The 120,894-nt window shown below is 45.7% G+C and overlaps 1 protein-coding gene across 5 annotated transcripts; it reads right to left on the bottom strand.

Annotated features, from left to right (window-relative positions):
• Window positions 1–24,162: 24,162 nt before the first annotated feature.
• On the bottom strand, window positions 24,163–70,507 carry GALNT15 (polypeptide N-acetylgalactosaminyltransferase 15). Of its 5 annotated transcripts, XM_036078083.2 has the most exons (11): window positions 69,352–69,445; window positions 51,673–51,839; window positions 51,038–51,229; window positions 47,875–48,079; window positions 40,637–40,804; window positions 38,176–38,293; window positions 36,250–36,444; window positions 33,504–33,635; window positions 33,004–33,108; window positions 28,262–28,405; window positions 24,163–26,201 (listed from the first exon to the last, which is right to left on the bottom strand). In XM_036078083.2, exons 4-11 carry the CDS (start codon window positions 47,982–47,984, stop codon window positions 26,058–26,060), a joined length of 1,116 nt encoding a protein of 371 aa, XP_035933976.1. In that variant the 5' UTR covers window positions 47,985–48,079; window positions 51,038–51,229; window positions 51,673–51,839; window positions 69,352–69,445; the 3' UTR covers window positions 24,163–26,057. The 5 variants fall into 5 exon arrangements, with proteins under 5 accessions (XP_035933976.1, XP_035933975.1, XP_077928167.1 ...); XM_036078082.2 differs by lacking the exon at window positions 51,038–51,229 and having other exon boundaries at window positions 69,338–70,507; XM_078072041.1 differs by lacking the exon at window positions 51,038–51,229.
• Window positions 70,508–120,894: the final 50,387 nt, after the last annotated feature.

The following is a 120,894-nucleotide window of genomic DNA, read 5'->3' as shown; positions in this document are numbered from 1 at the left end:
CCTGGGAAAGAAGGCTGCTATTTTATTTAAGGCTGATGATCAATTCTTGCAGTGGTTTGAGAGCCCAGCTATGGTCAGGACACAGTTTAAACCTCAGTTCCCCCACTATGATTTCAGACAAGTTACTGAATCTTTTTCTATCTCTGTGTCCTGGTGTGTGAAATACAGACCATCATAGTACCTCTCCCATGGTTGCTCTGTGGATTCATTCAATCAAGAAGTGCTTGTGGAGTCCCTGCCACATGTTGGGCACTGGGTAGGGTCTCTGCATGCAAGTGGAAGAGAGGAAATAAGATTACACACTGCAGTTAGGGCCCAGGAGGAAACACACCAGGTGATGGGAGCTGCAGCAGGTGCATGATAAAGGGCAGGCAGAAGGCATCTCAGGTCCGGTACTTTTTCTGAGACCTGAAGGGTAAGAAGTCTTGTGAAAATAAGATTTAAGTGAGCTAATGACTAAAACATTTAGCAAATGACTGTCATATGTGCAGAACAAAAGTTAACTCTTCTAATTCCAAAAGGAATTCAACATGGTTTTGAGCATTGACAGCATTCTTAGAATAAATACGAGAAGTGCAAATTATTGGACACCCTCCCCCCACACTTACTGAATCTGGAGGTGGGTTTTAACAAGCACTGCAAGTGATTCTGATGCAGCTAACATTTGAGAACCATTGGTCGAGAACTGGTGTTCAAACTTGGCGGCACATTGGAATCATCTAAGGAACTTTAAAACTGGTGCCTTAGAGAAACGGACTTAATTGGTCTGGGTGCAGCTTGGGCACGAGGATTTTTAAAGAGTCTCTATGTTGATGCTAATGTGCAGTCAAAGCTGAGAACCACTGGACTAGAAAAACAAAATTCATAATCACAAAGTACAGGGATCAATTTTTTTTAAGTAGTCACACCTGTTTTGCCTGTGGAACAGTACTGTAGGCTCCGTTGACCCCACACCTCGTATTCAAGCATGCAGTGAGCCTCAGCAAGTGACCCGAGAGCCCAGGGTGGGCTAATGAACACAGTGGGAGAGCCCCACTCTGGGCAGTCTCTGGGCTGCACCCTGTTTAAACAATCACATGTTTTCCAGCACACACTCTGGCTGCTAATTACACACCTTCCAAAAGTGACACCTTCTGCAGATGTAAGTAATTAGGATTACTCGAACTCCATTTGAGGATGCCTGCCATTCCCTACTTCCTACAAAGCAAATTGCTCATGATTACATATTTGACTGGGAAGCCATATTATAAATTATTCCTTGTTAAGGGTTTAAAACAAAGGACATATGAATAAGAAATCACAGTTAAAAATACTTCCCCCTAGCTCACAAAATGCTTAAAAAGTGGGAGGGGTATCTAAGGAAGACACATGAGGGGCATTTGATGGGGGAAGGTGTTCAATACAAAGTGGCTCCCAAATAGAGGTAAATGTCGAGTAAGGGATCAAGCATCCCAGTAAGTGGCACTGAGGCCACAGAGGCCACTTCGGTGGGTCAGCACTGGGGACCCAGGCAAGTAGTTCCCATCTGAGACCTGATCATGGTAGCAGGGTCCAGTCACTAAGCAAAGATTTGGAGGCCGACTCCATTCTTAGAGGGGGAACTTTCCAACTTTTCCAAGTTCCATTGGAACTTTCCAATGTTTATCCAACATTCTTGGATAGGGGCAAATGTTGAACCTTTGGACAAAGATTAATGCCAAGATTGAGGGTGGAGAAGAGGGGGAAATAAACCCTTTAACCAAACCCACACCTGTGTTCCAGGCTTTTTCTGTGAGGGCCGCACACGCCATCTAGGGTCACCCCAGAGGACACTGGGTCCCAGTCTGCAATCCCCACTGGAAGAACTTGGAGTATTACTGTAGCTAGCAGATACCTCTGAACTACCAGGTGGTGATAATGGCAAGAGTGAACCAGCCCGGATGAGGGATGTGGACCACTTAATGAGAGGAAATGAAATAATACATTAAAGTAGTTAGCAGAGTGCACATAGTAAGGGCTCAATAAATGGTTTAATCTTATATATTTCTTGCTCTATTGGAAGTGACTCAAGACTATGGGTGTGGGGAACTTGCCTGAATTTACATGTTAAGACAACAGTGGACTCAGCCATGATGTATCAGGAGTCAATCCAGAGAAACAAGAACTGTGAGTGATAGGGAATAAGGGATTTGTTAAATGATTAGACTTTAGCTACGTATGAGAGCTGGTGGAGACATCGAGGCAGGACTGTTAACCTCTGTATCTGACATGGAGCCTAAAGTAGCTATAGGTCGGCTAACCTGGTAGTTGGAAAAGAAAGCTTGATAGGAACAAGAGAAAATGCAATCTGGAACCCACGTCTGTCTTTCACCGCCTCCAACCTTGACGCTGTGGGTGACTTCCAGGGGAGGTCTCTTCCCTGTGGAGTTGCGTATAATCAGCCTAGAACAAGGCAAGCTAGTAGATCAGCAACAATGTGTGTGAGCACCCACTGTTCCTGGTCCCCTGCTCCAACCTTCACGGCATAAAAAATATGTGTGCTGATTCACAAATCTCTCTCTGGTGGTCACTGCTAACTTAGGACCATACCGGGAAGGACATTCTGGGAAGGTAGTCCTGTAGTCCCTGTTTAGCTAAATCGGCAGCACATACACTGTTAGGGAACTCAAGGAAAGAGTGGGGCACTTACTTGTTCTCAAGCAGGGAAAGTGATAAAATAGCAGGATGTCATTTAGATTACATTGTGATTTTGATTTCATTATCCCTGTGTTAGCTGAAACCAAGTCTTTATTAAAACAGTAGCCTGCTACTCTCTTTTAGGTGTCTAGGGGTCAGCTGGGGTTGGCTGAACCTGGCTGGGTTTGGCTGGGTGGCTGTAAACAGCAGGCTGGGTCTGGATCTGGTCCCACACCACCCTTCTTCCTCAGACCAATAGACTAGCCAGGACAGAGGTGTAAGGGCCATGTCTGCCAATTTCCCCTTGGCCAAAACAAGTCACGTGGCCGAGCCCAAAGTCAAGGAGGCAGGGAAATACAATTCTCCCGTGGAGGTGGTGGGAAGGGAAAGGGAGCGACTATTTTTAGAAAGTAATCTAATCGGCCACAGTCATTAAGTGTCAGGCTTGGCATTTCAATCCAATACTTTTGACTCCAAATCGCATGTTCTTCTGTGGCAGCGTTGGAATAGTAGAAAAACTTCCCAAGTGATAAAATGGAAGCGGTTTGAAACATTAAAACAAGTCAGCCACTCTCATGTTGCTGGCCGGACAGCAGACAGCAAGCCCATGGGACTAGTCTTTGCTACATATGCATTTTGAGATGAGCAAGGCTTTGGCTGTGTTTTCCATATTCAAATTCAGAGCAATATAACTCTAGTCACAACTGATTAATATTTCCAAAGTCTGCCATACTATCCAGTTGAAGATATTCATTAGCTCTAATTATAGAGAGAAATGGGACTTTGGCTCATATGATGTCATTAAAAGTGAGATGTAATACCCATGGGAACCCACACTACCCACCTTCCTGATGTGTCTGTTTCCTGGTTGCTAGAACTTTGGGATGATCATTTTGAATGTTTCTATGACAGCCAATTCCCTGATGCACTTCAGCAGTGCCCAACAGTTTGCTATCCAGAATTTTTCAAATCAGGCGAGCAATGCTCACTTCAAGTCTCAGATGACTTGTGTTGCCATGTCTGAAACCTTGAGCTTTGGACGCTGGACAAAGTCTGCTAGTTATAGCTTATACGTTTCTAGCCAAATGTGGCCTACTCATGGCTTGTCCATCTGGCATGGCTAAGCACTCATCACTCGATGCTGAGTTAGGGGAAAAAAATCAGTGACGTTAGACATGAAGCAGGACTTTCTGCTTATAAAAGTGTTAAGATTGTTAATAGTTAACCCCAAAATGGATAAGTAGTGTCATTCAATCAGTAAATATGCTTCAGGCATTTTTTTGTTTTTGTTTTTTGTTTATGAGAGTTGAGCCTAATAGGTGCAAGGGGGAATTTAAAAAATAGAAGTGTATTATGGAGAATCTTTAAGAACAGGATGGAAATGTTTTTCACCTGTAAGTGACCCAAATGCATGTGGTGGTAGTTAAAGGATTGGAAACTTGGTGCTCTTTGCCAAATGTACCCCTTATGCATCATCACTCTTTTTTTTTTTTTAAAGATTTTATTTATTTTTTTGAGAGAAAAAGAGAGAGGGAGGGAGCATGAGCCGGGGTGGGGGGTTGCAGAAGGAGAGAGAGAACCAGGCTCCCTGACTCAGGGCTCGATCCTAGGACCCCAGGATCACGACCTGAGCCAAAGGCAGATGCTTAACTGACGGAGCTACCCAGGCATCCATCATCACTTGTAAGGGAATCACTGCATGTATGTAACTAGGCAGGAAGAACGCCTGTGGCCAGATGGCTCCAGTGATCTTGCTTGTCCCTGCACCGTCTGTGAGCTCAGTGGGTCAGGCCCTGGGCAAAGAGGCCAAGGACATTACTGGTCACCTCTCCAGGCCTTGGTCTCTCAACTGTAAAACCGGGGGGGGGAGGGGTAAAGAAATAATTCTGAAGGTCTCTCTCAGCTCTGTTGTGATGTGACTTCTGAGCAGGTGAATGATTATTTCTATTCTCTGATGAAGTTGTCCCGATTTGCCCGCAGCAGCAACCTAGGGATGAGTGCTGTGCTCTGGGCAGGGGGAGGGGCGAAGGAAGAGAAGGAGTGGAGAGCTGACAGGGCCAGGGCCTGTGGGGGGAGCCAGAGCCCCACTGGACAGGAGTGTTGACATCCCAAGCCCACGCCAGCAGCCGAAAACTCCCGGGCCCGCATGTTCTCCTTCCCAAGGGACAGCCTACTTAGTGTGAATGGTATCTGTGGGAGCTTCACTCCGAGGTCTGCAGCAAACACAGCCCCCCGGTTACCGGCCGAGGTGACATCTGGAGACCACCCACCTAGCCGGGCTTTTGCGTGCTGGAGCTGCCCTGTCCGAGATGGTAGTCACTGGCTACGTGTGTGTGTTTGTTTGTTTTTAATTTCCATTCCACTTCAGATGAAATAAAATTAAGAAGTCAATTCTTAATTTTGAGTACCCGTGTACACAGGTAGCTTTGGCTTGTGGCTACCATATTGGAGGATTCAAGTAAAGAACATTTCCATCATCACAGAAAGTTCTATTGAATGTCTCTGTTCTAGAATGCCACAGAGTGCTCAAACACTGAAGAAATATGAAATGCATCTCCTGACTTCCTCTTCTTATATTACCTTTCTTTCTTTGCTTGCGTTAGAATGGCCTAGCAATATATTCCTTACAGGCTGAAAAAAGATGAGATGTTTGATATCAAAGACCTGGGTTCACATCCCAGCTCCCCCATGTCAAGTTTACAAGAGTCACTTCATCTGTTTCTGTGTCAGTAAAATGAGGATAATAAACCACCTCCCCAGGTTGTGAAGATCAGATGGGATAAAAAACATGAAGTTATTGATAAGCCCTATGCACTCTACAAATTCTCACTAAATGATGCACAAAGAGTAGAAGGAGGGGAGATTGTCATTAGAGTTCTGTCAAAAAAGGGGTGGGTTTTAGAATAATATTGGTGGCTTTTCAGAGGGGGCTGTAAAGGTAAAATCAGGACAGTTTCCTTGAGGGGGAAAACACCTACCTCCCACTCCCCACTCCTTAGGGGGTCTTGGTGCAAACATAATAGGCCTAGAAGAGGCATGACCTTTTGATTTTATAATTCAGGGTCGAGGGCCTTCTGAGCCCTGGAACTGTAAACACACACTGTGAACATGAACTAGGAGTCTCTGGAGGTACTCAGAAGATTATCACAAGGCTCACCGTTTGTCTCTCAAGGAGATGAAAGATGAGAGAAGTTTTCCTTCTTCCTTCTTCCACCTTACTTCATAAATTCATATGAAATTGTGTCCCAACTCCAATCACTTCTGAGTCACCTTCCATGTGAGTCTGTTGGTTTTTACCTAACAATAAATTGTGTTTGCTCTCTTCTGTATGGGTATGAAGGGGTCTTTTTGTTGGCAAGATTGTTTTCTTTCCCCAGCAGGACCAGAGAATACTTGGATTTCCGATGTGGAATGGAGGTACCAAAGGGAAAGCACCCTTCTGGAGGAGATGGGCTCAGAGGAAGGAAGGGCTGGGTTTCTGGCTGACTTTCACACCTGGGAGGCTGCATATGAGACGCAGGCCAGAGGAGAGCAGCAGCTCTGGTATCCCGAGGCCCAGCAATGACACAGCCCAGGAAGGGAAAGGAGTGAGTACTATAGGCCAATCCTCAGACTGCCTGGCCTTATGCCTCTAGCATGGCAGACTCTCTGATAACTCTAAAAATGTTACCTCTGGAAAAGTCCTTGAAGTGAAATTTCTCTCTCTCTTTTTAAAGATTTTATTTATTTGGTTTTGTTTGTTTGTTTGTTTATTTAAAGAGTGAGCTGGGGGAGGGGCAGAGGGAGAAGGAGAGAGAGAGAATCTCAAGCAGACACCGTGCTGAGCACAGAGCCCCATGAGGGGCTCGATCTCACGACCCTGAGATCGTGACCTGAGCCAAAATCAAGAGTCAGATATATAACCTACTGAGCCACCCAGGTGCCCCTGAAATTTCTGTTTTAAGTGCTACAGGGCTTTGCCTTACATGTGATTTCAAATCACTGAGCTTTCTGCAACAGAAGTCCTCACAGTTTCCTAGAGGAGGGGAAGGAGCCCCAGGTCATCCTATGAATTAGTGGTGGAAGCAGGTGGCAGATTTTGAGCCCGTGTGCCCTTTGCGAAAGGGTGATGGGTGATCACACACATGTAAGTACAGTGCGACACAAGGGCAGGGCGCAGGGTGCAGGCGCAGGGCGAGGGGCGCCCAGTGGTTCTAAGAACTAAGACGGCGGAGGGAAAAATGAAGAAGACAACCACCTCTTCTCACCAAACCTGGAGCTTACACTTGGGTCCAAAAAGCAAGTGAGTTGGCAATTTCTAAGAAGAATTTAGCCAAAACCACTATATACATATATTCCATTCAATATGCTTTCCAATATTCCTAATTTTATTACATCATGGGATATCGGACAACTGCTTTGCACATGTGTACATTGGGGAACTTCTCCCTCACTGCATCTCCTCACGTAGGCATTTTGTCAGGTCATGTCATCACAAAAACAAGGAGGGCAAGGACAGTACAATGAGACATTTTGAGTGAGAGAGACCACATTCACATAATTTTTTTACAGTATATTGTTAAAACTGCCCTATTTTATTATTATTTATTGTTGTTAATCTCTTCTTGTGCATAATTTACAAATGAAACTTGAGCATAGGTATGTATAGGGAAAAACAGTATATGTAGGGTTCAGTATTTCTGGCAGGTTCAGGCATCCACTGGGGGTGTTGGAACGTATCCCCTGAGGGTGAGGGTGAGGGACTGCTGTAGTGAAAACAGCGAAGATAGGCCTGCAACAGAGTGGGGAACGGAGCAGTGGGTGGACAGACGGTGAATGACTGGGATGGAGGGCTATAATCACCCAAATAACCCCGGCTGTCCACAGAGGAGCTGGAGGCCTCAGTACTATGTGCAGAAACCTACCAAGAAGCCACTTGGTTCCCAGGAGCACTGTGTGCTGTGGGAGGGGTTGCCAACAAGCTGGGCCTTGTGGGCACAAAGTAGATCTTCCGTATTAAAATAGGATGGAAGGCAGCAGATTGGGGTCAAGGGAAGCCTTGGAAATTTGGAGGGGCCAGGGGAAAGGTAAGGGGGCTTTTATATTTCTAGGGTAGAGAAAACAAATTTGTATTTCAATAGAAAATTCTGCTTGGTCTAGAGGACACTCCTGCAGCTTTTCTGAGTCCAGCTTCTCATTGTCTTGAGCTATTTTGCAACTTTGTAGGCAACCCCAACACCACCACTAGATCATTCTTACCTGCACGTTCGGTACTGTCCAGTAAAGGTTCGATTGTCTGCCCTCCCACCATGTGAAAAGCCAGATTGTTCCTCCATCTGCATATGCATTTCAATATTCCTCATCCATAAATGTGTCTGTTCCTTGGATTCTCTTTTGAACTGGTTATAACATCTCCTGGTCTCTCCTTAGTTAAATAAAATGGTTCCCCCGCTAGTTAAATAAAATCTTCAATATGTTCCTTTTTGTATCTGTATGAGGGTCATGATTTTTACCATTGGTTGAGAATTATCTTTTAACGGTTTTCCCAGGACTGTGGAGATGGCAGCTGGAAGCGGGTGAGGCGGGGGAGCCAGCTAGACACCCCTGGGCGAGTCAGGAAGTTGGTGACCGGGCACCAGGTGTGTGTGGAGGGGCAGAGTATGAGGGAGGGACAGAAAACAGCCCTGGATGTGGAGAGGAGCTGGGGGGGCACTCCTGGGAGTCTGCAAGGGCTGGATATCTGTGAGCCCCAGGGAACCCACAGCCCCATGTGAGGGAGAAGAGCTCTATACTGGACTCCCCCTAGCACAGTGCCTATTCTCTGGTGACAAATTTTCTTATCCTTGAATTCCTCATCTACAGAACTAAGGGTCTTAGGTGCTTTCTGAAAATCACTGCAGGATAAGGATTCCACGTTGTTCTGGAAACATCTCAGGACTAGGCCAATGGTTGTGCTAAGAAATCATCTAAAACCTGTAAATAAAGCAAAAGGATGGCTGTATGTCCTTCCAATATCATACCGGGGTGTTATCCAACAGGACTTACCTAAGGATGATCTAAATCTCTATAGAAACATGAATCTGGCTTACAATTGATTAATGATTAGGACTCAACTCATGAGACTAGATGTTAATTTGTGGAAGAGTGGACAGTTCTAAGTGATTTGATCCTGGTACAGAAGCAAATGATTTCTATCCACCAGAAAATATAACTCCCAGAAGTTTTATTGTCCTGTGAGACATTACCTAATTTCACATCTTATTTCAACATTCTTTCTTCCTCTAAGTGATTACGCCAGTCTCTCCTATTCTTCTTTGAACGAACTTTATCATTCTGCTGATTCCTTCATTAATGAGTTAAATAAATCTTTGACACCTGCCCACTATAATTTGAATGAGGGTGATTTTTTTTAACCTTTTGAAATTTACCATATCAACAGTGTGGTTGCCAGCTGGTGGTAGACTCTGCATGATACTGCCCGAGGTCTCCCCAAACAGCAGTGTAATCTGCACTCTCCCATTATTCACCCAGTGCCTACCTTGTGCCTAGCACCCTGCTAGGTGCTGAAGTTGTGGAGGGTGGGTTGAGGAAGAAACAGACACTGATCTCAGAAAAGGCACACTTGTGTCCAGAGAACAGTTGTTTCTTAAATCGACAATTACAATGAAATGTGAGTCCCATAACAGAGGTTTCCGACTTAAAGCTTAGATACTTTCAACAACCCCCGCTGACGCCTGTGTTCATGTCATCTCTCATATAATGGGCATTTAAAATGGATGTTGGAGATGGTAGCTGGACATAAAAAAGAATGAAAGCTTGCCATTTGCAACTACGTGGATGGAACTAGAGAATATAATGCTAAGTGAAATAAGTCAGTCCGAGGAAGACAAATACCATATGATTTCACTCATATGTGGAATTTAAGAAACAAACAAACAAAGAAAAAAGAGACAACCACCCAAACAGACTCTTAAACTGTAGAAAACAAACTAATGGTTACCAGAGGGGAGGGGGGAATGGAAGGATGGGTGAAACAGGTGATGGGATTAAGAGTAACAAAAAGGAAGGAAGGAAGGAAGAAAGAAAGGAAGGAAGGAAGGAAGGAAGGAAGGAGAAGGAGGAGAAGAAAAGAAAAAGAAAGAAAGAAAGAAAGAAAGAAGAAAGAAAGAAGAAAGAAAGAAAGAAAGAAAGAAAGAAGAAAGAAAGAAAGAGAAAGAAGAAAGAAAGAAAGAAAGAAAGAAAGAAGAAAGAAAGAAAGAAAGAAAGAAAGAAAGAAAGAAAGAAAGAAAGAAAGAAAAAGAAAAAAAGAAAGGAAAGGGAAGAAAAGCAAAGCAAAGAAAAATGAACAAAAAAAATGGTAGCTGAAATCTTCAGTGGCTGAACTGCTTTTGAGCTACTCAAGAGTGTGGTGATGTTTAAAAGGAAATAGGAGTTTTCCTCTCTCTGAATCACTTCACCCCATCAAGACATGCCCAGCAGCCCAGGGGTTTTGAACTTTCCTGAAATCTCCCGGCACTATTTATTCTTCTTTTGCATTATGGTGGCATTAGCTTTCGTTGACTTTTTTTTGGTCATGGTGTTGAGGTGAGGGTGGGACACAGACGAGCCCGTTTGTTTTTCCAGGTTTCACAAACCTTTTAGGGGCTTGTAGATTGTGGCTTTAATAGTGTGATGCGCGCTGACCTGGTGCCTATTCTAATTGTGCCAGTAGATGGCGCAAGTTCACCTGTCAGGGCTGCCGCAGCGCCACACCGAAGACAAGGGCATTGAGATCTGGTGCTTCTGAATTTGAATGCTTTGTTAGTTTTGTGACCTTGGGCAAGCCAGTTTCTCCCTCTGTAAACTTGGGATGATGAAAATCAGCAGCCAGTGATGCTGGTTCGGGCTGGCTCCCTCAGGACGGGGTTCGTGGGCCAGTGTGCCCTGAGTGGAGGGTGTGTGAGAGAGAGGTGGTTAGGGCTGGGCTGTGGGTGAATTGCATGGAACATTAAGCAGGTGGGGTTTTTGTCCTAGGCAATGGGGAGCCACAGCAGCCTTCTGAGCAGAGGAATGATGGGACAGTATCACCCATCATGACCCCTGGAAAGAGCAGGGACTGTCCAAAGCTGGGGACTAGAAAATTTCATCCTCATTTCCTCCCCAAACTTCTTTCCTTCACCTCCCTCCTGTCTTTCTCACCTTCTCCTCCTTCCTTCATTCATTCATTGATTCATCCATTCAACAAATATCTATTAACCGTATCCCATACTGAAGATATGTTTTAGGTACTTGAATTAATCAGTGAACAGCAGTGACAAAGCTTCTTCCTGGAGCTTACAGAAACCCATTCACATTACTGTATTTGTAGATTCATTTATCTTCTTTAATATGGGCCTCCTGAGCTGTTTGGGGTCACTTTCCTCTCCATGTAAAGAAGCTGTGTCATGCTACTCTGGGTTTTCCAGCCCTTCCTTCAATTATATGAGATACTTCAGTATTTCCTCTTAATCTCCCTGCCTCTGTAGGACTAAGCTCACTTAAGTGCATGTCTGCCACATGCTACCAAAAGGTGCCTCTTAGAAAGGCTGACCCATCAGAGAAAACTGAAAAGAACTTCTTGATTATGTTAGGATGCGGGACCAGCCCTATAGTGGGGCCTAGGGTCTGTGGCAGGATTCTCAGAGGCATCTGGATGTCTGGGCCCTGTTCTAATTCTGCAGCCCTAAGTTGGAGAAAGAATGTACTAGGAGAAGGAATGGGTTAGCCTGGAAAGCTGATGTAATAAAGGAAGACTGTGTTCATGTGTGTTTTCATTTGGATTCTTCTGAAAGCAGAGCCTGGGGCAAGGATTGGGTGCAGGTGGTTGATGCGGGAGATGAGCCTGGGAAGTAGGACTATGGGAGTGAGGAAGTGAGATGGGGGAGAAGGAAAAGCCAGTATAAGGGCACATTCTCAAAGTTGCAGCTTGATTCTGCTAGACCCTTCCGAGAAGTATACAGAATGCCTCTTAGAATTAGCCAGCTAAACAACGGAGACGGGAGCTTCTTTGCACGGGTTTCCAGCCCCACAGTGATTAAGAGTTGCCTTGGGAGTGTTAACTTTCTTAGCAAGCCAAGATGCTTGCTCCCTGGCTCTGTGAACACCTCTGTTTTCAGAGAAGACCCTTAGCATGGGGCTAAGGGAATCAGGGCCGCACAGAGCCGTCCAGGAGCTGTGGCTGGAAGCAGAAGTGGCCTGACGGCATGTGCTGCATGCACCGGAGCTGTCTCCGCTGGTGCCTTACTGAGCTTTGCAGTCATGGTAAGTTGTATAAGCCCAGGTTGGGTGAGGGGCTGCTGGCCAGATGAGGTCTTCTCTGGCTTATATCCAGAATACTAGCCTCTGTGCATAATCCCAGTCTTAAATACGGCGAGAAAATGTTGGGCTTCCAGAAATTCTGATGAGATCCTTCTTTAAGTGGCAAAGGTGAGGCTGATTTGGGGACTAAGGAGTGTGAACCTCCTTTGGAACTCGTAATTTTCTCTACCGTGTACCCCAACTGTGCTGACTTCCTTAAACCTTCGATTTGTCCAACGGCATTAAAATGCCTGACTGTCCTCCAGCCTGGGCCACTGTAGGCATTGGTCACCATAGTGGCCAGGCACAAACCCTGCTTCAGGAACTGTTCTACAGGCTCCAAGTCCCATGTAAAGTACTTCTGTGATGGTTGCAGCCAGCCGCAGAGTCTGCAACGTGTGGAATGCCTGTCATTTTCCCCCCTGAAAGCCTGGCTCCATTTGATTGAAGTATTTTGGGGCTGGAAGGTTATCTGAGCCGTCGCCATCATGCTTTGTCACGTGCAAACAAATGGCAGGAAATGAATAGGTGAGCCCTGCCAGTTTCTGAGGTTGGGCCGTGAATACTGGGGTTGTGAGTCACTGAAGAGATAGAGAGAATCTACTCATATATCTCCAGCCACACTTAGAGTTTTTCAAGAGACAGAAGAGTCCTCCTGATCTGTGCCTATTCTTCTGCTCCTTGCACTTCATGAGTTGATTTTGCTTAGAGCCATGCAGCTGGGCTAACGAGGGAACCTGTCACTCACAAGGGCAGAGCCTGTATCATATGAGGCCCGAGAAAGAAAAAGACAGCAGCCACTAAGCTGGCACCCATACCTGGGCTGCAGAGTTCCCTCCCTGCTTAACACACAATTTCACGAACACCAGCATTGGACAAGTTCACTCTGTGACCACGATGAAGTGAAGCAGAACAAGGCCAAGCTGTCATCATGGGTGAGCAAAGACAAAAGCAAGAACACTGAGCAAACTACAAAAATGACCCAATAGCCTTCTCTCGCTGGAACACACAAATGGTTGTTGATCAACCACAGCTTCAGCCCCACTCTATTCCTCCCATTGCCTTCTATATAAAATTACTAAGATGCCCAATCATAAAATTGCCCCATTTTCTGACAGCCTCCAGTCTAGAGCAAGACCATACTTTCTGGAACTCTTCCCCAAATCACCTAACCCGAGCTCTGATCTCATAAGCCTCTTTCAATAGCCTCCTATGTGGTTCTTCATGGTATGTGGTGTCTCTTGTTGCAACAAGTGCCAAAGACCCCCACTTGGATTGGCCGCAGGTGTGTTCTGGTGGTATTGACTAAAGCTGCTGACAGGCCCAAAGGGTAGATGGCCTGCGCTGATCCGCTGCACAGGGGGGCCCCCTGGATACCCGCCACATCCAATGCAGAAGCGCTCCCCGAAACCATCTGGCAAGGTGATTTGGGCTCTGAGCCTGCAGGAGACATTGGTTGGTTGGCTCGTGTGGCAGGTGTTTTTGGTACCTAGAGTCACATCCTTGGCCCTCTTTGGATTTCAGCATCAGCTCTGAGAACACATTTCCATACAGGCTAGACTCATCTTACACCATATGAAGGTGTAAGCCCATGTATTCCCACTTTTCTGCCTTGGGGTCTTCTCTGAAGCCTTGGGATCCTGCTTTGCTTCTGCAAGTGCAGTTTGCAAGGTGCATTGGAGATGTCTCCAGGGGCAGCCTCCAACCCAAGGGGAGGGAACTGGTGGAAAAATGTCCCAGAGTAGGAAGAATCAAGCCTCAATGCTCACAACATTCTTATATTGGCTTTTCTTCCCTCCTTGTCTCATTCCCACTACTCCCTCACTCTTGCTCCCTGGAGTTACCTCCTAAATAAAGCACCTGCATCCAAGACCTTATTCAGGTCTGCTCCTTAGATTACCCCAAACTAACATCCCTGCCCAGGACCCACCCACCACCATTCCCTCCCTATAGGATTTCTTAGCCATAATATTGGCTGGGATTGTTTCTAGCCCCCAGCTCCAATCAAAATTTCCCAAGCTCCCAATCAAAATTTCATAGAGATTGGCTCAGGGGCAGGTGCATTCCTCGAGCCAGTTTAATCACAGTGAACCTCAGAGCTTTTTCTGGGGTTTCTGGGACATAGACTCGGTCTTTGCCACTGGGCCTGTAGGGGCGGTGGTTTAAAGATGCCCATACATTTTTTGTTACTCTTCCCTTTGATAGGTGGGGTTTGTTTCCCCCTCCTCTTGAATCTGAAATGAGTGTGATTGCTCTGAGCAATGGAGAACAGGGGAAGGGGTCCCATATCCATTCCAGGTCTGACCTTTAAGAGGACTGGCAGCTTCTGTGTTGGTCTCTGGGTGTGCTGAGCGACTGTGTAAGAGACCTGCTGCAGAGACCATGCCAGAGGCCCTGAGACCACATGGAGAGGGGAGCGCCCAGCTGATCCTAGCCTGCCAGCCACCCTTGCTGAAGGCCCAGCATGGGAGTGCAATTCTTTTGGGCCCTCTAGAGTAGACCAGCCACAGTCAAATGCCACCAAGTGACACCAGTCGGAGCCACATGAAGCAGAGGAACTGACCAGTTGAGCCATTCCCAAACACCTAACCCACAAAATTGTGAGCTATAATAAAACCAGTTTTAAGCCGTTAAGCTTAGGGATAATTTGTTACACAACAATAGAGCACTAGGGCAGTGTAGTGAGGAGGGTGTGAGGTCTGGAATGATTGTGGCCAGAAGAGGAGTTTAAAGCCATCAGGTGGCCATCTTGGGGAACCAGGTAATAAAGCTAAGCCAGAGGGGAAACCAGAGCAAGTGATGGATCCTTGTGATCCCCTTTGAGTTCTGGACCAAGCCAGACCTGCAGGTAAACTATCCCAGACTTGCCAATTACCTGAGTTTATTATTTCTTCCTTTTGCTTAAACCAGTTTGGGTCAGGTCTCCTTTTGCTTGTAAACCAACATACCCCGAATGATCCCGCCCCCCAGTTTTCCTTTATGTTGTGAAGAATATAAAGTTTAGTTTTGTTCTGGCGCCTGCAATTGTTGAAAGGCAGTTACCTGATAAGAGTACATTTCAAGGACATCAGAAACCCCTGAACCTGGCTACATGTCAGAATCATCTAGAGATCTTTTAAAAATATGGACGCCCAGGCGTCACCTGGTCTGTAGCATTTACTGCCTCAGGGGAAAAACAAAAATTCAAAGAAAAGGTTTGAGAGTGTTGTGAAAGCCTAGGTTCTGAGGGGAAGTGAGGGTATACCCCCATATCCTGAAGCTCTCCTGAGGAGCCAGAGTGGAACTTCCATACAAGCCCCCACCTCATGGTCTGAGAGATCGGACATGCCTAGGTGGAGCCCAGCAGACCTGGCAGAACAGTGTGGGGGTAGATGCTGATATGTGCCTTGGAAAGGGCACTGGGCCAGTGCCCACCCCACACTGCAGTCAGGGGGCTGTCAAGGGCAGGGCGCATCTGCGGCTTTGCAGGAGGACCCCACCTCCCTGGTTTGCTCTGAAACCCACAGACTCCAGGTAGAATGCCAAGCCTTCCGTTGGGGAGGTGGGTGCTTACTTCCCACCCTCAGCGCTGCTATCTTTCCTGTCTACCACTCCCGGGCCCTTTGAAATTTTCTCCTTAGTCTCCTAGGTTAGAACAATGAGTTGTGCTCAGTCCATTTCTAGTCAGTGCGCTCTTGGCTTTCCTGATTTGTGTTCTTTTGTGCACTATTTGGGAAAAAAAAAAAAAAAAGACGATTCTACTTTGCAAAAAGATTCCTTTTAATCTCAGTAAACTAGCCTTGTGCATTCTTCGAAGAAAATATTTTCCCCACTTATTGAGCATCTTTGTCTCCTAGTCCATAGACTCTGGAACACTGAAAAGTGATCAAGACAAAATCCTCTAAAGTGTGACCTCACATAAGAGCTCTTGGGTGACTGCATTTAAGTTCTACAACTTTTCTTCTCTTGCTTTTACTCCACCTGACTCTGGGTACACACACACAGAAGATGCCATTACCACTTCAGTTCAGGTTCAATAAACATGTGCTATGTATCTAACAAAAGTCAGAAAGTGTGCGGAGGACTCTGGGCAAAAAGATGTGCAAAATGTGATGAGTCTAGTGGAGGAAACATGTGTGGTTATTGTAATACAGAGTGGTCTGTGTTTAGGCAGATCCACGTACACAGCAGCCCAGAAGAGGCGCACTGAGCCCAGCCTGGAAGTTTGGAGGAATGATGGATGAACAAGTCTTGCATGATGGACAAGAACAAGCTGATGAAGGGAGAGAAGGACGCTCTGGGCAGAGGGAACAGTGTGGAGAAGTAGAGACAAGTAAGTGTTGTATTGGGGACTATGTGTTAAGAGATGGTACAGTGAGTCCAGAGGGTCAGGGCCAGGCTAGGAAGGATCTTGTGGGCAGGTTGTGTTGGGAAGGCAGGGCATTGTTTTGAAGGTGATGGGGAGCCATGGAAGGATTTCCGGCAGGAGAGCCCTTAAGCTACATCACTTGGGCTCTAGTGTCAATTGAAGGTGCTTGAATGAGTGGGTCTGAGGCTCCAGAGGAGTCAAAGCTGGAAAAATACCTGGAAATGATCTTAACATAGCTGGATTATATTTTAAGGATCCCTGAATGCTGGGCATATCTTCATAACAAGTTTGGAAAAATAATTGTTATTTACAAATTTAGGTCTATTTTGTCTTCCACTTGGCAAATGTATCAAAAGGCACATTTGCTTCCTTTCCTGGAATTGTTTTTGAAATATCCCTGCCTTCCCAGAAACTAAATAGTACATATCCAACTCTGAGTCTGTTCTGACATAATATGCAATGAAGATGATATTTTGTAATTTTTCTGATTCATGGATGACTCATCAAGATCACCAGAGCTAACAGTTCAGAAAACACATGGGACAAGGACCTGGAAATGTTCTTGGTACATAGTAGATATTCAAGGAATATATGTAGTTTTTTAGTTTGGAAAGTGACCCTAAATGTCTAGAATTCACTCTGGAAAGAGCGTTATAATCTGGGTTTATAGTAGTAAACATATCACTCAGACTTTTAACTTTGTGCTTTGTAAACCTAAAGCCAAGCCATTGAAATTTCTGGGCTTTTCACTGCATTGTTTTGCTTTCAGAGCACAGAAAGATTTGAACTTTTCCAACTCAGCACTCATGGCTATCAGCCAGATGCTCTTACCTTCTGTGGTTACTGACTGGATTAAGAGGGAGAAGATTAGAACCAAAGGGTTGGGGGATTTTGTGTTAAGCCCCTGCCTTATGGAAAAGCCTTGAGAAAATCCAGAGGCCCCTTGACATGATCACATAATAGACTTCCTGCTCGTGGGAAACAGATGGGGTTCACAGGCTGTAACTCGTTTTAAGCAAAATTCCCAAGCATTTCCTGTATCATACACTCCCATATGATATGCAATAAAGGAAGAAAACCATAATAAGTCCCATGGGAAGATCCCCCTCTCATTTTTATAAGCCATGCTTACTTGCTTTTGATGTTTCTTTTAAAAAGCAAATAGAAACCTGACTCTCGGAGACAGAAATAAAGGAAAAGGGCTTTTTTGGATCGTACTTTGGGGCCACAGTTTTTTTCAAAAAGGTGTGTCATAAAAGAGATCGAAACACTTTTGCTTCGTAGAATGTCTGACCAATTGTGATGGTGGAGGGTAATGTCCAGATGGTAGGCACCCTTATGCCTTCCTCATACCCCAGCATGAGTAAACTGAGCTGGGTCTGGGGAAATTGAAGATTCCTACTTTGGGCAGGGGGCAAGAGTTGATCGGATAATACCTTGGGATTGGGAGCACAGAACTTTATAGGTCTTTGTCTCAGCGTCCTGTCATTTTCATCTCATAATGATAAAAAAGAAAGAAAGAAAAGAAACAGAGCCCACTCTTGCTTGAGAGAGGAGTCATCCCCCAAATACAGACACTGTTACTGGCTATCCATCAAGCAACTTCCCATCTTCTCTGCTTGCAGACCCCAGTTAGGTTCCAGGTGGCACTGTGCCTGGCCTGTTCCCACTTTACTGAGATACCCTCCTGGTCATTTTCCCGCCTCCTGTGCTGCCAAAGGTGACCATGTGTCACAGTTCTGACCAATGAGACAGAAGGAGAAGTCCACTGGGAAGTGGGGTGACCTCTGGGGAAGAATAGAAATAAAGACGTTAGAGAGTTAGAAACAAAGAATAGAAATAAAGATGTTCCTTCTGCTGCCTCTCTTTGTTCCTATTTGGGATATTGGGGCAAGGATGTTTGGTGTTGTGGTGTTTGGTGTGTGGTGGCCATCTTGTAATGACAAAGAGATAAATATCAGAATCAAAAGCCATGGGGAATGGTAAATGGAAGGTTAAGAAGAGCCTGGGTCCTAGATGATGTCTGTGAGTCATTGCACCAAGTATGGAACTAACTACCTTTGGATTGGGCATGCGAGATGACCAAAGATCTTTATTTCTTCAGCCCCCAGGGGGTTGGTTATTGGGTTACTTGCACCTGTACTCATCCAGACTGAAACATCTAATTTTGGCAGGTCCCAAAACACCTTGGCCCTTATTTTCACCTCCCTCCATTTGGAAGGTCACTGCTTTACTTTATTTTCTTTACTCACAAATACTGGGAGGCAGTAAAATGTGTAGGTCAAAAGCAAAGTCTTTTGTGTCCAGTTACATCACTTTCTAGTTGTATGGCCTTGGGAAAATTATCTATGTAAGCCTCACTTTTCTCAACTATAGAATGGGATAATGTAAAATAGGATATTAATGGTACCTACATCATTGGCCTATTTTGAATATAAGAAGAAATAATGCAAATAAAGAGCTTAGCACAGGCTTAACATTTGTGGTTATTACCATTATTTCCTTTTTTTTTTATGTTATGTTAATCACCATACATTACATCATTAGTTTTTGATGTTCCATGATTCATTGTTTGCATATAACACCCAGTGCTCCATTCGGTACGTGCCCTCTTTAATACCCATCACCAGGCTAACCCATCCCACCACCCCCCTCCCCTCTAGAACCCTCAGTTTGTTTCTCAGAGTCCATAGTTTCTCATGGTTCGTCTCCCCCTCCAATTTCCCCCCCTTCATTCTTCCCCTCCTGCTATCTTCTTCTTTTTTTTTTTATTATTACCATTATTTCTGATGGTGGGTACATATATTTGTTCACAGAGGTCTTACTGCCTATTGCCCATTTGGTATCCAGAGTTTTTTATACCTGATTTTTCTCCCAACTCTTGAAATTTCATTCTTCTGTATCCCAACTCCTGGATTTTCCTTCTCCATAATATAATCCATGGAGTCAAGAATCCTGCCCTGTGGTAATGGTAAGGGGGGGAAACAAAGAAGTATGGATCGTGGCTCTTTGCTTTAAAAAGATGCCTATTGCTTAGCCTGGCATATAATTCCACCATAAGCCATACTGAATAACAACATAGGACGGGAATCATCTTAAGGCAACTTGTTTCATGTTTCCATCAGGATTCCACCTGCAGGGTTAGGGCCAGCTGGGTAGGGAAGCTATGCAAGGAAGTGGCAGATGGCTTGGAGAAAGGTGCTGGAGACCTACCTGACCAGCTGGGAGGGCCATTGCCCAAACAAACATGTTAAGGGTTGTCATTGCAGGGCACAGAGCTGGAATCTTAGGAAGACAGTGGTGGCTCTGTCACCATGAAAACCAACCCACCTCCTAGAGCTATGTGTGAAGGCCTCCTTTGGAGAGTGGTCAAGGACATTCTCAAAGAGTTGACTGAAGAAGAAAATGATGTTCCCAATGAATAGTAAGAACAGGAGCTTTTCATCCTTCCATTACTTTAAGCATCTGACCAATATGGGGGAAAAAACGGGATCGTTCCAAAATAGAAGTCAATAGGCCTCAACTGTGGCTTCCATCTGGATAACCCGAGCTATGGAGCTATCTGTCCCTTGTGCATGGTGGAGGCTCAATGGGCAATGACAGTTGGGATCAACTGAGCAGAGAGTAGAGCAATAGTTTACAAGGTAGAGATGGGGTTGGACAGCTCTGACCCTGTCTGTCAGGGGGAGAAGAAGTCCATGGGGAGGGGAAGGCACCCCAGGCTTTTTTTTTTTTTAATTGGAGCCAGCCTTGGATGTGCCAACATTGACACTTGAAGGGGCATGATGGGCCAGCAGCCCCAAACATCAATTATAACAGGCAGAAGGCACCCCTGGGTCTGGCCTTTAAGCATGTCTTATGGGCCTGGCCTGGCTTAGGAGCACAAGGAGTGAGGTTTGTTGGCCTGGTACACCCCTGGTCTCAAGCCAAGCTTTTGGAAATCCCTTTGCTCCACTTGACTTTTTGCTGTTTGTGTTTTGAAGCCTGGTGAACTTGGATGTCAGGGATGAGAGTTTATATAATTTATATAAGGGGTTATTGCTTTTGCCCACATAAGAGCTGGTGTCTGATTGTCTTCAAATCCCAATCGCAAGAGAACTGTGGCGGGAAAGGGAGGGAGTGTGTGTGTGTTGCCCTTTGTGAGTGTCTTCACCACAATAACGAAAACTACAGTGACAAATTTTATCTGTTAGCACAATTTAATCCCACCAGCTTGACTAAAATTCTTCTTAGCAGCCCTCCCTCCCACGTTGCTGTTCTTACTGCAGCCTGTGGTCTCACTAAGGAGGCTTGTTCTGCCTAACGTCCAGTGACAACAAAGGCCTCTGGAATCTGTATGTCCCCAAAGGAAAGAAAGCTATGGGCTGAGTGTCAATGCTTTATATTTTGATTAAGAAAAAGAGATTTATTTGTTTATTCCTATTTCTTTCTAAAAAGGATTGAAGTCTGCTTACGCTGGGAACAGGCTATATATTGTTTCCCCATGTAGCATGAGAACATGCTGTATATTGTTTTGTTTTTCTTTGCTTTTTTGTTATTTATAGTATACAGAAATACTTTTATATTTTTCAAGCATTCTTACTCACAATTTCTTTGGTAATGTTTTTCTGTTTTTTAAAATCTGTAATTTATCTCCTTCTGCAGCTGGGTCAAAAACTCTACTCTTGGGGGTGGCAAACTAGGGTTGTGGGCCAACTCTGTTTTTGAAAATAAAGTTTGATTGGCACCCAGCCATACTCATTTGTTTATTATTGTCCATGGCTGCTTTTGTGTTACAGTGGCAGATGTGTGTAGTTGTGACAGAGACCATAGGACCCACAACGCCAAAAATATGTACTGTCTCGCCCTGTATAGAAAAAGTTTGCTGACCCCTGCTCTAGTCCATAGTTTAATATAATTTTAACATATGATCTTGCCTCATTGAATTTACCCTCATTGACATGATGTGGCAGCAAGTGTCAGTTCTTCTCTACACCAATGTTACCCTGCTTCCCCTGAATGCCTAGTCACACTGGTATCTACCCAAACTGCAAAGGCTTTCTCTTCCCTCTCTGTCCTGGACAGGGAGCTCAGCCCTGTTCCTTGATTTCCACCCTCCAACACAGCACACAAGTCAGCATGTAAGTCGTGGCCAAAAGTTTTGGGTGAAAATAAAGAAACACCTTTGTAGTGAGGACTAGTCACCTATCTCTGAAAATCCCTCTGGCAACCCCTCCTGCCCCCACTGGAATGACCTCCTGGATCATCTTGCTCTTTAGGACTTAACCATATTGTCTGGCCCATTTCTTCCTCAATACCCACCTTATATCTGAATCCCCCTCACTTGATCATGGAGAACAATCATGTTCTCCACTCCTAACTTACATGGTATACCTGCACATCCTCTTACACCTGTATGTACCAGTTATTGGACAATAACTAGAAAGGGAAACATTCTGTGCATGTGTGTATGTGAGCGAGAGAGAGATTCAGGGGGAACCTAGGCTTCAGGTTTCTACAAGGAGAGATATCAGTTTGTGGAATACTTATGGCCTCTCTCTAACCCCTCACTCATTCTTCCCCAGGGAGAAAGGATGTCTAATATTATTGATATATTTGGGGTAAGGACTATGCATGTTGCTCCTTCCTCAGTCTCTTCCTTCTTGAGACATAGCTGCCTAGAGGTTCATACTCTGGTCTTGCAGTTCAGTGGAATAAGTTCAGCGCAGGGGAGTGGGGCATCTGGTCCATGGGGTAGGACTACTGATCAAGAGTGGCATTTGACGAGCAGAATAACTCCCATAGGTGGAAGCTTTTGGAGGGCCAGGCCATGTATCTGAAAGTGGGTTTCCCATTAGGAGACACTGAAATAATGATCTGAGTGTAAGCGGTTTACCTGGAAGGTGAGTTTGGGAAGCACCAGTAAGGGGGGGTGGGAAGGGAATGTAGCCAATTAAAGATGTATTATCAAGCCAGCCAGCACTGTGGATGATTAGAATGTAATCCCACAGTAGGCCCCGGAAAATGGTGTAGAATTTGCACCTCAGCATGATGCTGCTGGAGCAGTGAGGGAACTGAGGTATCTATACTCTTGGCAGTCATTGACTGAGGGCTGCCCCTTGAGGGGGTGAATTTCTGGCCTACCCCACATCATAAAGTAGCCTTCTTCAGCTTTAAGAAAAACCATCAGGCAAAGAAATGCAAATACTGACAGTTGGAAGTTCTTCAGGAGCTCCCTGAAGCTGTACGACCAGAGGGAGATGGATGGGGCTAGAATATGCTGTGTCACTAGCAGAGACTCCAATGTCAAAGGGTGAATTTGGCATCTCCTTCTTAGTTGTGCTTTACTCTTATTGTGTGACTTAAGGATTGAGAGAATCAAATTTTGGGCTTTGGCAGGATTTGTTTTCTGATCATCTAATCTTATGTCTAGCTATTAGACGTGGCTATTTTCAGAGGTCATGGGTCCTGGCCCATCTCCCAAGGGTCCCCTACAGCTTCCTCTCTGTAGGTCCTCTATATAGGGCTACCTGCCTGCCAGACCCCAGCTGCCTCCTCAAGACAAGGGCTGTATTCCCATGACCAGCAGTAGCACCTTTAGTAGCCCAACCATCTCATGTCCATGTGAAATGGCATTTCTACTCCTTCGTACTCTGGATTCTTCTAGGAGAGAAGCTAAGGCTGAGAAGAACTAAAAAATCCAGCAATTAATTGATGTGCTCAGTGCTCCAAAAATCCTTTGGAGAAACAGATGGTGTTAACTCCATCAAAATTGTTCAGTTGGATTTGGTGATGGAAGGGCATAGAGGGCCCGAGGGAGGAAAGGGAGAGTGAGGGAAAAGCTGTCACAAGACCATGGATGCTGGAAAAGCAGCTTTGATCAGAAATGAGAAAAAGAGGGAAGCTGAGGACAAGATAAGAAAAGTGAGGAGATCACAACATAACCATAGGCCAAACAGCAAAAACAACAAAAAAGGTAAAGAACTCTCCTGGTCAAAAGAGTAGAACTAGTAGACAGAATGAGAAAGAGGAAAAGAGTTGATGGAAGAGAGGAAAAGGAATTACACTGAACAAGGTGTGTTCTTCTACATCATACAGGATCAAACCATCCAGCCATGTGGATTCAAACAGAGGTAGTCCAAGAACTGGTCCAGTGGGCAGTCTCCTAGTTCCAAGTAACAACAGAAGACTGCTGGAATAGTTTAAATGTTTGCTGCTCAAAGAGTGGTCCACAGACCAGCATCAAGCATCCCCTGGGAGCTCATTAGGAATGCAGAATCTCAGGTCCCACCCCAGACCTACCAAACTAGACTCTGCATCTTAACACAATCCCCTTATGATCTGTGAATACAGTGAAATTTGAGGAGCACTGGATTAAACCAAAATATTATGGGATGTCTCATGGACTCTGAGGACAGGGATCTAGCAAGACCTCAAGAACAAACTAGAACCAGCAACCTGAATACTATCAAGATGTTCCATCTTTCTCTTGCCTCTACTTCTGAACAATAAAGTCCAATCATAAAAGTGAAGATCAAACTCTTGGGAATCAAATCTTTCAACTGCCAGGTTTCTCTACTTTTAAAATGATCATTGTGGATAAAATCAAAGCAGAGTCCATAGAGAACAGAATTTGAACACTTGGTTACACTATGAGGAGAAGGTTGAATTTCTTTTAGAACTAAATGGAGACATCTGTTTTGTTTAAATTAAGGATCTGTAAGTACCAGCTAGGGACTGAGTTGACAGCCATTTCTATAATAAAGTAATAAATCATGGGGATGGTTAAAGAAGCAAGGAACCCCACATTCTTTCTTTGTTCAACCAATTAAGCAATAAGCCATCTGGGTCCTTTTGTTAATTACTGTCAAGCACAACTTACACAATTGAATTCAGCCTTTTATTTAATTATATTAATTTATTCCAGCAACTTCAAATACTCACAATGCCAATAATTAAGTTCATTTAAAAAAATAGAAGTCTTGTTTAATTTTAGTTTGCAACTATTAATACCATTTACAAGGTTGCCATCTGAGAATTTTTAGCTCCATCTCAGCCTCAGGATGTTAGGGGAATTTGTTTTAAATATAGACATGTCTGAAGGAAGAAGACAGTGGCTAAAATCTCTTCTCTCAATGGGATGATGAATCTATCCAGATCAACACTGTCCAATAGAACTATTTGCAGTGATAGAATGTTCTATATCTGTGTTCTCCAATACAGTAGCCACTAGGCATGGGCAGCTATTAAGCACTAGAAATGTGAACAGTACAACTGAAGAACTGAGTTTCAATTTTTAAAAAAATTTTAATGAATTTACATTCAAATAACCACATGTGACTAATGGCTACCATAGACAGCACAAGTCTGGAGTGTATTCTGAGGAAGGAGAAATGCAGTGGGCCATTGACTTAAGCTGGTGGAAAAAGAATACATAATTATGATAGGTATTGTTTAGAAGCCCTCACTTCCTACCTAGTTTTTCTTATTTGAAACACATTGAATTCTGAGATAGCCCAGAGGAGATCAGTATCTTTGAAGGGAGGTTTCTAAGCTGACCATATGGAGAGTGAACTCCACTTGGAGGAGAAATAGGCATAAATGGTGTCTTCTTAACAGCAGAACCAACGTCACTCAACAGCTCCTTATGGCCGAACTAGGTAGGCCAGCACAGCAAGGAGAGCCATTTAGCTCTTGCTAGCACTGGCTCGGCTCTAGTTCCTCCCCCAGTTGTGAACATTCAACCTGTGGGCACATTTGGGGGTCCCAGGCTCAGAAACGGCCACGTCAGTCCTAATGGACATTAATACCCAACTCTGGTTCCTTTCATATGAATTTTGGCTCAAATGCAGACATTTCCCTTCTGGGAGGCTTACCTCTTTGTGGAGGTTGCTCTTTCTGATCCAGTCAATGCAAACCTTATAACAAGGCATCAGCAGAGTTTCTCAACTGTATACACTTTGTTATTGGGAACGCTCAGTCTGAGCTGACCCTTCCAATAGCAACAACTAAAGAGAAATACATTGCATGAGATTCTGGTTGGGGTTATCCAAGGTAGAGAAGGGCTAGTGCAGGGTGAATGGAGGTAGAAAGTATGGAGGAAATTCTCATTTACATGAAAACATCCTATTCCAGGTCTGCTGGCTCTTGCCAGCTGCCAGGTTGAGCTGGAAAATTGGGTCAAAGCTCTTCATCTCTCTTCAACCCAACTCTTTGCTCAGTGACTTCTCTTCCTTCTTCCAAGCTATGGCTCAGCCAATGAACATGGAATTTGTCCTAATGAACTTAATCCAAAGTTTTGGAGAATTCAGGCCTTCACAACCTCTTCACACTTTAATTTTCATGGTTGGCTACACAGATGATCCACGGTAGGGCCATTTGCAAAAAATTTATCAGTTGGATTTATGTATACTTGGAGGTGTTGCCCGAGACTGTCCATACCTCTTTCCTTTATCAGCGATAAAAGCAATTATCAAGTGCTCAATGGAAAAAAACAAAACAAAACAATCTTCTGTACTACGTAATGACCATCTATCAGAGATGAAGACAATGAGACAATGAATCCCTTTTTTTTTTCTTTTTCTAAAACATCCAGAAGTCAATGCAAAAAGGTGCAAGAAGGAAAGACTTTCTATATTCATTCACGGAGCTTTCTTCTCTACTATCACCAGGAATACAAACACAAAAGGATCTGCTTCATGAAATATACATGCTCTTTTAGTTCTCTTGGGGCTGAACTGTGATGACTAAACTTCTCTTTTCCCTCTGACACCGGCATTCATCATTTATCCACACTGCTGACGTTGTCAAATCGCCACAGCTGGCTGGCTTTTCCATCACACTGGCGCAAGTACAAATCTTTACTGTTTTCCTGCACCACAGCTTCCATGCATTTCCCAGAAAGAATGTGGACAATCATTCCATTCTGAAAAGAGAAAAAAAAGGAGAAGAAAAAAAAAAAGAAAAAGAAACGAAAACCAGTCAGTTCCCTGCAATCAGTAAGCAAAGAAGGATATTTCTAAGCTTTGTGCTAATCATTATGAGAATTATAGAGGTGGTGTGAACTGGCCTGGTAAGGAATTGTAGTATGTTGGTTAATATAAAATATAACTTAGGTAGCTCTAAATATAAATATTGTTTGGAAACTTGAGGTCATTAATTAAATTATCTTTATTGAGATTGTATAATTGTGCTATTTCTTAGAGAGTTCTGGTTAGTAGCATGCCAGTGTATAGAGCATGTTCAGTCTTTATACCATACTGGTGACATTCACTGTTATCACTGTACTTGTACATTTTTGCTTTCAAAAAGATTTAGTTTGATCTCTGCTCCCTGTGAATCCTGCAATTTAGTACTTCTGCCGCCAGGTTGCTGTAGAGAACAAAAGCTCAAGGATACACAGAGGGCCCAAGTCAGTCGTGTTTGGAGGATGATAGCTGCTTCCTGCTCAAAATCCCCCAGATTTAATATTGAATCTAGCCATCCCTTTTTCAACAAAAAATTGATTTATTTTTGAAAAGCTACACATTTTCACCAACAAGGCTGATAATGTCTATTTGTTTATTTTTTGAGATAAGATTCACATACCATAATATTCACTCTTTAAAAGTATACAACTTGATGGCTTTTAATACATTCACAGGGTGTATGCAACCCTCACTGTAAAAAGAAACCCACTATCCATTAACAATCACTTCCTGTCCCTCCCTCCTTCTAGCTCCTGGAAATCACTAATTTGCTTTCTGATTAATGGATTTGTCTATTCCGGACATTTCCTATAAATGAAATCATATAAGATATGGCTTTCTGGGATTGGCTTCTTTCACTTTGTGTGATATCTTCAAGGGTCATCCATGTTGTAGCATAAATAGTACCTAATTTCTTTTTTTTTTCTTTTCATTGTGGTAAAAACAGATAACATAAAAGTTACCGTCTTAACCATTTTTAAGATAAAGTTTAGTAGTGTTAAGTATATTCACATTGTTGTGAAACAGATATTCAGAACTTTTTCATCTTTCAAAACTGAAACTCTACTTATTAAACAACTCTCCCCTCCAGCCCAGCCCCTGGTAACCACTATTTTACTTTCTGTTTCTATGAATTAGACTACTTTAGATACCTTATATAGATGGAATCGTACAGTATTTGTCCTTTTGTGACACATTTATTTCACTTAGTGTGATGTCCTCCAGGTTCATCCATGCTGTAACACGTGACAGAATTTCCTTTCCTTTTAAGGCTGAATAGTATTCCATTATATATATATATATATATATATATATATATATATATATACCACATTTTGTTTATCCATTCATCCATCATTGAATGCTTGGTTTGCTTCTACCTCTTGGCTATTGTAAATAGTGCTACTATGAACAGTACTTCATTGCTTTTTATGGCTGAACGATAATACTTTAAATTTTAAAGTCTTAGTTTTTAATGCTTGAATTATACTGGGTGAATCTTACTCACTAATCTTTCCCTTATTATTTTAAAATGTATCTTATCCACAGGACTTGGTTAGAATGATCCTTTACGATCATTCATAAAGGACCTTAACTTGGTTTCCAAGATGTCTTTGAGCATGTGTGAGCCCGGAGTCTTAGGTTCACTTGTCGCCAAGTAGGGAAGGAAGAGCCTTTCTATTGCTCCTAAAACCACATCACTGAGGTAGTTGGCTACTTCTGTAACATGTTCCATGGTCTTACTGGTGACCTGAGCTAATAAACTTCAAAAAGGGACTGTCTCCTCTCTCTGCCATGATCACCATCAGAGCTTTACGGAGATGTGGCAAATCAGTACACTTCAAGATGCTGGCGGTCCAACTTTGCTGCAAGGTTGGCTTTACTTCCTCCTGAGGCCTTGATGCCAAGTCACCAAGTTCAACAGCAGGGGCACTGGCCTGTATGGTAATACTTGAGCTCTTGGAAGACCCTGGGACACCGTCCCAGCTGCTGAATGCTTCCTGCACAGATTACTTACCTCTTGGAAGTCCCAGTGTTGTTGATGGATGGCAGGGCTTTCTTCCATGCACTTCTGAAGAATCACCTGCTCTTGCCTGACATCAAAGCACAGGTGCTGTGGGCTGCCAAAGTGGATCTCCTTCCTGCTGGTATGGTTCAGGTGCTGGGACAGGGGGAATTGTTGTTAGCATAGCTAGAAGGAGATCTTCTCTGAAGCTGGAGATGAAGGAAGGAGAGCTCACAATAGGGTTGAGGTCTAGAGCCAATCTTTAGATTCTATGAGGGTCAGCAATACCATATCTCATAGTCAAATCTACACATACAATGCTAGACTAGACCTAGCCTCTGAAATCTCCACATGCCACCTGCTGTTGCGTTCATATTTATATGTTCTGGCATGTGTCTCCATTATTCTATTTACTGCATCATAGGTGAGGCCATAAAGAATGCTGTGTGTTGTGAGTGCACTGGAAGAGGAGCAGATGAGGAACACTCTTGAGGCCCAAGGTGATCTCTTTCTGGAGAGATCTGACCTGGCCTGTAACTAATTCTCCTGCAGTCTGTTGCATCTGCTGACTCTCGCTCATGGTCATTTTTTCCTCCCATGTTTTGTAGTATTGGATGTGCGTATCTTTGCAGAGGGGCTTTAACTTTAGGAAGACTGTGTGCCCCGGCTGGAGAGCACTTTCTGACAAAACCATTTTCTGTTCCTGCCAGGTGCAGCCTGAACGAATTTTTATATTAATTTTGTGGTTGGGAGACAAAGTTGGCTTCATGGACATGTGATCTGTGCATTCACATGGGGCCTCATGCCTAGAAGGGTTTAATGTTTTTGGTTTCATATACTTGGTTTAATGCTCTATTGTTACTATCTTGAAATTCTTAATAAATGAATGATGGACCCCACATTTTCATTTTGCACTGGGCCCCACAAATTAGGTAGCCAGTCTTGCTTGAGGATTCCCACACCACACATAAATTTGAAACCTAAACCCATATTAGATGCAGGCTTATGGTTAAAAAAATTTTTTTGAAGTAACTTTCTCCTATACAAAAACCCTGTGGAGGTAGACAAGTTTCCTTGTCATCTTCTTGTGCTGTGGGTGGGTTTTTCTAGTCAAACTTTTGGCAGATAGGTTACTCTTTGAAGGTCAAAGTTGGCTTTATATGATGTCTCATTTCCAACTTCTCACCTGTCACAGGCTGTAGGCTCTCATTAACTACTCCTGCATGTAGCTAATGCCTCTGGATTCCCCAGGTTCCCTCACTTCCGGCAGGATAGCTTGGCCAACGCCCTATGGCTCTATTTTAAGTTGCCTCTTGATTTTTGGCCCCTGGAGATTTCCCTTTGTTACAAACTCAGTTATGTGTTTCTTCTTAATTTTTATATGTCATATCTAGGTGCTTTTAGGAGAAGGACTTTCAGCTTATCTAGTTCATGATTTTGCTACACATGCAAGTCCTTGCTAGTCCCCTCCTCCCCACCAAGAATCAGAAAACCCACAAAAGCTAACATTCTGTTGGCATGAAGGAAACTGCATGATTCCCAGCTGCAGAAGAGGAAACCAAGACTCGGAGGGGTTAAGAAGGCTTCTGACGTCATATAGCTAGAAAGTGGTGAGCTGTTTCTACCACATTACATGGCTTCCTCACTTAGCACTTTATATCTATGTCCTCCTCCCCTGTGCCAGGTGTGAATGCCTTTTGGTGTGTTCTGTAACACTGGTAAAGGGCAAAACTGAAAGAGGCCACATGGATCCTGAGCACCTGTTTCCCCAAGTGCCCTCCAGGTGTAGGCCTTCCTCTGAGATCCCAGAGCCTGCACGGCCAAGCCTGGCCTCACAGGTCCTCCCTGCCAGGCTGGACTCCAGACCCTCCAAGACATGTTCTGGAGTTTGCTCCCAGGCTCTTGGGGCCTTACTTGACTCATTTGATCAATATCTCTAGCAACTTGTACTTTGTTGTTTATTTTTAATAGAGGCCTTAACGCAAAGGCCCCTGTCACAGTCTGAAAGAGATTTGGGGGCAGTCTAGGCTTTCTAGGTTCATCCAAGTTGTGAAAAGAGTGGACCCACCAACCCTCAGCCAGCATCACTGAGGCTTCCCACCGCCTTGGGAACTTATTGCACGATGGAAATTTTGAAGAAAATCTATACTCTAAGATACAAAGAGACCTTCCTGATAATCAAGGGGCCTACATGGGTACTGGAATGACCCTGCAGCATCTAGGCCTTTCCCTGACTCAGTTACCTTCTTCTGTCCTCAGACAATAGAGGGCATGAAGTTTAGCAACCCCTGGGGTGCTGCAGGAGGAGACATGGTTCTACTCTTTGACTCTTTCCTTTAGCTTCTGGGAATTATGAACCAGGGGTTTTAGAGCTTCATGGACCATAGGGGGCCTCAAGGGATCCATGAGCCCTGGAAATTGTTAAAATTTTGTCCAGATGTGCTTATATGTGTTTTTTTTCTGGGAAATTGTCCTTAGAATTCATCACCTTCTTAAAGGAACCATGTGACTTGTAATAAAGAGTCTGACTCCATGTCTGATGTCTGACCTCTGAGCTTTCAAGCTCCACCTGCTTCACCTTATCCCCTTGCTGCACTTTGGGGCAAGCTCATAAGAAAGCCAAGTGCTTTCTTCTTTGGTGCTGGCAGGAAGTTCAAACCAGGTAAGAGCAGCCGGAGTTTGGGAATACTCACCTGGCCCATCCCCCAACCACATAAGCCCTAAAGCCAGTTGCTGGCCTGCCTGGAAGCCTGCCCTGCTCGCCCCCAGAAAGTCTCATTCTGTGAATCATGCTTTCCATTCTCTCTTGTTACATGTGTGGAATCATCAGTCTCCAGATCTGAACCAGATTTGGGGTCAAGGGTTGATCCTGCCCCACGGGGCAACCACAGATATAACCTAAAAAGGTTAAGAACCACAGGCAAGGAATGGACGAGCCACTGGACTGACCCATCTTTACTAGACCTAGATTTTAACCAGGCGCCACCTGGATTTCTCAGTGTTGATTTCAGATTGTCTGCCCTGTGGTGAGCCATCTATATTCAAGAATAGGAACTCCGGCTCCGGGAGGGGCCTGTCCCTGTGGGCAGGGTGACTGCTGGGCATGTTCAGCATCTCTCTTTGGCTGCCCTAGGATCATAAGCTTTTCCTGTCGCCACGGCAGCCCCATCCTTGTCGGGTCCTGCCAGGTCCAACTGTGCTGCAGAGTGGGGCCTCGGGGGAAAGCCGTGCAGTTTGTCTTCCTTGCTGCCTCTTGGTCCCTCCCCAAGCAAGTCATCAGAGCACTGTATTCGGGGGAGAGGCCCCACCAGCCCTGGCATCCCAGGAGAGCTTCTGTGCTATGCCCCTCTGCTCCCGAGGGGCATTTGTACTCTCTGCTTTCTTTCTGACCATGGAGGAAAAGGCTTCCTCCCTGCGGGAGGCATTTCACAGACCAAATTGCTCTGTGCACGGGAAATGTTCTGAACGAGGCCAATGTTCTGAATGAGGCCGAGGCTCTGAAGCTGGGAGCCAGTGACTCCATCTGTGTGTAAGCTCTTCTCTGGCAAGTGGAGCATGGTCACCTGAGGCCGGGAGGCCCGTCTGCTCCAAACCCAGCCCTCCTTCTCTGCTTCACACCGACACACAAACACAAGCGTGCACACACACACGCATGCAGAGACACCCACCCAGACAGACACAGACAGACAGACACACACACACACCAGACTCCCGTGGTGCCCTAAAGATCCCCCCCTTTGTGTACTCTGGCTCCCACAGAGCCACATGAAGTTCCTGAAAGCCACAACACATCTGCTTGGGAGGCCTCAGAATCAGGGGACTGAGACAAGACTGTAGCCACAGTCGTGGGTTTGAGGCACCACTTTCTGGGCTCCCCCGGCCTCCTCAGTGCTTCCATGTCTACACTGCCCACTTGGGTGACCCACTTTCCCTGTCTCTGGTCCTAATTGGCTGAGGATCTCTGGCTGGTCCAGATGTTTCAGGCAGTGCCCTGGTGGAAATGTGCATGCACACCGTGGTTCTCTTTGACCTCTGATTATAGATGTTTAATTTAAATGAGATTTTCCATAAACCCTGGGTTTCAAATGTCTTTTAAAATTTGGGGGTGGGACACCTGGGTGGCTCAGTCGGTTAAGTGTCTGCCTTCGGCTCAGGTCATGATCCTGGGATCCTGGGATCCAGCCCCACATCGGGCTCCTTGCTCAGCGGGGAGCCTGCTTCTCCCTCTCCCACTCCCCCTGCTTGTGTTCCCTCTCTCGCTGTGTCTCTCTCTGTCAAATAAATAAGTAAATAAATCTTTAAAAAAATTGGGGGGGTGGTGTCATAATATTGGGCCCACTTTCATACAGAAGAGAAGATATTTGTTGAGGCTGGGGGACAGGTGCCGCTGTGCTTTCAGATGGGCACATGCTCCTCAGGCCCAGCAGTCTCCACCCAGCTCACTGTGCTCACCTCCTTTCCCTGCCTGATCCTGGGCATATCTGAGCTTGCAACCCCTGGGCTAGTGACTCTCTGAGCCTCAGTTTCCTCATCCGTTCGATAAAAGCATCTATTTCCCTCAGGCTCGGATGCTTGTATTCTCTGATGATGGCCTGTGTTTGTGCGTGTGCCTGGAGGCGGGGTGGGCAGAGCCGGCCGGGTCGGCGGAGTGGGGGACATGGGACCCCTGAAAGGTGGTGCCCCAAAGGGAAGTGAGGAGCATCCCAGGAAAGACAACTCGCAGGTCTGTGACGCTGAGAACTCCGACTACCCACCTGTTGCGGCCGGCTGTCGCTGCAAAGAGCTAGCATCATGGCGCAGCCCAGGATGTCCCCTTCCGCCTGGCAGTCTACACAGAAGCCAAGTCCGCTGTTGTGGAGCTGAAAGTGGACACCCATACAAAAGTGAACCCCGCCGTCCACTGTAAAGATGCCCTGTGTCAGGCGCCATTCCTCTCCCCTCTCTCTGCTGTGTAGCTCAAGGGGTCAGGTTCAGACCACAGAAATGAGCAAGGTCAAGCTGAAGCCTCTAATCCCAAGGGACAGGAGGCAGGCCACACCTGTCAAGATGACAGGCCCTGAAACAAGTTTCGCGGCAACCCAGTCACCTCCCTCAGGGTAGGTATGAAAGCCTCTGAGGCCCCGTGGAGCTTGGGACTGTGTGGCCAGGGTCATGGTCAAACTCCTGAACACCCAGTTTCTGTCTTGGGAAGCTGCCTGCCCCCTCCTCCCCGCCTCCCCCCCCCCCCGCGCATCTTCCCTGGGGTCTGTCTTGCCTTTCCAGAGAACCTGGGCCTGCACTCAGATGGGTACAGCTCAGGGTAGATGTTGGCCAGAAACCAGTGGAACGTCCGACAACCCAGCCTCCTTTGCAGCTGCAGGCGTTCTGTGCAGTCTGGCTTCTCGGCCTGAGGGAAAGACACGGGCAGTGAGAGGGAAAGCCTGCTGTTTACCACCATTCCTGTGTGGACAGAGGTGGCTGAAGGACCCGGACAGAGAGAGGGGACCAAGGCCACCATTCCCCAGGGCTGCAGACAGCGGGGAAGGTCATGTGTTGGGAGAAGAGGTTTAAAAGGGACAGAATAGGATGGATGCTCTCTACAGAGAGTTGTGGAGTGAGCAACGTGGGTGTGAGGTCACTCCCTCCCCACAATCCCTCACATCTTCAGTCGACAGAGACCATTATACCTGTGCTCTAAGGACTTTTCTGTGGAAGCTGGCAAAACGGTGGGGCTTTGAAGCTAGGCTGCTGTGACGCAGCACTATAATGAGCCTTATGGAGGCAGGAACTGACCCAAAGGCCACTCAGATGAAATAAGCTGGGAAAGTGTGGGGTGGGGTGGAGACAAGGCAAGTTTGCTTTTCTTCCCCTCCAAGTGCCCAATCTCCTCCATTAACGAATCATTCCTTTGGATGACGCTATCCCCTTACCTTGAGATTTTCCTTTATAATACAGTTGTCCTGGGATGGACATCAGGTAAGTCCTTAACACTTTAGTATAAATTTATGTATTTGGCTATATTGATAAGATATAAGGAAACCTACCCAAACATTTGGTACTAAGTCCTGGATATTTTTAGGGAAGACAGGTGTGCTAAGGAGTGGTTGGAAAGATCAAAAACAAAAACAAAAGTGTGGGGCTCCTGGGTTGGTTAAGCATCTAACTCTTGGTCTCAGCTCAGGTCTTGATCTCACCCCACATTGAGTACTTAATAAAAGAGAGAGAGAAAGAGAATATTTCCTGGGGTGAGGAGAGGAAAGGAGAGAGGGCTGGAACAAGAAGTCCATTTCAGAGTTCCAGCCTGATGGCCTCTAGGCTGGCAACCAGACACTGGGCTAACAGGCTATATGAAGTGAGTTTGGTTTGATTCAGCTTCTTCTTTTTTTTACTCCTCAGATGGAAATGTTGGGGGGAGTAAGGTCTGAATCCTCCATACTGAAATGCTCTCGGCATGCTTCTCAAACTGTGATCCCAAGCACCTGGCTCAGAAATGCCCAAGGAACTTGTTAAAAAGGCAGGTTCCTAGACCCCACACCAGAGACTATGGTTCAATAGGTTGGGGCAGCACCCTTGGAATCTGCATTTTAACCATCTTTCCTGGTGAGTTTTATTCACAGGAAGCTTGAGAACAACTTCTCTGGGGCAGGAATGTCTTGTTTATTCAGCATATGTACCTACCATTAAACCAAAGAGATCTATTACTCTTTCCTCTAAGGAAATTAATATAAGTTTTTTATAGTTTCTCAGCATTCTGAATGTTCACTTGAGACCTCGCCAGCCATTCTATTGGGTTGGACTTTGCTCCCAGAGCAGGAATATTCCTTCATGCATATTCTATCACCTTCACCTTTCTTGGTAATGAAACAAACTGGCGAATCTACCCAGCCCTTGTCTGACCTCAAATGAGGAGGCATGCTGACAATGAACTTGCTCTTCTGTATAACCTTGCTTGAGAGGAAAAAACAAGAGAATGTCAACTCTTCCAACAGTGAAACCCCGGCCTTGTCTTTTGGGTGCCCAGAATTTCTGTATCTCAAAATCTACGTGAGGGTTTTGGGGTGGGGTGGGAGATGGGATGGAAGGATAGAAATTGTAGAACGAAATTAATTTTTAATTATTTAAATTTAAAGTAAATGCATAAAGTAAATGCCTCCACCTTCAGGGAGGCAGTGATATTATTAAAATCTTGACACTGATGTCAGCAATAGGACATTTCCAAAACATGAATTAATAGGAATGTTCAAAAGAAAAAAAAAAGGTCTTCTCATTTACCAGTAGGAGGTGCCACTGTCCTTGTGAAAGTCATCAGATAACAGATGGGGAGATTTGTGGATCAGAGAATAGAGCAGACCCAGCAGAGTAGGCTGGTGAGGGGCTTGTGGGAGTTGTCCCAAGACCTTTGTGGGTCACGGAAACCTTACCTTTGGAGTGCCTGCTCCCAGCATAGCAAACATTAATGGGAACCCACATCTCATGTCGAATAATATTATGTGTTACCCCATAAGAACTGAGCTGAATGGCCGTTGAAAATGCACTGCTTGTGGACATTTAATTAAATGTTTAAATTTTTCATTGTTCTGTGGCTTGTTTTGGATCTTTTATGTTTATTTTCATACTTTATTTGTTTCATGTCTTGGGTAATTTCGTAGCCTTGAGCACTTTGCCCAGGATGAAATGGCCCTCTGAGACCTGTTACTGCTTGTTCCCTGCACAATCTGTCCTCTGCCCCAATGTGTTCTGTGCTACATCCCATAGATATCATCCCACTGACATCAGGAGGCTCCAGGCCAAGACCAGCTGGGATGACCTGATGCTTGGGAGAGATGCTTGGGAGAGATGCTTGGGAGAGACGGGCAGTCCTGCCTAGTAGAGGAGGCACTTGAGAGGGGCAACTTAAGGGAAGCACAAGCCGAAAGCTTGTATTTTCCCCTCCAGGCTATAGGGAGAGGTACTCCCTGGCTCACCCTCCCGCTGGTGGCCCAGTGGCGGGTCAAGAAGCCCCTGCCTGGATCTCTCCTTACCTTGCTCAAGGAGAAGGCCTCTGGGCTGTGCCTGTAGAAGGTTTCTTTGAATGAGCCCAGCCAAGTCTCAGCAATGCGAACCTTGTTCCTCAGAGCGGCCTCCTGATCAAGCGGGGAGTGGGTTTCCTGATTCCGGTAAATGTGCCCCACCCGAGAGCAGGGGAGGATTTCAACGGAGCCACCACAGAGCCAGACCTGCCAGAAAACGAGAAAAATAAACATCTGAACACCACTCCAAGTTCATGGGAAGTCAGGAATCCAGGGGCTGGAAAAATGCACAAGAAATCAGGAGCACAAAATTGGAAAGAGAATTCTAGTCCTCGGGTGCCGCAGAGTTTCCAGATCTGGGAGTTCTGGGCAGGGGAGTGACAGGATGGGAAGAATGGGCCCAGTTGTCCCGGGACAGAACCAGTGGAGTGAGGGGGCCACATCCACATGACCACCTGAACGTGCCCTTCCCCTGAAGCACACCGAGAGGGGCAACTTTTAGCACTTTTAGAGATGTGGCCATGTGTTCCCCTGTTCCCCAAAGCTGCCTCCTCAGGGGAAAGGGGGTCCCTAGTGGTCAGAGAATTTCTAAAAGCTCATGACGTCCCCTGCAAGGGGAAAGCAAGCTCTCTCTAAACATAGTCAGTCTCTCCTTCTTCAGGAGGATTCTCAGTGTTCTCCGCTAACGCTCCTGCCTACTCCCAAATGCCTGGAATTCATTTGCTAGGAAGCCTTTCATTTCATCCTTGGGGATAAAGAGGAAAAACAAAAACGTTCCTAGCATGGGCAGCATATGAACTGAAACACAACAAAGATGGAGTTTCCAAACTGTATGCCAAGGTACCCCCCGGGGTGCCCCAGCAACCTCAAAGGGCCATGCAGGGTATTTTAAATGTTTGAGAGAAACATAGTGACATCTGTTGGATGTTCTGCAAACTACAAGCTTGAGGTAATTCATTGTTTCAACATTAGATGGCTGCACTTCTGATAATGGACAGCTCTATTGGGTTGGGCTTTCAGTGATTGCTGGGATGAAAAAGCAAGTATCGTGTTAAAATCGACATGGAATGGGAAACGAGGTCTGATCTGATTCCAAGGTTCGAGAAGTTGGGTGGTGCCCAACAGGCGCTAAAGTTTTAGGACAAATACTTATTTTTTGGAGCTAGGGTAGTTCCTTCTTATCCACGGGGGATATGTTCAGGACCCCCAGTAGATGCCTGAAATCACGGATAGTTCTGGGCCCTATATATACTATGTTTTTTCCTTATACATACATACGTACCCATGATAAAGTTTAATTTATAAATTAGGCACAGTAGGAGATGAACAACAACTAATAATAAAATAAAACAATATAATGATATACTGTAATAAAAGTTATATGATTATGGTGTCTCTCTCTGAAAATATCTTCTTATAACGTACCTGCCCTTCTTGTGATGAGATGAAGTGAGAGAAATGTCACAGACACTGTGACCTAGAGTTCAGCTACTAGACAATACCTCAGAAGGAGGATCGTCTGCTTCTGGACTGCAGCTGACCATGGGCAACTGAAACCGCAGATAAAGGGAGACCACTGTACTCAATGCACAGAACTGTCTGGCATTGGTTTTGGCCTATGGGTGCTGTGAATAATGACAGAGATGCTGAGGGTGCCGTGCACAGAGAATGTACGGGAACCCCTACGTACAGTATGCGCGGCTGATACTGTGCCCTTTCCTATGGGGAGGTTTGATAGCTGGCTTCGTGAGGGAGGCTGGGGGCACAGTCAAGGTAGGGCACGAGACAGATGGGAAGGGGACACACCACATTTCATGACTTTATTCTTTGCCTGCAGCCTTAGACCTGACCAGGGGCATTTAAGGGCTGCCTCCAAGCTGGGACCTTACCCACTACTCCACAGAACCCACCTGGCTCCTCCCTTGGTCCAGGACATACCTTGAGAGACAGCTCGAGGTTTTCGCCACCCTGCAGGGACATGAGAGGGTCATACGCTCCAGTGTTTTGGAAGTAATGTCTGTCGATGGCCACAACCCCGCTGGGCACCACCGGGCTCCTGGGCAGAGAGAAGATGGAACAGACAGCAGTTCAGAACCCCGAGCATATCAGGAAGGCTTACCATGCGGGAGCTCCAGGGGCCGAGAGAGTGGGCTACGGGCCCAGATAGACCTCAATGCTTTTAATTGCAAGACCAGAGCCAAGCAACCATGTCAAAAATCCCAGTATTTTATGAGAAGAGAGTTATGGTTGCCTGGGCCCTTTTACCTCCTAAAGGGAGGGCCATGGGGCTGCACCTGAGGCTCCCCTACCCTCTGGCTTGAGTACCTCTAGAGAGACCTTTGGGAAGAAGGCCTTGTTAACATAATGCACCCTAAGGCAGGTAGCACCAGGCTAGGGAAACCAGGGAAACAGTCCGGCTTTTTCTTCCCACATCCCAAAGTGGGACTTGGGCAGATACCGAGGGCAGGTGCAGGCCGCTGGGGGCCAGGTGTGCCAACCTCTGGCCAGAGGCCATGACCAGTGAAAGTGCATGGTGGTGAACAACGATGCAGGACAGCTTGAGCCCAACGTGGGGCACTCCCTCCCCACCGATGCTGACCACCCCCCCCCCCCAAAGAAGCCTGGAGCTCAAAATCAACTTCAGGGAGACAGGGTGAGGGGACATGCCTGGATGATAGATTTAAATATGCAATCACTAAGCTGTCATGGGATTTGACTAATTTGCACGGACGTTTTCTGCTGTTAGGTGGAAAGAGGGGTTAAGATAGAAATGACCTAAGTCCAGTTATTAGAAAATAAAGACAATTTTTTCTTTGCACTTCTAAGCTTGTGGCTTATCAGACTTCTGTTAGAGTCACACTCCCCTGGGCAGACCCTTGGGAGGGCCTGTTTGTGCCTAATGCCTCCCTACCGTGTCCCTGTACGAGGTGCTCAAGCACCAGCGGTATGATTGGTGAGCATTGGGCAGGGTGTGATGGAGATGGACCATGGCGAATGGAGGTCAGCTGCCCAGAGGGGAACACCACACGATCCCTTGTCCCACAGGCTCTCCTTACAATGTGACATTGACATTGCTTCCCCTGAGGGGTGGGGTCTGTGTCTCCTTCCCATGAACCTAGGTGGGCCTGTGATTTTTTTGGAAGTGACCCTGGGTGAATTCTGAGGCTTGGTGAGAGAAGGGGATACGTCACCTAAAACATTATACTGAGTGAAAGAAGCCAGACATGAAAGGTCACACATCGTATGATTCCATTTATATGAAACATCCAGAATAGATCAATCCATAGAGATAGACAGTGGTTGCCAGGGGCTGGGGGGAGGAGAGGGTGGGAAACAACACTTAACAGGTATGGGATTCTACTTTGGAGTGATGGAAATGTTTTGGCACTAGATCGAGGTGGTGCTTGCACAACTTGCGCTACTTGTTATGAGATTGTTCATTTTTAAATGGTTCATTTGTGGTATGTGAAATTCACCTCAACAAATTATTTTTTTTAAAGGGGGAGGGGGATAGAGCTTGTTTCACCTGGCCATCTTAGGATACTTAGTGTCAGAACCCAGTGTCATGGTGTAGCAAGCCCCAGGTGCAGTGACCTGATGGAGGGAGTGGCTGAAGTTCCCGTGGAGGTCCCAGCTGATGACAGGCATCAACCTTCAGACATTCGATGGGCCTCAGGGCAGCCCCCCCAACCCCTGCTGCCATCTTGAGCTATATCTCCTGCCATCCTGAATACCATGGAGCAGAGACCACCAACCCTGGTGCTCTCTTTCATAATTCCTGAACAACAGAATCTGTGAGCTTAATAAAACTGTTGTTGTTCTACACCACTAAGTTTGGGTGGTTTGTTATGCAAAAGAAGATATCTAGAACATCTTCTTAAATAGAATAAGCTTCCAAAACCCAAACATGCCCCAACACCAAAGCAAGCAAGCAACTCATAGAATTTGATATATTTTGAGAGTTAGGGTGTCTTAGCATTCACCTGAAGGAATCCTTCCTTTTTAGCAAGAAAGCACCTGAGGTCAGGGAAATTCCAGTGTTACCTGGAGAGGTAGAATTAGGTCAAGATCCCAGCTTGGGTTCTCTCACTGCCCCACCCACAGGGGTGTTCACTGAAGAAGCTACTTGAAAGAGCTTAAGCTGGACTCCATTCACTTAAGAATATAACAATAATAACACTGAGGTTTGAGTGCCTGGCACTCTCTCTGCTTTTCATGTAGTGACTCTTTCAATCTTCCCAACAGCCCTGTTACCCTCAATTCACTGATGAGGAAACTGAGGCACAGATTAAGTAACTTGCTAGAAAACAGGTGGGGCCAGGATTTGATCCCAAGCAGTTTGGCTGTCGAGTCCTTCCTGAGGAAGCAAAGAAGGAGCAGGCTGTGTGAGGAGCCTCACCTAATGGGGCTGATGGGGGACTGAAGGATCTTCCTTTCTCGCTCCGGCAAAGGCTCCCAGTGGAAATCCAGCTTCCAGTCCAACACCCCACGCTGCAGGTACTTGGAGGGGTAATACTGGAAATTCTTCCAGTCAATCACATCTATGACTGGAGACACCACTCGGCTCCTGGAAAAAATTGTGGAATCAAATAAGGGATAAAAACCATTCACTTGCTGGGGGATAGAAGCGTAATCTACACTTGCGCTTCCTAATATGGCAGCCAGGAGGCACATGCGGCTCGCAGGCACCTAAAATATGGTCTGTCTAAATTGAGATGGGGAAAGTACCGCAATGGCTTGTCTCTCTCCAGCCTTCCAAACGGTGCCCTTGATGGGTAACCAGAGTGAGTGCATCCTATATCTAAAATGTTTGTGGGGGCACCTCGGTGGCTTAGTGGTTAAGCGTCTGTCTTCGGCTCAGGCATGATCCCAGGGTCCTGGGATCCAGCCCCGCATCGGGCTCCCTGCTCCACGGGAAGCCTGCTTCTCCTTCTCTCACTCCCCCTGCTTGTGTTCCCTCTCTCGCTGTGTCTCTCTCTGTCAAATAAATAAATAAAATCTTTAAAAAAATTAATTGCATGTTTCTTTTTGTTTTATAATATGACTATTAGAAATGTTTAAATTTAAATGTTAAATACATGGCTTGTTATATTTCTATGAGATAGCACTGTTCTAGAAAATACGTTTTTCCATAAGGAATTGGGGGCCCATTTAAGTAAAGAGCATGCCCGCCTCTTTCTTTTTTGAAAAACCTCTGTTGACAGCACCAAAAGACAGGAGAGTGGGGTTCTAGTCTCAGCTCAGCTGCACGTCTCTGGGCCTCAGTTTCCTCAGTTGTAAAATGGGAGTTTGAACCACTTCCCACAAACACCTTTCTCAGCTGTAATGTTCTAGAACAGTGGCTCTTGACTTCTTTTGGGGCCTTTGATCTCTGAGAATCAGGGGAAAACTATGGACTCCTCTTCAGAAAAATTATCATATGCACATATGCAAAATATTATGCACAATTTCAGAGGGTTCATGGGCCCCTGCTCTAGGGTCTGGTTCTTGTTCTTCCCTATATCAGACAACTTGATCGGCTTGAAAAATCAGGACTGCCAAACTCCAGCAGTGTCCCTGGTGTAAATGCACATGTACGCGAACACGTGGCGTCTATGAGCAAACCAAAGTCCTAAGTCGAGGCTTATCTGCTTGCTCATTTACTGATGCTGTTGGTAATTGGATTTTACCCCTTTTTGGCTGTTGTTCTTGTTTGTTTTGTTTTGTTTGCACAGCCTGGGATATGACCTCAGAGAGGGTGATGGGGGAAAATGGTACAGGTCAGAAACCTCACCTTTTAACTAAACAGGTCATCATTCAGGAGTACCAGGAGCTGATCTCCACGTAGCCAATATCTCAGTCACATTTTTTTCTGGCCTCTCATGACTGTTACTTCTAAAATCTATGCCATGGTGTGCCTGAGTGGCTTAGTCGGTTAAGCCTCCAACTCTTGACTTTGGCTCAGGTCATGATCTCAGGGTCGGTCGTGAGATCAAACCCTGCATTGGACTCCATGCTGACCCTGGAGACTGCTTAAAATTCTCTCTCTCCCTTTCCCTGTGCCCCTCCTCTTTCCCCCTGCTCACTCTCACGTGCATGCTCTCTCTCTCTAAAATAAAATAAGTTAAAATCTATGCCATGAAATGGATCAGGCCTGAACTCAGGGGGTCCTGGAAGGTCTCAATCTAAGAGAAGAGAGATTCCTGGCAGAGAGATGCCAGCCACACTGTGTTTACACTTCTATCGATTTCCATCTCTATTCTTCCCACCTCAGAGATGGCCAGGCTAGGGTGGCCCAGGCTACATGGAAAGCACCAGGCTGGTCCTAGGACTCAATTATCTGTCCTTAAGTGGCTGACATTGGCATGAGGAGTCATGGGGTTTATATTTAGAGCAAGGATCCCAATATGATTTTCTTGCCCTTTTCACATTGTTCCCTCTGGAAGGTAAAGTAAACTTAATCCCTCTGGGTCCCCACTGCTTCTGGCATCCTGAATCGACCTAAGAAAACTGAGAGGCAAGGTCAAGGAAGAAAGGAAGACACCCAGCCCCCCTCCCAAGTCTCCACTTCCTGTGGAGTGAACTGAGCAGATGGGATGGATTTGGCTACTGGCAAAGCATTTTGTGGAATTTCAGAGTCAAGAGCCAGGGAAGCCGTGTGGCTGAATCCTGAAGAATCCCATCAAATTCGTGCCATCTTAGTAATCATAACAGGACAGGAAAGGAAATTGCGTCTGAGCATCCATACAACTAGCTGCTCCTAGATCTTTGAGCTGTGTCCTGCCTGACAAGGCTGTGCATTCCTTTGGACCAGAAAATGGGAACTCTAGAATTTATCAAGTCTCTCTATTTGCTCTGTCTTGCTGGAAGCTCAGAGTCCTATGCAAAACTCACAGTTAATAACTGTATCACCCCAAATATCCAATGCTTCTTTTCCTGTCTGAGATCTCCTTTTCCTTCTATTTTAACCAGACACCTAAGTGATGAATCACGAGACACTCTGAGTGCCTTTTGGATAGAGATGAAGAGGATAGCAGCTGCTTAGCCATGGCTGAATTAGGGAGTAACTGCAGTCTAGTGACTCAAAAATGGTGATTTAAAAAACCCAAACAGTCTTATATTTAGCTTTGGGTTTTGTACCTACAGATGTGCCTGGTGTTCTTGGAATACACTTAAAGCAAAATAGCAACGCTGCCCTGTTTGACTTGGAAGGAGCTAGAAGTGTCTGCTTACACCATCATTCTCTCTTGCAAATTGAGTTTTAACTCTCAGGCAAGTACAAGTTTGATTCTCTCTTAAGCCTTTCTAAGCTCCAGGGGGTCAGGCAGTTGGGTTTCAAAAGACAAACAGAGGTAGTAGAGCTGTCAACAAAGACTGGTTGACCACTAAACGTGAGGTCAACTAATAAACTACTGTCCAAGTAGTCAAAATCTAACTGCGGCTTCAACCTTACCAACCAAACTTAGGTTACTTACAAGCCCTGGCTTACCTCATCCCTCTTTATTATTCCTGCACCTCCATGTTCCTCCGGGTCTGTGATATCTAAAGTCATTTTGGAAGTTCACTCAAATTCTTCGTGTTGTGGACAGTATCTTATATTGAGAAGCAAAAGTCTCTGAATTCTCTAACCCCAGAGCTCTTGCTTCTCAAGTGTGACCCCAAGACTTGTGTCGGCCATTTCACGACTCTGTCATGCTGAGGGGTGTGTGGTAGGAAGAAGGCTGGAGAGTTTCCCTGGGGCTTGAGACCAAAAGAAGCCTGCTCCCTTTGTGGGCTGGGGTCATCTTGGTCCCCCTGCTGCTCCTCACCACACACACACACACACACACACACTCTCTCTCTCTCTCTTTTTATACACTCTCTCACACACACACATATTCTCACACACACACACACACACACACTCACACACACACACACACACACACACACTCACACTTTCACATGGGATTCCTCAGACTGCTTTCCATCATTTCACCCCTTGCAGGGCAGGGTGATGGGAGGTGGTCTGTTCCCTGTCCCACCTTGCTTCTCCCCATGGAGCAGGCTCAGCCCTAGCTGAGCACTACATGACCTTATGAACTAGGTGTCTCTAAGATAGAGGACCAGACCAAATTCAAGGGGAAAACAGCTTGGACAGCCTCTGGAGCCAGCATCGCCCCTCAGTGGGTGTTGTCTTTCAGCACTTCACTGAAGACTGCCCCTTTCCCATTGGAAACCTTCATTTCTCTAGGGCCATAACTCTCACTCCTTGGCTTGGGTATTAGAGCTGACAGTTAGCACAAGGCCATTGTCAGCTGGCAGCTGGAGTAACAGCTACCCTTGATCTTCATCTGTGTTACTTTACACGGAAACCAACTACCAACCAGTACCTCTAACACTGCTCTAAAAACTGCTCTTTGAGCAGCTCTGTCTGGGGCTGCTATGTACAGTTATGTGGGTTGTGCACTGCCCAAACTTAGAGAATGCTTCAAATATCATAGGCATTATAAATTTGCATACTTCATTCTAAAATTTCTGGCAGTTAGCATTAAAGTAACTTGTTCTAAAAAATGAACGTGTTATGACACATGTTCTGAGAAATGAGAGTAAAGGATAATGAAGAAGGGACTCCTTTTACCAATTCATACAAAGTTGCCATATGGCTCTCTATAGACCTGTTCTGTGGGCGGGGGTGGGGGACCAGGGCTAGGAACCAGGCCTTGAGCCCTCTGATCGGGGTGTTGAGGAAGTTATGACTCTTTGAAATAGTTGATTTATGGCTTGTTACACTGTTACTCATCATCCCACTCCACCTTTTTAATGAAAGGTCTTAAAGACCTTTTCCTGCCTCCTGCACAATGGATCCTCACCTGGTGACAGAATGTCTCCTGCCATGAGCCTCAGAGGCAGCTGGGACTCCTTTCCTCTCTTGAAGAGCAGCAGCTATTAGAAACTGTGCCCAATGGCTTCTACAGCTTTGCTTCACACAAGGTGAGCTGCCATGGGAGGCCAGAGGAAACGCTTGAGCAAAACTGCTATAGGAGCAAAGCAGACCTTAAAAGGGTCACTCTCCCAGGCCACAGCTTTCAGAGCATCTCTGTGTGCAGTGGAGAGAGATGAGAACTCAGACCCATGAGAGCTAGCTTTTCTTTCAGACCCTCACCTGTGAAGGCCTGCAAGCTGAACATTGGTCCCAAAGAAAACAGGGTACGCAGGAAGCTGTGAATGAGGTGTGGGATGACAAAAAGATGGCTAAACCATAGAAGAGAGGGGACATGAAGAGGAAGCCAAGCCAGAATGGGGTCTAAGACCAGAGGTTGTGTGTGTAAACATGTGTGTGTGTGTGTGTGTGTGTGTGTGTGTGTGCGTGCAGGGGGGCAGGAGAGGGAGAGAGGGAGGGAGGGGAGAGAGGGAGGGAGACTGAAAGGGAAGAAGAAGGGGAGGGGAGAAGTTGGATAACGAGAGGAAAGAAAGAGCCCAGGAAATGAGAATTTCACGGACCCACCTTCTTAGCTGTGGCAAGTCTCTCAGGGAGCCCCATTTTATTTATAGCTGAGGACCCTGAGGTAGTGCCAAGTCTTCCTCTCTCAGCCTAGAGTGAGAAATCTCCAGATCTGTGAAAATGGCACCAATGTGAGAAGCAGACATGAGGGGCTCGTTCTAATCAATGTTTTAACACATGTCTCACAACCAGGGTGGGGAGGGGGATGAATAAATCTCATTCCCGGATCAGCATCTCCAATTCTTAAAATAATTCATACACAGCAAAAAGAGCAGTAGGCCCAGAGTTAGAACACCTGACTCAGCGGCAAAGTCTCCATGCACCCTCGCAGATCATTTCACCCCGAGGAGCCCCACTATCCCTCTCTGTAAAACGGAAGCAGAAGTACTTGCCTGAGGCATCTCATGGGGGGGCGTCAGTAAAGAATTATATGAGAACAGTCTATTCGGGTTATACATACATAAGGCTTAATGATATTAATTCCTGGGTTCCTAAATGTCTGCATACAAGAAGCATAGAAAACGGTCTAGCTCTTGAGTGGCTGTGTGACCCTGAGGGGTCTCCTTGGCCTCCCTGGAACTCAGTTTCTTTCAGCAGTGAAATCGTGAGATAGGACTAGATGATCTTACAGGTCCCTCTGAAAGCTATCTGTCTGTGACACGGGGATGGGAATTAGATGGGGAATAGGCTGGACGAACTTTAGTTCCCACTGCAATGATACACGGTCATTATGATGTTGAGGGCAAGATCCAAGATGGCAGAGTTTGTTAGGTTTGCATGTTTACTTGTCCTCGTCCTGGTCCTGGATTTATACACATCTCCTTTTCTTCTGAGATAATAGCCAGGAGTGGGCAGTAATCTGTATTACGGTACTGGGCAAAACTAATCCTTCCAGATTTCACTTGAACTCTGATTGTTCTTTATTAAAAAGGAATTGCTGGACTATTAACGATTGACATCATGTTGCTTGAAACCTCCTTCATCTAGTGGAATATGCTAATTCCTCTGCCTCCTCATCCAGAAAGGTCTTTTCTTAGATGTTGTCATCCCCGACTTCAAAGGAGACATTGAACGTATACCATGGGGAGGAGTGCAAGGATAGAAGTCATAAGGCTTGGTTCTGGCATCTGCCCTATCTGGCTGGCCATCATCAGAAACAATCATTTGTTGAACTCCTACTGTGTACTAGGCCTCCGCAAACCCCAAGGCGTATGCCTGAGGTGGTCCAAGGTGGGCTAGCCACCAGGTTTTGCTTTTTCTTAGTGGGATATTCAGATTGGGGAAAATGGTTGACAGGGCATATTTAGGAACAGTATGAGGAGAGCAAGGAAGTGGGGAGCGAATGACAGCAAGATGGGGAAAAAGAACAGAGAAATGGTCAAAGAAAAAATTTTAAATGTTGGGCTAAGGGGTGTGTAATGCAATTCTCTCTGACTTCACATTCCTGAGGCCTTAGTTAGGACATTAGAGACCTCTCATCCCAAAAACCAATGCTGGTTCTTGATTGAAGTTTAGCAATCACAGAGTCTAACACATTCTGTTTAGGGGTAAGTACCTATGAACAAAATATAAAGACTTTTTCTCAGGTTATATTATAATCCTGATTAAAATTCCTGACTTTTCAACAAAGGGAGTGACACCATGGTAAGATGTTACCCTATCCAGGAGTATTTGCAACTTAAGAGAAGCTGTTCTCGGGCGCCTGGGTGGCTCAGTTGGTTAAGCGACTGCCTTCGGCTCAGGTCGTGATCCTGGAGTCCCGGGATCGAGTCCCGCATCGGGCTCCCTGCTTGGCAGGGAGTCTGCTTCTCCCTCTGACCCTCCTCTCTCTCATGCTCTTTGTCTCTCATTCTCTCTCTCTCAAATAAATAAATAAAATCTTTAAAAAAAAAAAAAAAAAAAAAAGAGAAGCTGTTCTCCAGGCCCCTGTTTTTGTATTTAGAAAACAAAGCAGATGGAGGACCTCTAACTTCCCTTCCAATGTACCTCCCTATACTTTTGAAAAGGCTCAAACTCAAACATCTGAAAAAAAAAAAACAAAGAAGCATGTTACTCTCTCATGGGGAGCTTCGGGGACTTGTTCAATGGTGGATAGATGTTCTGTGAGTGGTGGAGGCTGTAGACTCTTTCTCCCAGCCCCACCTCTGCTCCCCAGACCCCAAGGGTGAAGTTACCTGTCACCAGCTATTCTGCTGAGGAGGGGCTCCAGCCAGCCCGGGTGGCACTCACAGTGGGAATCCATGAAGACCAGCACGTCCCCAGTGGCCCTGGTGGCCCCCAGCATCCGGGCCCTGATGGCACCCAGCCTCTTGTTGCTCCTGAGCAACTTCACCCCCTCCAGCCTGGCCACGTATTCGCTGAGAGAAGACTTGAGTTGTCCTGGAATCAACAGAGTTGTGGTCAGTGGGGTCACAGATGCCACAGCCAATGAGAGTGTGATGACCATCACTAGGATCATTGTCAGCAATTCTCTCTTGGGAGCTGTGGTGAGCACCAGGGTCCTGAGACTCAGATACATCACACTATGGCTGTTGCTAAGATGTAAGTTGCTTCATTAGTTTGGGGTGGGTCGGTATTCCTTCCAGTAAAAGCCAGGAGAGATGGTGTCATAAACCCGGAGAGGAGAGGAATGGCTAATCTTCTCTAAATGCAGCAGTGGGTTATGCAAATTCTGTTGGTGCCCGACTCAGATGACCTAGGGTCCCTTCTTAGGTTTGGTTTGGTTTGTACGTGCCCAGCAGCTGTAGGTTTGTTGCTAACTAGTCTGCACCCTTCTCCGGGGACATGCCCTTGGGTATAGAACTGCTTCTCCTGTGAGTGCCAGAGAGTCCTGCAGAATGCTGCCCCTGGCCCCAGGTGCCCAGGGTCAATGACCAAACCGTGCAGGGCTATCAAAGCCCACTCCCTCGCTTCAAGGCAGGACAGATTCTGAGATGCAGTTGGCACTGCAGAACTGTCCATGGGATCAGGCTGTGGCTGGACTTCATCCGAAACCTCATCTTGGCTCAGTTCCTTCCTCTGCCTCTCCTGCTTCCCCTACTCTCCTATAGGCTTCCCCTGAGAGTACACCCCCTAAAAATCACAAGCACATGAATCCCATCTCAGGCTCCGCTAAAGAAATCTGACCTAAGGCCGTGGTCAAGGAGGTCAAAGACAGAGGTCCATTAAATGTGGCCACTGGTAGATCATTGGTGGTGCGGGCCAAAGGGTTTCATTGTAACGGTAGGGGTGGATAGCAATGCAGTGGGTTGAAGAGAAAGTGGGACTTGAAAATCCGAGACCAAGAGACTAGACGTTCTTTGAGGAAAATGATTCTAGAGGGGGTAAAGGGAGAAGCTTATTAGGTTTTGTGTTTAAGAGCTTTCTTATCTTAAACACACACATGCACACACACACACACACACACACATGCATACATCAAGATGAACAAGCTAGTGGAGACAGAAGGAAGAAAGAATAATGCATTCATGGAGAAGTAGTGTCCTTCATGAAGTCTTAGAAATGGGGTGCTCCTAGTCCACTGAACTAAGATCTCAGGGGCAGGGATTATACCTCATACATTTCCACTGCTCTGATCCCTAGCACAGGGCTGGCCTGTGGTAGGCACTCAGTACATGTGTGTTGGACACAACTGTGCTGAAGAGCAAGAATTTCCCTGGTTCTCCAGCCCAGAGGCAGTCTTGATGGGAATACACATAGTCTTGCTACTTTGGTAGCTGAGTCTCCAGGGAGTTCGGGAAGGCTCAGGCAGCCTTACCTGAAGGCCCCACCAGACTCCCTGGAGAGCTGCCTTCTGAGCAGCACGTGGCTCCTCAGGGAGACTTTTCTGCAGAGGAAACTGTCCTGAGCAATGAACATAAGGATTCCCAGTCATTGGCTGTTGAATTTCTTGGTGGTAAAATATTATGTCGATTACTTTATAATTATTTTTCTGATAAGTTTGTTAGTCCCAAGTCCATTGCTTAGAGAAGGACCTCTGTTAGCAAATTAAAATTTCTGAACTTGGATGTGTGAGAACCAGCCCCTCGGTGACTCCACGGTATTGAGAACTGCTAGTTGTCTTGTCCAACATTCATTCTCCTCTTCTACCTCACTAGCAGAAACTTGATTTTGTTCAGGGCAGCTAAAAGCACTAACCTACCAAGACTCCCTTGCTGTTAGTAATAGCCTTTTAATCTAACTCTGGTGGAAATACACTAGATGAGAAGATTCTGGAAAAAACTGTTGTTTTACGGATTTTTTTCTAAAGGACAAACTTGGCTGACCTCGGCATTTCACCCTTTTCTGCTTGGAATGTGACGTGATATGCAGAGGTAGAGTAGCCTCATTGGATTAGGAGGCCAAAAGCCACACTCCAAGTAGGGCTAAGTGGAAAGCAGAAGATGCTGAGGACGGGGCGCCAGGGTGGCTCAGTCGCTTAAGCCTCTGCTCAGGTCATGCTCTCAGGGTCAGCCCCATTTCAGGATCCCTGCTAAGTAGGGAGTCTGCTTCTCCCTCTCCCTCTCCCCCTCCTCCCTGTTCTTGCTTTTTCTGTCTCTCCCTCTCAAGTAAATAAATAAAATATTTTTTTTTTTTAAAGGGTGAGAGTATTAAAAAAAAGAAGATGCTGAGGACATTGGAGGACCCCACTGCCCTGGGGCCCAGCTCCTCGGCTTCTACACACAGAAGGAGAAGGGAAGGCTACCAAGGGACTCTGACATAACACAGTTCATAGTCTGACGGGGGAGGAGCCACAGATGTGCTCTTGGGAGGACCCCGGCACAGCCGAGAGTTCGGAGAGTCTGTGGGTGCTTCCACCAGCCAACACAGCCCAGGCCAGGACCTGCTTGCCCGTCCGGCCCAGTACGCAGCTGTCTGTACCTCAGTAACCTCACACGCCTCTGGGGCCTCTGGATAGTCTGGTTCACTTCCATGCCCGGGCTGGGCAGATTCCCAACATGAGGCCCTTCAGAAGAACTAGCAGAGGCCAGTGGCCACTCGAGCCTGTCTTCCGTCACTCCCCTTAGAAAGGTGTTTTTCAGACCTCAGCAAGTGTTCAGTTTCCCTTGGAGCAGTCTGTTCTCCCCACAGGGCCCGGGGCGGGGGGGGGCGGGGGGCTCCACAGGCCATTTGGTTGAGCCAGAAATAAAGCCTGAGGCCCCAGCTGAAGAAGAGCAGTGGTTCTCAAAGTGTCGTCCACGGACCAGCATCATCCGTATCACCTGAGACCCTGTTAGAAATGCAAATTCATGGGGGCCCAGTACCAGATCCAGAAACTCTGGGGGAGATCCTAGCAATCAGTGTTTTAATAAGCCTGCCAGACAATTCTGATTACATTCAAGCTTGAGAACCACTGACCTAGAACTTTCTTCTGTCTCCATCTTCTTTTAACAACTCAGCCAGGCAAGGGGCTGGTCCCTAGTAGTGAGTTTCCTGTCAGTAGAAACATTTGAGCAGATTCTGCAAGTCTGGGCTCTGGGCCTGACTCTGCTGCCCTTGGCATGACTCAGTCCTGGTCAATTCTCTTCTGTAGGCCTCAGCTTCCTCCGTCTGGAAAATGAATGGATCAGGCTAAACAGGAATGATCTAGTGACTAATACATGTCAAGTGCTTTACCCAGTGTCTAGGAGGCAGTGAGCGATAAGGAATGGCCACCCTGCTGTGATTCTTGAGTGTCTTGGGAAGAAGCATATTGGACTGTGTGGAGGTTGAGACTGGGAGAGATCCCGCTGGGATCAGGCTGGAGCGACCCTCCTGAGATCCTCGCTGGGACCCCCTTGCCTTGTTTGGCTGCTTTGTCTTCTATGTCTTCTCCCCCCACTTCCTTACCAGGTGCCCCTGGGGCTCTTCACTAATGAGTTACCTGCACCTGAATCCTCATCTGGAGGTATGCTTCTGGGAACCTTTCCTCTACAGGCTCTAAACCCTAGTCTTTGCATGGGAACCCCCCAGGGTCTAGGCCCACCCGAGGAGCGGGAGGAGCCCATAGCCACCTTGCTGGCTGAGGTCATCCACCAAGATGATCTCCTTCAGAAAGGCCCTGGGCACTGTGTCAAGGATGCTGTGCACAGTCCTCAGGAGGGTGGACCAGGCCTCGTCGTGGAAACAGAGGATGACGCTGGCTGTGGGCAGGCTGTCCCCGGGGTTCTGCTGTAGACACCTGCAGGGAAGAGAACCAGGGAGCCATGGGAAGAGAAGACCCAAAGGAGCATTGGACATCCTCTAACACACTCCCTAGGCCCTGGCCAGGGCTGCTTTAACCAAATAGCCTCCCCGCCCCACCCCCCGGGTTTGCTTGAAATTTCCATGGAAAGAGAACCCCTCACACCCTCGCAGTAGTGCTGTCTACTGTCTCCCAATCCTCAAATCCCAGGAGCAATGTTTAATCCATGCCTCTCTCATAGCAGTTGAGAGATATTGCCACTATTCCCAGCAAACAACTGTTCTAACCTGTAAAATGGGAGTGAATGACATTACCAACCTCATAGAGCTGTTGTAAGGCTTAAATAGGAGGAGGTACATAGTGAGTATCCTATCAACACGCATTGTCATTCATTTAAGGGCAGAAACACTATTTTCTTTATTTTTGTGTCTGTATAATCTAGCACAGCACCTAGCACATAATAAAGGTTAAATATGATTATTGTTCTTGAAGAAGGGCAAGGATTGAACATTTGTGAGTGCCAACAATATGCCAGATAATGTGCTAAGTCCTCTACACATATTACTGCTTGTTTACGCTAAAATAAGTCTTTGGTTTGGGCACTTACCCCATTTTGTGGATAAGGAAACTGAGGCTCACAGAGTGGACAAGACTTACCAAAGCTCACAGTGCTGGTAAGTGGCAGAGCTTCCAGGCTACCCTGCCCTTTCCCCTCCGCTGGTTTGTGGCTGGAGAGGTAGGGGTGGGAGGTACCACCCCTGTCAGGAGCCTGCCCCGTTCCCTCCTTCCTTTGCAGATGAATAGTATGCTCCCTATTTGCTTTGCATTTCATCTGCTGAGAGTTGTGAGTGAGACCACAGTGGAAAGAATTATAATAACAACAGGATGCTCCGAGCAGTGTGTGGCTCACAATTGTTCACAAAAGGGGCTTTTTTTTTCTAGGTAGCCTCTAAATGTCCCTCCCTGGAGGAGGATTGGCATTTGAGTAGGGGTTGGCTCAAGGACCTCAAACTTCCAACACCTAAAGGCAATTGTGAAGGTAGAACTGCCTGCAGACTGACCACCAGACTAAGGCTGGCCCAGCTGGAGGGAAATGCCACGCTGGTCCTCAGCTGAGCATCTCTCTGCCTAGTACAGTCCTAACCAAGGCTGAGACTCTCAATGTGCAAGACTCCTGCGTGTGGCTCCAGGCAAGAATCTTATGCCAGGGGGTGGAGGAGTGATACAAGGTAAGTGCTTTAAGGTAACAGTAAAACAGAAATCCTAGATTAAAAAAAAAATCCCAAACATATGAATATCTCATAAACTAGCTGCCAATTATTTTATTAACTTAAATATTAATGCCCTATTTCTTTCCATAAAGGATTTGAAGTCACTCACAAGGAATATGCACAATAAAATAATGGTAATATAAAAGTAAGGATGAAAAGTCAGGAGGAGGGAAATATAAGTAATAGAAACTCCAGGGGCGCCTGGGCGGCTCAGTCAACTGAGCGTCCGACTCTTGATTTCTGCTCAGGTCATGACCTCAGGGTGGTGAGATGGAGCCCCAAATCAGGCTCTGTGCTCAATCAGGAGTCTGCCTGAGATTCTCTCCCTCTCCCTCTGCCCCTCCCCATGCAAGTGCTCACTCTCGCTCTCTCTCTCAAATGAATAAATAAATCTTAAAAAAGAAAGAATAGAAAGTCAATATCTAGAGAAAGAACATAAATATATAGGCCATAAGGGCCTTGGAGTTTCCAGAATGAATTTGAAATTTGAGCTTCCCGGTAGCCAAAGAAAATGGAGGTTTATTCTGCATCAGAATTGTCACCATCAGAGAAGTTATATACTAGAATTTTTAGGGAGAGTGATGCTCTTTCTAGTACTTTTCTTTTTTTACAATTTATAACTTTTATTTTGAAACAGTTAAAGACTTGCAAGAAGTTGCAAAAATAGTCCAGAGAGTTCCTGTGTTATCTTCATGCAGCTTTGCCCAGTGATGATATATTATATAACCATCCACCATGAGCAGAATCAGGAATTTGACATAGTTCAAATACTATTAGCTCAAATACAGACTTTACTGGAACTTCACCAGTTTTCACATCTCACACTAGTTTTTAAGAGAAATTCCTACAGATCTTAGAAAGAAGTCCCTAAATGGGTGACTGTCCTTAGAAGCATCCCTACAACAAATGAAATCATGAATTTTATGTGCACTTTTACAGGCTGCTCACATAACCCGTTCGAAGTGAAACCCCCTCCTGTAAGGTTTTCAGGAGATAACCAAGGCTGCAGGGCTCACTGCCTGCTCTGCTGAGGGATTTCACCCCTGCGGCCCCTCCCCGCACTCATCCTCCTCTCCCCGGAAGCCCTGGTGAAGCTTTGCTCCCCCACTCCGCCTGACTTGGAGAATTTCCACTCTGCACTCAGAATTTCTCTAGACCTGCTCACAAACAGGTTCAACCTCTTCAGGCAACCGCAGGACTGCTGGGAACCGTGGAAATAATCTGGAGTTTGAGGGGAGGACAAGCATGGGCTCTGAGTGAATCCTGTGGTTTGCCAGAAGGCCCGGCACTCTCGGCAAGGCTCTGGAGGGAGTGCAGCGCTAAGTATTAGAAACAGAACTTTGGCAAGGCCTTGCGTCTCAGGGCATATTTGACGCTTTTCAGAGGAGCCAGGGATGGATTATTTTGTTTCTGGTGAATGGAGTGACCAGGCGGAGGGGCCTGTGGATGGTGTCGGCTGTGTGGCTTCCAGACACCAGTGGCAGGAAGCAGGACCGGCTATATGCGTGCCCTTCTGGGGGTGTCTGTGGTCATCATTCCAGGGATGGGCACCATCCCCCTGTGGGCAGCACTGTCCTGTGGGGATGGGCAAATGGGGTGCGCCTTCTCCATGCCCACGGCCCAGGTAGTAGCACAGAGTGGAGGAGGGTGTGACACACGATGCCCCGAGGGCAGGCGAACTGCAACCCCACTCACCTCGCTGAAAAACTCTGTCCGTTCAGGGCATCTTGGAAAGAGCCTGTACGTCACGTGGACAGAGATCAAGCTTTGGCATTGAGTTCTAACCTTGAATCTGTCCTTATGTGGCCTGGGCAAGTGACATAAGCTCTCTGATAACCATCCTTCAACAATTTCCAGATCCACAGACCCAGTTATGTCTATAATAATCAATCCTTATTTTTTGCACTCCTTTTGATTCCAGTAAGTCTTTTTTGAGCATGCAATATGATTAACCTCAGTTTTCTCATCTGTAAAATGGGGGTGTTGGAAGGATCAAATGAGTTAATATATATGAAGTACTTATCCCAGTGCCATACTCATAGTAAGAGTTCAATACATGTTAGTTTTCGCAAGCCTCCCATGTGCCAGGATACCCTTCTAGGTATGTGTTTGTCTATAAAATGAGGATAACAAGTAAAGCTACTTTAGAGGGCTATGTAAAGATTATATAGGGGTGCTTGGGTGGCGCAGTCAGTTGAGCGTCTGACTCTTGGTTTCAGCTCAGGTCATGATCTCATGGGTTGGGAATCAAGCCCCGCATCATGCTCAGCAGAGAGTCTGCTTGAAATTCTCTCCTGCTGCCCCTCTCCCCACTCACTCTCTCCCACTCTCTCTGTCTCTCTCTAAAAAAAATGAAAACAAAAACAAAAAAACTTAAAAAAAAAGATTGTATAAACAAAGAGATGCCTTACGTGCCTTGTCCATAGCAAGCTTTCAATAAATGGAAACTCTTGCTATTTCTCAGGTTAGTGTCGTGGGCTGGCTAGTTTCTGGTATTGCTTTTCATCATAGGAGAAGACTGGTCAGGTGTTCTAAAAATACTGATCCCTGATATGTGTGGGATTTTCCCACGTGCTCTGTCATTTAATCCTCATTCCCGCCCCGGGGGCTGCTGCACCGCCCAACTCCAGGGGGCGCCATGCTCACAGAACGCCACGTGACAGGGCCCCTTGGAGTTGTGTGGCATGATGGTGTGGTCCACCACGGAAGATGGCGGGCAAAGAAAGCCATATGAGTGACTGGAACTCATACAGATCCCCTGCTGGACCCAACCTCTACAGAACACGGCCTAGCAGTGAGATGTTCTCAGTCGCCAGGCAGCCTTTGGGAACAAAGGCCTCCCGTCCCCTGTTGACCCAAGTGGTGTTGGTGGCTTCCATTTTGTTTTATTAAAATATAGGAGGAATTCTCCTCAGGAGAGTAAGGCTTGTGAGAGCAAGCATCCACTTGCCCCTTAACTGATATGAGTGGGTAAGGTTTGGGAGATCCTGAGGGAACAGTAAGAAATGGTCCAGATGGTGGGGCCCTGATCACCTGTGTTTGGGAACCTTGGTCCCCTGATGTCACCATGGGGACATCAGGTCCCTAAGGAGAGAGAGGGCACAAGGAGGGAGGTGAGGCCTGGGAAGAGGAAGGCAGGCGGTACTACAAACCTACCATCTGCTTCATAATATACCTGCTCTTCCTGCCCACCTCCCACCCATTTCACAGAGGTCTGGAGGGTGGGGGGCGAGGGGTGTAGGTAGGCCCGACTAGGGAGAGAGCCTGAGCAGTGATTCAGAGAAGCTGCTGGAAGCCTCTAAAAAGAAAAGCAAACAAACAAAACAAACTCTCTAAAATGCAGCCAACAAAGACTGCTTAAAAGCGGCCAACTCCTCCTTGCAAGTGCTCCTTGGTTGGGTACGAGCGAGCACACACTCAGATGTCTGCAGAGACTGTCAGACAGCCAGGGGACAGTGACCTGGGGTGGGGGTGGGGGCGCTGCCGGGAGCGAGAGACCACATGGCCCCCCTCAGAGTAGCCAGTGTCACCAGGAGGAAATTCAACTCAGCATCGCCAGATCGTTCTGATTTTCAGAAAAAGCCATAAACCTGAACTGTTTATGGGGAATCTCTCAATTTTTTTTTTAAGATTTTATTTATTTACTTGACAGAGAAAGAGACAGCGAGAGAGGGAACACAAGCAGGGGGAGTGGGAGAGGGAGAAGCAGGCTTCCCGTGGAGCAGGGAGCCCAATGAGGGGCTCGATCCCAGGACCCTGGGATCATGACCTGAGCCGAAGGCACACGCTTAACTGACTGAGCCACCCAGGCGCCCCAGGAATCTCTCAATTTTTAAATATTGGTCACTCTTCCAATATTTAAAAAAAAAAAAGCCTGTGGTCAGGGGCGCCTGGCTGGCTCACTCAGTAGACCATGTGACTCTTGATCTCAGGGTTGTGGATCCAAGCCCCATGTTGGGTGTAGGGATTACTTAAAAATAAAATCTTTTTAAAAAACAACTGCAGCCAAACAGCATGTCTGGGACAGGATACAACCCGTGGGCTGTCATTTTGTGACATTTGAGTTACCCCTAACTTCGGGGACTCCTGCTCCTTCATCCCAGGCAACACTTTGCCTCCTGTGCTTCTTTTCCCTCTGAGACCTTCCTGCTTGGAGCCGGCACTAGGATTACAGCCCGACCCAGGATACCAGTCCGGGGGGAAGAGTGTGAGACCAGGGGTCAGAGGGCATGCGCCACGTGCGCTAGAAGAAGACAGATGCCGTGCTCAGACCTCTGAATCCCCTGTGAGCAAAGGGCAATAAGGGACTTTGAGTAGGTCTGTCACCCCCCTGGGCCCTCGTTTCCACATGTAAGGGGTATTCACTCACTATACAACGTCTAGACCTTTCCAGCTTTGCTGTCTGCAATCTGTTCTCAGCACGGGGGATTGGGGAAATTAGGGTGGGCCATGTGATGTTGTAGTGTCTTATTAATATTCACTGTAGCCACCACTTAATGAGGGTTCCTACACACCAGGTGCTGTGCTAAATACATGCATTATCACATTTGACCCTCCCAACTGCCCTTTGAAGTAGGTATTTTTGCGTGTGCAGAGATGGTCACCACAATTCTGTCCACCCTCATATGCATGCTCCTTTGCAACATGACTTTGCCACTTTTCTCATGAAGAGTTGCAACCTATTTCTCCACCTCCCCCCCCCCCCCCAGCCCCCGAATCTGGCTGGTCTTGTGACTTTTTCTGACGGGTAGAATGTACTGGAAGTGATATTCTGGGACTCCCAAGTTGAGGTTCCAAGGGGCCTTGCAGCTTCCCCTTGCTGCCATCAAATGCAATGTTAAGGAAAGGTATCTTACTCTACCAGAGGGTGAGAGGCCACTTGGCGAAAAGCTGAGGTGCCCCAGCAGAGGACCAGCATACGCGCCAGATACGTGAGTGAGGCCATCTTGGATCACTCAATCCCAGTTAGCCTCCAGATGACAGCAACCCCAGGAGGGACCCCAGGTGAGGGTGGCAGAAGAAATGCCCAGCTGAGTCCAGTGCTAATTATAGAACCATGGATAAATGGTTATTGTTTTAAGCCACTAATATTTTGAAATAAGTTTATTGAGATATAATTCATATATCATAAAATCCACCCTTAGAAAATTGTACAATTTAGTGGTTGCTAGTATATTCACAAGCTTGTACATCCATTACCAGTATCTAATTTCAGAATATTTTCGTCACCCCCAAAAGAAACCCATTACCCATTAGCAGTTACTCCCCACCCTCTGGCAACCACCCTAGCCCCAGGCAAACACTACTCTACTTGCTGTTTCTAGAGACTACTCTGGACACTTTATACATATTAATGGAATCACACAATACGTGGCCTTTTGTGACTGGCTTCTTCCACCTAGCAGAATGTTCTCAAGGTTCATCAGCATTTCTTTTTTTTTTTTTTAAGATTTTATTTACTTGAGAAAGAGAATGAGAGAGAGAGAGCACGAGAGGGGGGAGGGTCAGAGGGAGAAGCAGACTCCCTGCTGAGTAGGGAGCCCGATGTGGGTCTCGATCCAGGGACTCCAGGATCATGACCTGAGCCAAAGGCAGTCGCTTAACCTACTGAGCCACCCAGGCGCCCCAGTATTTCACTCCTTTTTACTGCTAACTAGTATTCCATTGTTTGAATATACCAGTTTGTTTATCTAATCATCAGTTGATGGACAGTTAAGTGTTTCCATGCTGGGCTGTTTTGAGTAATGCTGCTATGAACATTCATGTACAAGTTTTTATGAGTTTGTGAAACAAGTTTTTAGGAACATACGAAATCTGTTTTCAATTCTCATGTGTCTATAGCTAGGCCAGGCATCCCTGAGTTATGTGGTAACTGTTTAACATTTTGAGGAGCTGCCAAACTGTTTTCCAAAGCAGCTGTATCATGTTACAATCCCACCAGCAATGTGTGAGGGTTTCAACTTCTTCACATCCTTGTCAGCACCTATGATGGTCTGCCTTTTTTATTTTAGCCATTCTAGTGGGTGGTGAAATGATATCTCATTGTGGTTTTAATTTGTGTTTTTCCCTACTGACTAACGGTTTGAACATCTTTTCATGAGCTTTTTGACCATTTCTATGTATTCCTTGGAGAACTGTCCACTCAAATCTTTGCCTATTTTTAAATTGGGTGTCTTTTTGTTGGGTTGGGTTGGAAGGGTTCTTTATGTATTATGATACAAACCCCTTATTCGATTTGCAAATATTTTCTCCCATTCTTGGGTTGTCTTTCACTTTCTTGAAGCACAAAAAGTTTTGATTTTCATGAAGTTCAATTTATCTGTTTTTTAAGCCATGAAATGTTGAGGTGATGTGTATGCAGCACGAGATACTGGACACACATTCCCATTTTAGAGATGAAGAAACTAGAGCCCAGAGAGCTCAAGTGACTTGCTGTAAGTTACACAGCAGATAGCTGATTGGTCAGTCTGATGTTAAACCTAATGCTCTTAACCAGTATAGATACTGCCATCTTGGACTAAAGTCTTAACAGAATGTTCTGGATCCAGGGTCATGAGGCTTGGGTCCCGGGATCCAAATCAAAGTGACAATGATGGAGGGTTATTTGGAGATTACACAATCCATTGATTCCTTCAGCTGCTCTGGACTATCTACACTGATTCATTAAGGTCCTCAGAAAGCTCTGTCTTGGCTACCTTAGAAATTTGTTTCTGTGGAGTCATGCTTGGCCTCGTGCTCTCAGTTTTCATCACAGAGGGAACCTGTTGAGGGTGTTGTGTCTGTCCTCTATCACTGACTATCACCTCTACACAGCTTTGGAGGGAAATTCCTATCAGATATAAATGCTAGGAAAAGGCACTTTTCTTCCTCTGAGGACTTGGTATGTTTTCCCCTCGTGAGCAATAAGGATCATGATATCTATGGGTGTTTCCTTTTTCAGTTTGGCTGCCAGGAAGCTCAGAGTAAGGAACTAGGATATTTAGTCATTGAGAGGGTTCTATGGATTGCCTACTTTCGTTCTAATTTTCTCTTTGGTCTTGACTTTCCCTCTTTCCATCCAGTTATTTAACAGGTATTTCCTGACAACCGAAGTCTGTGAGGACTGAAAGATGAATTAAATAGGTAAGATCCTTGAAGCTGAATCTGTGGCGCCCATATCCCCTTGGGCCGTACCCCTACAATACACCACAGCCTGCCTTCCAACTGCCTGAGGGATTTCTCTGCCTGCTGGAGATGCTCTCCGTGGCTGACCTGAAGAGCTGCCCTCCCCTGAGAGCTGCCCTCAGCCAGTGACTAAAAGGAGCTGACGTATTCATACCCAGCAACCCTGACCCTAAGGAGGTCAAACACATGGAGAGGCGTGTTCCATAGCACCTCCCAGATTCCCCAGCAGGCTGAGCCCTAGCTGCCCACGGAGGTAACTGCCTTGAAAACACACCTTTCATCGGCCTTCTATTTTCTGCTCCACATTCCCAGTCCCTTACCAGGGCTCCCTGGCATCATCTGCAAAATGAATTTTCGTCTCAGGGTCTGCTCTGGAGGAACCCAAACTAAGACAGTCTCTGATGTCACGGAGTTTATGTCCTATGAAGCTGATAACCAAGTGATTATTTAACAGCCGCAGCTCCAAGGAGACACTCAGGGAGTGGGGCATGGATATGAAAGCCAGGACCTGAAGGGTGGGCAGCATGCAGTTGAAGAAAGGGGCGTGGGTGGGGAACAGTGTTCCCGGCAGATGTCACAGCCCCTGCTAAGGCCTGCAGGTGAAAAGGAGCTTGGGCATACCAGGAACTGAAGGGAAGGTATTCCAAATTTATTTCCCCTTATCTTGATTAACATTATATTAATAGCAATTTTCTATTTTGTGCTGTATTTTTCAATCGTCTGAGGGAATAAGGTAGGTAGGTAAAAAACAAGTGAGCAAAAGGGCCCTGGGCAAGTCACCCCCCTCTCCACGTTTCCGATTCTTTCTGTCAAGTGGGGGTGCACGTTCTTCCTGTTCTATTTGTGCCACGGCTTCGCTGGGGGAACCGGTGAGGCGGTGCCTAGAAACCGCTTTTGGACATTGCAAAGTGGTCCCCAAATGGGACAGGCAGTTGTGAAGAGGATCCATGAAGAAATGCATGTTCTTCTTATTTCCTAATGGGGTTACTTTCTTTGTCCTTCAACCACATAGCTGGTGGATATTTTACTCTCTTGCGTTAGTATACGTCCACAAGCTCACCCTGACCTCATTTGTCCATCTTTCTGAGTGGCTGCAGCAGGGAAGGAAAAAACCAAGGGCTTTGGAATCAAATCAACTTGGCTCTGGCTCCTGGCTCCATTTACATCCCCTAATTAGCCAACACGGTGAGGCTGATACGTTTCTATAGCTCAGGGGTGCTGCTTGGATTAAAGGGCTCCTCCTGGCCCAAGAGGGCTGCTGAATGAATGTTAGCTTCAGATCTTCACACTCTGAGATCAGAGGAGTCCGGGGTCTGTGTTTACACACAGATGCACGCCCTCTCTGCATGCAGCTCCAGGATCCCCTCTGAACTCAGAAAATGCATTTGGGCAATGATTCTGAAAAGGATGAGTCACTGCTTTGCGCCAGATGGCCTGGCTGGGCCACAAACACCGCCCCCACCCTTTCTGTGCCTGGCCAGAGTAGAAAGGTGTCTGCTGGGTTTTCTGTTTTGGGGTTACTGACCTCCAGCTTCCACCAAATCAGCAGAGGTCCCCCACTCAGCTGGGTTTCCATATCGCTGCCTGGAGCCCACCGATGCAACAACCTGGGTGCTTCTCTGCGTCCCTCAGTGCTCCCCAAGCTCCTTGGGTTTAGAGCTGGGTCTTGCTCACCTTTTCACCTTTCATAGTTGCTAAATAAATATTTGTCCAATGAATGAAGGTAGGCACTGTTCCTGCTCGCAAAGAGCATATAGACTGGTGGTCTATGCAAATGGGAGGGTAATGCCAGAGAGTCAGCATCCCACATTCTGTGAAAATCCCAGTGTTCAGTCCGTTTTGTAATCGCTGGAGCTCATCCTGGGAATACCAATTTCCAGAAGGGCTGGGACACAGCCTGGGGATGATCCTTTGAGGGATGGACAACTTCCTACAAATGAGAGAGGAGTATGGGACAAGCTGGAGCCTAGAGTTGAGGCTAATGCTGCCCGCCTGTCATTCCCCAGAGTTGGAGAGAAGTCACACAAGGGTCACACAGTCCCCTTCTCTTTATGGGGTCCTCAGAAGCCTCACGGTCTCCTTCTCAGGGGCTTCAGGCATCTTTGGCTTTGCTCTGATTCTGGCTCCCTGGCCCTGTACTAAAGATGGGCACTGACAAGGAGTCACTGGTCTGCGCACTGACCAGGGCCTATGAGGCATCCTGGGGCAAGAGTCCCCCTAACGGGCATAGCCTCCCCCAAATCGTAGCCAGGTGAACCTTCCAGCTCCTCTACCTCAAGGAGTTTGATATTCGGACCTACAGAGAGGACCAGCAGTTGGTAGCAGGTCATAGAACAGGCAGTAAGCCGAAGACGAGGCAGCAAAAGCCAAGCGGTTGCCCAGGGCCTCTCAGATGTTAACGCCCACCTGTCATGCCCCCCCCCAACCCCAATCTCTGTCCATAAATGCAGATTTGGATCCCAGAGGCTGCACTTCAGGTGATCCTGATGCTGCTGGCCTCTGGACCAGAGCTTGAGCAAAGGACAGTGGTTGTTAGTGGCAAGACATTAGCTGGTAAGTGGCCAGGAGGGCAACATGAGCAGGCTCCGGGGACACAGGCTGCTGGAGGACATCAGGAAGGCCCAGCCCCAGAGGGGCTATGGCTTGTGAGTCTCTTTCCTGTCCTCCTCCTGCACCCGCCGCCCTCCTCCTTGGGCAGTCCCAGCTCCTCATTCCCTGTGCAGACTACAGGAAGCCCTCCAATGTCTCTGCTCCTTCTCACCTCAAAGGGTGGCGGCAACTGGAATCACTTAGGAGAGTCCCAGCGGACTGTATTTAATTGGTTGGTCTGGGGTGGAGCCTGGGTGTGACGATCTGTAAAACTCTCCAGTAGATACTAATGTGCAGGCAAGGCTGTGAACCACTGGCCTCATCAGAGTTTCTGAAACTCTGACATGAATAGAAATCAGCTAGGGATCTTGTTAACAAGAGAGATTTTCATCTAGTAGGTCTGAGTGGGGCCTGAAATTCTGCATTTTTGATTCTGCATTTTTGATCCTGAGGACCACACTTTCAGGGGAAAAAGCGGTTTTCCTAAGAATTAAAAAAGGTAAGACGGGAGTTAACCACCTCTGATCTAATCCCCCAGCCTAACCCGAAGCACAAAGCAAGACTCTGCTCCATTGACTCCCACGAGCACATTTGATCTCAGACAGTTAGACTCAGCCTGTCTATACCACAAGCCCACTGAAGGGTGATGGATCCAGAGTGGAGATCCAGGGTGGGGGGGGCCCGCTCCCAGCCGTGGCTGCCCTGGGCTTGAGGGCCGAAGGCTTGGTGCGTGTGTATTCCGTCTGTGACTCGGCTGGCCAGGGCCCAGACCCAGCACTCCTACTGTCCACACGGCATTGTCTTCCCTCCCTTGCAGGTTGGGAGGGTGGGTAAGCTGAGCTCCAGCCCCGGGTGACGGCCCCAGCCTGCTCCTTCTGCTCTCCCCTCACTGCCCCCGCCCCGGTGCAGCACCACCCTCTCCTGGACAACAAAGCTGCTGCCAAAGCGGCCTCTGGGCAGGACGGAGGGAGCAAAGGAGAGGATACCCCTTCCTGCGTCTCCCCACTGGCGGTGGACCTGGTGCCTCGAAGCCCTGGTCCTCGGCCCTGGCTGCCCATCGGAACTACCTGGGGAGGCCCAGGCCTCTCCCCAGACCAACTAAGTAAGAATCCCTTGGAGCGCGACCCGGCATGAATAGTTTTTACCACTTACCAGGTAATTCCACTGCGCCACCAAGTCAGTGATGATTTAGCAGCCCATGGGGTAGAAAATAACTCTTTGATCAGAGATAAGACAGTGATGTGATGTCCACAGCTGCCTGCTCAGACTTTTCTCCATCTCTCATTTCACTCCTAGGCCCTACACTTAAGAATATGACAAGGACACCTTCTGTTTGGACTAGACTACTGAGGGGGGAGGTCATCACACATTTTATCTCATTTAATCTACAACCCCATGAGAGGGTGTTATTTTAGCTACGTTTTAGAGGAAACTGAGGCTGGAGAGGTTGAGTGATCACACGGGGTCCCACGGGAGAAGCTGGGGCCAGGATTCAGCCCCAGGTCCCCTGTTCTTTGGGCGTATGAGTTGGTCACAGTTGTAGGGATATAAACCAGGGACACACGGGCCAAAATAGGAACGCAAGTTCTAAATTGATGCAAGTAGGTAGCACACAGCCAGGTACGGCTGAGCCGACATTTGTATTTAAGTACAAAACTCTGGGTCATGAAGGGGACTGTGTTCTTCTCTGCCTCTCTTTTCTATTTTCCAATTCCAGTACTACCTCCTCCATGGAAGCTTCCAGAGCTCTACTCCCTCTCCACTCACTGTCCACATCAATGGTTCCCCGAACTAAGATCAGCTTTTAAAAATTCAGATCACTGCACTCCAACTCAGAACTATATGGAGAGTCTCCAGCAAAGGGGTCTGAAAATCTACATTTTTAACAAGCAAGATGGGGGAATCTGGTGAGTATATACTTTGGTGAACCAGCGATGTAGCCCCTTGCTGCTCAAAAATGTGGTCTGTGGACCAGAAGAACCAGTACCAGCTCGGAGCTTGATGGAAGTGTCGAATCTGGGGCCGAACCCCTGGCCTACGACGTTAGACTGTGCATTTTAACAAGATGCCTGGGGGGAGGGGTTACATACACTTGAAAGTTTGTGAAGTGCAGCTCTGTCTAACCTGTTAAGTATACAGAGTGTCCTCGGATCAGCAGCTTGAGCATCACCCAGGAAACCTGTAGAAAACAAATTCTTGGGCCCCACCCTTGACCTAGTGAATCAGACAATGTAGGAGGAGAGGCCAGGAATCTGCATTTTAGCAAGGCCTCTAGGTGATCCCATGTGAACTCAAGTTTGAGGGTCATTGCCTGGACCAGGAGATTACGAAGCACTTTCTCAGCTGGGAGCCTCTTTGATCCTGGCAATCGGTTGCCCCGCACCAGATGCCAGGATGATCAAAGGAGAGCTGGGCCTGGCAGAGGCTCGAAAGCTGTCATGCCACACGAGGCTGAATGGGCAAGGCCTCTTCCTCCCGAACCCCTCTTTGATAGCAGCTTTGAAGGACTGAGTCAACCCTAGTCTTCAGTCTGGGGCTCTTTATTTCTCTTTATTTCATCTATGTAATCATTCACTTCTAGTCCTGCCCCTGGCCCCAGGACCCTGCCCTCCCCACAGCACAGCCAGTCCATGGAGCTTCATCTGTTCTTATAAAGAACGCACTGGTCAGTGTGCACGGGGCTCACATTTCCCCAGTGATGTCATGCTACGGACCTCTTTTCTGCATCTTACTTGCTTCGCTCCGCATGGTGCTTGAAGGTCTCCCCGCATCGGTATTGTGCACTGAGTCTGTGACGTCTACCTCCTGCAGAGTGCCTCTGGGCTGCACCCAGCTCCCCCAGCGCCCCCTGATCACGTGCCCAGGTGGCTTCCAACTCCTCAGTGCCACCAAGGACGCTGTGACAGACATCCTCCTCCCTCCTCCGTGTCTCCCTGTGGACCTGTGTGAGTTCTCCCTAATTTATAGGTGGAGAAACTTGAAAGGCTTCCAGCCCAAGTGACTTGCCCAGAAAGTACAATGTGGCAGTTACGAACATGACTTTGGTGCCAGACACACCTGGTCAGATAACCTGGCTTCAGTCCCTTCACTTTTCTGTGCCTCAGTTTTCACATCCGTAAAATGGGAATGATACTAGTATCTAGCTTATGGGTTCGTTATGAAGATTAAGTGAATGAAAACCACTTAGCAGGGTCCCTAGCACATAGGAAGTGTTCAGATAAATGTTCCCTGTAATTTTGCCTTTCTTTCCAGAGCCTGCCTTTTGACTTTTTACACTGATTTTTTCTTTCCTGTCCAGTCTTGCGTTATTACTGACTTCCTTGCATGCCCCTTTTCAACATGACCTTCAGCAGTGACCTTAGAGGTCCTCAGAAAAAGCCTGAGGCTTTTTGGGGGGAATGAGCAAAGGCCAGGACTGGTTTGGAGATTTTGGTGCATGAATTGGGGCCGGCAGGACTTGTCTGGGTTAGGACAGGCTTGCAAGAAGCCCTAGGATGGGTGGTGCTCAGCACACCACAGCCGAAGGCAGAGGCACTGGGATTTCCAGAGTTCTCCTAGCCCAGGTGGGAAAGCAGTGCAGGACTCGCACGGAGTAGGCGCTTACTACATGGCTGTTCTTTTATGAGCTGTATCTGGGCCTGGTTTTGTAGTGGAAAGAGGAGGAGAGGCCCGTCACCCTGGAGGGAGTGTGGGGGCTTGTTGCCTCACTTTGCAGAGAATCCCTTGTGTGCCCTGAGAGGGGCTGGAAGGGCAGCACCTGAGCTGCAGAGGGGAAAGCAGACGCTGGGGGCCGCCGCCCGGCCGCACAGGCTGCATGGGGGGGCTGGGCCAGCAGAGGGCGCCACACACCTCCACACGGAGCTGATGGCGGGCCTGGGAGAACTGGGGCAGGCTGGGCGAGGGTTTGCCTGGGACTGCGGGGTTTCCCAGCCCGGAAAGTCCCAGACAACCTAAGACGAGTTGGTTATGCTGGCTTGAAGAGGCACCCACTGAAGCGGCGCACACACACGCGCGGCAGTGAACATCGCACACGTGACACAAACCGCACCTGCACTCCCACCACACATGCACAACACACACCCATGCACTTCACACCCCAAGCATAACACACGCCACACACTCGCACACACACGTACAGCTCGCCCCCCACACTTACAACATACATGCAACACACTCAATGCACACAGGCAATACACACCAAATACACGTGCATACATGTACCCACAAACATGCAAAACAAGCGGTACCTCACAGTACACACACGTACACCACACCACACGCAGCGCATCTACAATACACATATACACCACCTACAGGGGCACAACACACGTGCCGCGAAATTCACCCACGCTTGCACCACACGCACCCAAGACACTCCTGCGCTTCACACCGCGTGAATAGTACACGCAGCCCACATACACAGGGACAACTCAGGTAATAGGTGTGTGCGACACGTGTGCGACTCACGCAACCCACACACTCACACAAGCACGTCATGCACACGTAACACAGTCACAACACAGTATACGTGCACACCTATTCCACAAAAACATACAAAACAAAAACCCAGTCACAACACACACATGCACAATGCACGTCGCATTGTGTGCAAAACATACATCATCACACACGTACCACATATGCCACTTTGTACATCAACATGCACACACATAAGAACGTGAACACAGGCATGTGTGACTACACACCACACAACTCATACCTGTGCACAGCGCACAACACACGCAGTCACTTGGCCCACGGGCACCACATAATGCACGACAGACGTGTACTACACACAACACACATGCAAGCTGTTTACTACACACACAACACACACGTGCGCAAACACATACATACAATGCACCCACAGATATGCGTATGCACAGCACATTTGCATAATGCACGCGCACGTGCGTGCACGCGCGCACACACACACACACACACACCTATGGGTAGCCAGAGACCCTCTTGTCTGAGGCAATGTTTCTTATTGGCAAAATGAAGACACTCCTTCTTGTTCTAGGCCAAAGAAAAACCGTATCCAGAGAATTTGAAAACAATATATTCATTCATTCAGCCCTCATTTCTTTACTGTCTGCATGGCAGGGACCTGAGCACTGAACAAACATCAGTGACCATTTAGCTTTGGTTGTAGTGAGTGTCATGAATTCAAACTTCTGAGAGCACAAAACTGCACCGGGGTGGGCCTGGCTGGGTCTGGAAGTTTCCTGAAAAGAGCTTCTTAAGCCAAGACCTGAAGCTGGAGCGGCAGGGTTGGGATGGGTAAGATGAGTGAGGCACCCACACGCGCAATGTAAGGAGCCACTCTCCCGTGCGCTGACCTGCATTTGCACGGCCCCGAGGGTGAGCACCAGGCAGTCAGGCTGAAGGAACATCCCCCCTCCCTGCCGCCCGCCCAGGGCTCAGAGGAGTACATTGTCTCGCTCTTGATTGCAGCTCTACATGGACTCGCTCACCCACAGGGTCAGAGCATGTGTTTGCTTGTTGGGAAACTCTCTGGGCTCTAGGAACAGCAGGGGCTTATAGGAAGGGACTTCCCCGAACTAACCAGCCACTTTGGCCCTGGCCTCTGGACCAGAGCCCTCCTCTGCAGCTGGCCATGGTCATGGTCGGGGAGGACAGGGGATGTACAAGGCGAGCTCAGCCTCTCCCTGGGTCCAGCCTGCATATCGTCACACTTCCCAGCTTGCCTCCTGGCGGTGGGGCCACCCTGCCAGGCTCGGCTGCATCAGCACAGCATTCTGGCCCCTGGGCACTGGGACTGTGCCCTGAGTCTAGTAGACTAAGGAGGGCAGCATGGGGTGGCTGTCCAGGGAGACTGGAGCTTCTTGGATTCCAATCCCTGCTTTGGTACCTGCCAGCTGTGTGACCGTGGACAAGTTACTTGACTTCTCTGTGCCTTGTTTCCATACCTATAAAATCAGCCTGATGGTAAATCCTCTCACTCATCGGACAGAGTTGTAAGGACTGATATATGAACAGCTCTTAGACTAAAATCAGCCACGATGGCAGGAGTCACATAAATGTTAGTTTCAATTGTTATTTTGACCCAAAAGGAAAGCAAACAATAGCAACAATCATAATATCAAAATGTATCAAGGCCGAGTGTTAGAGCTGGAGGGTGGGTTGGAGAACATCTGCCCCAAGCTCACTATGTGTTGAATGGAAAAAGCTGTTTGACCTGATGACCCCGAGACAGAAGGACTAGAACCAGGGTGGGGAAGAGAAGAGCAAGTAAGAGCTCCTCCTTTTCGCACCTGGAGCGCTGGTTAAATCACCGGACCCACCCAGAGTTTCTCACTCAGTGGGTCTGGGATGTGGTCTGAGACTCCAGGGACCACATCTTGGGAATTGCTGCCCTTAGGACAGTGGAGGCAGAGTGGAGAAAGTTGGCATCCCTGAGTCTGCCGCTAACGTCTCAGAAACAGGGGAAGCCAGGGCCTTACTTACAGTGGATGCCGTACCTCGGGCAGCGCCCTCTGCAGGGGGATGCGGGCACTGAACGCCTCCTCCAGGCTGAGTGGGGTCAGCTCATCTTCGGATACCGCCCCATCTTCCTCCTCGGCCGCCCAGTCCCTCTCTGGGGCCTCTTCATCCTGCCTTCTGCTCGGCTGTTTGATGAGCCGATAGCTGCCACCTCTCCTGCCCTGGGTCTTGTTCCTTCTGGCCCTGGGTGAGGCCACGGCCACCAGGAGCTGATCCTCCCGCAGCGAGATAAAGGGGGGCAGACCCTCCAGGGGGCCGTATTCTTGGCCCTCATCCTCGGCCTCCAGCACCCATTCCTGGGATTCCCCGAAGTGCAGGCGGTACCCAGCATCAGGGCTGCGCGGGGCGGCCTGGGCTGTGCGGGCAGGGTGTGGGGCGCGCGGGGGAGGGCGCAGCATGGCCACCATCAGCAGCGCGCATCCCAGCATCAGTAAGAGCAGCAGGAGTTGCAGTCCGCATGGTCCATGCCGGCATCGCTTCTTTAGCAGCATGTTGCTGGAACTTGCCAAATGCAACAGGTCATATTCAAGTCCGCTCCCTCTTCCAGCTCCAGGTTCCTTCGGGCGTGCAGGAGAACCTGGCTTCTAGTTCCACCTGGAAGTTTTTTGCTGGTCACTTAACCTGCTCCTTTTTTCCCATCTGACACTAGCCAACAGCATGTGTGAGACTGACTTGCACTTACAATCAGAAAGCCACCGGATCCAGGTCCCACCCTGGCTCCTCTCTGAGTGGATTTCTGTAATTGCCTTCTGAAAGCCCATTCGCGGGGTCTTCAAATGGAATCGTTTTGCCCCCTTTACCCCCTTTATCTCCTTGGGGAAAAAATTATTCCATTCTGCTCAGGTGTTTGGTCTCACGTGTTTCGTCTCCCCCCTCCCCCGCCCCTTGCATGAATGGTCAGGTTGCTATGCGATGTCTTTGGGGGGAGCTGGTGGGTCCTCAGTCCAGCGGAGCTGACAGTCGTCCTCCTTTGGATGCTTCAAGTCAGGTCAGATCAACAGATGTGAAGCCGGCAGGCAGCGCCTGATTTCCTTTCACACATAGCTCCGTGCTCAGCTGAGAGCCCTCTGCCAGACACATCGGGAGCCAAGCATGCGCCTCGCTCCTGGTCCTAATGCCCTCACTGTTCCAAGGCTTTGCACAATCCCACAGAGCACAACTCCGGGGCAAAATAAACACCGGCACTGCCAGGACCAAACCCAAACAGGAACATCCCAGAAGTTCAGATTTGAATCTCATTGATAGAAGACTTCTTTCCCCACCCACGGGGGCAGGAAAGAGTATTCCCTCCTGATTTCAGAAAGGCTGTACCTGCGGCACTGATGCAAACAGCTAGCTATCTCTTGCACCCTGAGCCTCCCACGAGTGATCTGGAAAGTTAGGCTGGACTCTCCCTCCTTCTTGAGGACCACTGTCCTCATCCTTCTGAGAATGAGGAAAGCTGGGGGGAGATGCTCCCTGAAGTCCCTCCTGCCCACAAAAGCATCTGAATGCCTCGTATACACGGCCACTAAGGGGGGAAATCAGGAGAAGAGTGGCATGTTCTTCAGTTGTAAAACCTCCTTCATTCAACCAACAAATATTAATGAGCACCTACTATGTGCCAAAACTATTCCGGGACTGGGAGTCCAGCAACGAATAAAACGTTGTGGGGATGAGCATCTGGGGCAGAGGGGATAGCAAATGCAAATGTTCTACAGCGAGCATGTGCCGGGCCTTTCCAGGAGCAGCAGAGAATCCAGTGTGGTAGGAACAGAGTGAGGAGGGCAGAGTGTGATGAAAAACAGGACGAAAGGGGTAAAGGGGGTAAGAGGTGAGGGGGATCATGGAGGACTTTGGAGGGCATTGTAGGGCTTTTCCTCTTTGTTCTGAGTGAGATGGGAGCACTCGGAGGGTTGTGAGCAGAGGACAGACACAACTGACATAGATTTGAACGGGATCACTCTGGCTGCTATGTTGGGATCAGACTGGGGGAGCAAAGGGCAGAAGTAGGGAGACCAACTCAGGTGCTGTTGCAGAGAGAAATGATGAAGGCATGGACCAGAGTGGAGGTGGCGAGGAGCAGTCAGCCTCTGGGCATATTTTAAGGAAGATCCTATAGAACCGGCTGGTGAATTGATATCCAGTGTAAAGAGAAAGAAAAGAGTCCAGGATGATTTCAAGTTTTTGGTCTGGTAGTTGGGAGAACAGAGTTGCCATCAGCCAAGATGGAGAGGGCAGGAGTTGGTAGAAGGAGATATATGACAGCGGCTGGTTGGGCCATGTGAAGTTTGAGATGTCAAGGGGAGATGAAGGGTGGGCAGTGGGATACGTAATAGCTGGAGGTTGGGGGAGAGGTCTGGCCTGCAGATGGTAAAGCAGCGCAGGGATGGTGCCTGAAGCCATGAGATCCAAGGGAGTGTTGTAGATGGGAGAGAGGAGGGAATCCGGCATGCTCAGAGTTCCTGGGCTCCCGGCTGGATTAGCTGATTAAGGGTGACTAACCATGACTGTGAGGTACATTTCTTCTGCTGACTGCAGAACTGCCAGTCTGCCCAGTAACCAGGAGTGGGGGGAGGGGGGCTGTCATTGGGGAATTCCTGAAATGAATTGCTCATTTTTCTATTTTGATTTTGATCTTAGAATGTGAGCTTAAACATCTCATGGAAAAAAAATGTTTTTCCTTTTGATTCAGTTGCTTCTTCCAGAGCTCCAGCTCAGTGTGTATGTGTCTGTGTGTGTGTGTGTGTGTGTGTTTTCCCTGAAGACATTCAGAGTCAGAGGTGACATAGTGGGTTATATGTGATTGTTCTTAATAGCCTAGCATAGTGTCCCGATGGACAGCAGTTAGGATTGCTGGATTGGACCATATTTTCCAAATCCCACATCAGGGTGTAGTGGGGTGGGAGTTATATGGCTTTCAGGTCCAAGAGGCAGGCACTCTGGGAGATGTCATTTCGAATTTCTGGGACATTTTGAGGTTAACAAGGATGATTCCAGAAGACTTTCAGAGAACAAGCAATGTGCAGTCTCCAGCTCCAGGGCAGAACACCCTCCCCGACCCTCTCCAGCAACACTGGTTTCAAACTCACCAGCCAACTCCCCACCCCTCCCCTACCACTGCCAGGGCCTTTACCTGGCTGATCCTTTGCTTGACCTCTCCTTCCCCAAAAAGCCAGCCATAAGGCTCATTTACTTGCTTTCATGTTTCTTCCAATATTGCCTGTTCAGCGAGGCCTCTCCTGACCCACCCTTTCACACCAGAAGCCCCTCCATCTATGCATGGCATCCTGTCCTCTTGCCTTGCTTTCTTTGAGAATCTCTGTAGATTTGTCCAACACTTGATAAACAAGATAACTTGGTTCTTTGCTGTCTATGCCCCCATCCCACCCCCATAAAAGGTAAGTCCTACAAGGAGAACTGTTCCATCGGTTCACTGCTGTTTCCCCAGAGAACTGTCTGACACAGAGTGGGCGCTCAATAAATATTTCTCGAGTGAACATAGAGACAACAATATAGCTATTCTGATTCAAGTCAAGGGAGGTCAGCATGTCCTCTGAGGCTCTGGGATTTAGACCAGCCCTAAAAGGATTCTCCGCAGCCCATAATCATGGGATGATACTTGAAGTCTGCTAAGAATGAAATAAAATTCCCACGTACATCCCCCATGGACAGAGTCACCCCGAGCGGAGGGAGCGGGTGGGCCCTCCTGGCCGCAGGCCACTGGGACCATCTACACATGCTGCTCTGCCCCGTCCCAGCTCCTGGCTCATGGGGGTGTTACTTTGCTGTTTGTACATCTTCTCTCAGCTGGAGCCTCCCTTCAGCACCCAGATGTCAGCAATGCATCCTCAGTCTACAACCCTGGCTCTTAGCTTCTGTCTTTGTACAGCCGGAATTTTCCTCATGGTGTCTTCTGCTCAGAAACAGAACCAATCAAGCCATGGGTCCCCAAACACAACACAAAGTCTTTCTAGTCTCCGTGTATTCCTCTCAGCCTGGCTGGCTCAGTCAAAAAGCGTGCGACTCTTGATCTCGGGGTCGTGGGTTCAAGCCCCCGTTGGGTATAGTGATTACTAAAAAATAAATAAACTTCAAAAAAAAGAAAGAAATGGGGCTTCCCCTAGAGACATCCCTTCTGTCATTACCCAAAGCTTTGAGGGCTACCCTGCCCCTGCCCAGGGCTCTTTAGGGGAGGAAGGGCTGGACACAGTCCCATGGCCCCTGTCCCCTGTCATCTCTCTCCTCTCTTTCTCATCTGTCTTCCTGTTGTGGGTTGAACTGTTATGGATTGAACGGAGGGTTGAACCTCAAAAGATGCTGAAGTCCTATGGTACCTGGGAATGCGATCTTACTTGGAAATAGGGTCTTTGCAGATGATCAAGTAAGATGAGATCATTAAGGTGAACCTTACTTCAACATTACTGATGTCCTTATGCAAGGAGAGACTTGGCCGCAGACACACACAGGGGAATGCATATGAAGATGAAGCCAGAGATCAGGGCGATGCACCAACAAGCCAAGGGATGCCAAAGGTTGCCAGCAAACCACCAGACGCTAGGGGACAGCACGGAACAGATTTCCCCTCACAGCCTCAGAAGGAACCAACCCTGCCGACACCTTGAGTTCAGACTTCAGCCCCCAGGACTGTGAGAAAATGAATGTCTGTTGTTTAAGCCCCCCAGTCTGTGGTGCTTTGTTACAGCAGCTCTGAAAATTATTACAATTCCTTTTGCCCACCCACCTTTGCCTTCCCTCAACTCTCTCTCTCCTTGTCTTTCCTTTCTCTTCTCTCTTTCCACCTCTCTTCTCATATCACACTACCTCTGCAGTCAGTGTGCTAGTCTTCCCATGGTGCAGGCCACCTGAAGAAAGCCGCCTCTAAGGACTGGACCTGGCTTGGCTCTGGCCTGGGGCTCTTGGTTCTGGTTTAAGACAAGCCAGGTCTGGGTTCCTCCTGAGGCTATGGCCTCGTTCTCTTCACCTCAAAGCTCCAGTGCCTGAGGTCCTTCCTTCTTCCCTCCCTCCCTCCTCTCCCCCACCTTCCTCCCTCCCCCCTTCCTCCCTCCCTCCCTTCCTCCCTCCCTTCATTCCTTCCTCCCCGCCTCCTCCCTCCCTCCCTTCCTTCCTTCCTTCTTTCCTTCCTCCCTCCCTTCCTTCCTTCCCTCCTTCTTCTCTCTCTCTCTCCTCCCCCGCCCCCATCCCCAACCATGGGTTTTTTTCTGATCACTGAATTGTTGAAAATGCCAACCATATTCTAAAACTATGGTCAATCAGTTCTTCCTGATGCTGGGAAAGTGTTGGGGGATGGTTTGAATTTTGTTGATCCTTAAATTGAATTTTCAATGCTGCAGTTGAGAATCACAGGCTCTAAATGAATTTCTCTAAATGAATTTTTTTGTAGTTTTGTAATGGTACAGATATGTACCAAGAAAGCTATAACTTAGGGTTAGATTGTGGGGTTTTTTGCTTATTTGTTTTTGTTTTTTTTTTTTAGAATGATTTGTTAATTTTTCTAACTTTACCAAAATTTGCAGCTTATACCTCAATAGAACAGGGGTATTTTAAATCACACAACTGCAGAAAAAACAAGAGCAATATTGGGAGCTGGGACAATGGACACTCCAGTTAGGTGCCCATTGGGATGTCTGCATGTTACTTCCTTTAGCTTTTTATCCGCCTGTTTTCTCATAGGCCACAGCACCTTTAGTGTAGAAAAGTCTGCTATTTGCCTAGAAAAAAAGTTAAGTCTTCAATTCAGTCTGGTAGCAGGTCAAAGTGCCTGAACAAGTCAGAGACCAAGAGCCTTCACTGAAGGAACAGTGGACATCAGCTAGTAAATAAACTCTCTGCCATGCACCAGGAGACCTGGCCCAGGCAGTTCAAGACGTCATCAACAGGTGAATCATTCAGTTCCCATCTGAACTTGAGGTGGAGAGAAGAGCCAGAAACAAGATGAGAAGAGAAAACAGTTCCCCCAAGCGCCTGATCACGGGCGTGTTCTCTGTGTGATTTTGTTATGCTATATGGTGATGGCCGTGAGCTTTTTGGCTTCCCCTATTAATGGGGGCTCCATCTTTGTCTCTCCCACACGTAGCACAGTTCCTGGCTCAGCAACACATGTCAAATGCTTGGCTCTTGGAGATGAGACCTGAGGTACACTACACATTGTGCACTGAATGAATTGTTGACAATAAGGTAACAGCCTGGGATGGGTACCAATGTTCGGCCTTAGAAAGGGGAGAAGGCAATGAGAGGCCCTGCATGCCAGCCCCACCTCCTCCCTTCCCTCAGACCACCTGACAGGACCTGGACTGAGGTGGCCAACCCCACTCCTGCTTCTCTGATGTAACCCATTCTGCCCGGCTTTCCTTGTGCCTGGATTGTACTGGGAAAGAACATTACCGCTGATTAGGGCGTAGCCATGTGTCGATACCATAATGATAAGCATTGACGGAGAGCAGTTTTTACGCAGGGCTACCTCAAGGGAGGAGTGGCATCTATGATCCTTGTAGGGTCATCTCCAAATGCAAGAGTGACCAAGAATAGAGGCCCTCCTTAGCCCTTCTCGGGCTTCCTGAGCTAGAGTTGATGGGGGGTGGGCCCAGGCATCTGTGTTTTAACGAGCCCTCCAGATCCTTCTGATGTCTGCTAAGGATGGAGAGCCCCCTCGTAAGGATCAAGCAGAGAAAGTCAATTATCATATGGTTTCACTTATTTGTGGAACATGAGGAATAGCATGGAGGACATTAGGAGAAGGAAGGGAAAAATGAAGGGGGCGGAAATCAGAAGGGGAGACGAACCATGAGAGACTATGGACTCCGAGAAACAAACTGAGGGTTCTAGAGGGGAGGGGGGTGGGGGGATGGGTTAACCTGGTGATAGGTATTGAAGAGGGCACGTACTGCATGGAGCACTGGGTGTAATACACAAACAATGAATCATGGAGCACTACATCAAAAACTAATGATGTAATGTATGGTGATTAACATACACAATAAAATAAGATAAAATTAAAAAAAAGGACTGCATCTCCCTCAATGTATATAATTGTCTAATCACTATGCTGTACACCTAAAGCTAATATAATATCAAATGTCAGCTCTATTTCAATTCAAATAAAAAATTTAAAAATATATATATAAAGAATATATCTCCCCTAACATGACAAAGAAGAAATCCAAACTCAATTTGCTTCTTTCTGTCTTTCTCTCTAATCTGGGACATAGTCTTTCTGGGCATGAGAGGAAAGCAAGGGAGCTCAGTTTTGTGTGTATAAACCTCAGATGTTCAAGGCCACGTTCTCCTCACATTCTCCTCAGTGTGGGTTCATGAGTTCATTTGGGGCAAAAATAAAAACACTCGTCTGGTGTTAGGCCATTCAAGGTTTCTCCATGCCCTCCCTCTCCCGGAGGCAGGGTCTAGGTTGTCGGTGCTACCCAGGACCCAGGCATTGAGAGGGAGCACGCCTGTCCTCATCCTTGTGATTTACCCATACCGGGGTCCCCTCAAAGGGCCCTGGTCCCATCTGGCCTCTGAAAACCCTTACAGAGGTTCTGCTGGAACTACCTGCTCTCCAAACACAAGGCTTTGTTGGGCCACAGGCTCCCTGAGGCCCAGCCCGCCACTCTTCTCGGGGGGCACCGGGAGCTCTGTGAGACCGCCTCACACCCACCAGCCTAAACCCGCGTAAGACTTTTCTCCCGCTCACACAGTGTGCTGGTTGTAGAGGCCTCTGGGGGCTTGTCACTGCCCTGGACCCTACCCGAGCATGGGGACACTGGTCCTCTCTCTCTCTGGGGCTTCTGTCAGTACCCCCACGTCCACTTTCGGCCTGGGGGATTGGCTTGGAGGAGGGGCTTAGGGCACTTTCCAGGGATCCCCTGGGATCCAAGGTCTCTTTCCTCTCCCTTCATGCTTTCCTCTTCTGGACTAGTGGGTTTAAAAATAGATACATTTAATATTTCTTTTTTAGTTCCCAAAGAGCCTGTACAGCCATGGTTGACCCACTGCCCTGGGTCCCTTGGCCTCCCTCTGAGTTCACCTGCAGCTGCGGATGGACAGAGGCTGTGACCGCAGACAGCGCCCCACAGCGGCCGCCTCTCCCTGCCCGCCTGCGGGTCTCTCCGCCATCGGGGAACTCGCTCCCCCTTAGTGCAGAGCAAGTCAGGAGCGCTAGGGACTTAGCTACAGGAGCAACTTTAGGCATTAAGGAAAGGAACTTGGTGGATAAATGCCTCAGTGAAAAATACCGGATAAGCTCAGTGCAACTATTCTGAGCTATGATCTACATACTCCATTAGAGAATTCCTAGCAGGGTTGAGGTCCCAGTAGTCCACAGTGACAGTCTGCTCATCAATATATCCTTTATCCCCGTTCTCCCTTCTTCGTCTCATTCTCGCCACCCCCTCCCTTGTACTTCTTGGTTCTCTTCCCAAATAAACAACTTACATCCAACTTCTTACCTCAGGGTTTGCTTTCAGGGGAATCCAAAGTAAGACAGGGATGCCAACCAGCATAAATACTTGATCTATCCCTTTTATTTTCTGGTTGTGGAGGAAAGTAATTGCAGAAAGAAATACCTTCCTCTAGTCTTCTGCAAGATTATTTCTGTTCTTTTTGTGTAAGTCTGACTGTGACATGATTTCTGATCTGTGGTCTGTGCAATGGAACGGATAGCTATGTAATCAGTACTCTTTTAGATCTAAAGTCCTCAAAAGAGTGAAACATTCTTCAGCATATTCTATATGATGCCTAGAATAATATGTTGCAGGGTAAAGGCCATACCTGACACTAAAGACAGCTTGTCTTAAAAAACACAGTTAATCCCAGCAACCCTAACAGTATTTTAGAATTCATTCTAATCACCCAATTCCACTAAAAAAAGTTTTTTTAAAGATCCTGTTATTTTGTTTTCAAGTCACGGTTATGTATTTTTTTAAAGATTTTATTTATTTATTTGAGAGAGACAGAGAGCACAAGCGGGGGGAGGGGCAGAGGGGGAAGGAGAAGCAGACTCCCCTCTGAGCAGGGAGCCCGATGCGGGGCTCGATCTCAGGACCCCAAGACCATGACCTGAGCCGAAGGCAGATGCTTAATGGACTGAGCCAACCAGGCACCCCATGATTATGTATTTTTTAAGGGCAACGACTTTTCTCCTAAAAACAAGTACTCAGAAAATTACCCCTGTTGCTCAGTAGGCTGCTCAGTAATATCAGGTGGATGTCAGATGGGGAGGAGGATCATGGACACTAAGCTTATCCCCTATGGACCCATTCAGATAGGGTGGTGGGGAAGTGAGAGCTCTCCTGATTCTGCCTGCCTGGGGAGGCCTAGACTCGGGCAATGGTAATGACCCAAATCAACATCTTGCTGAGCCCAGAAACAAGACTTCAGACAGCTCCTGCCAGCTCCCAGCGGCAGATGTACCCAAAAAATGACTCCATACAAATTCAGACGGTGTGCATTTCAGCCTCATGTTGTGAGAACACTCCAGGAGAGTCTCTACTTATTTCTTCTTTCTTTTCAGCTACCACTGACTCTCTTGTCCCTCTGAACGAAGACCAAGATTCTCATAACCACCCTCAGACTAGCCACGTGAGCCCTCTCTGGGTGACATCAGTCACTGTGGATGCTATGATCTACTCTCAACAGATTCTGCTCAGGGGACCTTTGGCTCTTGTACACAACAGGGAGGCTCTGCTGATAGTCTTCAGGTGTTCTTCTTTTTTTTTAAAATTATTTATTTATTTATTCATTTATTTATTTTTGGTTTATGTCCCTTTTTAGTCTATTGAACCTGAAAAGCTAAGCATTTGAATTCTTGGTAAGCAGCATTCTTCAGTGCCTTCCTTTACCCAAGGCAATGAGGATGGGCGTCAGGTGTCAGAATGCGGAAGGGCCGGGGCACAGAGGAAATTACGGAGGGCAAACTTCTTAGTCATCCTGCCACTTGAGTTCCAGGTGTCTTTGAAGGTCGAAGGGGTCTGGGAGAACCACGTGCCTCTGTCCTTCATTATTCTTCTAATTCTGAGAACAAAGCTCTACTTTCTGTCCTGGTGCAAAAAGCAGGGAGAATGCACCACGCTCTATACTTGAAAAAGTGTAGCTTGTGGGTGCGTGCGCCTGCGCGTGCATGCACATGCAATTATACTATACATGCGAAATAGACCTTGCAGATAATTACACTGACTTGAACAGGGGTTGAAGGGATTAAAGATGCTGCCAAACTTTTGAGAGGACCTGGAAGACTAATTGCACAGGGCGTGGTGTGGATTTTGGAGATAGAGATGAGTTATGTGACGGATACATGAGGTTTGAAGTACCTATAATGCTTCTTTTGGAAAAGAACTGTGAAGCCCTACCGGGTATATTTATTATTGCGTTGTTTCCATTCATTCTGAAGACATTACTGAATATCCACCAGGTGCCAGGCAAGGTGCATGGCATGGTGAATAAAAAGATGAATAAGACGTGGCCAGTAAGACAGGTCCACAAGTTATTATAACCACACTGCGCTGGGAGTACTCCTAGAGATGCGTACAAACTAATATTTGGGTACATGTGAAGAAAACAAAATAAAATGTAAAGGCCTGACATTTCTCCAAGCCTGTTGATGAACAAAAAAGTGCAATTACCTCTCCATTCGCCCATAGGCTGTTCCATCTTAGAAAGCTCGTGGGATCTCGTGTGCTTGGCTCCTGCTGGTGCTGTGACTTCAAAAGGCCTTTTTAGTAGTGTGTTAATAATGAATTAAAGCCAGATTAATTCCAGCTTCGAGGCTGCCACTCTCAAAGCCTGGCCTTTGGTTCTTTGAGACATAGACAGAGCTAAGAAGGAGTTTACGGCAGATGACCTTGAGGGAGGAGGATAATCCTGCCATGGATGATTTAGGCTTTGTTTACATAATTTCCCATTGGGCTTGATCCATGGAAGCTAGGTCTAGAGGGAACACTTTTGTCTTCACCAGCTCATTTTAACCATATGGAGAATTCTGATCCTATGGAGAACTTTTTCCTTATCAACCCTGTTCCTGGACTTTTTCTACAGCTTTAGAAAAACGGATAGAGAGACACTGAACTAGAGAGGCCTTGGTAAAAGGAATGAATTCTTGTGTCGGTCAGTTCTCAGGTTCTGTTTTGGTCTGGGAGAAACTAAACGATGGGAAAAGTGGAGAAGGAAGAGAAGAAAGAGGCAGAAGAGGGAGAGCCACCATGAGAGAGGTTAAGTCGATCCATATAATAAAGAGGTGAGACAGGAGAAAGGGAAAAAAATGAAGAAAGCCCTATGGAATGGGCATAGAGAGTGATAGATGTCAAGTTTAGAGGAAGAGATTCTCTGAACTAACCACAGGGAACAAAGGAGGAGAAGAGAGGAAAGGAATTTTAAGAGGTAGCTCTGTTCTTCACTTATCAATAGCAGAATACACATTCTTCTGAAGTGCATATGGAACATTCTCCATGATAGACCATATGTTAAACCCTAAAACAAGCCTCAGTAAATTTAAGGATTAAAGTCATATAAAGTATGTTCTCCAACCAAGTATGATCAGTCCCAGAAGGAAATTTGAGAAACTTACAAATATGTGGAAATTGAACAATACGCTCCTTAATAACCAATGCGTCAAAGAAGAAATCATAGGAGAACTTAGAAAATACTTTGAAATAAATGAAAATGAAGATACAACATACCCAAACTTATGGCACGTAGCTAAAGCAGACTTAGAGGGGAATTTATAGCTGTATATGCCTTTATTGAAAGAGAAGAAAAATTTCAAGTCAAACCTATCCTACTTTAAGGTACTGCAAAATGAAGAGTGAACTAACCCTAAAGCAAGCAGGAAGAAGGAAAAAAAAAATAAAAATCTTGGGCATTTTCTCATGTAAGTATTTATAAAGCTGCCTCATTTTATTTAATGGCCATATAGTATTTCATTGACTGGATAAACTATTCAGTGGTTAATTTAACCAGTCTTGTAACAATACACATATAGGCTGTTATCAATTTTTTGCTCTTATGATCATCCTGCCTTAAATATCCTTAGACACACAAAATCTCATATGTATGTGCATATATTTGTGAATTCTTAGAAGTGGAATTTCTGGGTCAAATAAAATATGCATTAAAAACTTTAAAGCAATTACAAATTGTACTCCAAAGAGGCTGAATTAATTTACACTTGCAATAATAAAATATAAAAATGCCTGTTTCCCCTTAATATTACCAGTATAGAGTATTAGTAGACCTTTTAATCTTTGTCTACCTGATAAGTGAAAAATGGTATCTCAGCAACAAAAGCTCTAAGGTACATAGTAATAAATCTCACAAAATTTACGGGGCAAGCTATAAACTTTACCGAAGGAATAAAAGTAAACCTGGAGAGAAATAGCATGATCCTGGGTGAAAAGACTCAATATCGTAAAGATGTGAATCCTCCTCAAATTCATGCATAAATTCACTCTCGTTTCATTCAAAGTGCTAATTGAGCTTTCCATAGATTTTCACAAGCTATCCTACAATTCCTACAGAAGGGTAAAGAACCAAGAATGGATAATTATGAACAACAAAGAAGGAGATCCTTCTCCCTGGATATCTTAATTTATAAAGCATAATAATTAAAATAGTGTGGTATTGGCAAATGAATGAGAAAGAGATCAGTGGAACAGAATAGAGAGTCCAGATACAGACTGATAAAATTTTTAAAGTCTGATGATACCAATTCAGCCAGAGATGTGGGGGATGGGGACTGTTCACGTCACTGGTGGCAGTGTAAACTGGTACTTTTGAGGAGCATTTTGGCAATATCCAGTAACATCAAGGATGCCCATATTAGACAGCCCAACATTTGCACTTCTGGAAAAATGTTTTGTATATGTTCAAAAAAAAAAAAAAACACGTGCAGGGATATTCACTGAAGCACTGTAATGGCAAAAAATAGGAAATAGCCAAAATGTTCACATAATGTCACATAATGAAGTCCACACAAACGAATCTCTAAAACATCATATCGAGTGAGAAAATAAGTTGTAACAGGACAGTGTAATATCTATGTGAATTTTTGAAAGAATCAAAATGATACTACATTTTAAGCATATGTGGTAAACAAAAAAAATTATTAAAAAGTAAAACACCTTGGGTGTTAAGGAGGGAAGGTATTGCATTGCATGGAGCACTGGGTGTTATACGCAAACAATGAATCATGGAACACTACATCAAAAAAATAAATAAAATAATAAAATAAAGTTCTCATCTCCCCACCCCCCCAAAAAAAGAATTTTTGGCACATTGACTAATAAACACAATTAGCTATTTAAAAAAAGTAAAACACTTTTAGGAGATGAACACTACTTGGAAGGGAGGAAAAATGGAATAGAGTAAGGGCCGGGGTGTAGCTATATCTGTAACTTCAACTATTAATTAAAACCAAAGTTCTGAGGCCAACATGACCACAAGTCAACTTTTTAAAAGCCTTAGAATGTAAATACGTGTCAGTTACATTATTTTCAGTATGTTTGAGACGTTTTATAATCAAAAGAAATCTAACTGGTATGTTATTGAGGTTTGAATATCCATTTCTGCCGGGGCTCAGCACTTATTTGGGGTATGTTAATATCCTCTGAGAATGGGCTCAGAGATGTCCATTGAAAAAGCCAAACTCACAGCCATTTTTATGTTTTACCATCCAGTAGAAACAAGATCTATGAAAATTCAGTGTGGTATTTAGGACATTTCTCTCATCTTCATTTTGTTGTTCTTGTCATTTATCCTTTCTCGTTAATGAGTAGATGGTCTTAAAACAAAAGGTTCCTATGTTTATAGGAGGGCAAAAATGAGGGTAGGAACTGGAGAGACAGAAAACTCCATAGCCATTACTTCCATTTCCTGGGAAGAACATCCCTTAAAAATATAGCAGGCAACTTCCCACCAAATCTCTAGTGCTTGGAAGAAGAAAGCTGGGACGTGTTGGAAGCCACCTCAAACTGAGCATGGCAGAAGCCTTGTCCATCCCTTCCCCTTGACAGTGTATCTGGGGAACTTGGCACCTAGTCCAGCTTTCCCACTGTGTCTCCTCCCAAGGACCACAAGAACCCACATACCATCAGGTTCCAGGGACAGACCTAAATGACCTGCAATTAGACGCCACACTCTAACAAAACCTCTGACTTCTCTTACTCTTTTCCTCTCTGAATTTCATTTTCTGTTTCTAGTTTCTATTGCTCTGTCTTCACGTTAAACTAATTCTCCTTCTGTAGCATCTAATCTGCTATTAATCCCCTCTAGTGTGTTGCTTCATTTTTCATCTTAGGCATTCTGGTTTTATCACTAGCATTTCTATTTGGATCTTTTTTTATAACTTTCATGTCTCTACTTAACATACTCCATCTGTGTTCCACTTTCAAACATATGAAATATAGTTACAACAATGGTTTCAATGTTCTTGTCTACTAATATTACCATCTGTGTCATTTCTTGGTCTGTTTCTATTAATATTTCTCCTCACTATGGGTCATATTTTACTGGTTCTCTGCATGCCAGGTAATTTTTTCTTTGATGCCAGATGCTGTGAATCTTACTGCGTTGGATATTTTTGTATTTCTGTAAGTATTATTGAGCTTTGCTCTGGAAGGTAGTTCACTTAGTTGGAAACAGCTTGGTCTTCTGAGTAGTCTTTAGCTGAGGGCCAATTTTTTCCACACTACCAAGGCAAGACCCTTCTGAGTACTCTACCTGATGCCCCAGGAATTACAAGGTTTTCCACTCTAGCTGGTGGGAACACTATTCTCAACCCTGTGTAAGCTCTGAGGATTCTTCCCTCTGTTCCTTTAGGTGGCCTTGGTGTTTCCTCGCACACATGTTCTGATCAGAACTCATACGAGGGCTCATAGATCCTTGCAAACCTCTGGAGCACTCTCTGAGCTCAGCTCTCCACTCTCCAGCACTCTGCCTTGGCAACTCTAACGACCTCGACCTCCTTGGTCCTCCAGCTCCATCTCTTCAACTCAAGGTGACCCCCAGGCTCCACCTGGGCTCCTCTTTCCCACAGTACAGCCTGGAAATAGTCTCTGGGCAATACTCTGGGGGAATCATAAGACTTAGCTCATTTGTTCCCCTCTCTTGGGGATCCTGTGCTAACTGACGGCCAATGCCTGAAAACAACTGTTTTATATTTCTTCCCAGTGTTTTCAGTTGCTCCTGAATTATTTGAGGAAGAAAGCATTTCTATTGTGCTGTCTTTATTTGGGGTCCCCTGGAAGCCGACTTGGGTATAGTTGATACTTATTTTTCATGGATTCTGTATTTGTGAATTTGCTTCCTTACTGTAATATTTGTAACCTCAAAATCAACATTCGTGGCACTTTCACATTCATTTGTGAACATGCACAGACTGGCAAAAAGTTTGAGTTACCCATTCCCAGCTGAGGTCAAACAAGGTAATGCTTTGCCTTCTTGTTTCAGTTCTTATATTGTAAACAAGTACCTTTTTCATATTCTATTTAGTGCTTCATTTTCCCCATTTTTATTCTTTTTGTTGGTGCCCTCAAATCTAGTATTGAAGTGCTGGCTAGTGTTCCTAAGCCCAAGAAGACTGTGATGTTGTCTATGGAGACGTGTGTTTGATAAGCTCCATTCAGGCAAGAGTTAATGTGTTGTTAGCTACTAGTTCAATGTTTATGAATCAACAATATATATGTAATAACATATCTTTGAACATAAACATAAAAGACAAGGTTCTGTATTGATTGGTTGAGGAAAACATTGTGACTAGAAGCCTAGGAACCCAACCCCAGAAGTGATGGTTCAGTGTTCGCTAATTCTGTATTCATGACAACTGCATAAAATGTGGCAACTACAAGCTCTTGTTATTGTGCAATAAACTGTACACTGAATTTATTCAGGTGACAAAAAAAGAAAAAAGAAAAGAAAAACTACTAGTGGAGAGAGAAGAGGATAAGGAAGGTAAGGCAGCCTTTAAAGGGCTTGTCATCCAGGCAGTTACCATGGTGGGTAACTAAAGCTTAATATCCTTGGGGAGTTCTGGTAGCCAAGGTACAACATGTACCTCAGAGTGATCCCAATTTGGGGGGTGGGGGGGAAGGAAGCTGGGGCATTTATACAACAGCTCCAATCAGTTGGAGACTGCTGGGAAGGAACAACTGATGACCTGCTGGGGAGCAGACAGAGGGACTGGCTGCCAAAGAAAGTCCTCAGGCAAAGAGGTACAGACACTGGCAATTGAAGTCCAGCCTGGGTTTCTACTACAGTGGGAGAGGGGGATCTGCTACAGACAGGATGACCAGGGCTATAAACGTAGGTGTCTCCAGAAGCCAGACAGGTAACAAAAGCAAGAGAGAGAAGCAAGGTGGGGCTGCAGGAGATAGCAAGTTCCTATCCCTGTTGGACAAGAACAGCAGTCACTCAGTATGGCCAATTTTTGCCATGCTGGAAAATAGGCCTGTCCTTGCCAAATCTGATTTTTCAAGAAAAGTGGGAGATTCCTATTTTTAAAAATGTGAAATCCCCAATTTGCAAAAGTTGGCAGTAGATTCAAAAATTTTAAAATACATCATTAAGGCCAAAGAAAACACGTTGGCAGGCCAACTTCAGCCCCCAGACTGCCAGTTTGCAACCTCTCTGATGGGAGATGTGCGAAGCTCCACCTGTTGGGTATGAGCCCAGGAAAATGTATCTTTATCTCCTGTGCAATCTAAGGCATTCTGGGAGGGGCAAGAGATGCTGAGAAGCCTGCGCTGACACGTGCGTGGCGAGGCACCTCTGTGTCTGTCTAGTGAGCTCATCTCTCTCTCTTGCCTCAAGATTTATTCGGTGTCCAAGGACCACCATTTGTCATGGCTAGTGGAGTTCTCCATGATTTCTTGTCACTGTTCTGGCATTTTTCTTCTCGTGATTCTTTGACTCATAGTGACCCATAGGGCTTCTGTAGCCAATAAGGACTATTTTTTTTTTCGGCTGAGTACAAGAGGGCTTGGCTGTTCTGGCCTGTGACCTCTTGTTTATCATCATGTTTTAAAGCTTCTGCCTCCCTTCCGTAGGCCGGATCAGAGCTGGAGACAGCACGGTAGATGTGTGAAATAAACTCCAGCCAGTGTTACTATAATCTTGAACACCCAAACAATGGGTCACATGTCTACAGCTCGTGACTTTTCAGCAGCTTGGCTGACCCTGAGCTCTTCCGCTTTTAACCGTCATTTGAGATGTGAAGGCATTGGAAATAGCTAATCTGTGAACATTTACAGTGTAAAATCCAAACGGATAGGGAAGAGATGAATTGATGAGCAGCCCAGTCTTAGCCCCCAGGGAAAGACTAGAAAATACATAGAGTCTGACATGCAAAAGTCTGACATGATCTAGATGCTGCCAGTTTGGCATCCAACTCTCCCTACAGCGTGCAGCACCTGGAAGGGGGAGGGCGGGGTGCTGTAGGACATTCAGGTGTAGGAAGACAATGAAGACAATGGTCCCCAAGATGGGGGACTGGGATTTACTCCCTGGATGTTCTTTGTATGGTGTCTCAGTTTGCAAGAGTGGGACTGTCTCTAAAGGAGGCTTTTGAAAATCTTGTGTGATCTCTTTCTAAACATGAGATGATCCCTGAGAGAAAGTGTGTAGGGTAGAGATGACTCTTGACAACAGTGGTTTGCTAAGAAGCAAGAGTGGGACAGGCAGAAATGTAGGCCTTCCCTGACTTTAGAGAGGAGGTGGGGCTGGGTTCTCGAACAGAGAACTCTCATGGCTAGCTGGAACCTTTCAGTAGGCCTCGTGTTCGGAAGGCTATGTATCCAGACAGTTTGGGGTATGGACCCCCCTGCAGGCACTTCTGCAATTTTTGAAAGAAGTACATTGTCATGAATGCACCTTGGATGTACTGAGTAAGTTGGAGGTAAGTCTGGAGGAAATTTCTGAGAGATTGTCTTAGAGGCTAGAATTGAAGTTTATGCACCTGATTCTGGGTTGGTCACAGGTGTGGTGGACATTGGATCCCAGTCCAAATTCTGCAACTCATTCTATGTGTAATACTGGAAATATTTCTATATATTCACAGAAGGAAAGGGCTGGATACGATGTTCCCCAGAGAATGTTCTATAATGGAAACTGGACCTGCATTATAAAATGGAGATTTTGGTTGTGCCATTTATACAGAACCTCTGAATAGTCATGCAGTTGGAGGAAAGTGAATAAATCTTAAACATTCCACATAGCCTCCCTGCTTTCTGAACAAGAGTTCTTGGGATAACCAAATTCCTAGCATCTGCAAATATAACCCCATGGAGAACCAAGTCATCAGCCACAAAGAATCATAACTTCAGGCACAAGACTACCCTGCATTCCCATTAAAAATGCCCGTGCTCTTGGCTCAAAATATTGATTTACATTTTAAATTATATTTGCATATGGATTTCAGAAGACGCCCCCCAACAGCTCTGTAAATAAATCAGATAAATTAATTAGGAGAACTGACTGTGGTAGCACTCCCGATCCAGCAGTGGAATCACTCACAGAGTGCAGAGTTGAGCTTATAAACCAATCAAGATAATTGTGTCCTTGATTGGAGAAGAGAAGTGTGCAGTTGAAAGCAATCGTCTGCTCCTTACTGGGACTCTTAGAGAGACCAGAAGACAATGTCAGAGAAAGGCCAAAAGGCATTTCTTGGGTTGGGTATTCGGGCATTAGTACTTTTCTGTATGAATCATGGGGGAAAAGCATGAATCTTGAAAAGGTAGCTTTGGATTGAAAATTGGAAGGCTTGCATCATAAGAATCAGCATGATCTGCTTCGTAGAGTCTGTCCAATATTTTTTATGCTCTGCCTCTTCCTAAAAATAACAATTACCATCTGCATTTTATTTATTTATACTTTAGGCCTTTCTTCGGAAAGGATTTATGGCAGCTTGTGTGTACATTCAATTTAATAGGACAGAATAAATAGCTAAGGACTCTGGGTCAAAGGGAAAGTCAGCTTAGGGAGTAAGATGAAAACAGAAGTAAAGTTAGCACATGAAGCATAGACCATGCAGTCTGTGCAATTGCTAAAAGTGAGCCACTCTGATCTTCCTAGCAGCCAGTGTAAAGAAGGAAATATGATTAGTCCCCAGATTCACAGTATTCATAGAATAAGAATATTCTGCCTGGACAATCAATAGATTCTCCTGGTCATTGTCCATGAAACCTGGGGTTCAGGCTTTTAATCTTTATTTTATTTTTTCAGGGTTTTAATCTTTAAATGGCAAGTACCTAGAGAGAAAATGTCTATATTGGTCAGTTAAAAGCAATGCTAAGTGCTTTGACAATCAAGAAAACATAATATAAGGGTTATATTCTTTTTGGTTTGAAAAAAAATTGTTCACACCAGGACTTATGCCTGTGTGGAGATCCACTCCACACTTGCGGGGAGGTGGGCTGGAGGAGACTGTGGATAGAAGCACACTGTTTTTTGGACATAGGGGCATTCAAGTGCCAGTGTTCTAGGTCCTAGGGCAATGGATCTCAACCCTGGCTGCACATCAGAATGACTGAGAGCTTTGAACAACATTGAAACCCAGTCTCCCAGGGGATCCTCATGTATAGTCAGAGATGAAGACCAATGCCCAGGGCATGAATGGGGCTGTTTCAGGTGGGAAAAACCCAGGGTAGCTACTACCAATCACCAGTCATAGCCATAGTTAGTAAGATGCCCCTGCTATATCTGACTGTGAGTGATGGAAGATCCTGGTGAACAAGGAGAAAAAATGTACCTGGAGATGGTAAAGGAGTTGACCTGCTGCATCAAATTGTTGGAACTTAGCCAGTTAGTCTTGGAGGATGCCTGCCCACAGGAAGGGATTAAGCCCTTTCAGAATGGGGCTTCCTCCTGTGACTTTAGTTTGTAGAGTGACCAACCATCTCAGTTCTCCCAGGCTTACCAGACCATGGGGCTTTCATTGCTCAAACTGGGAAATCCCAGCAAACTGGAATGAGTTGGTCATTCTGTTAGTCTGACGTCTTCTCAAGACAGGATCAAAGAGTAAAAAGGGGTGACTTGGCCAAAGAGGAAGAGTCAGGCCTGAGACACTTGTGACTCGTTCTGAGGCAGAGCAGGTTTTGGCTCTCTGTGGATGTTTATCTGGTCAGCTGTGGCCTCCTTTCTAGAAGGGCTGCCAATGGCAGGGTTCTCTACCTTCACCTCTGTCCCTATATCCCTGAGACATCTCTGTGTCCTCTCCAGATTCCAGCAGGGGCCCTGGGCCCTGGAACCGTTGGGGTCTTGAGAAAGTGGAACTCCCCTAAACGTTGAGATCTGTACTTTGGACCTGTAGGATCATGGCTCTCCTCCAAAGTCAGGTCACAGGACTTCAAGACTCACTGCATTTTGCCTGAAAGCTTTGTCCTTGAAAATCAGGTGGGCAGTCCCTGGTTACAGACACGCAGCTAAAGCAGGATCCCCACAGGTAAATGGTGACCTGTTACCAGGGTTGGTTTCACAGGCATTCACAAAGGGCCTATGATCAGAAGAGCCCATGTTTGGTTTAATGGTTTATTGTCACCATTTTGAAATCTTTAATAAATTTTGAGCAAAGCATCCCACATTTTCATTTTACACTGGGCCCTACAAATTATGTAGCCCAAAGACTTCCCCACCCCAGCCCAAAGGCTTCATTCTACCCCAACAAATTACCTTCTGCTACCTTTGCCAGGGGTGCCATCATGAAAAAAACTGACAATAAAATGGGGAGACTTTATCTCAGGAACTCACAAGCCTGGCCAACTCCTGAGACTGTGTTATAGCACATCATTATAAAGCTCTTCCAGATACCATATATGTAAATAACCTCAGATGCATAGATAATAATAAAATGTGGTAAAATACTTAGGAAGTGATAGATTTTGAGTATCCCTTACCTTTTCTTTTAATATACTTCACTCAAGTATAAATTTACATAATTTAATTTTTAATAATGAGTATGTTCAATAACCAGCTAGGAAGATTCCTGAAATTTAACAACTGGCTGTGTTTAGCTAGCACTTCTGGAACTGGGCTCAGTGATTAACAGTGCTATGATCAATTAACAGTGTCTCTTAAGGACACAGAAGGGAAGATAGGTGGCACACATTTTCTAGAATGTCAATGACTTTATGAAAACAACTTTTGTTTTTTTAATTGCAAAGAGCCTGGAAAGAAAACAGCACATTTCTCCCTGGGAAGGGATATGTAGATCTTGCCCCTGGTTTACAATGCTTCTTTAGTTCTATCTGATTGCCTCTCATTGGCATTGTCAACGTTCTGGAAAGAAAGGAGTGGAAATAACCTGGGGACGAATTTCTCATTTTTGTCGCAAGTTGCTAACAACTCCATTAGTACTATACACTCCAGAAAAGTGAACTACTGAAATGTGGGCATAAATAGTTTGCAGATTCTTTTGTTTGAGTAGAGAGAGTGTTTAAGTTCTGAATCTCACAGTTTAATATCTCATCAAAACTTTCTGCACCAGCTTTCCCATTTCCTTTTATTTTTTTCCTGGTGGTATTTGCCTGCAGATGAGCAAATCTAGGGTCACCCTGGTTCTTGGAGGGACCAGGCAACAGCCTCCTCAGTAGAAGCATGAAGGAGTTAATGTGACTTCCACAGTGTCAAAAGTGTCTTAATGAGCTGTTAGTGTTTGGTACAAATTGCCTCAGTGGCTATGAGGACTTCCAGATACTGCTTTTGGAGTTGAAAAAGGCTCCCCAAGTCTAGGGCCCAGGCTCGATTCCCCCCACCTGTTGCTGTATCTGTGGTTACTGCAAGGATTTGCCCACAGTGGGTGTTTGATAAACCTTCATCCCAAGTTGATCAGTCAGAGGGTGTTAGTTACAGCGAAGAGATAACCATTCTTACCAACAGACTTTTTTTTTAATTTCTTTATTGAGTTATAATTTACATGTAATAAAATACACATATCTTAAGTGAACAGCTCAATACTTTTTTGTATATACATTTGTAAATATCCATGTGACCACCACCCTATCAAGATGTAGAATGTTTCCTTCACCCTAGAAAGTTCTCTTGTATCCTTTTCCAGTCAATGCCAGCTTCCCCAGAGGCAACCACTATTTCCATCTCGTCTTAAGGTTGCCGTAATAAAATATCATAGGTTAGGTGGCTTAGACAACAAAAATTTATTTTCTCATGATCTGGAGCCTGGAGGTCCAAGATCAAGGTTCCGACCAATTCAGTTCCTGTTGAGAGCCCTCTTACTGGTTTGTGATGGCTACCTTCCCACTGTGTCCTCACATGACCTCTTCTTTGTATGCAAATGAGCCCTCTGGTCTCCCTTCTAGAAAGACACAAATCATATTGGATCAGGGCCTCTCCATTAGGACCTCATCTAATCTTGATTTCTTTCCTAGAGGCCCCATCTCCAAATACAGTCACACTGGGGATTAGGGCTTCAACACAGGAATTTGGGAGGCACGCAAAATTCAGTCCGTAATAGACCTCTATCACAGATTAGCATTGCTGGTCTGAGAGCCTCATATACGTGGAATCATAGTATATGCTCTTTGGGGTGTGCTTTTTTGCTCAGTGTAATGCTTTTGAGATTCATCCAGGTTGTTGCATGTGTCAGTGGTTCATTCCTTTAGGAATGAACCTAAGTATTTGGGAATACTGAGAAGTATTTTGTTGTACAAATAAGCCATAATTTGGTTATCCATTCTCCTATTGATGAACATTTGAGTTGTTTCCAGTTTGCCAAGAGATGTATTTTTTTAAGATTTATTTATTTATTTTAGAGACAGAGAGAGAGAGAGTGGGAGGAGGGGCAGAGGGAGAGGGAGAGAATCCTCAAGCAGACTCCCCACTGAGAGTGGAACCTGACGTGGGGCTGGATCCCAGAACCCTGAGATCATGACCTGAACCAAAAGTAAGAGTTGGACACTTAATCAACTGAGCCACCCAGGTGCCCTGAGATATTTATTCCTTGTAGGTCATTATGTTAGCTCCTGGGCTATAAAGGAATGTAAAATATGTCCCCGCCCATCAGAAGCTTATCCGTGGGGGTCTGTGCTTGAAAAATAGCTAAGACTAAACCAACGTATCAAACAAAATATGACTCTGACTCAATGAATAGAGACTGGGCAAGGACTCAGGAGGAGGGAGTTTTGAAAGGAACATCAGTAAAGTCTGTTTGTAAATACATGCACTTAGAAGATGAGCCAGCTTAAAAACATCAGCTGCCAGAGAACCAAAAGCAACTTCAGATGAGGTTGGAGCAGGCAGGTAGTTGGGCCTGTTGCATGGGTACCTCTGGGAGGCCTCCCAAATGCCCCATGGCCTGTGTCCTGGGCCAAAGAGCTTAATGAAATGGGAGCAGGGTGAAAACATTCCCCTTAGAACATATCTGGCTCCTGTTTTGTTTTTGTGGTTTTCTCCAAGAGGGCGGGGAGGGAAAGGCCTGTCTTCAGAAGGACAGCTAGTTGCCACATCCACCATCAGGAAGGGCTCTCTGTGGCCAGGCATAGATGTTCCAAGTGGTGGAACGCAGGGTGGGCAAAGGGGATATTGGTCCTGGGTCCCAATTTGGGGTCTAGAGGGTGCATATTCAGCAGCTCTGCCCCAAGGGTGGAGTTGGGTGAGTTGGGTAGAGTTTGAGGCACCAAGAACAGTGCCATAAGGGTAGATATGGGGCTGGAACATGACAGCCCGCTAAGGGGACCTGAGTCAGTGGGCAGAGCTTAATAACATCCCTGTCCAGGAGGCTGAGGGTTGAGGTCTCGTATGTGTTTTCATAAACCTTTGGAAGCTCATCTCTTCAAATCTTACCTCACCAAGCTCTGTCTACTTCTTAGGGCTTTGCCTTTCCTTGCTCTGGTCACATAGCATGATTGAGGTGAAAGCGACCTTGGAGCTCCTAAGCATTCAGAGGTGAAGGAGTGATAGAATGGGCAAGTTTGGGGAGATTTCCGGAGAGTTTTTCAATGAAATCTCTGAACCACAGTTTCACGATCATGTCGGTGATAATGACATCAATAAGATCACATAATATTAATGTTCTGCTTGCTTGGGTTTTAAATTTTCTTTTTAATGTTTTTTTTTTTTCATTGAAAGGACAAAAACCATCTTAAATAAAATTTGGGGAAAAATGAGAAATCTTCCTGATAGCACTTCCGTATAGATATTTTCATGTTTGTCTTAACTTCCAGGTTATATTGCAAATACTGTATTCGCACATGCTCACCTCAGCATTTTCCGAGTTGCTGCAATAGTCTCGACAATGATGATACTTACTAGCTGCACAGTATTTAATGTTGATGTACCATATTTTCCTATTATCCGTTGCCGGACATCTTAGAGTCCAGATTTTGCTATTATCTGTAACTCTGCAGCTGAGTAATTCCTTAAAAAAATTTTTTTACCCATAGGTGCCACTTACCACAACCCTGAGGGAGGCCCAGGGTGTAATCAGTGACAAAGAACAGAAAGATGAAGAGGACTCATGACTTAAAACTGTGTTGTTGTGGGTCCAAAGAAAACCAAAAATGGAGGTGTGGTGGGGGGGACTGCCCAAAGCATAATGTTTCAAATGCTAAAAAAGCATAATTCTCACACAAATACATTATGAGTACATGCCAAAGTTTTATTTTAACTCATTAGTAAGAGAACCAGGTGTACAACATGTACAAGATGACTCATATACGGTAGTAAAAGAAAAAATGTGGAAGGAGTGCGGCGCCTGGATGGCTCAGTTTCTTGAGCATCCCGCTCTTGGTTTCTTGAGCTGGGGTTGTTCTCTCAGGGTCCTGGGATCAAGACTCATGTCATGCTCCGTACTCAGTGGGGAGTCTGTTTGAGATTCTCTCTCTCCCTCTCCCTCTGCCCCCTCCCCCCGCTCTCTCTTTCTCTGTCTCAAATAAATAAATAAATCTTTTCAAAAATGTGGAATAAGTTCACTAAGTTATATGCAACACTAGTTCTTTTTCTTCAAGGCCACAAAACTCTAACCTTTAAAGTTATAGTTTCTCTCAAACAGAAGTCATTTTGATCTCTACAAGAAAAAACCCATTTGTACCACTATTGGATAAACACCCTTTGTATCTTAATGATTCTCAACGAATTAATAGCTAATCTTGGAGAATTCTACCATGTTGGATCAAGAGTAAATAGTAAGTTAAACAAAGTTACGTTCTGCTAGAAAGTCAAGTGACCCCGAGGTAGGCTTGACTACAAGGATCATGCATCTATTTTGCTTTATTTCTGACTTTGGGATATTGTTTTTCTTGAAGAGAGAAGTGACCAGAGAGGAGACTCCCCTCTAGGTATTTCAGTGCAGGGCAGTAAGCTGGGTTGTTTTTGGGGCTTGAAGCCTTGAGCACAAGAAAGGGAGCTTTGAATACTGAATGCCCTGCCATTGGGGATGGACAGAGAGGGAGGGGCCCCCCACCCCCAGCACATGAGAGGAGCAGGAGTGGGGCCCTGGGATCTGGTGAGAGGCCCGGACTGCCCCTAACTCCCGAGGATTCTTGGAAGGCTGCCTGGGAGGGACCTTAAAAGCTCAGGCGGAACATGTTCATTTTTTTTTTTTTAAGTTAGATTCAATCAGCCAACACAGAGTACCTCCTTAGTGTCAGATGTAGTGTTCAATAATTCATCAGTTGCGTATAACATTTTACAAAGCTGAGTGATCCTTTCCTTACAGGGTGGAGTTCCGCCCCGGTGCTTTTGTGCCATGAAGAGTACTGTTCACTTTCACCACTGCCACTTTCTCACCCAAACATCACTTAGCACCCCGAACCTAGAGCCTAAAAGCCTGGCTGTGCCTCTGGCTCTTTCCTTTCCCTTCCAGGCCCTGGCCCACAATCATCTCGTTGCCCCTTCCTGCAGTTCCAGAGCAGAACCCGGCTCTGGGCAGCAGAGCAGTGCGGGGAGCTTCTAATTAAGGAAGAGAAGGCCAGTCCCTGCATTTCCAGGACTTTCTGGATTAAAAAATGGAAAGTCCCACATCCCAAGACCCCCCTCAGTCCAAGCAAACCAGGACAGTGGGTCACCCTAAGTCCAGGCCCACTTGCCATCTGAGCAGCTATTGGACGCTGCTCTTCCCACCCCTGGTGGTTCTTTTAACTCCGCTCAGGTTTCCTAGACCTGATGCTCTCGTTGTAGCTCTCTTAAATACCCTCTCAATTCGTGAAGCTCAGGCCATAGGTCGGGACTCATAAAAGTTTCCTGTGTATTTCAGTCTGGAACAGAAACGGATACCAGTGTTGCATTTTTGTTTTCTAGCAAGGAGATATTTGTGGAAGCTTCTGAGAAGACAAATTGAACAGGAAGGGGTGTTTGCTTTCCTGGATCAGAAAAGAATCACACTGCTTTCTTTCAGTCATGGCACAGAGTGACAGAGTCACAAGAAGGAAAGAACAGAAAGAAAATGTTTTCTGGTGGAGATTTGTGAATAAAGGCTCCTGCGTGGAGACCTGGGATTGCGAGACAGAGATTGACGGTGGTTGACTGTGGTCCACTCTTGAAGGACACTTAACTTGCCATGCTTATTTACACCTGGGTGCTGTTTCCAGATGCTCTCTCTAGGCATTTATTCTGCTCAAGGGTCTTTAGAAGAACAGGTTAATAACTGGCCAAGGGAAGGGAGGAAAGGGAGACTGTGTCGGTGTGGAATGGTCCATGGCTGAACTCCTCTCAGGGATGAAGGCAAAAGCAGATCCCAGGATAAGGGGGCATCACGCACAGCTCTGAAAATAAAATGTTATTGGCTCAAGTCTGAAACTGTCACTTTCCACTGAGATGGAATATATTACTTAGAAAAGAGAAGCACCAAATATTATGCAGTCTGCCTTTGGGGAAAGAAAAAAAAAACACCCACTTCTTATAAAAACACTTTTTTGGGATGAAGGATTTGATTTCAACCGATGAGTCATCACTGTGTTTTTTTACCACTTCGCCAAAAAATGAGGTTTTTAAAAAAGCATTCCTTGAAGCAAATTCTTCCATTGCTTGGGTTTCCCTCATCTGAGAGAAAAGGCATTCTAAGCACTTAGATCTGCAGTGCCAGAAGTTGTCCCAATTAGCAGGAAAGATGTAGTGGGACAAGATTCATAACTACCAAGTTCCAGAGTCATCATGAACAAGCAACCTCAAGGTAATAATTATGATTTAGAAAAAATAAATGATCAAAAAACAAATTTTAAAACACAAAATTTCAATCAGTAAAGAGTATGTTTTAAAATGACACAATGAACATCAGAGAGGCAAAGGAATTTAAGAGAGCTTGGTGAGCATAGTAGTAGAGGTAACCTGTCTTGGCTTACCAAGGCCAGTTTTATTCATGCTTGAAAAGCACCCACTTTTGCTCTCAAAATGTCTTGCTTTGGACAGTGAGTTATATGGTCACTCTAGGTGTAGTGGTTCTAAAACATGTCTACAGACTCATTGACACTCTCACCATCAAGAAGGCTGTATCCGGGACGCCTGGGTGGCTCAGTCAGCCAAGCATCAGCTTTTGGCTCAGGTCATGATCCCAGGGTTCTGGGATCGAGTCCCGCATCGGGTTCGTTGCTCAGCGGGGAGCCTGCTTTTCCCTCTGCCTGATGCTCCCCCTCCTTGTGCTCTCTCTCTCTCTGACAAATAAATAAAATCTTAAAAAAAAAAAAAAAAAAGAGTCTACATTCCCTCCCCTTGAAAATGGGTCAGCTTTTGTAACTGCCTGGATAAGTGGGGTGTGATATGATAGGACTTCTATCCTGCTCTCTATCAGGACACACACCCTAGAAACCCAGCCGCCATATTGCGGGAAAGCCCAGGCCACACAGAGAAGCCACACGTATGTGTCCCATCGGATAGCTGTGGCTGAGGTCCCAGCAGATAGCCCTCATGAGCGTTCAGACAGCTGAGTGCCTTTTCCTTCAAATGATTCCAGCACCTAACTCTTGAGCCACCCCAGCCAATGCCAGCTAAAGCAGGGGTGAGCTCTCCCCTTTGAGTGCTCATCAACATGATGCACTATATTGTCATTGTTTTAAGACTAGGCTTTGGGATCGTTTGTTATGCAGCAATAGATAATCAGAACACCACTGTATTTTTATTTCTTAGAACTCTCCCAATTGTCATATATAAATATTTTTTAAATGATTTGCTAAATGTCTGTTTGTCTTCCTAAATTGCAAACTCCATGAGAACCAAGACCCTGAGTGCCTTGTCCACTACTGTATTTCCAGCACGTGACAGTGGTTGATCATACAACAGGGGCTCTTATATATGTTTATGGAATGAGTCGTGTATACAAATGCCTGAAAAGTACATGGGAATGCCAAAAAGATGGAAATGAAAATCAGAACAGTCCCTGAGGATCTAAAACAATTATTTTGCTTATTAGAAAAGTGAGGAAGGATATATTGCTCATACAAGACATCTGAGGAGCTTGCTGCCATTTTGCAGTCTTGCATTTATCAACCATCCATCCACACTTGGGTGCACACTAACATGCTATCTCAACAAAAGCCTTTTGTAATCTTTTGACACCTTTAAGAGTTGGGTTCAGGGTAGATTCTTGGTTTACCCAATTTCATTAATGTGTTTATACAAGATTTAACTGTACCCACATACCAAAACAAGTATCATCTCTCATGGGTGGGAAGGTGTGTGTCAGACTCTACTCCACAGAAGAGAGTTTGTTTGAAGGTGGGTATATTCAAACTGGCAAAGTAGGAGACTCAAGGGGTTGACAAGTGTTATTGCAAAATACTTAGCTATTAATTTTGAGAACATGTGGAAGACTGAGGTCCCAGAGGCAGGGAAGATTACAACAGTGTCCATCTTTTCAAAAAAAAAATAACATCTCAAGAAAGAAGAGGGGTGCCTGGGTGGCTCAGTCCATTAAGTGTCTGCTTTCAGCTCAGGTCATGATCCTAGGGTCCTGGGATCGAGTCCCACATGGGGCTCCTTGCTCAGCGGGGAACCTGCTTCTCCCTCTGCCTGCAGCTCCCCCTGTGTGTGCTCTGTCTCTCTGACAAATAAATAAGTAAAAAAAAAAAAAAAGAAAAAAAGAAAAAGAAAAAAAAAGAAAGGAGAAAAACAGAACAAAACACCAATTTATCAATTTGTGAATGCCAGGCAGAACTCGAGGTCCTGAGCAACCAGCTTGGTTAGAAGAAGATGGATTTGGAGCCAGGACCAGCTAGCTGTCTCCAATGGGAGTGACAGGCTGTGTAAACAATGGCAGAGTCTGAATGACTGTATTTGGGCTTCTCGGGTGTTGTCTGCAGGTGAACAAATCAAATACCTCTTCAAAGAGCTGGGCCTGAGAAGAGTTGGTGAAGATCTCCTACTACTGGGGGAGAAATATACAGCCTTGTGAATTGGAGCCACTCAAATGTCACATAACTTGCACTGGTCATCCTTCTGTGTATACCTCTTCCATCCTCTGGCTCAGTTTCTCCAGGCACTGCATCTCTAGTCTCCTTTGAGATGGGAGAAGGGTAGATGTTAAATACCCAAGATGGGAAAGGGGTCCTCGTCCACTGATATTAGCTGGTGATGCACACACCCCCTTCTTTTTAAATCCAGTGTTCTATCTGTCCCATTTATAGTGCAATGGACTGAATGTTTGTGCCTGAGTCCCAATTCATATGTCGAAATCCTAACCCCAGTGTGATGGTATTTGGAGGTGGGGCCTTTGGATGTAATTAGGATTCCTTATAAAAGGGACCCCAGATTCTCTCTTGCCCTCTTTCTACCATGTGGGGATACAACAAGGAAACCACAGTCCACAACCCCAGAAGAGGGCTCTCACCGGGACCTGACCATACTGGACTGATCTCTGACTTCTTGCTTCCAAAACCATGAGAAATAAATTTCTGTTGTTTATAAGCCCCTCCGTTTATGGTTATTTTGTTATAGCAGCCTGAGCTAAGACATCTACCAAACCTCTGTCCTTTCTAAACTCATTGTGTTCTCTCTGCCCTCTGTAAGTTGGCCTTGAAATGCCCTACCATTCCCCCTCCCGTATACTTCTTACAGTTAACTTTACTGCTCTCCTCTTTCGAGTGTCAGTTCAGGTATTGTAGTAGAGACCACCTGCACCCCACCAAGATCCCTGTTAGCTGGCAAGTATACTCACCCCAGCTGCTCAAAACTACATCCTTCTCCAGAGATCACCAGCTGCCAGCAGGAGCTTCTCCCAGAATTATGTAGGATGTTAGGTCCTCTCCCCCTCGGGAGCAGCCTGTAGCCTGATAAGGAGCACAGAAGTCTGGCCTCTTTGACCCCATGAGGGGCAACTCTGGCGTGATTTACACTCCCTCCAGATATACCTTTGGGATCAGACTAAGGATAGACTACACGGTTGAATTCACATGTATGCATACATCTATCAGGCTTCCCTCATTTCTTCACAGGTTTCTTCTGATCTCCTTCATTAAATCACTTGTCTAAGATTTCTCCTCTCAGACTTTCCTTCAAGGGAAACTAACCCAAGCAGAGTTGTCTCTTCTAGGAGATTTTCCCTAACCATTTCCCACCCAAACTGAATTAGGGACCTTCTTTTGGGCACACACCACTATGCAGAGCTTCTCACTGAGTATTAGAATCCTTGAAATACTTGTCAGTCTCCCCATTTGTCCACTTGAGAGCAGAAACCCTGACCCATTGATCTCTTCCTCCCTAGCTTCCAGGACACTGTTTGTCTGGCTTTTACTGGGGCTCAGGAAAAGTTTGATGAGTTGAATTCTTGGGGACATTTTTGAAAGAGAACGTGCTGGTGAAATGTACAGAGGTAAATAGAGGAGGTTTATTTTGGTCTCCTACATTGGAAGAGGGTTCAGAAATAGGATATGGGCCGTGAGATATTGATTAGCACTACTGAAAATGGAATGTAATCGGGCAGGTGGGTCAGTGAATGATTATCAAGTCAGTTACTTACAAGGTACATTGGAAGGTTTCTTAAAAACGTCATACATGGACCCGACTTCAAACAACTTAAAATCCAGTTTGGGAAAGATTGGTTGTAAATATATGAAGAACCATTCCAGAGCAGAGCACGAACCAACTTCTAGCCCCAGTAAAGAACAGGAATAAATAGGTTTAAACCATGGTGAGAAATACAGGAAAATCTCTGAATCAACTTTCTGACCGGCAGGGCATTGGAGGTCTCGTCAACATTGACAAAGACTCTGTCTTTAACCAAACTTGAGTCAGGCTCCTCTGTGACCTCTTCTTGAGTAGGCCTCAACCTCAGCCTAGGAAAACTGCAGACTTCCAGAACAAATTATTTGTCCACCTTTCACACTGAAAGACTTAAACAACACCAGCATAGTTTCTAACAGCTCAAGGGTGCATTCCTAGAATGATGGCCCCAGTCTCCTTAAATTCCTGCTTTGAGAAAGCTCAAAGCTGCCAAAAGAATTTACTGTTCGTTCTAAAACATGACTATAGGCTCCTGACCTCCGTTTTCTTAGAAACATTAGTTTAAAAACTTGCAACTGTAAATCTTTTTTCTGTCCTTTTGTGACATGCCTTCCACAAGCCAGGAATGTTTTTCTCAAGGACCTGGAAGCCATCACTTTGAAATGTAATCATCAACCAGAAAGGTAGGACCCTGTCACCCAGTTTCTGTGGGACAGTAAGAGGCTGACTACAATAAGCAAGCACAGGTGGCCTATTCACCTCAGTCTTCTTGCCCTGACCCCAACTTTTTAAAGTACTTTTCCTTTCAAGTACACCCCAGCACTTGAAAACCCTCCTGCCTTTCATTTCTGTGAAGTCAAACTGAGGTCTCTCCCCTACTGCAGTAGTACTGAATAAAATCGAGCTGCCTTCACTAGTGTTTGGCTGTTTCTCTTTGGCAGCACCCAAGGGAAGCTGTGACTTCAACATTAGTGGACAGCTCTGATGAGAAGAGCAATGGGGTTCTACTTCAGAGGTTTTGTCCTGTAGTGAAGTAAGAGGTGGACAAAGTGACCTGTCAAGCCCCTCTCCTGACCAATTTGTCAGATCGTTAGTAAAATATCCTTTAGCAGCTCTGTGAGTTTAAGGAAAGGACGAGGTAATGAATTAGGTCCCCAAAGGAAATAGAAAAGTTGTCTCTCTAGTAATTAAGAATGAGACTGGTCCTGACCCCTGCTTCTCCATTGCTGGGTGACTTTAGATAGATTACAGAACCCCCCTCCCCCAGCCTCAGTTTCCTAATTCTATAAAAAGAAGGGGTTGCACTAGATGATGTTCAAGCTCCCTTCCCTAAATCCCTGAATTATCTCGAAAATCCCTCCTGTTAATCACCCTTGATGGCTATGTTGAAATCCCTGTCATCTGTGTGTTGAGGTGGGGGAGGAGCCCTCTACTGTGTGCCAAGGAAGAGCTCTCACACCTCTTCTAGGGCCATATGTGGCCAGGATCCCCCGGGAAACCAAAAGCACACATGGTTGCCAGAGAGTCTAACTTTGTGACTCAGAAATTGCCATCTGCTAAACAGCTTTTAATTGAAGCTCCAAGAGACAGAAGCTGGCTGGAAAAATCTTGCAAGTTGATCCAATAGGATTATCTTCTCTAAAAGAGGTTTTTCTATGTTTAATTAGTTGGAAGCCATTTTGCTACAGATGGATTATTCAGGTGTCAGTCCTTTTGGTGCCCTGTCCCCTCCCTCTGTGTTTGAGTCCCACAGATTCTTTACTTAGTAGCAGCCTCTGATTTTTTTCCACCCCGGAGACCGCACTGCCCATCCTCTGAGGCACCCAGTGTCACAGAAGCCTTTTCTCCACCACTCAGGATACAGGTGAGCTATTTCACCATGGGTGGAGAAGGCAAATGCAATCAGTTCTCAATTTTTGGTAATTTGAGTCAGTTACATATACTCAGGAACCAAAAACTCATGGTCACGTTGATCTGCACTGAGTCATCAGGAAGGCATGAGCCTGAAAAACAACACTGACCAAAAGGAAACCCAGTCATTTCAGGGGCAGAGTGTTAACCCTTTGCAGTCAGGGTTAGACAGGGCTTTCAGCTTCATCTGCAGCTGGTGAGAGGTGGGTGAAGGAATAAGTACCCAGAGTCAGAGGTTTCTTCCAGTCTGGGATTTGGGCTGCTGCAGTTCCTCGTCTATCCTCATGGCATGTAGTGTGAGCTTCTGCTATAACAAAATGGGTAGAATCAGGCAGTGGAGACAGGGCATCGGAACCAATGTCAGACGTGGCTGCACCAATGAAGATGCTGTTCAAAGTGCTTCTAGATTTGCAACTGGGTAAAATACTCAATTTCAACACACAAGTAGGTAATATTTTCTTCATATAATGCTTTTATTATGGAAAATTTCAAAACATACAAAAGTAGAGAGAACATTTAAAGAAATTCCATATACCAATTGCCCAGTCAACAATTATCAACTCAAGGCTAATCTTGTTTCATGAATACCCCACCAATCTCCTCACGCCGCCTCACTCCCCATATAATGTCTTCACATGTCATAAGGAAACCAAAGCTATAAGCATAAATGAGGAGGAATAAATTGGGTCAGTTATTCTCAATGAGTGGGGAGAGGCAGAGGGTAGAGGGCATATATTACATTCTTTGGTGTGATGTGTGTGTTTTGGAAAAAGCAAGATCGATAATACACTGTTATATAATTTTTATTTGAAACATGAAAAAACAATACACTATTATTATATAATTTTTATTTGAAACATGAAAAAGCAATTGTTTTCATAATATAAATTACAGAAAGCAAAGTGAGACCAAAGTTTTCATGAGTCAGAGGGTGGGAATGACATCAAACCTCCCAGTCTGTGAGATTTTTATGTTTATCAGAAAGAGGTCATGAGTGAGAATAGGTCATGAAATATAGAATTAGAGTCTGTCCAAGGTCCAAGGTCCCTTTCCTCTTTTACCTCCCAGGATTTACTATCTTAACACCTGCTCTCTTATATCATCTAGCACAGTTCTGTGTAACCAGGAGGCTTCACTAAATGCTTTAGAGAAGTGGCCTTTCCTAAAGTCGTAGTTAAAATATGAACCAGTGGGAGATTTAGAGGAAATTGCTCATGCACAGTTTTCACATGGCATTTCCAAATTGGAAAAATAAGCAATCTCCAAATTGGAAAAAACTGCTTAAAAATAAGCAAACTCTGTAGTTTTAAAACTCTGTTCCCTGGGACCTTATGGCTGCAAGAGGGGATTGGCAAGAATTGACATATCCCGATCAACCTTGGAAGAACTGAACTCTGTATTGCTTTTGTTTTGTATTTGGGTTTTGCTATACGATTTCATCAACATTTCAAAAACGAGTTCTATTGCTAAAAAGCCAGTGATGATAGTCTCCTTCCACAGGGGAGGAGCTGGTGATGCAGAAAGGGAAATGTGACCTAGCCAAGCTCACACAGCAGCGTAGTGGAGTTGCTAGGACCAGAGCCTGGTATCCTGGGATCTATGGGCAGTTGACATGGTTGTTGGATTGGAAGCCACAGAGAAAAGGGGAAAACCCTTTGGAATGCAAGTGCTGTCCACACAAGTTCTCCTGCTCTTCCAACCCCAGGTCAGGCTCAGCAACTTTCCAGTGGTTTGTTCCGTAATTGTTACAGTGAGGGAGAGGCCTTGTGGTCCAGGAAAACAAATGAATAGACAAACAAACAAAGAAAAAGCAGAATCAGACCTATAAATGCGTAGAACAAACTGATGGTTGCCAGAGGGCAGGAGGATGGGGGGATAAGCAAAATGGATGAAGGGGAGAAGGAGATACAGGCTTCCAGTTATGGAATGAATAAGTCACGAGAATGAAACGCACATCATAAGGAACACAGTCAATGATATTGTAATAGCGTGGGGGGACAGATGGCAGCTACACTTGTGGTGAGCACAGCATAATGTATGAACTTGTCAGATCACTATGTTGTACACCTGAAACTAATATAATATTGCATCAACTATACTCAAATAAAAAATTTTAAAAAGAAACAAAGAAAAGAAAATGACCTAGATCACTGCTGTGCTGGTCGAGGGACATGGTATGCTGTGCCCCTGAGCTCTCAGCCAGAAGCTCATCTTTGCTAAATGTTTCTCTCTCACTCAGCTAATTCCCCAGAAAGGAGACCGTGGACACATCACACCATTAAGGAGCAATAGAGGAACTTTGGATGGGATATTTGGGAGGATTCCTGCAGAGGAAGCCATTGCTCGGAAACATGGCAACATGATGAGAACACAGGCTGTGCTTTTCTCTGCTGAGCTAGAGAACCCTTGACTCATGGCCCTCAGAGTACCTGCTCATTGAGCTAAGGCCGTGTCAGTGGTTGCAAAGAAATGGTCAGTAGACTGAGCACTACCCTCAGACATGTTTTGTTTAGCTTGCACAGTGTTTGAATTTTTTTTTTTTAGTCAGTCACCAACTTAAATTGGGAGATTAAAAACTAGATTTCTGGGGGTGCCTGGGTGGCTTAGTCGGTTGAATGTCTGTGGTTTCAGCTCAGGTCATGGTCTCGGGGTCGTGGTGTCCAGGTTGTGAGATAGAAACCCGAATCAGGCTCTGCACTCAATGTGGAGTCTGTTTGTTCCTCTCCTTCCCCCTTGGCCCCTCCCCCACAAGCATGCACTCTCTCTCTCTTTCAAATAAATAAGTAAACAAATAAAACCTTTTTTTGAAAAAACTAGATTTCTGGTGTCTCTTTAAAAAAAGGAAAAGAAAGAAAGATCTGGTAACAGTGGACAACACTGACAACACATCATTTTCAGTCAGCTGGGAACTGTAATGCATTCTTCTGTTTGCTTTAGTCCCCACCATTCCCTATTATCTTACACCCAGCTTGCTTCACTTGTTCAATTTACCTCCTGGACCCTATAGCAATCTGACTTGGTGACTCAATACTCTGACAAAGCGCTTCAAACAAAAATTCTCAAATGTAGCATCAGAATCCTCTTGGTGCTCACCTGGGGTTCTACCCAAGAGATCCTGATTCCAGTGCACTAATAAGGCTCAGGATTTACATTGTAAACTGGCAGCCCCTGGGTTCTGAGGCAGGTGATTTTATGTCATCGTTTAAGAAAAGCAACCATAAAATCAAGGTTCTCAATACTGGGTGCACATTTGAATCACCACTGGGAGATTATACAATATATTCAGCTTTTACCCCAAACTAAATCAATCAGAAAACACTAGAGGCATGGCCCAACATGGTTAATATTTCTTCATGCCTTTTTTTTTAATTCCCCCCAATACACAAAATTCCAAAGAAGAGTTCATTCGACTCCTTTAAACTTCTTATCTAAATGAACCAAATGTTAACATCTTGCCACATCCACGCCATCACATGTACTTCCCTTTAGCCAAACCATTCAAAAGTCGGCCAGAGACACTTGCTATTTGGCCCGTAAATGTGGCAACATGCCTCCTTTTAGAAAGAGTATATTCTTTTACACAACCACACAGCGTCACCAAGCCTGAGAAGAATCACTGTTTCCTGGTGATTAGATTCAGGTCCAATATTTCCAGCAAGAACCTCACATAGGTGATTCTTTGTGATGTTCTGTAGCTCCCACCACATCACATCAGGAGGCAGAAAGGCAGTGGTTCACAAACTCTTGTGTGCACCTTGAGGGCTTGTTAAAACCCAGGCTGCTGGGCCCTACCCTTGTAGATTCTGATTCCAGAGGTCTGGGATGGGGCCCGAGCACTGGCACGTCTCACGAGGTCCCAGGTGATACTGATGCTGCCCGACCAGCCTCCCAACTTGGAGAACAAGGTCATGCCACCAACGCAGTAAGTATCGGTGATGATGACATGCAGGCAGCATCGAGAACCACCGCTAGTCTGGCCCCTTAATACTCAGATACAGTCCTGAAGGGGGGACCTCGGGCCCCACCCTAGATCTACCAACCCAGAATCTGCATTTTAACTAAATCTGCAGTGATCCAGGTGCACGTTCAAGTCTGAGCAGTGCTGCTCGGGAGCACCTGGGAACTTCTCCCACACCTGGCGCCTGGTGGCTCTGCACCCATGGCAGCCGTGAGGGTTAGGTGGCACCGGCTGTCTCTGGGAGCCAGCTGAGCCTATGCTAGTGGGAGGGCTGTGACTTCAAGGCCACAGGGAGGGAGTGGGGAGAAAATACCACCTACCAGCTTCACTCTGCGCCCTTCTCCCACCCCTGCTTCAGCTTTGTCAAGTCATTTTGAAGAGCCCTCACCTGAGTTCCAGGGCACCTTGAATTTGGGTGCCTTATATTTCCTACTTCTCTGGCGTGGGGTCCTCACACATGGCCTCATTTAATCTCGGGATTTCTGCGTGCACAGCATTTTGCTAAGCCCTGAGGATACGCAGGTGACTAAAGCAAAGTCCCACTGTCAGGGAGCCTGCAGCCTGGTTCTCTGTTTCCCAGCTGGCCACCTGCATGGCCTTGGAAGGTCCCCACCTCAGCCTCAGAGTCCCCCTTTGGTGGCCTGTTGTTTCCACCCACTCCTCAGCTCTGGACCTGCAGGGTTGGGTCAGACATGGAGCTCGTCTGACCTCTTTTTCTTTCCAGTTTAGGGGCAGGGGCTATTTGGGGCCATCTACCAGCTACCATCCAATAGTCATTCATCAAACACGTATCGGGAACCCACTGTGCACTAGGCCTTGGATCCCATGAAGACACGGTTCCTGGCTTTCGATTACCCACAACACGGAAGAGGAGATGAGGCACTTATGGAGAAGGAAATAACACCAGGAAGAATGTGTGTGGAGACATTTGTGAGATTTCAGACTGGGGAGAAATCACTTCCCAGTGTGGAATTAAAGCAGGCTTCGTGGAAGAGGAGGTGACATGTGGAAAGAGGCAGTTGACATCTTCAGGGTTGGCTAAAATAACCAGGTGGCTTGGTTCTGCTTTGAGACAGGCCCAAGAGTTGCTCAGATTCAGACATTGTTTACTGCAAACCCACTTCCGCACACTGGGCATCAAGGAGAAGGCAATATATTTGCTCATAAAGCATTTTACAAGCCTGAGCAATGGGGCATGGATTGTAAAGGGCTCTAACTAATTCAGTGCTGGGGTAGAAATAGCTTCAACATGTGGGAGGAGAAGAACCAAGTGGGTAATGTGACAACTGGGGATTGGAAACAGCCGGCAGAAGGACTGGTCTGCACCTTCCACTCCTGGCAGAGAGCAGGTCTATCAGGACCATAAGCAGATGGCTGGGCTGGGGGGCCTCGGAAGCAAATCTGGGGCTGGCTAAACTGTTGTCCTGGGTGAAAGTGAGTTCAGGGATGGTCAGGAGAAGGGGACAGAGGAAGAATCAGGAAGAGAGCGGCCATCTCCCCAACCCAGAGCCCTGGCAAGGCAGAACCATGATTCCTGAGCTTGAGCATCAGTTCAGAAGGAGGCCCCTGCTGGGGGTGGTCAGGGAGGGCTTCACGGGGGAGGGAAATCTTATGACTTGAGTGGAGACTTTCCAGGTCGGTGAGGACTGGTGGGAAAGTAGAGAACAGCCCACAGGAAGTACATGGCTCCCCCTCTGCTGCTTCTTCCCCTCCCCCTGCAGCCCTGTCCTTTGCTATGGAACTGGGGTACCCTCCCACTGTGACTCCGGCCCAGTCCTGTGCTCTCTTTGACCGATAGGATGAGACAGAAGAGAAGGCGTGCAATAAAGGATTAACTCAGCAAGTCCGATGGTCCAAACCCTGAACGTTGCAAAGGAAGCTTTGGCCCTGGGCTGGTACCTGGTTCCCAGGAGGTAAACCTCTAAGTCCTCAGAATAGCCTGCTTGATAGGAGGGAGGCCTGGGGCTGGGCCAGATAGTGATGCTAACAATGTTATTAACGATGGGGTCCTTGGGCTCCCTGGTATCAGCTTGATCTCTGGAAGGACAGGAAAGGAGGCTCAGTCGCACGGCAGTCAGCCGAGCCTGTGTGACCAACCCCCAGTGAGAACCCTGGGCACCATCTAATTGGCAATGTCCCGTGTATGCTGTCACCCATGGTTGCTGGGAGAAATAACACCGTCTGTGGAGCTCTACTGGCGGCTTGCCCCTGATGTCTCTTAGACTCTGACCTGTGAGCTAGTGCTGATTTACTCTGTATCCTTTTGCTAGGGCAAATTGTAGCCGTAAGTGTAACAGCTTTGCTAAGTTCTGTGACTCCTGGTGAACCTGAGGGTGGCCCTGGGGACCTCCAACCTATACACGGTATGCCAATCCTGAGCCTAGGCTTGAAGAAGCCTTAAACATTTTTCTCTTTGTTCTCTTACATTCATTCAATTGCCTTGGGAAGAGTAGGCTTGGGGCTGCCCACTAGTCCAGGAGGGGAAAGAGAGATATATGGAGCAGGGCCACTGCCAAGAGGTTTAGCCTAGATCCATTTACCCCCAGCTGGCTGTCCAGGAGTGAGCCCCACTGAGAACAGCAGAACCACCCAGCTGCGCGACCTGTCCCAGACCCCAGGCTGACCTACAGGCTCATGAGCAATAATATACGCTTGTTGTTTTAAGCTGCTGAGCTTTAGGGTGCTGTATCCACCAGGCAGCAGTAGAATCAATAAAGCCCCAAACAACTGTGGTGGCCCCAGCCTTGCTCTGATATCAGGGCCTCGAAGGGCCTCTGCAAGCCGGTTAGTCTGAGGGACTATCTGTCCCCAACTTCCAAGTCAGGATAGAGTCACAAAGCAGACAGCCACGTAGCTTCACTCATGCACACGCAAGTGATCGGTGTCTCCAAAATATGCCCAAGTGTCACCAAGGTTTGGAGGAAGGGGCACAGGTAAGTGGAGAAGGGTGATCTGGAAGCGGGTTTAGGTAAAAGGAAGAAAGAACGGGTCCCAGGGAGCAAGGCAAAAAGAGGAAAAAGAGAATAAACATGAGGAAAAGGACTGTATGGAGGGCAGTGTGGGGAAAAAATCTTGGGAATATTTTTTACAACCTTCCATCAGGTTTATGTACTCTTATACCAGGCAGTCTGTACCTTCCAAAATGCTACAGGCTTCCCAGGCTCAATCCTGGATGCATTTATGTCTTTGCTCAGGCCCCTACTCTTCTTGGATATACCATTGACCTTTTGGACTTCAGCACAGTTTTGAATTCTCTGGCTCTGACTCTCTGTACCCTCCCTCAAACAAGGTTTGCTTTGTCTCTGGATCTATCCACACCCAACTTCCCTGGTGTCCCATCCCTATTTGATGGAACCCTAGCCTCCAGGATCCTCCCCAGGCTGATGCCCTCTAGCCCAGGACTCTACTGACCACCTGTGGTAGGTCCGATTACTTTAGAACAAATATTCACTACCTTTACCCCAACTCCTTGAAGGGAGTTGCTCACACACACATTGATGTAGAGCTTGGCCATGTGACTTAGTTTTGGCCAATGAAATATGAGCGTAAGTAAAACTTTTCTCATTCCAAGCTTATGTCTTAAGGGACATCATGTTTCTGCCTGTTCCTCTAGGAGATTCTGATCCATGAGAGACCATGCCCCAAGTCCCCTCATCTCATGTTCAGAAGGAGACATGGGGAGTAGATGTGAACTTGATCCTCAGCTTGAAATAGAGCTACCTTGGTCAACTCACAGGCATTAAAACCAATTTGGAAGCAGCTTATTATGTAGCACTTTATAATGGTTGCTGACTACTGCACCACCCATGAAGGGGGAGAGCCAATGTCTTGCTGAAGCGGGATCACCATTATGACATTAGCTACCACAAATCACTAATTAAGGAAAATTCTTTTTATTCAGAGACACTTCCATAAGCCTATTCTTGGTATCAACATTTTTAAGCCGCATAGAATTTGGCTATTACTTGTTCGTGAGATTTGGGGAAATGATGCTAAAACATGAATGCTCTGAAGAACACTCAAGTGGGCGTTGGTCTACTATCACCAGTCCAAATGAAGGCAAGATACTAAGTGTCATTATCATCTCAGGGAAAGAAAGTTGTGCACAGGCACATTGAATCCCCCCCCTTCTTTTTCATTTGGCTGCTTTGATGTGGGAAGGAATGTAAGTCTGAGGGGTATGGGAGAGCTCACTTGGTATCCAGCTACAGGATGTGCTTATAAAAAAAGATTTTGCAGGGGCACCTGTGTGGCTCAGTCAGTTAAGCATCTGTCTTCGGCTCAGGTCATGATCCTAGGGTCCTGGGATCTAGTCCCACATCATGGTCCCTGTTCAGCAGAGAGTCTGCTTCTCCCTCTGCCCTTCCCTCTGCTCATGCTCTCTCTTGCCCTTTCAAATAAAAAAATAAAATCTTAAAAAAAAAAAAGATTTTGCAGACCTGATAAGATACCTTGGAGTATGTGAAGGGTTGCCATGGGGAAGAGGGATTAGACTAGTTTTCTACGTGAGGTGGAAGACATAGGAGTAAAATCAATATTCAGAAGTATTCTCTGAAAAGAGACATCATGTCCTGCCAAAGGAGAGGAGTTTTCCATCACCAAAGCTATTTATGTGTTGAATGGATGGCCTCTTTCATTCAATAATGAAACTCAATAAATTCCATTCAGTAAATATGTCTGTGGAGCCTGCCACATTCCAGGTATTACTCGAGGTGCTGCGTGATGAACAAAGCGAGCATAGTAGCTTCTCTCCTGGAGTTTTAAGTCTGGTGGTGAAATTAGGTATTATACATGCAACACAGAAGTGGACATATAGTGGCAAATTGCAGAAAGTGCCTTAAGAGTATAATGACTGCTTTACATTGGGTGGCCAGGGAGGATATGTAACAGACGTTTGTCACTAATGTGATTGATTACTTCAGGTGCTTGAAAACCCTTTTATCTCAGGCATATAGGCCCTTTCCCAGGACCAGTAAATGACTTGAAGCAGTCAGTGAACTCTCATCTCCCTTGATCAGTGACTTGGTTGTACGGAGGTTATTTACCAATGAAATTAAAGTCATTTGTGGCCAATGAGGTAGTCAAAGTCTGCCGGGTAGGCCTTATTAGAAAATTTTGCTTTATCCATTTGTCTGTTGAAGGGCATTTCGGCTCTTTCCACAGTTTGGCTATTGTGGACATTGTTGCAATGAACATTGGGGTGCATATAATGGGTGAAGGAGATGTGGTCCATATATACAATGGAATATTACTCAGCCATCTGAAAGGATGAATACCCAACTTTTGCATCAACATGGATGGGACTGGAGGAGATTATGCTAAGTGAAATAAGTCAAGCAGAGAAAGTCAATTATCATATGGTTTCACTTATATGTGGAACATAAGGAATAGCATGGAGGACATTAGGAGAAGGAAGGGAAAAATGAAGGGGGGGGGAATCAGAGGGAGAGACAAACCATGAAAGACTATGGACTCTGAGAAACAAACAGGATTTTAGAGGGAAGGGGGGAGGGGAGATGGTTTAGCCTGATGATGGGTATTAAGGAGGGCACGTACTGCATGGAGCACTGGGTGTTATGCACAAACAATGAATCATGGAACACTACATCAAAAACTAATGATGTAATGTATGGTGACTAACATAATAAAATTAAATTAAATTAAAAAAAAAACTAATGATGTACAGTATGGTGCCTAACCTAACATAATAAAAGAAAAAAAGAAAAAAGAAAATTTTGCTTTTTGATAAAAAATGGACAGACTCAGATGGAATGGCCTTTGCTCTTTGTCGTTCCTTCTTCTTTCAGACTGAAATATTTGGATGATGCCTGGAGGAATGGCAGTTATCTTGCAACCATGAGGCCACAGGTCAATTACCCTAAGAGTAGAGGGATAGGAAGACAGAAGAGCCTGGTTCTTGACAATATTACCAAGCTGCTGCATCAGCTCTGAACTATGTACTTCTGACCTCTTCTTAAGTGAGAAAAATAAAGCCTTATTTGTTTAAGCTAGAGAAGTTTAGTGTTTGCTCACTTGCAGTAAAACACATGCCCAACTGATGAGTCCAATAGAACCCTACTGATGAATCATTGAACACCACATCAGAAACTAATGATGTACTATATGTTAGCTAATTGAATTTAAATTAAAAAAAAAAAAAAAGAACTCTCCAAGGAAGTAACATTTACTGAGACCTGAGAGATGAACACGCTATTTGAGTGGAGAATGAGACAAAAGCATTGCAGGTAGAGGGGCAGCATGTGTAAAGATTTTTCTTTTGCAATCCACTTCACACAATTTTCAACATTTAAAAGATTGGAGTAATGCAGCACACCTTCGAGTCACATGTCACCAATGTAAGCCATGTGCTCTCCCAGAGTGCACGGCATGTGCTACTGATCTCTTGCTGAGCCTGGACAAACATTGCCCTCTATCTTTCCCTTAACCTGATTAGTTGTGAATGTGCAGCCAGAGTAGGAAAATGGGATAAAATATTTGGTGATTTGATTACTGGCTGGTTTGCTTTGGTGCTAGCTATTGATTATATAAAGAGAAAAGTAGCCATCTTTGCCCTTGGAATATGGATTCAACCATTTTTGCTTTGATAATGGAAGGCAGCTTTCTACTGTTCATCATTAAGTCCTTCAGGAACCTAGGTACTTTTTTTTTTCTTAGTATGAGGAGAGTTGATAAAGGTACGATTTTCAAACTGTAGGGAAACCCCAAGGCATGATGCAGTATTTTTGAGGCTGGTAACCAGAGATCTAGTATTCTCCTTCATTTATTTCACAACTCTTTGTAATACATATTTTTCGTTCTTTTGGTGTATGTCTTCCTGACACAACTGATAGGCTCTGTTTCATTCATTTTTGTATCAGTCAGGGTGTTTTGGATGAAAGCAACAGAAATCAGTCTGGCTAATGTAAGAAAAAGGAAACTCGTTGGAAGGACATCTGGAGTTAATAGTCAGGCTAAAGAACAGGGCTTGGAAACAAGCAGGAACAAGGCAGCTCTAAAAAGTAGGAAGCTAAAATGGCAGGAAATGTTCTGGTAAAAACAGCCTGTTGGGGTATGAGATCCCTGAATGCCAACTTGTTTTCAGTCTCTTTAATAATCTGTTTTGATTTAAAATCCAGAGTGAGAACATTTAATTGGCCTGACTTAGATCATGGGCTCACCCTTTTCTTGGGGAGGGAAAGAAGCCTCATTGGACTGGATCCAAAAGAGAGAAGTAATCTCTATTCTAAAAAAAAAAAAAAAAAAAAAGCATTGGTTGGCTCTTCCAAAGGGGAGAATGTGTGCTGCCTAGCCTCAGACAAGGTATCTACTGGGCCACTGTATTGATGCCTGCTGAATATCCAGACAGGGTAGCTACCCAATAAAAACATTTGTTCAGTGAATAAATGAAAACTTAATTCCGGGCGAAGTTCAGAGCTTGCTCAGTACATACACTTAAAAAGAAGTGATTGTAAATGCCAGTCTTGGTGCTTTGGAATATAAACCTCTTGATGCGTTTAACAATACTTGGCACCACACATCCTGACTTAGTGTCATGGAATCCATAAGCAACTGGGGATACTAGGGAGTCATATACCTTCAACCAAGGGCAAACCGAAAATATTCCTGAAATGTCATACCCAGTACTACTTTTAATGACCTCAGAAGATGGTAATTTTTATCTCTTTGGGTAACTTTCTCTGGCATTATCCAGGAAAATTTCCTCTTCAGTCTCTAAGGACATACAACCCCTCACCCACTGAGCCACCTCACAAGAGATTGGGCAATAAGACAGGAGGCATTTGAAGGGAGTTTTCTCTCTTGGTGTCTCAGGAGGACCAAAAAATCTATGGCCTTCCCTTAAACTGATGTATCTATTGAGGGGGAAACTAGATATGTGAGAAAGGAATGTGGGGAACTGAGTGAGAGCTTGGTCTTATCTGGCTAGTTGGTGGAACATTCTTATACTTCATGGTTTAAGGATTTATTTTCTTCTCAGGATTTGTGAGTAAAATATTTTTAATTTTCAGGAGAACAGGAGAGAACAGATACATTTCCAGATTCCATTTCCAGGGCCCTTTGGCTACATTGCCAGGCCCAGAAAACTTTCTTCAAGGGTCCTAGGCCAGACATCTGGGTTTCCAGATGAGTTTTGTAGCCAAGAAAATCTTAGAGAGGAGACATGTTTCAGTTATCCTTTGTAGATTTATGAGCCACCCCCAAAACAGTGACTTAAAATAGCAACGATTTCTAATTCTTCATGATTCTGTGGACAGTCTGCTATCAGCTGAGTTGTTCTTCTATATTCGGCCATGAGTTTGACTGGGTCTGGGACATCCGAGATGGCCTCTCATCCTCCAGGACCTCTCACTATTCAGTAGTTCAGCCCAAACTTCTCAATATCATGGCAGTTGACTTTCAAGAAGGAGCATTTCAAGAGGATTATCAAGCCTCTCTTGGCATTATTTTGCTAATGTCTCAATGACCAAACCAAGTCTTGTGGTCAAGTGCAGAGAGAGTGTGGGAGGGGACTACACAAGCGTGTAAATGCCAAGGGTGGTTCATTGGAGGTCACCAATGTATCAATCTACCCCCAAGAGAGCAGGGCAGCTGTGCAGGCTCAGTCTCCCCAGTTGTCGGTAAGTTAGGTAAGGATGCATAACCCAATAACTGGCCTATGACTTTGCAGTTCCAGAAATTCACTGTGATTGGGGTGCATATAGCCTCATCATTTTCTCTGCAATTGCCTCTTATCTACAGATCCTGCCAAAGAGATGAGTTTAGGTTGTCATGCTTTTATTTCAAGATCCTGTCTCCTTTATTTTTATTCTAAGCCACTGGTATTTTTGAGGTTATTTATTACACAACATTATTATGCCAGGAGCTGACTGATACAAATCTCAATGTTAAAGGTCCTGGTTGGCCAATTTTCTGCTCCACTGATCACTGAAGGCCTCAGTCTCCTTAATCTTGTGGTTCTACCAACCCCTAGAGTATGATCCTGATCTGCATGTTTGGACCCTCATTACAGGCCTGTTCAGGTATCATCTTTGGGAAGAGGAAAAATGCATGGAGAAGCACATAGGTAATATTTAAAGGTCAAAACTTGGAAGTTGAGAGCATCATTTTCACTTATATACAACTGGCAAGAATATAGTTACATGATAACTCCTAACTGCAAAGGAGGTTGCAAAATATAATCTTTACCTGAGTAGGCAGGTATCCAACTACAGTGAAAGAAAAGGAAAACAGCTTTTGGCAAACGATTAGCAATCTCTTACAGATGGGGAAAATGGCTAAAAATCTTTGAAGATTTTCATGGATAGTAAGATAGCATGAGTTATCATAGTGACATAGTTTCTGAAACAAGCTAGACAGTGAAACAAATTTTATGCTGACTGAGAAAATGTGATAGTCCTGTTTTTTCTGTGCTGTTTTGACATTCCTCCATAGTATAGTGTCCACTTCACGGTCACCTTTTAGGAAAGACAAAGACAAACACAAGTGTATTCAGAGGGAGTGAACGGGGTGATGAAGGCCTCAAAAGGAGGTCATAAGCAGAATGGTTGAGGACTTGGGGACTTTAACATTAAAGAGAATATTTGGGAAACAAAATGACTGCCTTCAAATGTTTTAAAGTATGTTATGGTGAAAAGAGATAAAATTTATTCTGTAAAGTCTCCAGGAATAGATATAAGATAATAAAAGGAAACTACAGAGAAATATATTTATGTTCACTATAAGAAAAGAATATTCTAGCAGTGAGGTCCAAAATGATTTACACCTCAGATGCATTTGGGATTAGAAGCGACTGAAAAAACGCTAGCACTTGTCTAGTACTTACAATGTGCCCAGTACTGCTCAGACACTTTCACATACTATTCCTTCCAAACTCTTAAAGTCTATAAATGAAGAGGCTGCACCTTACATCTTTCTGAAGTCTTCTGAAGAGGCCACTTTCCTCCACATTAATTCGTACTAGTTCCTATCTGAGAGTTTTCTTTTTTCCTGATTTTGTCTCCAAATTCCGGGGAGGCAATTTACTGCAACTCCACATACTCTTCTTCAAATCCTATTTTTTGGGGACTCACTGATAATCCTGCAGAGAACATATGTGAGTTAAATATGTGGGGTGGAACTTCCTAGGGAGAAAACCCTGGGGATGTTGTATGTATACCAAGTTGTGGGTTCTGTGGTGGATGGAGAAGCTGGCTGTGGCAGGGAAAGAAGGAATCGCTTAGTAACTTTCCGATTCCCAGCAGAAACCCAAGATCCTTGAGAGGGACTAGCATAGTTTTGTGGTGGCCCTCATGTCTATTGCATTACCACATGGGGGAGTCTAGAGAATGCTGCCAAGGAGGGTGAGTGGGCTGATTTGGAAGCTCTGTCCAATGCACAGATGTCCAGTGTCTTCCACATACCTCTTCTGGGAACTAGTGGGGAAAGATGCATTTTCTGATATATTAGGAGTTCCTCTTTCTTAACAAGAGTTAAAAGTCTCTTTCTTATTCCTTGTACCAAATTTTCTGGATTTCCCAGATGTTTCCACTTGCCTGTCTTTAAGTTCAATAGTCACTCCAGTCAATCCAGAACCTCTAATGTTATGTTATTCTACCAGTGGGAATCCCCAACAGGAGCTAGAAAGTGACATTGAGAAAGAGACCCTAAAACTCCAAATCTCCTTAAAGGGTGTGAGAAGCTTTAATGTTTTGTACACACCTGCAATAAGTGGTAAGAACTTCCCGCACATTCCCAAGAAATTGAGAGAGTTGAGAGGGTGAGGTAGGAACCTATATGGACACATAAACATCCCAGTTGAGCTGTGAGGAAGGTGCACAGAGGACAGTTCAAGGCCCCTGGAGTCATAAAGTGGCATGCTTGAGGAGCCTGCTTGGAGAACAAGGGTGTCCTACCTCTCACACCCACCCATACTCCACCTCCCGGCCCCCAGTCTCTTCTTATGTCTTTGAAGCCCTAGAGCCTCATATTTGGCCAGATGTTAATAGGGCTTTGCTATGCTCAGGAGTCACAGGCTCTAAAGTGTGATTGGGAAGGTTCTGGTCTTATGACCTTGTGGAATAGAATGCTCAGAATCCCATTCAGCCTTTCCAGTGATGAGAGCTCCAGTCAGCCTCCTCTGACTTACCTAATGGAAAGCGTATTTCACCACAGCAACAATAATTTTTTTGCAAGACAACAGGATGTAGACTCAAATGAGAAATGTACATATTCTTTCTACTGACTTTCTAAGGCCCCTCTCATCTTTTGTCTTCAGCTACTCTTGTGATAAGTGCTATCAAATTAGCTGAGAACACTTCCAGCTGAGCATCCAAGAGGAGTGGACCCAAAGAAGATCGGGGATGGATGTGATGTCATGACTCTTCATCGGGATTATTTCCTTGTTCTAGATTCTAATAAAGTGAAATTACTGAGTTAAAAGATATGAACATTGTTCAGGACTTTGATACACATTGCCAAACTGCTTCCAGAAAAGTTATACCATCACTGCTGTCTTGGATTATTTTTCATATCTTAGTCCCTTAGCAATGTCCTTTTTCTAAACCTAGTGGCTATACTATCTTCCTGAATTATATCACCAATCCCCATTCTGAGAACTTAACCCCTACCTTTGACTTAGAACTTGCCCCACTCGCTAGGGGCTGGGAATATTTGAAAATTGAGTTTAGAATAAATCCTTATTCCTATGTGAAGCTCCCTCTCTGGGATTACACCAGCCTCATTACACACCCAGCACACTAGCCATACCTTTGAAATGAACTCATCACATTAACTGGCAACATTTTGTTAGTGAAGGAAATACGGAAAGGCGACCTTCTCTCAAAAAGAAAGAAGTGTCCCCAGGAAATCTCAGGTTACCTCCTATAGGTTATTTGTTTAAATGTTCCTGTCATTAAAGTATTTGCATTGTCTCTAGTCTCTTGATGGGGAACAGAGTAAGGAAGACAATCAGGAAAAAGAAATATTGAGATCTCCATTAAATTGCCCTCCAGTTTGGGCTATCTAATTAATTAGGCTGGTTTTGGCCACAAGTAACCGAAAAGCCAACTCAAAAAATAATTTATAATCTCACACAGAATGGTCCAACAATGTTTTCAAGGGCACTGACTCTTTCATCTTCTACCCTGTCTTTCTCAATGTGACGACAGCATTGCCTCCCTGCTAGCTCCTCTCAGTCACAAGACAACCGCGACCATCTGTTGCTGCTGTAGCCTCAGACAGTCAGTTTCATACATGCTGAGTCTAAGATGTCTATTAGACATCCAAGGGTGAATGTGGACAAGGCATTTGTGTGTATGTCTCTGGAGGTTAGGAGAGAGATCTGGTCTGGGTATATAAATTTATGAGTCACTGGCATAGAGGTGGTGTTTAGAGCTATGAGACTGGATGAAGTCATCAAGAGAGTGAATGCAGACTGAGGAAAGATCAAAGATGGATCTCTAAGGACTCTAGTGTTAAAAGGTTAGAGTGAAGTGGCAGAGCGGGCAGAAGAGCGTGAAAAGAAGCAAACAAAGAGATGGGAAGAAAATCAGAGAGTGTGGCAGCCTAGAATCCAAGCATAGGAAGGGACACCAAGGAGGAGGGAATTATCAACTGTGCCCAGGGTTACGGACGGGTCAAGAAAGAGGACTAAAAATCAAGAATTAGATCTAGCAACACAGTCATTGCTGTCCTTGATAAGCAGTTTTCATTTAGTGTAGGGACAAAATCTTGTTTGGAGTAGCTTAAGAGAGAATGGTTGGAGAGGAATTAGATACTGTGAGTTTAGAAAAATTTTTTCAATTTTGCTACAAAGGGAAGCAAAGAAGATATAATTGAAAGATTTTTTTGATGGGAAAATAACAGCTTATTTGTATAAATAGGAATGATCTTTAAGATAGTGAAAATTAATGATATAGAGGAGAAGAGACAAATGGTTGGGGTAAGGTCTTTGAGTATACGAAATGTATACGAATTCCTCTTAAAACAAGGTATTTCTTTCTAGAGGAGCACAGATAATCCATCTATAGTATTGGGTGGGAAAGCAGATGGTGGCTGGTGGGAGTTCATAGAAGCTCTTCTTTAATTGTAAAGAACAAGGTCATCTGCTAAGAATGAGGATGGAGGGGGTGGAATTGGAGGTTTGAGAAGAAAGAAAAAGATGTGAAATCATTGTGTGAAGGTAAATAGACTAGGAAATACAGTGTGATTGGCAGAAACAAGAAGGGCACGTTTGAAGTTCATGCCTATAAAATGGGAATGATGATAAAAACACGATGTCAGGCTGTCATGAAGATGAAATAAGTCAATTTATGTAAGGTAATCAGAATAATGCTTGGCATGTGGTAACGCTGTGGAAGTCTTAACCATTATTAGTAGTAGCAGAAAGGGACAGATTTGTTAATTCAGCAGAACTTGAGCAACTCGAGCAACTTGGGCAGTGGGTGAGATTCCAGTTATATTATTTATCATAGATCATATGTCTAATAGTAAATATAAGTAATAATAAATACAAGAAATAGCAATTAAACTAGGAGAAGGCAGAACACATTTATCTTGGGATGACTTTGAAGCACTCACTCACTCACATCTACTTTATGGCAGCCCTTAATTCATCTAAGTATTAGAGATCAGGAGAGCTGTTGCCCTGTTGGGGGTGAGTGGAAAGGGGAGTGAGGAGGTCTTCTGAGATGCAGGCAATAATTCTGTTTCTTGATCTGATGCTAGCTACATAGGTGTGTTTCATTTGAAAAAAAAAGGTATCAAGCCATACACTTGAGATATTTGTACCTTTCTGTGTGTGTGTGTGTGTGTGTGTGTGTGTGTATGTATACATATATATATATTTCAAAAAAAGTTTTAAGCCCATAAAAATTTAACTTAAAAATTTTTTAATGAGCATAGAAACAGGGAGATGAATGTCTGCTAATGTCAATAGACTTTCTCAGAGAATGATAAGCTTGATCCTTATTTAAATTTTCCTTTTTTGGACTTAAGCTATCTCGAGTGGGTTTCTTCAGGCTGGAGGACGAGTCATTGATCCCCAAGCCCCTCCTCCTGGGAGGCAGCCCTCCCTAATGACAGATTTGGGGCCCAGAACTCTTCCCTCCTCTCTCCCGCATCCTGGTCATCTTCAAAAGTAGATGACTCTATTCTCTGCAGAAACTTAAGTAATTTTCAAATTATTAATCTCTACCATCTCATCAAGATCAACATTTATCAAATTCTGCTAAGAGTCTTGAGTTTTTTGAGAAAAGATAATGTGAACCACTAGTGACTAAATCTCATCTAACAAGTCTCTCCAAAACAGAGGCAGGGTCTAACTACAAATATAAACTACAAACTTGCCTACCAAATGCTCTACCTCCGCAAAGGAAAAGCAGCATCTCTCATCGGCCTGGGGTGTGAGATGGGGATGCTGGAGACTGGATCATCAGCCAACACAGTGTCAGGACTCACAGTCTGAGATGTCTTATGATCAGCCCCGACAATTGGGACTGTGGTTAAATTTATGCTCTCAGAAGCTTGGTGATTTATACCCCCCTCCAGTCCCCTAGATGCCTTTATGAGAAAATAGAAACCAACTCAGAGTCCAATTCCTCCCATACAACTTCAAGAGGACAGATATCCAGCCCATGAAGCAGAGGTGGCAGAGTAATGACGTGCTTGCAGCCAAGGAGAGATCAGACCCTTGGCACTGAGCTCTAACCCTCTCCAGATGGCTCAGCTGCTCAAACCTAACCCAGACCCAGACAAATGAGGCAGCACCTTCTCTAGACAGGCTCAGATTGACCCA

This window comes from Halichoerus grypus, chromosome 1 (genome assembly GCF_964656455.1).
Source record: "Halichoerus grypus chromosome 1, mHalGry1.hap1.1, whole genome shotgun sequence".
NCBI classification, from domain to species: domain Eukaryota; kingdom Metazoa; phylum Chordata; class Mammalia; order Carnivora; family Phocidae; genus Halichoerus; species Halichoerus grypus.
This window is presented reverse-complemented; position numbering and strand designations above follow the sequence as displayed.

What these genes read in the sequence shown, in the direction of transcription:
- GALNT15 (XM_036078082.2), bottom strand. Translation starts at nt 69,864, where the DNA reads ATGCTGCTAAAGAAGCGATGCCGGCATGGACCATGCGGACTGCAACTC. An exon ending in AGGCCTTCTCCTTGAGCAAG is followed by an intron (nt 33,636 to 36,249) that starts GTAAGGAGAGAT and finishes TCTTTCCCTCAG; the next exon opens with GCCGAGAAGCCAGACTGCAC. An exon ending in GGCCCAGGTTCTCTGGAAAG is followed by an intron (nt 33,109 to 33,503) that starts GCAAGACAGACC and finishes GTCCACTTTCAG; the next exon opens with CTCCACAACAGCGGACTTGG.